At 40.5% G+C, this 131,142-nt stretch overlaps 5 protein-coding genes and 1 long non-coding RNA gene across 10 annotated transcripts in view; 3 read left to right on the forward strand and 3 right to left on the reverse strand.

Moving 5' to 3' along the window:
- Nucleotides 1-1,736, reverse strand: part of efemp1 (EGF containing fibulin extracellular matrix protein 1) — a 19,123-nt gene extending 17,387 nt beyond the window's left edge. Inside the window, exons 1-4 of the mRNA XM_004551712.6 lie at nt 1,539-1,736; nt 832-935; nt 637-682; nt 206-454 (exon numbers count right to left, since the gene is read on the reverse strand). Of these exons, the coding sequence (XP_004551769.1) occupies nt 206-454; nt 637-682; nt 832-912 (376 nt within the window). The 5' untranslated portion in view covers nt 913-935; nt 1,539-1,736. The remainder of the gene's footprint in view (nt 1-205; nt 455-636; nt 683-831; nt 936-1,538) is intronic.
- A 15,870-nt stretch (nt 1,737-17,606) lies between these two features.
- LOC101474577 (cystatin) lies at nt 17,607-18,167 on the reverse strand. Its single transcript, XM_004551713.4, has 3 exons — nt 18,024-18,167; nt 17,841-17,951; nt 17,607-17,696 (listed from the first exon to the last, which is right to left on the reverse strand). Exons 1-3 carry the CDS (start codon nt 18,165-18,167, stop codon nt 17,607-17,609), a joined length of 345 nt encoding a protein of 114 aa, XP_004551770.2.
- An 8,887-nt stretch (nt 18,168-27,054) lies between these two features.
- Nucleotides 27,055-43,380, reverse strand: xpo5 (exportin 5). The gene is made up of 32 exons (XM_004551714.4): nt 43,137-43,380; nt 42,493-42,614; nt 42,332-42,404; nt 42,114-42,251; nt 38,522-38,704; nt 38,399-38,425; nt 38,115-38,300; nt 37,174-37,250; nt 36,912-37,089; nt 36,746-36,829; nt 36,519-36,644; nt 36,343-36,433; nt 36,117-36,245; nt 35,581-35,696; nt 35,327-35,482; nt 35,093-35,134; nt 34,919-35,008; nt 34,599-34,798; nt 34,417-34,519; nt 33,533-33,714; nt 33,321-33,421; nt 33,135-33,231; nt 32,886-33,022; nt 32,625-32,722; nt 32,485-32,531; nt 32,133-32,242; nt 31,016-31,075; nt 30,814-30,908; nt 30,620-30,727; nt 29,649-29,786; nt 29,172-29,336; nt 27,055-28,907 (listed from the first exon to the last, which is right to left on the reverse strand). The coding sequence occupies exons 1-32, from the start codon at nt 43,236-43,238 to the stop codon at nt 28,761-28,763; spliced, it is 3,708 nt and encodes a 1,235-aa protein (XP_004551771.1). The 5' UTR covers nt 43,239-43,380; the 3' UTR covers nt 27,055-28,760.
- Nucleotides 43,381-44,716: 1,336 nt separating this feature from the next.
- On the forward strand, nt 44,717-72,877 carry LOC101475253 (apoptosis-stimulating of p53 protein 2). 2 transcript variants are annotated; one of them, XM_004551715.2, is made up of 20 exons: nt 44,717-44,853; nt 45,174-45,339; nt 56,377-56,524; nt 57,473-57,586; nt 59,513-59,583; nt 60,205-60,306; nt 61,652-61,826; nt 62,023-62,204; nt 62,296-62,460; nt 64,109-64,156; nt 65,413-65,596; nt 67,669-67,791; nt 67,946-68,067; nt 68,195-68,603; nt 69,063-69,904; nt 70,618-70,755; nt 70,864-70,997; nt 71,132-71,298; nt 71,413-71,612; nt 71,701-72,877. In XM_004551715.2, exons 2-20 carry the CDS (start codon nt 45,313-45,315, stop codon nt 71,740-71,742), a joined length of 3,393 nt encoding a protein of 1,130 aa, XP_004551772.1. In that variant the 5' UTR covers nt 44,717-44,853; nt 45,174-45,312; the 3' UTR covers nt 71,743-72,877. The 2 variants fall into 2 exon arrangements, with proteins under 2 accessions (XP_004551772.1, XP_004551773.1); XM_004551716.2 differs by lacking the exon at nt 64,109-64,156.
- LOC143421790 (uncharacterized) lies at nt 47,552-50,752 on the forward strand. Its single transcript, XR_013101368.1, has 2 exons — nt 47,552-48,120; nt 50,025-50,752. It is a non-coding gene; the product is annotated as an uncharacterized LOC143421790 (long non-coding RNA).
- Nucleotides 72,878-79,230: 6,353 nt separating the features above from the next.
- On the forward strand, nt 79,231-105,719 carry LOC101475744 (semaphorin-4G). 4 transcript variants are annotated; one of them, XR_002721288.2, is made up of 17 exons: nt 79,231-79,520; nt 84,790-85,109; nt 90,626-90,774; nt 93,678-93,740; nt 93,874-93,972; nt 94,179-94,272; nt 94,357-94,470; nt 95,667-95,821; nt 96,724-96,899; nt 97,504-97,648; nt 98,437-98,659; nt 99,887-100,002; nt 100,115-100,269; nt 100,594-100,652; nt 101,177-103,452; nt 105,289-105,303; nt 105,426-105,719. XR_002721288.2 is itself a non-coding variant. In XM_023153442.2 (15 exons), exons 2-15 carry the CDS (start codon nt 84,977-84,979, stop codon nt 102,172-102,174), a joined length of 2,679 nt encoding a protein of 892 aa, XP_023009210.2. In that variant the 5' UTR covers nt 79,231-79,520; nt 84,790-84,976; the 3' UTR covers nt 102,175-104,700. The 4 variants fall into 4 exon arrangements, 1 of the variants encoding a protein (XP_023009210.2); XR_002721287.2 differs by having other exon boundaries at nt 101,177-103,509; nt 105,289-105,719; XR_002721286.2 differs by having other exon boundaries at nt 105,289-105,719.
- The last annotated feature ends 25,423 nt before the right edge of the window (nt 105,720-131,142 follow it).

A 131,142-nucleotide genomic window follows, 5' to 3' on the forward strand; every position in this document is an offset into this window, starting at 1 on the left:
TACACCTCTAGTGCTGCTGACAGAAGCCAATTTCTCTCTTGAGGAGTATGTCAGCACCACTTCCTGAGATAACCGTGTGTTTACACCATGTGTTGCTGTAAAGCACTTTAAAACAAAAAAGGAAGCCAATTTTTCATGGTACCTCCCACAATCATATATCTGTACAGGGAGAGAGGGGGAAAAGTTTCTGGGCTGCTGATATTACCTTTGCAGAAGTTCTGCTCATCTGCAGCATGTCCTGGTGGGCACCGAATGCTTTGAGAAGGACCCCTCGGGGGCTGAGGCTGGTCTGGTGGGACAGCAGGGACAGGATTGTCTGGCAACGGCACCTGCTCACCGTCCTTACTAATATAGATGACGGCGCTCTTTGGAAGGCAGAGGTATCCACCAAAGTGGTTGATACACTGCATCCCTCCTTTGCATGCGTCGTCATACAAGGCACATTCATCAATGTCTGAAAGAAAGAAAGAAAGAAAGAAAGAAAGAAAGAAAGAAAGAAAGAAAGAAAGATTGCAGATATGCTATTTATGCTATTATTGTATTTGGATAAAGTACAACTTGCATTAAGCTTACATGGAAAAACGTTTTTTTTTTAAACAGGAGTATAAAAAGCTACATAAATGTGTAATTTCTCACCTTTACATTGCTCTCTGACTCTGTCGTACTCATAACCCTCTGTGCACTGTGAAGGACATACAACAACGCATTGTTTAGTATCCTTTCAGGAACTCTCGAGCTGTACATCAGTAAATGAAAAAAACTGAGCAGCATGCATATGTCAGGCTGTATTAAACACAGACTGACAGGTAGAAAAAAGGTACGCTTACTCACTGTAATAGAGACCGGCTCTTCAGCCTCCTGAGAGAGAACATGTGCAAAAACCGCACAAAGACACACACAGATCCCCAGCATGTCGACCAAACGTCGGAGAAGTACTGTAACGGGATGCGGAGACGTCAAGTGGATTGAGTGTGCAGGACCATTTTTGCCTGACATGCCTACGATTTTTAGTATCAATTATAACATTACTGATGGCATTACTCAACGAGTCCCAACATTTCCCCCTGCTGACGTGTTGTTTATGTTGGCACCGCTCCAGGTAAATCTCCGACTTCAACCGAGTGTTTTTTCTGTCGTTTCTTTCCTAAAGGATTAGTGCGTAACACGCGTAAAGATCGTGCGTAAACATGCCCCCTCTGTGCCAATCGGGGTTATGAAAATGAAGGCACGCAGACCTCGGGTTGATTAATATTTTGTACCTGCCAAATACACGTCTTTCCTCACACAAGCTGCCTAATCACACGGTAACGTGCGTGTCTATTCTTGATTTTGCTTTGTTCATCACAGTTCAAGATCCTGACACTTGTTACTGGACAACTCCCTGAAACAAGCGAACTGCAAGAGAAACAAGTGCCACCGGAGTTTTACTCACTTGTTTCAACAGCTTAACATTTTTCACATTCGATGAATTGATTTCATTGTTGGTAAGAACGATGTGTGCAAGTGCTTCGTCATCCCGTGATGTCTTAGCTACATACCTGCAGTTACCTGCGGATATCCAAACTCTCCCGGCAAGCCGAACTAAACGTCCCCGGCGTCTTTGTTGTTGCAAGTCCGACTGTGCGCGAAGCAGGGTGGCCTTTATCGTGCAAACGGTGCAGTGGATGTCAGATGCTTGGCGGAGTGCAAGCAGCGCTTAAATGATGAACATGCGGTTAGTACAGTATGACACACTGGGGGGCGGTGTACCGGGCAGGTTGACTCCGGGCTTTTCTCTCACCGGGGTGCAGTAAACCATCAGCAAGTTTCAGTGGCTCCCTCTATAGACTGATGTACAGTGAGGGAAGTGGATATTCTCAGAAAAACAGATAATACGGTATTATTATCATCAGCCAGTAATCTATTAAAACTCTTTTGATTGTAAATTCATTAAGAAATGCCTTTCACATTTTAGGTTATATGCAAAAGTTTGTGTTCATGTAATAACATATTATACACATAAGGACATAGCGGTATCACCTTCATTTCTTAGTTTGTTTGTTTTTCTGAGCCAATGTGGAGCTATAAGTCATTACATTTGTAGAGGCCTGAATTATTTCTATATTTTACTCTACAATTGAGCCTCAGTTACTTTGTTGGCTGTCACATGCAAACCCCTCTCATCCTGTGAGACCTCAGTGCCAGTGTTATGTACAGAATGTGTGAGCAGCAGGTGGTAAATCAAATCTTGTGTTGAAGAACTCTGTCAGCAAGTACTACATTAGCCTCTAATACATTTCATGGTGTTTACAAGATGCCTGCACTTTAGGAACATCTGCTGGATTGGCATGGCTGCTGGGATTTCCCATGGGGGAAGAGACAGCAAGCGATTGTGTTTGTGTGCATGTATGCATGCATGTGTGCCAGGAGCTTGCTGATATAAGCAGGGCTAAAATGGACTTGGCACCAGCCCCTTTAATGCTGACCCCCAGACCCTTTCCTTAGAGGGTGTTCATAAAAGAATAGAAGATATATTCTGCATGGCACAACATCCTCATCCTTCCTTTCTTTGGAAAAAAAAAAAAGTAGATTCTCCTCAACCTCAAGAAACTAATTATAGGAGTCGTGTAATCACATTAAGATGTTCATATAAGAGCTGTATTATTTCCAGTAGGTCTTTTAACAAAACTACTGATTTGTTCACAGATAATAATGCATTTGGGTAAACATTAGGATATGCATGCACACACCTTTACAAACAAGGACAATCACAAAAAAGAAACAACTGTACAAAATGTTTTACTCTTCACTAGAATTTTATTGTACTTGGTAGGCTATTCAACACATGCACAAAAACAGTGAGATAAGACATTTCATTAGTAAGAAGCATTTTGAAACCGTTTATAGAGATTAATAGAAGATTTTATCCAAGACTGATGAAAGAGAGGATGAGAGAACATTCCCTTTGGTCCTGTTCCCCACTGGAACAAAATTAGACAGTCATGCTTGTAAATCACAGAGGCGAGGCTGAGCTGGTTAGATCTCTAGGTGTGACCAAGTCTCCCTGTGAATGTTACTGAAGTCAATAAGCCCGCCCCTACACCCCCACAACCCCCCCCCCCCCCACACACACACACACACAACAAAAGTATTATTCTAAGTAGTACAGTGCACAGATGCATTAAAAGAGAACATGCTAAAAACAAGTATGACCTACATTGATGCAGGTATCCCGTTTGGACTCCAGCGAACAAGAGGGGAACATTATATGAACATAAACATACATTTAAATGCCAGAGTGATAGATTGGCCCTCAGCTTAACATAAGTACTGCTCTGAGTTTCACAACTTCTCTGTGATCATTATTACCTAATCCCCAGCCCTCAGTGGTGACTAATATACATGAACCCACACACAAACATACACACATTCATTCTTGGGAACTGTGTGAAAACTACTAAGAATCTGTTTATTTTCCACATTTAAGAAGTGCAAAAAAAAGTAAGAAAAAAAAAAATCAAATTTAAAACCATATTTTGAGTTCATAAACCAGAAGAATATTATTCCAGGGGAAAATAGAGAAGCCAGCACTTTGTGACGTTTCTTTCAATGCTGAAGGCAATGCATCAGGTACTGTTGGCAATTGAGCATTAGCCAATCAGTTCCTGATGCAGTATCATCCACATCAGAAAGCTCTTCCTTCACTCCAACATCAGTGTAGGGGTAGCTGAAGCTGAATAATTTACAACACATTTTGATCGCACGCCAATACGTCCTAGTGGTGAGAGGAGCAATGCAAAATAACCCAAACTCATAACAACAAGCCAATTATTATTCTTTTCATCCTATGATAATACAATAGCCAATACTGTACAGTACACATCATCGTAAGTCAAGATGGCAGCAGAAGCATCTGGAAAGTGAATTCATGCAAATTCCAAATGGGCATGCATTATGAAAGAGCTGCAAGAGATGAGGCTGCACTTCAAAAGACTGTCGAAAAGAAATTTTTAAAAAGTGGGGAAGGGGGATGTGAGAGAAGGAAGAGCAGACAGAGAGGGTGTCTGTGAAATGCGCTTGTGTAATTGCAGTGACATCTTCATTGAGAGTCCTCCATCTCTTTCCTGTGTGCTCCAAAGGGCGTCGTTGACGCCGGTCGATGTGCAGAGCAGCCGAGGCGCTGTGTTTAGCATAATCCCAGAGGCCATTGTGAGAGCAGCTAGTGAACGACTCACAGTTGCCAGCTGAGATTTCACCAAAACACAGCAGAACACAAGGAGAAGGGGATGAGACAAGAAAATCAGAGGTGGAGGAGGGGTACAGAGAGGGGACAGGAGGGAAGGTAGGAGTAATGAAGAAAAGAATGCATGTGCCAAATATTACATTACCCTAAATCCAAAGGGTGTTATTGTGTGCATTAGTGTTGAGGCTAAGGGTGGTGGTTTTCTGTACTGAGCATTCAGCTTTCGCAGCATCAAAGAGGAAAAGTGTGAAACTTGCTTTCCTCCAGGTGGACTGCACCTGTTGGCCCTTATTCAGCACTGCAATTCAGTTTTTGCCCCCTTTTTTTCTTCTTTTAAGCAAAACCTGCTTTGATCACAGGTTCAGGTAGGTGGACATTTTTGGGGCCAACCTTTGTGTAAACAATGTGGTGATTTGTGAAATGTTCAAACAATATAGAATTTTTCTTAGTTTGCATTGTTATTCATATAAGGAGAAAGATGGAACAATGACTGTTTTAGGGCTGCTTTTTAAAGGGATATTAGACAAACTGCAGAATCTCTCCAGGTGATTGTGAGAAAATAAAGCACCATCACAGTTGCCTGCAGAGATTACTCAGTCAGCCTCAGATTTTTCTCTCTTGAACACGCATGCACACTCTTCTGTGGCGGGTATGTGTTATAGCTATAAGAGTCAATTGGCAGCAGATGGTTAACACTGATCAGGATAAAGGATGAGGTTTGACCCCCCTACCGTTTCCTCAAAGGTCTTGCGTTACCATAGTGACTAGTCCAGGGCACGTGCCTCCCATTGTTGAGCCGTATTCTCCGGGGTCAGCCACACACCCAGTTAGAGGTCAGATGTCACACAGGCCTCTCGCTCTGGTCACCACTCTGCAGCTTTCAGCCTCTGACCCCAACAAACACTGAAACAAATTAAGAGATGGGGAGAGGGGAGAAGACGATGACAAAATTAACCACATTTACTCAACAAATCTGCACAATCACATTCGGGTTCAGGTTATCCTGACAAAATCTGTTCTGAGTGCAGTGCAGTTTTCCGGGGAAGATGTACAGTGTAGTGGAGACTTCCTCTGCATCTTACAGTTTGTCTCCCTCTTGTGGTGAAGTATGATAGTTTTATGTGGACTTGGTCTACATGATGAAACAAAAATGCACAGTATGGGGACATTCTCATGGCTGAGGGGTTAATGCCTCACATGTCTCTCTTTCAGTGTTTTCCCTCTATACCAACACTGCACACACAAACAATAATAGTGATGGTGAGCTCTGAAGAAGTGTTGCATGAAAAGATGCATACGATACTTTTTGACAGTTACTTGACACTTGGTTCTCGCCATTTTACATGTAACATGACCACATCTCATTCATGCAGCCACAAGGCTGACAAGACTTTCTACCAAACCTTATGTTTAATTATCAAATAGCTATCAAGCTAATGCACATTTACTGACCAGACTGGACACATTTTTGTAAGTTTTTTGCCAGAGGTACCATTTTTTTCTGTGTTGGGATATTCAGGTCATCGAGTTGCAAAGTGTTGCTCGGGCATTGACAAAAGAAAAATCTTAAGTTTATTAAACGGAACAGGCTGACAGTCCACACTTTGTTAGGCAGTGAATGAACAGAGTGGTTTTGACAGGCCTAACCTCTTAAGCTTCGGGTCCCACTGAGCTCGGCGCAGCTAGAGCTAAATGCCATCTGTCCCAACATCATGAGGCCCCCCAACCTGTCCCCCAACAGTTTAGCATAAAATCATGCATTGCTGCTATTAAGAAAGGACGCAAGATCATTTTAATCATCTGACATCAAAGTCCACAAATTAAAGAATTTGCCCCATTGCCAGCAAAAGTTTAGAAAAAAGTTATAAGGCTCGTCAGGTTAAAAGCTTTGCATACAGCAGTGCTTGTAATCCACTTGATTTGGTTTTCAAAAGAAAACACATAAGGAATATGCACTGGATTACAAGCAAAACAACTGTCTTTGAAGAATTAAAAAAAAAAAAATCTTTCAAGAGGTCTACACTCTTTTGTAAGTTAAATAATGTTGCTGTTGCATTTCCCTCCCTGCCTTCATCTGCAGCCTGGCTTTTGGGTGCCTGCTACCTCTGCTGTGGGTTTACACCTAAAAATAAAGAGCAGAGAAGTCAGAGATGTGGAATTAGAAGGAAAACCCAATGAAATAGTAGCTCTGAACAGATACCAGTGACCCCTGAATACAGTCTGTCCTGTTTTACGACTGCTGCACAAAAGTCTTCACAAATAAATATTGTATTAAAAACTTCTTTTTTTTTAATGGACATTTTAAAAAGTAAGGAAATAAAATGCAGTTCAATTGTGTCAACTGCAAATGACTCTTTGCTTCAGTTAATCTCTGACTGTTTAACAGTTTTTCAAAAATAATTTTATGCTTTGCTGACTTTCACATACAGCACTGAACAATAAAATAATATCACGAGATGAACTTTGGTCCTCGTCCTTTCACAGTGTTGTCTGCTCCATTAGCTGTCATCTGATGTTAAGAGCAGAAACCAACCTTTGTGCCCTGCAGCTAGTGTGTGTGCGCTTTAGTACTTCATTAAGGTCTTGGACCTTAACTGTACAAGCAATTGTCCTCCTCCAACAAAAAGACTGACGCATTGCATCAGTTGGAGGTAAATTTATCAAAGGAGGCACATACAATAGACACAGCAGCACAAATTATGAAACAGGTCTGTAAGGGGCCTCCTGGTGAGCCATATTGTACTGATTGTTGATGGTCCAGTTTGGACTGAATGACATGTAGTGACATTCAGATGGAAAATGACAGAAATAGTGCTATACATGTACAGCATGAGTCAGTAAATGTGCAGTACGGTGAGCGGTGTGAAACGATGTGCATTCGTGTACACGAAGCCATGCTGAGTGACACAGACAACCCATAGACCTCTCATAGTTACACATTGGCTAAAAACAATTGGGATCTCCATGAACTGAAGTGACATGAGTATTTGTTCCAGCCTTTCCATTAGGAGCCCTTCTGTAGAGGTGAAAGAAAAAAGAACAAAAAAAAACCAGCACTGAGTGAGGGAGGGTAAGAGGGATAGTAGGATAATGCGTGCGTACAACAATGTCTGGCAGAGTAAAAGGGATCAAACTGCAATAGCACGAGCTGCACTGAATTTGAGGGTGGGTTTATCTACTTACACAGCCATTTTACTCTAGCCACATAGCAATGTTAAATATCACAAAACAGGCAGAACATGAATCATGGCACAAAAATGTAAATGCACAATTGATCAGTCCTGAGATATGTTTTTCCAGTGCTAGCTGTGAAATAATTATGTGCTTTTATAAAACAGGATTACCAATTTTAGAGCCGCAACAATCGGTCAATCCCTTCGCAAGTCCATTAGCTGAAAATTCAGCAATTATTCTGATGAATCTTTTTAGTAAAAATCACCAACAGTTCTCTCCATTAGGAAGATTTGCTGCTTTTCCCTATTCCATGACATTATTTTTATACACTGTTTTAGACCAGACAAAAATAAATAAATAAAAGCAGTTAAAAAATAAAACACAGATAACAAAACAATCTACTGTGAGGCATGTTTACTAGACTAGTTACTTAATTTCAGATAAAAAATAAAAATAAAAAAAGCTCCTGTACAGTACTGTGGAGACCAGTTTTAATTTGCCTGTCGTTCACTTGAATATGAGCCTGGCTGCCATTTAGCCCCTGCACTGCAGTCTCACATGAAATGGACCGATGGCACATCAGACTGTCCTCACCATATTTACATCCCATCTCCGTTATTGGATGCATAATTCCTCCACACATCTCTTCAATCTTGTATCACAGACACACACACACACACACACAACTGACGACAATTATAATTTCATATGCCCCAGTGTATCGCCCACCCAAGCAATTTTCTGCCATTTAAATGTGAATTTATGTCTCATGTAAATGCGCAGGGATTCGATTTAGGCCCATTGGAGGACTGGCCTTTTCCCCAAAGAGCTTACTGTTATAGACTTCTGGTCATTTCAAGGTCTCTGTTCATCACCTCGATTTCACAGATTGCATCGGCACTGAATGACATCACACCACCTTATCAACTTCTCTCCTTACCCATAATACGGTTTCACCAAAAATCTGAATATTAAGTCAAACCATCTCTTACCTTGATCAATGCATCACCCTTCTGTTTTCAACCACCTGCTCTGTGGGTTTCCTATTAATGAAATGTAATTAGCTCTTATTTGTGACTGATTTTGAATAATTAAATACATTTTCATTGTCTAATATCAATCTCAGACATGTTTATGATAAAACTTTCCTGTCAACTTGAGCACTGCACTCCCTGACTGTGTGTAAATAAAAATGTTGAGTCATGTTTTAGAACGAGCCAGAAAAAAGGAGGATTCTCTAATGAAGAATAACATCTTCTCCCTCAGTGGGGATATATACTTTCAAGTCTGCACAATAAAACTAAAGCAAAAAGAAGAACAGTCGTTCCAAATCATCAGTTTATTTAATAAACTTCAAAATTATGGGCTTCTGGTCAGGTAATTTCCCAAACCTATAGTTTCACCATTTTCAAATGAGGCTAGAAGAATGTTGCTATTTCTTTAAATGCCTGTTTTCCATGCTGACGATAAAATCGGTGGAAAAACATTTCAATTAAGTTCACGTTTCACAGGCGGTAATTGGCTGTTTTATTGGCCACATCACAACATAGCAAGCAGTAATACATGACCTTTGTAAAGAGCATTTCTTGACAACGTGTTACTGTTTTACTTCAAATAAGTTTCTTCTTCATTCATTTAGAAAAACAAAGACTCAAACTTCTAACTATACACTGGGCACTTTCAATTCCTTAATAAAATGTCTTCTCTACTAACACAATACAATGAGCACATTTAAGGAGGCAGGTAATTTTTTACTTCATTTACGTATGTGTGTGTGGTTATTTTTTTCTGTGAGAGTAAGTCAGCTACTGTTCTAGTTCAGGAGATAAATATGACGTGAACCTTTCAGCTGCTCAAACTATGAATCCAAGATAAGACCTTGACCACATGATCAATTTCCTGCTCTTATCACAATAATAACTAGTCCACCTGCTGCTGATCACATGCACCCTCCAAAATCCTCACAAATACTGCAAAATGCATAGCACCATCAGTCTACATTCCCTCATCTTATCCGAAACCCAAGGTCTTTACACTCAGTTATCAAATACAGCTGGCTGTTGCGCAAACCATCAAGTGACACTTCTTTTGATGGCACCTTTAGTTTCACTGTGAAGAAGAACGTTAATATTGATAATACTGGTCAAACCTAAGAGCAAAAATAATTGGTAGCTCATATTTGAGCCACTTTTTAGGCTGATGCCATGTTCAAGCAGACAAAAAAGCAGCACTGCATGGAGGCCAATAAAGGCCTACAGCAATAGTTAACGCCCCAGAAGCTGTACTCAGAAAGCTTACAGTACCTACAAGGAGGTGATGTTACAAAGCAGACACAAGAGGTCTCCTCCATCTTTTACTTTCTTTTCAGAGCTACTGAAAGACCCTTTGGACGCCACTCTAAACTGTTGTCTTCACTTTCATATTCAATACATATTCACATGTTGCTTGTCATGTGTTTCTTTGGTGTATTAAGAGTTGTTTTTTTTCATGTGCTATGTGCAGAGGTGTTTTTTTCTGTTCTCAAACTGATCTCCCTGTTGGAGCTCAGTCTGAGGGGAGTTATTTTTTTCTCCTTATCTTTCCTCGTGTGGTGCATTTTCCATTGTTATACCTCTCTGACCTGTCTTCCCCATGTGATGTTTTGTGTAATGTATGTATGATCGGAGGGTAAGATGGCGCCGCCATTGCGTGCAATAGGTCGGCAGCCTTATGAAATTTCCCCTTGTGGGACTAATAAAGGTATATCAAATCAAATAAAATCAAATTATAAACAAGAAACTGGCTACCAACTTGGGCTGCTTTAAAACTTACACCATATAATTGTTTAGTATAACACAGTGGACTTCAAACGTTTTCTGGCGAGTACCATTTCAGAAGGAAAAAAAGAAAAAGAAAACTGAGCTCTACACCAATTTTTTATCAATACAATACAAAAAGAATTCAAGATGAATTTTCCCTAAATAAAGGTCACACAGCAGCATCAAAAAACTCTTGTTTGTTTCCCCATGAATTATTCAACTTAGTTTCACTTCATATTTTCACCTGGTTGTCTGCATCCCACCTGAAGTAGCTTTGTGCCCCACAGTTTTTAGAGCCACTGGTTTAATAAGACATGGCACTGCACAAATGTGTTGCATGAGTTATGGTGCAGGGTTCAGACAATGTCCAGAAAAATGCAGTGTTGCAGGTAAAGTGCTGTGTAATTCCAACCCAGAGAGAGAGGACTTGAGGGACCAGCAAAAAAAAGCAATGCAGCTCACTGTGCATTTGTGATTGATGGTCTCTGTCTGTGCAATAGCTGACTGAGCAACATGTACATCTCTCTTATTCAAACACTTAATGCCATGCACACTTACAATAGTGTGCTCAGACGGGCATCTCAGTGTATCTGAGTGTATGTCAGCCCAGTCATATGCGTCAGGCTTGCTATAGTGGCTAATTTAGAAGAGGGACCTACTACATAACTACCATGTCTTAGGTTGGCGTCCGACTTGGGGTCTTTGTCGCACGTTCTCTGTCATCCACTGCACCCTGATTCATCGTGGTACACCACTGAAAGAAAAAGAAAAAAAAACATGGAGAAGAATATCTTTAATCTTATGAAACTCTTAAGAAATGTGTCCAGCATATATACTGTCATATTTGTTGATCTATGGGTCAACAACACTGCATACTGTAAGAGCATATTTCTGCAAATTCTTGATCCTGTCACGTCTCTGTTGTCTGGTGCCAAGACATGTTCGGTCTGGCTTTTGGCCAGGCTGGGCTGGTCGCCACCACGGCCCCAGCAGCCTAGCAGGCAGGCCTAGCTTAATGCTGACACATCGCTAACATCAGCCAGGGAGAAGAGACCTCTGGGAGATGCTGAAACATCAGCACAGCACCATTTCAGATATACAAGGAGGGATATGCGTGCTCATCTACAGCAAAATTTAAGAAGCTGCCACAGTAACACGTAGGGACATTATTTTGACACACAACATCCTCTTGTGGGGAGTGAGGCTGTTCACACTGCGTATTACGCACACTGACAGAGAAACTGTGGAAACGCACAGAAAAAGCCACACCCCTACAAATAAACCTATGATCATTCACATGAAAGCGTCCGATCATACTTTCGTTCCCCAACAAGAAAAACAGATGAAAATATTCAAAGGGACATAACCAGTCACATTTTGCTTAAACTGGTGTATTAGTGGTTTAAATTTGTGAATATTAAGAAAAGCATAATCTATTGCAATATTGTGACTTTAGGGACAAATAAACCTTAAAGATATTAACAACAACAACAACAACATATCACAGCACCTGATCCCAGAAAAGAAAATATATTTTCTTCTTTATGGGCATGTTTGGGGTAAACTAATCAAGCAGTGCTATTATTTCTAAAGGTAAAGGGCAATTCTAAACAATCACTATATTCTGTTTAAAAAAAACAAAACAAACAAACCTCGGAGCTTAATGAGGACAATATTGTGTAAACTAGAACAGAACTAAAAAAAACGGACAAGACCCAAACTCTTCACAATAGTGGTGTTTTTTTCATTCACACTAATCCTATCATAACGGCTGCCCTTTGTGCTTAGCAAGCCATGCAGATGAGATTGGCAGCAACGAGCATGTCATCGATATGCACAGATATAACCAGGAGTGCCGCTGATTGATGATGCAAACCTTCTCCCTATAGCCTTGTTTGTGACCTCTGACTTCTTACCCCTTGAGGGGTTAAACTTATTACCCTTTGACTCATGTGACCTCTTCTTTGAAAAGGGCTAGATTGAACGATGACCACAGCTTGGGTCCTATTGGCCACTCTGTCTCCAAACTGCGGCCAGAGGGCTGACCATCCAAACCCTACAGGGATGTGACCCTGGACCTGCCACACGCTCTGTGGATAATACTATTAACAGGTCAATACAAACCTTAAAAGAAGGGGGAAGCAAATGCTGCTTTAACCTAAAGATGAGAAGAAGAAAGGGATGAGGGGGAGATATGTGGAAGGAACACATTTGCAAGACGTATATGGAGGTTATTTGTCAAGTCTGTTTGAACAAATGGTCGCCAATTTGATATGCAAACCGAGATAATGACCTCACCTGGACAAATTTTGGAAACCACTGAAAGTACATATCAGTATGGCTGCTCTGTTAAAAAAAACTGTATGGTCATTCACTGAAGGTGCGGCCAAAACTGTGTGCAGAAAAGCAACAGAAGTGAGCAAAATGTGTTCAGTTCATTAATTCTCAACTTAAATAAACCTCAGTGAAAGAACATGAGTACTTTTATCGTATCTAATTTAATCGAAAACTCGATTTTGATTATGTGTAAATTTAGGATTCAAGATTCTGTTAAAAACAAAGAAATTGTCCATGTGAACATTTAATTAGTGTATAATATGAATGCAATAATTAAATGTAGCTTGATCTCCAGCCTGAACCGAGGAGGGGCGTATTGGATGTTTGCCAGTAAACCACGCTACATGCAAGACATGTGCTCTCCCTCTCATACACACCCTCTACACAAGGATTGTTAGCTGTTTAATACCCATTACTGTTATTTCTCTCTAAGAAAAAGCATCTAAATGAGCTTTTGTAGAGTGAAGCAGTTAACTTATTGGTAAAAGATTTATTGGGATTTTAACCAATATGTCTTTATACTACACTTAAACTTTTTATGATGAATCAAACCAATATGCAGCATCGCCTATCTGAAACTGTTGTCCTTAATTAGGATACTTCAAAATGAATGCTGTGCAATCTCAAAACCATTAGCTAACTAAAGAAAATCCTCCAAATTCACCGTGTTTATCTCCAACTCTTTGGCAGTCTCTGCGATCAATATCACAACCCCCCCAAAAAATGGGAAAAAATGAAAAAAAATTAAGAAATTTTTAAAAAAAAAAAAATCCCATCGCTTTAAAGACAAGTATATCTACTAGACTTGATTTGACTGAAAGCCTGTACTTAAACATAATGAATACGCATATAGAGGGTGTACACAGGGCATACATAATGCGCTTTGTCTACCTCCACCCTTAAGAGTTGAGTGCCAATAAAAATAATAAAATGCAAAAATAAATAATGCAACAAGCAGCCAAAGCCATGACCCCTATAAAATTTGTTTTGAAGAACGCATTACAGGATAATAAAATAAAATTGAGCTCAAACACATGGAGAGAATTCACTCTGCTAAACTTGTCAGACCTGCGGCTACAGTGGCGCTTGTAAACAACCCTACCTACAAGCACACATTCAGCCTCATGCAAACGCACATGCAATCTCACACAAACAGCAGAGGCTCACGGATTACTCTGAAACATGAAGAGGGGGAAATCTTCAAATGGAGAGGGAGAAAGAGGAAACCCAAAGAAAATTTAAAAAGAATTTGCTCACAAGGCAGAAAGGGAAAAGAAAAATAATCAAACAGTACCTCCTATAGCATCCATGTCAGGAGAGAAGGGTGGGACACCTGCAGAACCTCGCATGTCTATCCAGAGCTCTTCAGCGACTGCTCCCTCACGGAGCAGAGTGTGTGTATGAGCCAGAGAGAGAGTATGTGTGTGTTGGTGACTGAGGGAGGGGATCCTACCATCCTACCCCTCCTCCTTCGGACTGTGCCTCCTTAACAGGATGGAGGGGTAGGTGGGGCCACCGCAATAAAGCAAACACATACACACACATTTCTCTATGGTTGTTATGTCCTCGCATCTCTCACTCTTTCCCGCCTCCACACTTCCATCTTTCCATCTCTTTCCAAGACTTGCTCTCTCCCTCCTTCCCTCGCACACTTGTTCTCGCGCTTCTCACCTCGTGTTTCCCTCTGAGTCTTGGTCTGTCTGCCAGGCTCCTACACTCTCCCACTACCTTTCATCTCCCACCCCTCTCTACTCCTTGCCCCTATCCCCTCCTTTCTCACTGTATCGTAATACTAACATGCATGCTCTTGTTAATCTGGAGGGGAGAGGGACATATGCTGTTTCTGGCTGGTGGTCTACAACCTGCTAAACTCCTGGTGTGTATGGCATGTGTGTGTGCGTATCCTGTTGGTTTTTAGTCTCATAATACTACGCTGCTAGGATTAGGCGGGACAGTCAGAGAGCACTGCATGGTGGAGAGGTGAAAAGAGAGAAGAGGGACAGCAAAAAAAGAGGAGCGGCGCCACGATCAAGAGCAGCAAAACACACTTCTTTTTTTTTTTTAACCTTTTATAGTTCTTTTTCTGGGTCGCTGTGCCAGCACCCCTCCTTTCCTTCATTCATCCGGCCACACAAGTCCCATCTGATTCAGGGAGTACCCATCCCTACATAAATCATTCTCTTATTCCATTGGCCACACATTACATTCAAAATATTGATTCCCCCCCCCCCCCCCTGCTGCAGCACTGATTGCAAGGAAACCCTGCACACTGGTCACAAACAGGAAGTGGAAAAACAAACCACGGGTGTGTTTCGATTGACCACAATGGCGGACTCAGAGCTTTGGTCACAACACTGACAAGGGGAATCTATGCCTTTCTGCACAAATAATGGAAATCCAACAACCAAGTAAAACAGAGAAAAAGGCAGTTAAAAGGAGTTCAGAATGATTTACAGCCACATTATCCTCAAAACAACCCAGAAAGCACCACTAGGAACAATGACGTACATCTGCTTTTCAACATTTTCAGTCTACAGAGTTAATGTCTTAAGATTATTTCTTGTTACATAAACCATGCACTTTTGAAAACAAAACTCAGTTTTAAACAAACCATTGTCCTTGAATTCAAACTGACCATCAGAAGGGCAAATGCTGCTGTTTCCATGACAGCACAGCTGACGATACTTTGAACTCTGACCTTATACTCCTGCCTTTTGCTCGGAAGCAGTGACCAACCCAAAGGGTCAATCAAAACGAGGTCAGGAGAGGTCGAATGGTAACGACTTCTCTCTGGTTACGCAATCACACCATATCAACCTCCACCAAATGCATCTAAGCATCATTCATCCTAATCAGAGCAGTGCACCTTCCAGGAGCAAAGAAGGGGGGATGCTGCATTCAGTATTACAAGACAGGTGAAAACCCCTGGGATCACACAGGGAAGAGCAAATATGAAAATCTGAAATAAGAAAAGAGGATAAAACCACGACAGAAAGTAATCACTTATACTTGTGGACTCCCATTCATTCATGCAGCGGGCCTGTATTGATGTATTAATCTGTCTGTCACAGACCACTTTATGTAGTCATTTAGAAGTAATTTTGATGTAATTATCTTATATTATTTTGCAATTATGCGCAAGAAATTGGATTAAAATAAGGGAATGAGGTCAGTGAGCATGATTCAGCTGCATTTTTAAGAGAAATATGTACAATGTAATAATGGCAGGAAGGCTCTTAACTCATGGCATGCAATGAAAAGCATGATTATTCACATTACTCCAGATGAGAAATATAAGAAGTTATAATAAGAACTATATAATAAATTATCCTGTAAGGTTCATACACAGGTATACCAGAGGCCTAAGATGAGTCAGCAGTTTTGTGTGATTTTTTTGTTTTTGTTTTTTTAAAGTGTAGCGACAGATCCCAACAACAAAAAGGTCTCATTCATCAGAGAGGATGGCGGGCAAGTGCACCAACTGTATTTTATAGAGAATGTGGTCTCATCTTGAAAGACAGAGGGGTAAATCTTTAAGAAAGGATGATACCGTCTTCTGGTAGAGAAACTGGGTTGGAAGATATGGGGGAAAGACAGATGAAGGGGTGGAGGGACTGATCAGAGGGGTGCCAGACACAAAGAGGCCAGGCCATGGCCAGTGGCACGCGATGGGCAGATTAACCAGCGTTTCCTCCCCTAACTGAAGCATTAGGACACCTGACTGAGTCCCGCCAATGGCAGCCAGCCAAGGATTTGTTGGGGGGGGAGACAAGCTGAGGCTCGCCTTTCAGCACTCAGGCTCTGCAACTGCACAAAGACGGGCGGGGTGGTTTTCGCTTGGGGGGGGGGGGGGGGGGGGGGGGGCGGAATAAGGGGTGATGGGCTGGTGGCTTGGAGTTGGGAGGGGGGCCTACAAGCCTAACCCCTCACCATCTGCTGAACAGGCTAAGTGAGGACAGGGGTAGGGCCAGAGTGCGGGTGGAGTATGTGAGCGCGTGCATGGAAACTACGCGTGTATCTGCATGCACGCACCTGTTAGTGTGTCAGTGGGCGGGTGAGTGGGATGGCAGATGGACAGGGCATACTCCTGGCACTACAGCTTCAGTGTTAGTCATCCCAAATTAAGGAGTATCCCCCCTTCCCCCACATTCCTAACCCCTGCTACCTAATACACAGTGCCAGCCAATTCTTTATGTTTTGCTCAGTTTGATTAAGACATCCATGATTAGAGACATTATGAGCTGGGTGAGACGGTGTGTGAACAGCTTAGCCATGCGGCTCTTTACTGTAATCAAAGCCAAACAGATGCAGTCTCATTGGTCCCCACGCCACTCAGCAATATCTCATATTCTGACATTGCAGACACATTTTATTCAAATTTCATCTTGAGCAAAATGCAGCAGAAATATGGATATATTTATACACACACACACACCACTGCTGCCCCAGACAACACATCTTCATACCATAATTTGATAATCCCCCTACCAACCCCCTTGTTGTTTGCCTGAATTTACTCTCACACATTGTGATCTGTTTATCCCCCCCCCAATTTAGGGGAAAAAAAAAAAAAAAAAAAAGGGGGTCAGAGTGGCAGACAGTTCAGTCTTGCTGAGCAGTAATCTGAAAAAAAAAAAAATGCCTGTAATCCTCCATACAGAGCCCTTCTGGAGACCGTGGTTATATGTGGAGGTGTAGCCTCGTCTCAGTTTAGCAGCCATGTGTCTGACCAAGCCTGACACGCAACTAGGTCCTTACAGCTGCCAGGACACACACTGAGAGATGAGGCACAGTAAAGCTGCCCCCGGTCACTCACTGGAATAATTATGCTTTTTTTTTTTTCCCCCATACAATGCCGAGGTGGCGCAGGTCACTGAACTTAATCATCTCTGTGTTGGTACAAGTGACATAAATGAGAGCCAATGAAATCATGGTTTATGATCATGCTATTATAAATTTAGAGTGGGCACAGTACACCAACTGGCACTCTTTCTGAAAGTTGAGATGATCAGACTAAAACAACGCTCACTGATAACTCTTTACTTGGAAACACCAAAAGTGACAGTATGAGTGTATTAGCTTTTATTTTGGTGGCACTCATTTTTAGAGAGAACACGTGATTTCTCCCAGGAGACTTCTACAACGACGAAGTGGCACTGGTACTCCTGAAAGAAATGGCAAATTAGTACATTTAACTACTATGCAATTTGAAAATATTTTTTTTTTAAAAAGGGGGGGGGAGGGGTTAGTGGGGTTATGATGCATTTACCCCCTCGGTGTGTTATGCACCACCCAGTTCTTGAACTTGCCTTGCGTCTAGACTGGAAAGCACATGGCTCGCTGTCCGCAGCAGCGTGGTTTCTGCTGCACACAGTCTGCCCCAGCAGCATGTCCAGAATGTACTTTATTCCCGCAACTACCTGCAGAAAACATCACCACCTATTCGTATATTTTAACTGAAAATTGGGTTGTGACTTCTGATGAAGTTTTACCTGAATTTTAGCCGATGTTATCGCCACAGTTTTATAAGCGAACATCTCTCCTGCGTTGACTTTGTTGAATTCAGCCACAGCAAAGTGAGCTGCCGTCAAAACCCTGGTGTCGTTAACCGGAACACGTCGGGGCTCCCCGGTCATGGTTTGTTCGGCGGCCGAAGCACAAACAAAAACAAAAACAAAAAACCAGGCAAACATCCTGAATCAAAACATGTGGGTTCAAAGTTTATAAAAGAACGTCTAGGCTCTGAGTGCCTAACTTCGCATTATATGCCGGGTTAAAACTTGCTCGGTAAACGCACACCTGCGTCCAATCTGCTGATTAACTGAACGTAAAAGAGACACGCGCCACTCAGAACAGTAGATTCGGTGTTGCGCGGCAACCACGTTGCTGAGCTACCGAGAAACACAAGCTACTACAGACTAAAAAAATATATATACAATGAATTTAAGAACTAATGGCATGTTTATTATTTAAAACAACAATGTCACTGCTATAAAGACAAAGTATCAGTGATTATTTGAATATATGAAGGGTGACAAGGGGGGAAAAATAACAGAAACGCCAATAAAAGGGATAAAACCCCATTCTTCTTAAAGTTATTCACTCATTTTGTGTTTTGATCATGTGGGTAAGCCTAAAATCTTTCACAGGTGTTTCTCCTCAGATCTCTCCCCTTGAATCTGCAGGTCTGGATCAACTTGATCCTTATTTTCACAAGCTGACAAGAGATTTTATATTAGAACTACTGACTTCTATTTTTAACATTCTCCTTTCAAACAATGAGATCTCTGTCATATGGAAATCTGCCTATGTTTTCCTTTTATTAGAAGGAAATTACCAATCAGTTACAGGCCAATTTTAGCAACGGTGTTTTAGCAAAGGTTTTCCAAAGACTTATCAATGAACAACTAACTGTTTTCCAACATTAGTCAAGTTTTAGAAAGCAGCACAGCAAAATAACAGCTGTTGTTAATGTGGTGAATGTATAATGGTGCAATGGACTGCACAAAACATTGTGCTGTTCTTTTTCATGATCTGTTTTGACACAATTGATCATGACACCTAAATGGACAACCCAACATTGGCTTGTCTGCAAATGCTTAAGTTGGCTTTTACATTACTTGTCAGCTAGAACATAGTACGGCCCCTTTACTGCGTTTTCTTCTTCTTTTCTCCCAGTATCCAGTGAAGTTCCCGAGGGCTCTATATTAGCACCACTCCTCTCTTTCTCTATGCAACTAACATTAGTGAAAAATGTTGCATTTTCTTTTATGCTTATATGACTCCTTGAGTCATATAAGCCCTCAAATTTCTGATGCTTGTTAAATGAAGGCAAATCCAATGTGGTGATGTTCTCAAATAGCAAAGAGTTAACAAATTTGCCTAAAATCAAAACCACTCAAGGGGGTAAAATTGAAACGGTCACAATTTAGGCAAGTATTTAGGCATCATTACAGATCAAAAAATGTCTTTTAAACCCAAGCTGAAAAGCTTGTGACCAAGCTGAAATATAATCAAGTTTCTTTTAGGAATAAATCTTATTTCTTGCTCCTCGTGTGGAAACACCTGATTTCTGCAACTTTTTTTGTGATGGTGAGGTGTTCTTTATGATCAGTACCATTGTTCTTTATGTTTTATTATTAGCTTGGAAATCATGGACATCACTGCTTGGGCTAGTTATACACCCAGTGCACCTATGTCACTTTATCCTGGAATAATCTACAAAAGGAGCTGAAACAATCAGAACTGAGGGAGTTAAAATCAATTTTAAAGGACCAAGTTGCTCTTGTAATGATCTGTTATTGTGTATGTTTAAAGATATTAGTGTTTGCCATTTTTATCTTTGTTATATTGTTATATATTTCTCTTGCCCTCTTTGCCAGGTCTCTCTAATAACATTTACCTAGGTAGATCAAGGATATATACATAACCAAGCTGAATGATAGTCTCTTGTGCAACATTTTACTGGTGTGGTAAGCAATTTTAGTTTAAAGACTGCAGGGTCAGTTACTGGTTTCAAAAACTACTAAACACAAATTGTCAAACTCCTCTTAGGCCACATACAGCCCAGTGTGATTGCAAGTGAGACCAACCAGTAAAATATTGCATTAAAAAAACAGTATTCCAATGTTTTTTCCTATTTGTTTGAACAAGTAAATACTAAAAATGTAAAAATAAATTAATAAATTAATACATTTAAAAAAATAAAGTTTTAAAAAGAAAAGAAAAATCAATAAAACCAACCCCCAAATGTAAGACACCCTTTATCCCACTCCTCTCAGTTTATGTTATTGCATAAGCCACAAAATATTGACATTTGGAGCTTTTATACCTAAACAAGAACATTATTTTATGTCTTTACTAATACTTTCCATATAGGTAAACTTCTATGTAGTAAAACTGGCAATACAAAATGAATAAAAGTGTTTTTTATTGAAAAATTGAAGTAGGTAATGACTGCACGAAGTTTTTACAATTTACAAAGCTATGCAGTGGGCCAAACTTAACCAGTTTCTAGCCTCTGGGTCGCATATCTGACGTGACTGTACTAAATCATTTACACAACAAGGTTATTAAAACGCAGCCTCACCCAGGCACAGAAAATTCCTTGAAATGGGGATATCAAAGAGCATTGCTGTAAATCCATCCTCAAAACTTTGAAGTCTGTGTGAGAAAGGGTACAAGCAACTTTAAAGGGGTTGCAGGGTTACCATGTTAAATACAATATCGGATGGAAACACTGCAAAATAACGCAAAGCACACCTTGCCCAACCCGAAGCCTGGCAGCAGCATGTTCATGCTATGGAAACGCTTCTATGCCGCAGACCCTGTAAGGGTTTGTGAAGGTAGATGGATCCAAAGGATCAAAATATGGGTAGTAAAATATGCTTTTTTTGGTAACAGGACAATTTTAAACATAATTTTGTATCCTTTTGCAAAGGTGTGTTTTAAAACCGAATCTATTTCTACACAATTCAGCCTGAATCTACTGCCAACTGTGACAAAAACACACAATAAATTATTTTCCTTAGTTTCCCAGCCTTATCACACACACACACATACAGACACACACACGCAATGTAAACATGAACTCTCACATAATTAGGCTTGCAGTAAGTCACCAAATTAAGATGAGAACAATATCAGCTAAATTGTAAGATGTGTTTATTTGTAATATGAATGGACATTCTAGGGGTTTTATAAATCTTATCATGTAATGTGACATAGTTTTTGAGTTAACTGCAGACAAATATTGAGAAATGTCGACTCATAGTTGCAGAGTCACATTCATGAGAGGATCTTTGCCCAGAGAGTAGTGTGGTGCTGTAGAAGACATTGGGAGGGGGGCATAAATGGACATAAACTACAGCGTTTGTGAGTTGCATTTAAAGATATTACCAAATTAATACCAAAATGTAAAAAAAATATTCCTTTGTTTCACTGTGAACTTCCCACAAGGCTGCGGTAATCCAAAATGTTGAGACAGTGTGTAGTGTGGGTGGGAAAACAGCATACTGAAGGTGGGTGCTGAGTTTATTTCACAGAAGCAAATGATCTTTTCAAGGCCAATATGAAAAGGATAAATAACTGAATTAGTACTGCAACTAACCAGTGTTCCTATTTCCAGTTTATCTGCCGATTATCTCCCTGTTAATCAATAAAGGTTTTTTCTTGATAAAATATCCGAAGATGGTAAAATAGTAAAGGGAACAGAACGTGGAAAATCCCGACAACCAAAAACATGAAACCAGATAAAGAAAACCAGAAAAGTGGCATCTTTTCTTGTTAAATAAATGATTTAAATGACGAATTGCTTAACAAAATGACTGCAGAGTGATTTTCCTCTTGAACAACCAACCTCTTATTCCTGTCAGCTCTACATATATTGTATTAAGGTTCACTCAAAACCCAATCTATCATTTAATGAATCTCTTCTCCTCCTTTTGAAGGAGAAAATGTTTTGCAGCTGAACTTTAAAAAGCTTTTAAAACTTGAAAATACTTCAGCAATTAGTCTCCAGAAAGAAATCATCCTGAATCAAAAGCAAACATATAAAGTTAGGATGTTGTGTAAAATGTAAATGAAGCAGTTATTTTCAGAGCATTTAAATACTCTAATTGTAAATAGCATAAAAGATAACATTTGAAGGTGAGAGCAAAAAAAAGGGAATAAAAAAAATGTATTTGATGCCGGCAATATATTTGTTTAGATAGAACAAGGTTGTGTAATGTTTAAAAATAACCACTGGCTGGAACATATCACAGCTAATCAGGTTAAACAGTAACACGACTGGGTGAAAAATTAACATGCCAGAGAGGCTGACGATTTTCAGAAGTAAACATGTGGAGGGGTTTACCGTCCCATGAAAGAGTACTCAGAAATTTTTAAAAATTAAATTTATAACTCAATTTAAACTTGCAAAGAATTCCCACATCTATGGTTCTCAGATAGCATCTCACAGGCAAGTAAATAGTGCACTTACTCACATTTTATTTATTCGTACACGCACTGTTCACTTTGTTAGGTTCAATTGCTTGTTAAGGCAAATATCTATCTAACAACTCAGTGCATTTAGACATGTAAACGCCATGATCAAGATGACCTGTTGAAATTAAACGGACTATCAGAAAAGTGATTTGAGTGATTCTTTACTTAAGATGGTTGTTGGTGCCAGATGGGTCTGAGTGTTTCAGAAACTGCTGATCTGCTGGGATTTTCCCACACAATCACTCCTAGGGTTTATAGCAAATAGTCTAAAAAAGAAAAAAAAGAAAATATTCAGGGAGCAGCAGCTCTCTGTGTGAAAATACCTTGTTGATGCCAGAGGTCAGGAGAATGGCCCGACTGCTTCAAGCTTATAATTAGGACACAGTAACTCAAATAACCACTCGTTATAACCAAGGTACGCATACCATGGTTATAACGAGCATCTCTGAACACACAACAGTCTGAAATCTGAAAGAGATGCGAACCATGTCCGTCCCATGACCACAGCGTTACCCATCTTCTGATAGCTACTTGCAGCATTTCACAATGCTTAAATAATCTAAAACTATTTTCTTTTTTGAACATGGGAATGAGTTCACTGTACTCAAATCATGTCCACAGTCACCAGAGCTCAATCCACATCATGGATTTACAGACAGCACATCTGCAGCGACTGAGTGATGCTATCGTGCCAATATGGATGAAAACCTCAGAGCAAATTTTCCAGCACCTCGTTGAATCTATGCAAAGAATTAAGACAGCTCTTAAGGCAATGCAGTACTAGTGTGCTGTACTTAATAAAATCACCAATCAATGCATACTATGACATAGCAGCATGACATGAGTGACAGTTATAAACATAAATGGCAATCATCTGAAGAGGCACATTAGCATTTTAAAAGTGTGGCTTTTTTTCATGTTTCCTTGCTTCGTTATTTGGCATGTGATTAAGGAAACACATGAAAAAGACAAGATAAATAAATGTGTACATTCCCCTGATACACGCCATGTTAAACCATTAAAAAAATTAAATAACTCACAGACTGTAGAGAGAACTCTATGTATAAGGACAAGGCCTAAAACCAGTATCACATAGCTGTGATCTCGGGGTACTCAGAAGGTCCTGCATCAGAAAACAGATATAATTCTGTAGTGGAAATCGCTGCATGGGTGCAAGAACACTTTTGAAAAACTGCATTTACCTTCTCATTGATTGCACTTTGTCCCTACAACAAATGCAAGTTAAAAGCTTCATCATCATCTGATGACAGAAAACATAATACAAACATAATATAAACATGAAATAGAGCTCATTTAAGATGGACAGACACAAAGAGGAACTCTTTCATGTGGTTTATCCAAAGTTTTTTGTTTTTAAAAATCATGGACAAAACATCCTTGAGACTAAAGGAGAGGGACCATCTGGCTTGTCAACAGCCTTGGGTATGGAGAGGCTTTAGTGAACATGGGACATTTAACTTGCACATCTGTGAAGGCACCATTATTGCTAACGATGTACAGAGCTTTTACAGCAACATATGCCGCCATCTACATTATGTGTTTTTCAAGGATGGAGGCTGATTCCCAGTGACCCATTGAATTAGCCAAAAAGAATCAAACTTTAAGCAGTTAAAAGAGCAGAAGGGGTGATACAGCACTGGTGGTTATCACAGTGTTGACATTTAAATGTGTTGCTGGTATTAAATAAAAAAATGTGCATATGTTATATGCACAAATAAAATACATGCCTTCAATGTTAAACAATTCAAAACTCTCTCAATAAATGCATTCTGTTTAAGCTGCCAATAACAGTCGAGCATGATTGGATTTAACCTGGCCAGCACCACCACAGTGAATGCATAATCCTGACAACAAAGCACAGAGGTGGCAGTGTGATGATCCTGGGTTGCATGAATGCAAAAGGTGTTGGGGAAATGCCGTTTAGATGGTGCCATGAATCGATAAACCTCACACGCTTCTGTTGGTCTACAGAAAACAAGCAGATGACGCATATTCAAGCACCCTAACGGTCCAAAGCGGACAGTTAAATTCATGAGAAGAAAAGTGAGAACTTTGACCTGGCAAGTGTGCGCTCTGCATGAATCCAGCAGAATGCTTATGGAGAGGAAAACAGAGCAACACAACCTCTTAAGCAAAGAGCAACTGAACAAGAAGAAATCTGTCATCAAGAATAAAGATGGACATAAAAAGTACTAAAGAAAAACGGAACTGTTGCCAAATGTGTGCTGACCTTAAAATAAGTTTCTGCTGTGGAGTTTTACAAGGAAACTTTTTTTTAATAGAGCAGATATCCTACCTCTCATTGTCAAATTTTGCCATAAGACTTTAAAAGTAGTTAAAAATAGTCACGCAGCAGCGGAAGCAGCTCTTTTAAGAGTACATGATCATATTTTAGCACCACCAGCTTACATGTCAGCGCGTCACTAATGGTGACGGGTTAGCTAGCTGGTTTAGTTAGAGGTAACTCTGACTAAACCGTTTTATGTAGACATTTTATTGTATGCAAAATGCTATTCTGTAAAGCTGTGAAAGAAAAGGAAGTGTGTTAAAAATTCGCTATGAAATTTAAAGGAGTGGAAGTATGTGAATTAATGAAATAAATGTAAACAAACTTTTTCAAAACTGTTTAACGACGGTCTCGTTTGAGAAGTTGTTTTTTAATATATATGTTTGTGCGACATTAAACTCTTGGTGGCACAAAGCAGGCCTTTGTGCTTCTCCTGACATATTAAGCCCAAGTACGCTTATTTGTTCATTCCCAACAAACCTCATCAAAATGGTAGAAACCACAAAACGCAATGGGGCGGCTGCCATCGATTCTTTACTGCTCTTCTTCTTTCCTCCTTTTTTTTAATTTTTATTTTTTACGGCAGCTGAGGTTGTTCAGTGATGACGCGACGAATCCTACTTCCGGGTCTAAAGTAGTCTGCGTTTAATATGGCTTTTGTGTTGTTAACATGTTTAATGTTATGTATTTTCTTCTATTTGATCTCAAAAAGCTCCTAAAACAGTCAGTGATCACTGTTGACCTCCCTCGGCTTTTATTACCACTAATCATTTATTTAAGCTCAGTTTTTAAAACCTTAGGATGTAACTACAGCCCAGCCCATGCAACAGTATATGAATGACTAACCTCGTATTGTGGATGGATTATCTCAGTTGTTCTCCTGGCTGAAGTTTGGTCCTTTTACAGCATCCTGCCATGCGATTACATTTGTTTCTGACCACCGAGAACACTCACGTTAACTTTTATCAGTGGAAAAAAAGTTACCTTGTTCATATTATGCTAACATAGCTGTGTCGCTAGCGGTCACGTAGCACATCATTATATACCAGCTAGCCCAACTTCAGTAACCCTACAAGCGTCACTGCTGTTTAGTTTTCTGTCTTCATTTATGCTGGAAGTGATAACAGAGCTGTACGTTTTAATTTGTTTCCAAAACCCCGCAGTCAGGACATGCTATATTGTATTTAGATAGAAGCTAGCGAGCTAACTCCCTGCTAACTTCTAACTCCGTTAAATGTCATAAATTCCGTTTTCATGGATGCCTGGATGTTAAACTCAATTGTTACACCTGGTAGAGCAGAATGCTGATCATTTTATTAAAGATGAAAGACTTTAGACAGTTTTTCAACTCTCAGTAATGCCACAGTGATCGTTTGATATATGGACCTGCAGCGGAGTTTAGACCCAGACACGGCTAGTGACGTCAGACTGAACAACCGGATAGCAATTGCTGCTTTACCACCCCCTACCGGTCTGAGCGTGAACTGCCTTTCCTTAAGCTGCTGAGGCCAGGTGGATTTGTCTAAATGTGATCGCGAAATCTCTCCCGAATTGAATATTTCTCCATAATACACGCACCAATAAGATTAATATAGCGACTGATAAATGAAGATGTTTAGGCAGTTTTGAAGGACTATAAAAGCAATTAACCTGACCAAAACAGTTTGATGCAGAATTAAAAAGTACAGATTTGGCAATATAATGCGATTTGGGTGATTACAGTGTCTCTCTCTCTCTCCTCCTTGTGTTTTGGAGGATTAGACTACACCTGAGCTTATCAGCCTGCTTGTAAAAATGTGTAAAAATCTTACACATGTTAAGAGCAACTGCTAATAGTATATTGTAGTTTAATATGCATAACAGACATAAATGAAGGTCTAATGGGTCAAGTTATGGTCAATATCCACATGATTAAAATATTTGCAGTATTTGTTCACCTCAGTTTACTGCTTTTGATACTAGATTTGAACGGGAGATTTAATTAAAAAAAAAAAAAAAAAGAACTTTAAACTTAAAGCACAAAGAATATGGGAGTCTGAAAACATTCCCCATCTTTCAAGTATTTTTCACCCTTTTGAGATTTAGATTCAGTTTTCAAAACTACATCCCCATTAAGGTCATTCTAATGTTTTAGATGCTGCATCTGGAAATTAATTCAAAGAAAAATATGTGAACGTGCTGTAATTGATATATTATAAATAGAGGGGGGGGGGGGGGGGGGGAAGATACTGTTTTGTTTTTGTTTTTTATTCAAAACAAAAATATAAACCACACTACACTTTTAAAAAGCCTATTTTCTCATTTGTACATTACATTTTAGTGTTGAACACATTTTAAAAATAACCACATGTGAACAATCAGCACAAAGACAGGGGAACAGTTTGATGATAAAAGGAAAACAGTTTTGATAACTAACGAAGTACTTCAGCTTGCTTTAGGTTCAACAGCATTCAAGATGTAGAAAAAGGATGTGAAGAGTTTAATTAAAAAAAACAAAAAACACACACACAAAAAAAACAAACAAAAAAACAAAACAAACTGCTTTGATGGCTCCATAAGAGCAAAACTCATCCAACAAATTATCCTGAAAAACAATCCCTTGGACAATAAAGGAATGTAGTGATGGTTCACCTTTCTTCCTGGTTGGCAAAACCAGTATTGAAAAAAATAAAATAAAAACAAAACAAAAACCAGACAGCAAGAACACAACAGGAACACTTGGATTAAGCTACACATTAGTTGAGTTCACTGTTAAATACTCCTTAAGTTACGTGTAATTAGATTTGTCAGACAACTGTCTGCTTACAAATTTACAATGAGTGTTTTGGCACAGACTGCGGTTGTATCATTTGTAGTATGATATGTGCTCTGCATTAAATTAACAATTCGAAACAGTACATGGGCTGTTTTCACATGTGGCGATACGAAGAACTGGCAAAAAATAACTGCAAAACAGACCGCTGTTCTGTTTACGTCTACAATAAATCATTCATATAATCCATTACTTTTTCCTCTCTTAGTTTATACATAGACAGAGGAACTTTACCCCATTATAAAGAACATCACACTCGAGGTACCATCAGCACATCCTTCAGAATCAGAAAATTAATTCAAGCTGGTCCAGTCAATAGAAAAAAACAACAACCCCAAAACAAAACAAAAAGTGAACAGAGAAATGTGCACCAGCAGTTTTTCCCCCTCGGGTCTTTCTTTTCGACGCGGGATGCAACAGCAGCATGGGTACCAACGTATCTGCCAACACTAAGCTCCAAAATGTATTCTTTATTTTTTTTTGTAAAGAAGAAAAAAAAAAAAAAAAGTCCACCTGTCCACATGCCATAACACAAATGCACTCTATCCCTCATCGTACCCCAACAGGCTAACTGCACGCCGACCTGCTTTACTTGCTTTGCTTACTTGGATACGATTAACTGCAAGTTGATACACTTAATAGTTCCTCTTGTGTCCTGATGTTGGGAAATGGAAAAATACAGCGACTAAAAATGAAGAAGCACAAAGTAAAATAAGAATGCAGAAAAGTCTTAAATAAAACTAGTCTTGTGGCTCTTTACAGCTTCTTCAGCTGTGCAAATATTAATGGTTAAATATTAATTAAGAACTTCATTCTGAAATAATCCCTACAGATTCTGTAGAGTCTACAAATCTCATTTATGCGCAAAAGGAACTTAAAAAAAAAAAAAGTCCCCTACTTTGTGATACTTGACTGTACAAATGACTAGCAGTTATAAAGCATGAACGGCGGCATTGCACGATGTAGGTTAAAAGAAAAGACAACCTACTGAAGCAACACCAGTGTTGACAGATATGTTAGGTAGCGCCACACTGCCCCAGCTGGAGGATGTTTAGGAGAGACGGTGGTCCTACACACAACTCCGTCTTCAATCAGCGTGAAGTCTTGACTTGCTTTGTGTTCCTACAGGGCATCATTCTTGGGAGAGAAGAGAGCTGCCAGGCCCAGAGGTTCATTGTTCACTATATCCTTATCTGGCTTCGGCTTTTTAAAGAGCGATGGAAGATTCCGGATATGAACCTCCTTCCTGAACTGCTGGCACAGAGCTTTCTGTTGGCAGGGGACAGGTAGAGGAAAGGTTAAACACAGCTATCCCAGACCTGCAGGAAAGAATTTCATTAGACTGTCCGGCCCTGTTGAGCTGCTGAACATTTTTCTGCTGCGGCGAACAGAAGATTTACAACACAGCCAGAATCACTCTGCTGAGTAATGACTTGCACTAAAACGCCAGCGTCTATGGTTACTCCTAATGAGCCATCTACAGTCGGATATACTAGAGAAGCACTGCTCTCTAGTGGGGAAATGTAGCATTACCCCAACAGTTCCTGCAATAAGCTTCCTGAACTGGTCTTTTCTCTTCTTTTCTCCAAACTTCTGGGCACTGGGGTCCATGAGCCTGTGGTCATACTGGTCCAGAGCCTCCAAATTGATGTTTGGGATCTGGGTCATCACTCCTCTCAGCTCCATATAGCGAGGCCGCTAACAGGAACACAGACATTTAAAAAGGATACAATATAAGGAAGCAAAGACAGACATTATTTGTCATGCAAAACTCTCAAATCTTCGCCGATTCCAGCTTTGCAAATTCTTGTTTGTTTTTTTGTAAGTTTACATCTTGAAAAATCTTTCATTCTGATCAAGACTTTTTCACTATAATCTGTCGTTTTATAGGTCAAAGCAGAATATAGACAACAGATTGATTAGTAGTGAAAGTAAAATAAGTCCTCTAAAGGGCAGGGAAAAAAAGAGCAAATATGTAAATATGTCAGATATGTTCAAAATTTGCCTCACCAGGTTTTCATAGATGAGCATTGCCAACTGAGAGAGGGTAGAGCTGCAGACCTCATGCTGCCCATGAACTTGAAGGCCCCTGAGAACGCTGGTAAAGAACCACGTAACAGCTTCAGTAAGAAGATTACCTGCAACAACCTGGAGACAAGAGAAATATAAAGCTATGCAAGACACTTATTCAGCCACCTCCCAGATCAAAGATCGTTAGATTTTAGGGTTGTGTTTGTTAAATTCTGCTTTCATACGGATGCTACCTGACGCCAGTACCAATGTCTTGTGTATTTTGTTTTGTTGACATTTGTTTTTGTTGGTACTCTCCTCTTTTGTTACAGAGAATCAAAGAAGTCTTCATTATACATGAATAACTTGAAGGTACTTTAGCCTTTTGTCACACCATCTTCAAGCACCCAAATGCAAAACTGACAGAAAAACACCAGATTAAAACATGAACGTGAACATTTGGCCTATACTGATGTTAAGCTGATAATTCATCACATCTTTACAAATCCCTTAAATGACATCCATAAATATTGCTATTTAAAATCTTGCAAGGCATTTTTTCGTAACCTCAAAAGGTAAAAATGTAAAAAAAATGTACTGTTGATTCCAACCACCGTTTCCTGTGTAAGCCTATAGCACTTCAGTCCTCTGTGCTATAAACCGCCAATGTTACCCAAAAAATCTTACTTAATAAAATCTCCTTAAATACACTAAGCACAGGCTTATGTTTTGGGTCATATATACACACTGTGATGCTGAAATCAATCCTAAACAAATGCACAACTTATTCTTGCTTACGTAGCATTTCATTATAAAGTACAGTCCTCAGGAACCTGTTGTGCATACTCGAGTCCCACATTTAAAGACATCTGGGTTAAATATAGCCAGACAGCTTGTGCATAAAAGCAACGTGTGTGATGAGAGCATCAAAAAGCTGCTGCCTTGTATTTAGGTTAGATTAAATGTGCTACCTGCCGCAGCAGAGTCCAGCAGACCAGTGAAGCAGTGCGATGACAGTTGGTGGCATCCTTCCAGGAAAGTGAGGTAAAGGACAGGGTCAGCAGGGACATGTAGAGGTTCTGAGAAATGAAAAAGAAGCATTACGTTTTTAATAATGTACAACTGTGCTTTCCTCTGAATGATACGTGATGCGTTTTAGGTCGACCTCGTGCTTCAGGAGACATTTCCCCAGCTCTGTCAGCTCCTCTGTGGGCTGAGCAGGAGACGCTGACTGCACTGAATCCATCATCATATCTTCCTCTGCAAGAGCATGTTTCAACAACAACAACAAATTTTAATTAAAAATAAAGAGATACGCCAGAATAAAAATCATCCAGTTAATTCAAATTCTCCAGTTTAACTCTTACCATCCATTTCCTCCTTATTGGCTGCAGGTTCAGATACCTTTCTGGAAATACAGGTCACAGCTAAAACAAAAAGAGACAATTGTGATGTTTTGACAACTGAACTTCCATCTTTAAAAGCTAATCAGACAGCTAAAAAAAACCCAAAACAAACAAACAAACAAACCCACTACATCGACACAAAACCTTGGATATTCATTGCACAATGCACAGTAACCGCAAAAATCCTTAAACTATTTACCTAAGCTGCTATCAATTCACAAAAACCTTCATGTTCAAAAAAGAAGCTCTCTTTGAATTACACTTCAAAATTACCAGCATTTCTGCACTGATGAGTGATCAAACTAAACCAAACTAAAATACATGTTAAGCAGTCACTCACAATGCAAGCTGAAAAAGAGTGTGCACTCTTAAGTTTAGTGTCTTGATTAGATGCTCAATCATCCAGGTAAGGAAATCCCCAAAACCTGATTCTGTTCATGTGGATGTAGCGTTTTCAGTGGGAGAAACTTTCCTTGATTCAGAGATGGTCTTTCCCTTTTTACTGAAACCTCTACATCCAGATGAACAGATTCAACTCTTGGAGGGGATCTTAAATTTCGTACTTTAAATACCACTTTGGCAGCAACGTCCTCAATCAAATATTATCTGCCAATCAGACTTTGTATGACTTTTGTTTATAAGAAGGTACAATTCTCTGCAAACACTTCCACTTTTAGCTTCTTAATTGGAGCACTTGACTCCAGAGAGCTCAGGGAGAAGTCATTAACGCAGAGTTTCACATCTTTTCTGCAGCCCTTCTGTGACTGGCTCCTTGTTTAATAATGCCATAAAAAGTACAACTGTTTGTTATGTATGTATGTATTGTGCTTTTATACTTCTCATAATCTGGATAAACTCAGACATAATCTTATCACTCACCAAAGACAAATCCTACTGGATAGAAAAATCTACCACAAAATGTAGAATTACAGCTTTGCCTTTGTGGCTGAGATTTGCACTTTTCTGATGTGCTCTGAAACCAACATTAGCTCCAAAAGCTCAACTTTCACAACTTGGCAATAGTGCATTAGAATGAACATGTATGCGAGTGGGAAGTGGTACTAAAGACACTACTTACTGAGAAGTTCCAGCACCTCCCTCGTCAGCAGGCGTACTACTTGCTCTTCCAACATCTCCTGGGTCACTTGGGTTTCCTGACAAACCAACTCCTCCTCCTCATGCTCACCACTGAAAAAAAGAAAGAAAGAAAGAAAAAAAAAAAAAAAACAACACACTTTTCTTATCTGGTGAATTATGAGGAAAAACTAAGCAGTGATTTTTTTTATTTTTTTTTTTCAAACTGCAATTGAGAAATTTCCATTCCAGATAAGAAAAGTCTTCATTATGGTCTATATTTGGGGTATGTGTGTGTTACTTTTGTCTTATGGACTGAAAATTCATTTGATCACAAACACTGTGCCAAAACTTACTTGATAGATGTCCGCTGGTTGATGACCTGCCACCTCATGTTGAGTCTCTGAAGCAGTAATAAGAAACACAGCCATGATATTTAGCACATTTTAGGCTAAAAAGTTTAAAAGAAGAGAACAGTGGGTGTGGAGATCCTGACCTGCAGCATGTAGCCAAACAATGGTCCCAGCAGAGGGCAGAGTAGACTTTCATAGTACTCCTGGGGACAAGACAGCACCAGCTGCCTCAGAAACAGACGTACACTTGTCAAGGAAATGTAAAGTTTACGTAAAGCTTTAGCTCAGTTTTAATTATGTCAGGTCTTGCAGGCCGGTGTGCATCACTGAATTGGAGCATGGAGGAGAAGGGGAAAAGAAGCTGACCAAATCAAATGGAAAAAAAAAAACGCAAATAAGGATATGAATCATTGGGCGAAGTCTGTGATCGGGCACATGGTCGAGGGAGACGAAAGCAGAGCCAGCCATTCCTTCAGCCAACTTGTCGATGTTGTAGAACTCCTGCTGCAGGGACACACCTGCACTTCCCAGGATTTGGTAGCTACATGGATTAAAAACAGCAAAATTGGAGGTAAACTTAATTTAACAACATGTAAGGTATATAAAAAGGCAAGAAAAATTTGGGTTAAAGCTGTCAAAGCCACAGTTCTCACCAGTTATCATATAATGTGCAGAAAAATCCCTGCATGCGCTCTATCGTGGTTTTACACACGGGAGAGTCGTAAATATCCAAAAGATGATGAGAGAGACCTGTAGACGGGATGCACTTAAGTTTGACCAGTCTTTTTTTAAGGTGATTGCCGACTTCTGGTAAAAAGTGTGGACAAAACTCATCTTACCAAGAACCACTTTCTTCTCACTATCCATGATCTCATGAGCTCTGCTGAAGGTCTCACTGAGACGGGCCATGTTCTCAGGCAGGAAAAGACTGTTGTGAGTCCTGCAGTGAGGAATAACAAGAGGGGAAAGTCAATAATCAACATATCAGTACGGTAAAAAGGATAATTAATCATTTTTTACAAATTTCTGTAACATCATGGTACAAGCGCACCTGATTAGTGCTAGTAAATTGGGCATCAAAATCAGAAACTGGGCAGTGCAGGGGTTTCTGTACATGGGAGCTCCAGCAGGAGTGTAGCCCACAACAAAGCCACCAGCCTTGGCCTCCTCCAGGTCTGCAGGCCAGTGTGCCCGCTTCACCACCGCCAATATAGCATACAAACAGAAGCTCAACTAGAGGAGGATTCAATTAAAAAGAAAATACAAAAAAAGGATTAAACAGTTACAAGTTACCTTGTTACAACTAACTACAAGCAATTTTTATCCGTTCTTATAACGCGACTGCCTTTGAAATTTTGTGTCATATCTATCACCAGCATTTTTAGTTTGTCAAATAGTTTTGTTTATCATCAAATAGCTAAAAAAAAAAAAAAAAGTTTTTCCATTTGCCACAGCTGCACTCTGTGTTTATTTCTAATCAGCAAATTTAGCCATGCTGCGTTAGATTAGGTTAAAAGCCTTGCTACACCTAGTTACAGTCACATAGCTGCTACAAAACCTCAGGGCCTACACCCAGATGGTTTTCAGCTTTGTTTATTAATAAAATATAAACTCCAACGACAAGCCAAAAACTGCGTCAGAATTTGAAATATGAGCTTTTGTGGCTGGTGCAAAAAAAATAAATAAAAAAAATTGGTGACATGGCACATTCTGTCTGGAAAGTTTTTCTTTGCTTACGTAATAAACAACTTACACAACGCAAAAAACAAGTTTCGTCAGTGAGCACACGTCCATGTGCAATGCCTTTAAAAGGTCAAATAACGTCTGTTTCCCTTACGACATTTTGTCATTACACAAAAGTGAGACAAGCAAACCTACAGTGATCTCCAATGGCAGTATCCCTCCACATAAATGAGTTCACGCATATACACTTACTCTGCCTCTATTAATGGCTGCTGTATCTGCATCTTCTTTTTGCTCCGTGACCACCTTATCTGCTCCAATAAAGGACAAGAATGTGTCTGGGTTCCACAACACACTGAAAAACAAAGAAGAGAAAACTATCATTTATCGCTATCGTGTTAAATTTGAGGCACACTGAGAGAATTCAAACTCACTGCCTAATCTCATTTGAAGTCCACTCTGCAACCACTGAGGCCATCAGTTCATCTACAAACGCCTTCTGCTTCTCATAGTCTTTGAACTGGTTACTGATGAGAACCAGAGCTTCCATCAGGGCGCATTTCTCCATGTGAGTGAGCGCGACTCCGCTCGAAAACAGTTCCTTCACATGATTGTAAAACATCTCAAAACAAGGCTGTAGAAAGAAAAAAGGGCATCGTTAAAGACACTGACTTACTTCTATACGGGAAAGTGTACGTCAGAAAGACAAATTATCATTAGCTATTAAGCTAACTGGAATAGAATAGTCCATTACCAGCATATACTGTGGGTAATCCCGGCAGATTTTTATGATGGAAGAACAGGCGTGCCTCCTCACATTCTTCACAGCTCGAGTCCAAGGTGCCTGAAGACATCAGGAGGAGAATACATTTGTTTTCCACAGTTGTCATGAAGATGAAGTAAAAATGACTCCGTGAAGGAAACTTACTTTGGGTTCGTGATCAATTTCAAATGTGACGGCCTTAAAGAGCTGCAGGACAAAACAAAACCATTCAAAATCCACATTATTAAAACAAACTCCTCCAAATGAGCTGAAGGTGTGAATACAAGAAACATCCCCACCGAGCAAAAATATGTGACAGGAGGAACTTTCTGATTGATTTGTGACAAACTACATTCACATAGTAAATGTTATTCAGGAACCAGTAACAGCTCAACTTACCTTGATGAGGACCTGTGGCAGGAAGTGTGGTCTGTGTATGGCCAATGGGAAAAGGGCAGAGACGTTGGTGAGCACACAGGACAAAATGAGCGGGTCTTTGGTTTCGTAGTTCAGCACGGCTTGCAGGAGCTCCATGCTCTGATCAATGGGTAACTTCTATAAGGCAGAAGGAGCAAAAGCCTTCATTATTAGTTTGACTACGATTACTTTTACACTGCTATTTCCATTCTGTTACAGAAAACTTGTTCCTTTACCTCCTCATCCACACTTTTAATGATCTGCGAGACCATGCATTCCATGAAGACCGTCATTGCATCCCACTGGACCACTGAAGGGGACAAGAGGGAACACAGGCCCTCTGCAGTCTTAGCTAGAGAGATGCAAAGGGAGAGGCGCCCATTCACGGCAGATTCAGCCATCAATATGGAAATGAAACTTGTGTTTAAGGTTTTGCTAAGGATGCGCTGCACAAAAAAAAAGTTGGCATCAGGGTCAATATCAGCCAATAATATATCAGCCCTTCCCCAATTTTCCCTTAGTGTCCTTAAAAGACTCGAAAGGAAACTGTAAAGCTTATATGTTAGTAGCAATATGAGTTTGCTATTCCCCAAACTGACTGCTCTAGTTTCCCAATTAACTCCAGGCTTAAATTATTGTAATATTATTACGTATTTTACATGATGAATTAACTATCGGCATATGGCCATAAAAATCCCTTCAAGCAGTAAACCAAAACACGTGTGAAAACAGCGATCATTTCCTCTTTGGTATTGTGTCAAAGACTACTTACATGCGTTATCTCCAGTATCTATTGGGCTAGTAATCTGATACTGTAACCATTCTGCTCCTATCCGGAAAGCCTCTAGAGGAACAATGCGGCATGTGCTCCTCAAAACTTCCCCCTGCTGCGCTCGGAAAGCTGCAAAGCACCAAAAGAAACAATGAAAACCATAAAGGTATGCACAAAATAAAAGAGTCAGAACTACTGAAGCAAAACTTGAATCCCCGGTACTTACAATTAAAAAAAGAGTTGAAGTCCTCATCACTGTCAAAGTCCACACGGGAGTACTCGCAGTTTGGGTTATTGTCTCTAGACGGGAACCCAGTCTAAGGAGGGGAAGATGAAAGTTATTAACACTTTGTTTGGCTTTAGGTCACACTGTGAATGATATTGCTGTCACCACGACCTCACCTTAACTAAGTTGGTCATAGAGGCTCTAAGAAATTTGACAGCCATCTTGACAACAGCTGCATCCTTTGAAAGAGCCTCATGTCTGAACAAAGCTCCCCATGTCGCCATGGTTGAGGACTTTAAAAACTGCAGTGAAATAAAGAGAAAAGTCGTTTTCTTTACACGCTGTTCACTCAAATGAAATTTTACTTCAAAAAGGGTCAAATCTTTTTCCTGAGGTATCTCACCTGACTGGAATGCGTAGTGAAGGCTAAAAGGGCTTCCATGTACTTGCTGAGGTTTGCAGGTACTTCAACCTCTACGTCTGAACCCTGGGGAGAAAAGATGAGAAACTGTTACCTATCTTCAATCTTAAAACGAATATCTAAAGTGCTTAAAAATGGCCAAACTTACCACTAATGAGCAAAGCTGACCTCCCAAAGCACACAGGACCTGACAGAGCCTCTTCAGGAAGATGTAACGCCGCTCCACCACCTCCACTGCTCTAGAGGTACACATAGAGGGCTCTGAGTCACGGCTACTTAATGATGATTCTGCGGATTTCTGATATATCGAAAGTCCATCTGCTGTCCTGTAAGACACACAAACCATTAAATTGCAGTAGAAGTGCTAGCATGAAGCCTGCAGAGACGTGGAGAGAAGCAGCTGTACTCACTGGGCTGCAGAAAGAATATACTGGATGGCCACATCATCAAACAGAAGCATGAATGGTTTCCTCTCTTCCAGCTTGCCCTGTGGCAGAATGACAGATTATTAACTGGTAGTAAAAAAACTATAGCTTACCATAATGTAGTATTACTGGTCTGATCTGCAAGACTACTCTAAATCCCCAAAAGAAAGCCTCTAAATTATCAAAAATAGAGTTATTTTAATAGTAAAATTTCTCAAAGTGTATAAGGATTTTTAAAAAGACAGATTAAACAAATATTTCCCATCTTCAACACTTATTTACTCATTGTATTCCCATTTATCCATGGGGAGGATTGTGTCAAACAAACATCCCGCGTGAAATTTCTGCCAAATCCAACATGCGGTTCTATCTGCTGCGAGGACAAAAGCACCTTCGTCATTTTCTGTGCGTTTCCTAATTTTGACTGAGTTATTGCTGAAATTATAACACTATTAATATGATCATTAGAAATTCTACTCAAAGTTCTATTATGGCAGAAATTTTATGACTCTGTCCAATAAAAGAAAAAAAAACAAGTCAGTTATGATGACTGGGATATGAGCTCTATTAACCCTACCTGGAACCTAGAGGAAATGGACTCATGGACTTGTTCAGACTCATACCTTGTTGTCATTGCATGATTCACGTGTCCTGATTAGACTTGTGCATTGCTCATGTAATTATGGTTATAATAGCACAATACATATAAACGTTAAAGCAATTTAACTGCAAAAAACACAATTCTGCAGGACTTATTAGTATATTCAGAGGATCACACTGATGAAAGCTGCTGGGAAAAGAAACTGGAAAAGCTTGTCTGGCAATTCTATCATCTCATAAAAGAAGGTTGCATACAGCAGTGCCTACTTGACAAACCGAGACAAAATCTCTTGAAAGCCATCATGAATACTGTCCCAGCGACTCACCTTGCGGCTCATAGCAATGAGCAGACACTCCGCTGCCTCGAGCTGCAGCTCCGGCTCACTCAGCAGCAGACACAGAATCTCCAGCAGATGACAGTTTCCGGAGGTTATGTACACCAGAGCGACCCAGTCTATGTAGCCTGCGAGTGTATTCAGCGTAGCCACGGCAACTCGACAGTGAGCTCTCATCTGTGTGGATGAAAAATTATAAGGGGGCCAAGTGAAGTAATCAAGTCGATTAACAAAGTTTAGAATATTAAAGCAGGCACACGCTGACGCTTTCTTACCTGCAGTTCATTTCCAGGAGAACCTTTCTAGATGAAAACAAAAAGAAGACCAATATTGTAAAGTCAGTTTACTCTTCAATTTCTACTTTCTTGCAACACAAATGAGGTCAGGACTCCACTAACCAGTTTACGATAGTCCTCCACATTAATTTGAAGAATGCCCATCATGAAAGTGAAGATGCTTTCCATGTTTTGGGTGAGTGTCTGCTGTATGTCTCTGCGTCGCTGGGTAGGCAACGTCTGGAAGGTGATCACATCCTCAGCCAGCCTCAAAAGGATCAGCATGACCAACTCTGTCTGGGCCTCCTGTGAAAGCAAAGAGGATGTTTTTTTTCCTTGATTTGCTTTTATCTAGCTTTAAATGGCTGTAACAGCAGTTTTAAAGAAGTGATTCGTGACAAATCAGCTTGGATTAATCAGAATCAGAATCCTTTATTGATCCCTGGGGGAAATTATTATTATTATTTTTTTTTTTTTTTTTGTTACAGTGCTCCATTTTAAACCAACATTAAGACAAGACAGACAATACGCCAACTAAGAATAGTACAATATATACATACATACATACATACATACATAAGTCACTTATAAATAAATATTTGGAAAAGAAACATGTGTAGCTGTAGCAGCAAACAGTGTGTTAAGTGGATGCGTTGTACAGGGAGATGGCCACAGGCAGGAATGATTTCCTGTGTCGTTCAGTGGTGCTTTTCGGTAATCTCAGTCTCTCACTGAACGAGCTCCTGTGACTGACCAACATGTCATGGAGTGGGTGGGAGGTGTTATCCAACATTGTCTTTATCTTGGACAGCATCCGCCTCTCCGACACCACCTTGAGGGAGTCCAGCTCCATCCCCACAACATTGCTGGCCTTACGGATCAGTTTATTAAGTCTGTTGGCATCTGCGACCCTCAGCCTGCTCCCCCAGCATGCAACAGCATAGAAGATCGCACTGGCCACAACAGACTCATAGAAAATCCTCAGCATTTTCTGGCAGATGTTGAAGGACCTCAGTCGCCTCAAAAAATAGAGACGACTCTGGCCCTTCCTGTAAAGTGCTGTGGTGTTTTTAGCCCAGTCCAGTTTATTGTCAATGTGTACTCCAAGGTATTTATAGTCCTCCACAATGTCAACACTGACCCCCTGGATTGAAACAGGGGTCAAGTGTTTCCTGGTCTTCCTGAAGTCCACGATTATCAAGAATGTGTCTGAATGCTCACTTTTCCATAAAAGATGCAATGATAGTTTTATCAAGTCAGACCTAATAACATTTAAGCATCCATGAAAAACATGGTACAAGTTTGACTGCTTGTCATTACATTAAAGGATAAGCACGCACAAGGTAACAAATGCTTACATCTCTCTAGCATTTTAAGTTGTTCACCCCACTGAAAGAAATTATGTTTTAAAGAACGCCCCCATAAATGTGGGGACTGACAGATCTCAGGAAGCCTCAAAGCCATTTGCCGTTTCAGCATGAAAGAGTTGTATACATTTATCAAGCAGCGTATGGTGTTTATATGTGCTCAAGCTTTTTGGAGCACTTTTAATACTTTTTAAAAAAAATATCTGGAAAATATACAGTCTTCAATGTGCTACAGACAAAGTCTGAGTGACATATAGTATTTTATTCATCTGTTACTTAGCACTAATAATGAGGAATCTGTTTCCTTCTACTGCAGCTGTAAGGTTTATAAATGCATTTTGCTAACCAAGTTTCTTAACCTCAGCGTATAAATAAGCACTCTGCCCCCTTGTTCAAATATGAGTTTTTGGAGCTGGCTCCAAAAAGGCAGTATCCAAATAAATGAATGTTGATGTTTTTAAAATGGTATTTTATCTTACTTTATTTTATCTAAGGTGTTAGAAAGAATCTTGTTTGATAGAGTTAGTGTGTTCATCTCTTCTCTGGATAATCAGTTTGGCTTCAAACCAAAGCACGGCACTGACATGTGCATATATGCACTCAAGGAAATAGTCAGTTTGTATAGGGCTAAAAATTCATCTGTCCTCATGTGTTTCATTGATGCCTCTAAGGCTTTTGATCGAGTGAACCACAGAAAACTTTTTGATAAAATGAAGAGACGGGGAGTTCCTCAGTACATCGTGAGGATTCTCTCTTACTGGTACGCTCATCAGAACATGCAGGTTAAATGGGGAAGCAGTATTTCTGCCCCCTTTGGTGTCAGCAATGGTGTTAGACAGGGTGGGATTTTGTCTCCAATTTTATTTAATTTGTATGTTGATGATTTGTCCATACAACTGAGAGCCTGTAACACTGGGTGTATATTAGGTAAAACATTGATAAATCATCTTATGTATGCAGATGACCTGGTTGTTTTTAGTCCAAGCAGTGATGGGTTACAGGATCTTCTTAATGTCTGTACTGAATATGGTGTGCAATATGACATTGAGTACAATGCTGCTAAAAGTGCTGTTTTGATATGTAGAACCAAGCAGGATAAACAGCTAAATTTCCCTTTGTTTAAACTGGCACAAAAAACTCTTGAAGTTCATAAAAAGGTGAAATACCTCGGTCACTTTATTACTGGGCAAATGAATGATGATGATGACATATACAGACAGCGATGTAAGCTCTATGTGCAGGCAAATACTATTGCACACAAATTCAGCTTTTGTTCACTTCCAGTTAAAGTGGCTTTGTTTAAAGCGTATTGCACACCGCTATATACTGCCCCCTTGTGGTCATCCTACAAACAATGTAGCATGCAGAAGCTGCATGTTGCATATAATGATGCGATGAGAATCCTTTGCAGGATACCTAGAAGTGGTAGTGCCAGCCAGATGTTTGTAGCTGTGGGTGTTTGGACTTTTAAAGCACTTTTAAGAAAGCTAATGTTCAATTTTAGAGAACGACTGGATGGTTCGAATAACAGTATAATTGTAGCACTTACAGATCCAACAGTGAGTGGTTCCCGTTACTCATCCAGTCTGAGAAAGCACTGGTTAAAGTGTTTGTGTATTTATTGATTTATTTTAAGTAATTGTGTTTTATGTATATTATGGTTTTATATTTTTACAAATGCTTTAGATACTTATTTATATACATATATATATTTAATGGTTTATACCTTGTGTTGGGGGGGGGTGTTATGTGTGTGTTTTTTGTCTTGTTTTTATAGACATGAAGTCTGCCAATAAAGATTGAATTGAATTGAATTGAAATGACAGTGTGTACTCCACTTCATTTAGGTGCGCTGACACACAACACTGCATTAAAGCAACTGCTTAATCAGTCTACCACATTCCCATAGCTACACATAGGATGTAACTGATTTTCTAAATATACAGCAACCAACTAAAAAAAACTTTTCTTAAGAATTGTATATCCTTTAATATACTATCACACTTAGATATTATTGTAATATTGCACAAGTACTTTGTTCATCCCTTCAGAGTGGGTATGTATTAATGATAAAAGTAAAACCAAGCTTGATCTGAATGTCTGAAAAGGTCTACAGTTTAGTGATAAAACAAGGAAGCGGAAAGAGGGTTGTTAGGTTCGTATTTGGAAGGTGACGTTATCCCAGTGCCCAAGTTTACATGATGAGGCAATGGGGAAATGAATGAGTAATCCACAACTGGCCCTTATTTGCATGCAAGTTATTCCATTCTCATATTGAATCCATGTTGGCTGAGGAAACAAGTGAGATGAGGAAAAATTGAGCTTCCTGCACCACACAGGTTACTTACTCCTTGGCTAGTGAGAGTCTCCATCTCTTTCAGCATATCTGGCCAATGCTGAGGCCATTCTCTTTTTATCATTTCCACAACTATTCGTGACAGGGCATCTTTGATGTGGCTCTCCTCGTCCAAGATCGAATGAGTACCCTGAAAAGAGACAATAGAAGGCATCAGAGCAGTACAACTGTGAACTGTGAAGTGAAGCGTCTTTCACAAATCACACTTACATTTGATAACAGCTGCATGGCGCACTCCTTCAGGTGGACTTTCTCCTGTTGCTGCATGTCGTTCCATCTGAATCTGCAGGGAGACATTAGCTTTCTGTCAAACATGGATCCCTTATCATGCTTTTTCCCTATTACATTTACCTTAGTCACCTTCAACTTACTTGATGATATGCTCCAGGATTTGCAAACCAAAGTGTCTCACTACTGCTGGCTGGGCTTTGTCAGCTAATTGTAAGCCACATGGGACACACAAGGAGCTCGTCTCTTTAAACTCTTCACAAAACTGAAGAGAAGAAAAAAGAAACCGCGTAATTTTAAAGATTAGGAAATGTTATAAGACTTTAAATGAACAGTTTTGTGAACCCACCACTACCATACACGTGTAATATGTCAGATAGCAACAGCTAATTCACAAACATTCATATAAATACTTGGATAGCAGAATGCTAATCTAGCAGCTAGGGTTAGAGTTATTCTTGGGGGCAGAATTACTCGGAATTGGTTAACTAGCCTCATTAAATCGAGCTCTGTCTTTTCACCATGTGGTTAATGGCATGAATATGAGTCCACAGTGGCTCTGGTGTTGAGGTGATAATTGTGGCATGCCGGCTAGCTCGTAAAGCATATGGCTATCATCATTGCAGGTTAAACCAACATACATGAACCGTATAAACAGCGCTGTTACTAGGAAACTACGTATAATAGCCCAATTTATCTAGCTAAGCCAGTACATTATTCTCCTTTCACAAATGAATGACAAGCTCAGCAAACTTAGCGGCTAGCTAGCAAGCGTTAACGAAGCTACCTTTAGGGCCTCCAGTCGGTAAATTTGACTTGTTTCTGCGTCCATAATCACATTCACAGCTTTCACAAGCTGATCACACATGGCGGCCACCTGGTCAGCCATGACTTCAAGTAGCGTCTAACACACTGTTGAGGCGAAAGCAACTCCCTTATGCAAAGCACCTGCAGTACAGTGAGACGAGCGATACACTCAGTGAGGTACCAACGTGTACAGAATGTGCTGCCGTTGCTTCTCCTGCCGCTACTCGCGCGTTTGAACACTTTGCTCGCCGTTGAGTGGGAATTCTGGGAGTTGTAGTCTAAGATTTTTTTTTTAAAGATCGTCTATATAAATCTAAGCCATCACCTCTGAAACTATTATATTCATTAGCTACTTGAATTAAAAAAATGTAAAAATGAAGCAAACAGTATGGTTTACTTACAAAACTAAAAAATAAATAAATAAATAAATCAAAGTACAGGAAATGTCTTCATCTCGCATTAGAAGTCATTACATATATGTTTAATGAGACCAGGATGTCTAAGATAACATAAAAGACCTTCTATTAGTCCCACAGTTGGGAAATTCGCATGATGACAGCAGCAAAATCAAAAGAGCAGGAATACAACAAATAGATTCCGTAATAAACAGTAATTAATTAATTACAAAAAATAATCTTTAACTATAATTCTACATAAAAGTACAGGAACATTTTACACGTGTTTGGAAGTATGGCGATATATAGGAAAGAAGGGAGTGGGCTTTTTAACCAGAAAACACAATCCTGGAAAGTGTGAGGATTCCCGAGGAGTGGGGAAAAAGTTTACTAATACTGAGTTTCAAGTTAAAGGGTGATGTGCAGAGCTGTAGCCGTAGACGGATAAGGTTGATGAGCTATAACACGAAGTTATAGGAAAGAGTTGTTGAAGCTAGGGGATGGGGATGGGATTACATCAGAAATGTAGGAAGTCCCAGTGGTAATGAACAGGATGACAGATGAGGTCAGGCAGGAGTCTCTGTAGCCTATAATGTTTGCAGACGACACTGTAATCTGAAGTGAGAGTATAAGAAGAGAAGAAAGAACTCTTCTGATTCATGATATACAGTGAGGCCATATGGGGTTTAGATGAAGCCAGGTAGAAATTTTTATTTCAGTATAAATCCTGATTACAGCTCTTATCTGAAGCAAGTTACATTTTCCCAAGTTACATTAGGTGTTGCTTGTTTATATGCTCTAATTCAGCTAACTGGTCATATTAACTTTAATAATTATTCTTTTTTCATTCGTTAAGTTGCCATCTTTAATAATTAATGCTTTTACTGAACCAAACAGTTTCGCAGCTCTTTCACCTTCACCTTTCAGTTTGTGATTACTGGCGGAGTGATACATCTTAAGTATGTCCTGGCGAGGAATCATTCCTACCTCTGCTCTTTTAAGTTTAATCTGCTGCTGAGAAACTGCTGAACACACTGAATGTTTGGTTTTGTTTTTTTTTGGTTTTTTTGCACATGGTTTCAATATTAAGCGTGCGATTCTGATATTAAGACAGAAGTCAAGGCACAAAGTATACAAGTCTAGCCGGTGGGGGTGTTTTATGCTCCGGCAGGGGCGGAGCTTGAATTCCAAAGTGGAATGAGTTTCCTCTCGCTACGTCACTCTGGGATAGGCTGCCTGCGGGCGACCGAGCTACGCTGTCATTCTACTGGGTTTCGAGACGATTACCTACGTATTTTCTTGGTGAGTAAAACCTTAAAAAAAATTATTATTAAGTATTTCCATTTAAACGCGTGTGTGTATTCCCACTCACAAACCTTGTTTTTTTTTTTGTTATTTACGTCGATCCTCGCGCTCGCTTTTGCGAGCATTACAAAGTTTTAAAGCGATGCTCGCGCAACCACAACGGAAACTTTTGCCGTGAAGGCCTCGTTATCTGGTGCAACAGGTCTACGACACGAGATGCAGTTAACTTTAGTGCTATTTGTTTTTGTATTCTTTTTATTTTTTGTCGAATTTTAGAGCGTAACCATGTTTTGTTGTGTTGTCCTTTTTTAACGCAGGACTGGATCCCCCCCTCCCTAAGAAGGAGAAAGTAGCCTTGCCTGTCGCGGCTTTAGGCTCTGGGATTACAGCGATCGCCAGTCCCAACAGCCTTCGTCGAAACTGCCAGCGGGGATTCATGCTGTGTGCGTTAGCTAAATGCGGTACGAAGCTAAAATGATGCCGGTGAGTTTTATTTTATTTTCATGGCTACAAGTTTTAACCTTGTCCCATTGCGCAATCCCCCAGTTTTCGATATTGTATCACGCTGCGGCGCTATCATTGTGAATTACCTGGGCATTTAAATTGAGGTGGTAAATTGATGCGGTTGCTACTTTGTGTCATTACTATGTCGACACAGCCGTCTGTTGTGAAGTTTATTGGCTACCATAGATGCTTGTGTTTGCGTTAGTGTGTTTCCCCCATGTGATTTTACACTCATACAAGACTTAGTCACCTATAAACCAGTCGTAATCTCAAGTATTGTCGGTATATAGGCAGGATTCACCTGTCAGTTCTTGGCTGGCACTGGACCTATCCTCAGCTCTGGACTCCTGCCATGTCAGCCCCATCATCTTCAACATCATCAGAGGTTCATTGCTTTTGCTGCAGTGCAAGGCTCTCTCTCTTTCTCAGAACTATCTTAGATGTGTGGATAGGGCAGCACACAGCAGTCTGCCTGCGTGTGTGCAGTGTAGAGAAACAACCTTCCTAACAAATAGAAATGGTGATTAATGAGTAACCCCCCCCAAACTAGTAAACATTTAACCCTGGCATATTTTCTAATTACCCAAATGTTTCATGGAAAATGGAGCTGCAACTAAGAAACAGTTTCCCAATCAGTCTGTGGATATTTGTTTTGATTCTTGCAAGCTGAAATGATTATAGACTTTTTCAATATTTTTTTCATAGCAAAATACAATACAGACTTTATAAACCAAAATAAGAAAACAATTAACCGTACTTCTCAAACCTTGCCCACTCTACCCCTGTAATACCAAATCAAGGATATGAACAGAGTTAGAGGTCACTGACATATTTTCTCAGTAAGGTATAAAAATAAATGGTAATTTTGTGACATACATGAAGTAAACTAATAACATTACAGTTAGGTGTTAGTAACAACAGTTGCCATGCTTTCAGCAAAGGATTTAAATGATTTCCAGGTAGCATAGGAAGTTATTTAATCTTTTATCAAAATAGTTTAGTTTTCTTTGTGTTATTTTATGAACAGACTGTTTTAGCACTGTCTACCACAATTTTCTTTAAAATTTACCATGTTTCATTAAAAATAAATTCTACTTTATTCATTCCCAATTTTGGGAGAAGAAAACTTGAGGTGGTAAGTTGATGCAAAATTGTTTAAGTAAAGTAGGATAACTGTAAAGTAACTACCATATGGCAAAACAAAACACCTCAGGGAAAAGGGATGATATAAAATAATATTAATAATAACTTTCAAAAAGTAGCTAAACCTGTTATTTCTATATTTTTTCCTTTAGTTTATGTCTTTAATTCTGATTTGAATAATTCAGATAACTATGATACATGGTCATATTTTCATTTTGTCTTATTGTGAACAGCTGATGACAGCTGTTCACAATATGTGTAGGATCTACTACTGTGGCCCTTCTCTCCTCAAACCTGTGCTACCTGTGTTCTTTCATTGAATTAATCATCTTAGCAGTGGAGAGAGTCGTGTTCGGACGACTCTTGTCTGGCGCATGACCTCGGTCTGCTACTGGCACATACTTGTTTGTTATTGCCAAGCTCGTTCCTAGTGGATACTGATATAAACTGTCACCCTTACATAACAGAGCTGTTTCTTTATTGGCCCTTAATAATTACCCCGTTTGCTCCATCTCTGTCACCTGAGGATATCTTTCTATGTCCTTTTGCTGTAAATAGGATACGGCTCCTGCTGCTCGCTGATAAACACAAACTGGTCTTTATGTAGATGTGTCTGATGTGAGGTATTGTTTTATAAATTACACCAATAGCCCATGACCCTGCTCGTGCAGGCTAGGGGCTTGTGGGGTAGTGAGAATGGAGTGTCGTAATTGCTTGCTGGGATGGTAAATAGGGGGTCACTGTTTCCTGAGCACAATGGGCTGCAGGGACTCTTTAGCAGTGTGCTGTGGTGGGTACATTGTGTGTGTTTGCCTGTGCTGTGCCAATACCCTGATAAGTGATGTTCACCATTAATTAAACCGTGGCATGGAATAACTCATTTACTCCTGATTTACTTTATCTCTCCTGAAACCAGCCTTTGTTCTGCACACATGAATTAATGTCACATTTAGGCTTGAATTCTCTGCTGGTTTATTAGCCCATATTTTCTCTTTGTCCACTTTTTGACAAGATTAATTATACTCTATTGACAACATAAAATAACAGAAACCAAGCTGGAAGAATACATTTTGTTTGTTTTGTTGTGGGTTTTTTGTGGGTTTTTTGTGTTTTGTGTTTTCGCTTCACATACCAAACACTTCCTCATTCCTCTCCCATGATGCATGTTGCTTCGGTGTGTAGATTTTCAAACAGATACAATTTTGTGCACCTGGCTTACATTATTTAGTTTTTCATTCTTTCACTGCTCACATTTGTACCGTGTCTTGGTTCCACATCATCAAATCTCAGTGTGCCTAGACTTTATGGTGGTGCTTTGATGGTGGAAAAGTGAGCTAATGCTGTGGGAAGCCTGATTTTGCTGTATGTGTCAACAGAAACCTGAGCAGGCTTTCTCTTTGAGTGCCACAGGCTTTGTGTTTACTCTGTGGGAGAGTTGTGTTGGTTACATAAGCAGATAGTCACATGTGATAGACAAGGATGTTCATGTTTTGACTTTATCCTTAAGAAGAAGATTGATAGGAAGACCTTTGTTAGCTGAGAACAGTTGTGTAAAAACACAGTAGGCCTGTAATATTTTGTTTTTTCATCAAAGGAGTGCACAAAATAATTTCTAAGGTGAAGAGGAAGTTCTTGTGAATGGTTGAATGCTCTGGTGACCATGTTGTTTACAACCACAGGTCTTATAGAGAAGCTGAATAATCTTCTTGAATGCATACTGTTAGATTGTGCTGTGCACCAGTGCCTCAACAACAACTCTACATTCACCTGGTTTCTGAGAGGAATCACCTGAGCTGGTGTCAGATTACAGTAATTGAATACAAAGTCGCTCACTGGGAATGATCCATTTGAAAAGGATAAATGTACATTAAAGTGGTGCAAAATTTCAGTAGAACTCACTTTCACATTAGACAGTTCTCTAACTAATGTTGAGCTGCTGAATGAACAGGGAGGTCCTGTGGGGTATAGGTAACGTCAGGAAGCAAAATGTCCTTTTGTATAAATCGTTAATATAGCTGACCCCTATCTCAATGATAAGGGAAATGAATAAACAGGATGCAGTTCTTTTTTTGACACAGGATGTTTTTTGTTTGATGGCAAACATTCATTTTGCTTTATCACCAGTACGGTACATAGATTTATTGATAATGGTAGTTATGACATGTGTGAAGGAACAAAAGATTTAAACTAGAAGTTTTGGTCAGTTTTCACATTGCATTTACTTAACACGGGAAGAGACTAGCAGCGAAGCTAAGACTGTAGATAATCAGTGACATTCAGTAACTTCAAGGAGCAATGGGTGGAGAAAAAAAAATGGTGACAACCCAGATTGGGTGGATCCAGCTTTAAGGGCAGTCTACACAGGAAGCTATTTGTCATGCAATTGTCCCTGACGGTTGGTTGCTATGTAGATACCCCCTATATAATGTATTTACCACCCCATCATATATCAATCACTGGTATTCTTTGCTCTCAAAATTGAACAAAAGTTTAGCTCGGGAATCATCCACTGGCTTTTTGGTCTATCACTGCTTGAAGTTGATGAATACAAGAGATGCTCTTTGGTCTCTAGTTGCCAAATTCCTGCTAGTCATCTACTTTGTTAAAGTAGTCAAGTGTTGACCAGAGAACGTACAACAACTTCAAGTGTTGATGGGCAAAATAGCTGATGACACAAAGCTCTCCGTTATTTCCGTTGCTGCAGGGACTTTTTGGTGGAAACAAATTGTATAATTTAGTCCTGAAAAGTTCCTCTAGTAGCAAAGGTCTTCTGTACTGGTAAGACTACAGTCATTCACTCTGCTGCTTCACCAAGGTTTCATTTTTACATATGACTGATTAAAGGTCACAAAGGCATCATTCACTGCTACATTTTGAATCGCATTTGTTTTTTGCATAAAATAAGAGTTAATAAAGGGTAAGTTTTCTTGCAGTTAAATCCCACACAGTGGGCATTTTTATTCAGTTTTTGTTGCACTCTTCATATTTTAAGTATCTGTATTTTCTATAATAACTTTCAGGCTGTGACTAGTTCTCGGAACATCTTCATCCAAGAGTCATGAGGCATTGGAAAAGGGGGAAAAAAAGGATGCATCCTTTCCTTTCTGCTTAATTTTGACTCCCATTTCCCTTATCTCCCAGATAAGCCGAAAGTAGGAACTCTCTCATCACGTAGACCAAAAATAGAAGAGCATTGCAAGACCGCAGATTATGAAGTGATAGGCTAAGTACTGCAGTGCAGACATAGAGAAGAGGCTTTTGTGATGGAAGCTTTCTGCAGCTTCATGTACTGTAAAAGCTGCTCCCCCCCGAATGTTGCAGCTGAATAAGACTACTGTGCTTTTTGCTGTTTGTTACCCCTGACCTTTTCTCCCGTGCCACCTCATCCCTCTAATGCAACACAGAAAATGAGGGAGAGGGAACACGAGATGAAGAGATATAATGCATAGAGCTGTTTCAGTTTCATAGAGTTTTATGCTGCCTCGCCTTTTTGAAGAACTGCTAATCTGGAACTGTGTCAGGCAGAGAGAACTAAGGCACGCACACACAGGAAGATGCTGCTGCAGTGTCTTACAAACCTTTGCTAATTAGATTCAGAGGTGACTCCGTCAACAAGACTTAGTTGACTCATTCGCTTACTACAGCAATATCTGTAATTGAAAGTGTGTGTGGACAGAAGGTCCAGCACCCCTTAGGTGAAGTGCCCTCGGGCATACTTGAAGATATGGCTTCTGTTATCCTCTGCTGCTATCATACTATCCACTTTCCCAGCCACTCCATTTCCCCTAAGGCATTGTGTTACATGTTCCATATGTTTATAAGGAACTGGTATTGCGTCTTAATATATTTTTTTAACCTGTCGGGCAGTGTATCTTATTTATTTACTGATTTCATCCATATGAAATCAAGTCTTATACATGATTTTTTTTCATAACAAATCTTGATAACAAATCTGATGTACTAAAGTATGACGCAGCTGTTCAGCTCTGTGTACAACTGGAAAGGGATGTGCTAACAGTTCTCTGAGAGAAATGTTAGATTAGATTAGATTAGATTAGATAGAACTTTATTAATCCCTCGGGTGGGTTCCTCTGGGAAATTCGATTTCCAAAAAAGCACAGCACCGACAGAAGTTACAGAGTTATACACACACACACATATATATAAATACAGAGACAATATAAATAAAATATACGAAGGGGATAAATAGAATAAATAGGAATAAAAATAAAAATACAAGTGAATTGCACATTTCAAGTATTGAGTCTATTGCACCGTTGACTATTTACAAAAGTATTGCACAAAAGGTATTGTACAGTGAGGTGAAGAGGCACTACAGCTTAGTTGTTCCCCCCTCCTTTGTCCTCCTGTTTCCCCTCCCTCTCCCCTCCAGAGAGGAGTTAAACAGTCTGATGGCGTGTGGGACAAAGGAGTTTTTAAGTCTGTTAGTTCTTGTCTTTGGGAGAAGCAACCTATCACTGAACAGACTCTTCTGGTTGTTAATGGCCGTGTGCAGAGGATGCCTGGCATTGTCCATAATGTCCATCAGTTTCTTTAATGTCCTTTTCTCTGCCACTGTCACCAGAGTGTCCAGCTTCATGCCGACCACAGAGCTAGCCCTCCTGATCAGTTTCTCCAGCCTGGATGAGTCCTTAGCACATATACTACTGTCAACTGTTCCTCCAACACTGAGGGCCAACCAATCCTGATGTTTTTCTAACTCTGTTCCAGCCGTCAGATTGGTTCAGCACAGCACTATTGTCATTGCCATTGGCCTTTCGTGCCAAAACGTGGATGGAATGAATTCTATTGACTTTATATTGACCGCGTCTCGTTTTTCTATCAAGGAAAATTTACTTTGTGAAAACTGTCTTTATCTTTTTTCACCTAGCCCTATCCGAAGGCTAACTATGTCCAGTGTTTCTGTTGGTTTTTAGTTGTGCTGATGTAAACAAAATATTGATTTTTGAAAAGTAAACAATCTGGAAGTGGAGACGCTATGCACGTTTTCATCCATCCATTTTCTTCCTCCATTGCACGAGAGATGGGGGTTACACCCCAGACAGGTCGCTTGTCTGCAGGGCTAACAGAGAGAAGAAACATTCTTGACTCTACTAGAGTATCTTTATATGAGGAGCAATTCAGAATAATGGCTTCATTTTTTATACTGGGCCCTTCTGCAGCTTCTGTCTGAAACTTTTTTTTTTCTCTGATTGGCTCCTCCTCTCAAACAGAACGCTTGACCAGCAGGTGGGTAGGGCTGCTGTTTAAGGAAATGCTGTGTGTCCAAGATGACCATATTAGGGATATCCAATTTCAGTGACACCCTGTAGAACCAAGCAGTAACAAAACTGACCTAGTTGAAACAGAAACAGCTTTTGACTCTGGGATTACTTATTTAAACAATGACCTTCTTGTATACTTGCTATGTTTAATTTGGATTTCTATAAGTGTGACAGTTAAAATACACGAGCAAGGAAAGTATTAATAGGTCCTTTTAATACTTCACCCATTAATAGTCATCAGGGGATGGGTGTGGGAATTTAACTTTGGTTATATGCTACTCTTTGCATTGACAGTACATGAGATACTGCGTTTTCTGTACTTGTCTATTGGAAGCTAATTATATAATGAATTCTCTGTGACAGGACTGACTTTTATTTGGTAGTAATTGTTATATTGCAGAGTCATTGAATTATAGTACAATCTCGTGTGTTATTCCCGGAAATTGGAAACTGCAGCGGCATGCAGTTTTGATCACTCTTAACTCAATATGTGAACAACTGCATCTGGACAATTACCTTAAGAGACTCTTGCAGGAGGATTGACCCTCAGATGGAGAGAGTGGATTTTCAAGGTGGGACATGAAGAATGATATGCTTTTAGGAGTCAAATTATCTAAGGAGTATTTTTCTAACTTCATTTTCCTTTGACCCGTCCTAACCTAACACATTGAACATCAAGAGACAAAATGCCTGTAAACTGTTCTCTCTGTTGCATGAACCTTATCTTAACAATCAGTGGGAGTGCCACAATCTCTCTCTCTCTCTCTCTCACACACACACACACACACACACACACACACACACACACACACACACACACACACACACACACACACACACAGAACATTCCTTTGTGCAATTGGCTACAGGTAGAGTGCTGATATTTAAACTCAAGTCATCTCACAGTGCCCTGTCTGAACTGGAGAGGCTTGAAAAGCTTGTTCAGGTCTGCAGCCGGTGGCATCTGCTTTAAGGATCCAAATCACGCTGCAAAAGGCAAAGAAAATCAGCATTTATTTTTTAAACTTCATAGTTTGTCTGTTCAGTACACAGAATTTGACAGAATTGTCCTCCACCGCCCTAAAGGGACTGGAGCTCATTTAACTTGGATATAGGAGAATCGCAGACAAAGAAGCCACTTTCAGTGAAATAACCCAGGATAGCATATCTTTGATAGTTTTTTCCCCTCTGTCTTTCTGAACCTTTTAGCTCAAGTATTGCCAGCTGCAGTCACTCTCCTACTCTTAGATGTCTTCCTCTTGCAGTGTCTTTTGTCTGAGGTTTTGATGTTACAGCCTTTCATGTCAGAGAGAGACACAGTCTTGTCAGTGTTATTGCATCTTGAACAAAGGATCCTACGCCGACTCTTAAAATTGTGGCAGTTTATTATTATTTTTTAATTTTTTTTTTTTTTTTTTTTGGAGAATACATGGTCAGACTGTTTTGCACCTATTCACTGCAGGCCACTGTTCAACCTCCAAGAAAAAAACATGATCCTATAATATAGTAAGACATAATGGCCATAGCCTAGCTGCAAGCTAGCATGTTTCAGCTTATTATTGTCCCCTGAGCCAGCAGGCTGTTAAAAGGCTATATTTTTATACAGCGGATTAGCGTAATCCCTGCGATAAAATGACCTAACCATATAGCTGCCCCGCTTTGAGGGTATCTACAGTGTAGACAGCAGTATTATGGCCATATTTCTTTGCATTGGCTATAATTGTCCGTTTGCTATTCTGAGCTGCCACATCACCCTCAAAACCCTGGGAGACAGGTTTGACTTAGCTGATGCTATGATGGAAATGGAAATCTTTTGCTATAATAGTGAGCCACAGCAGCCGAGGCAGCTTGTCCCTTCTCCTTCCCCAGGGCTCTCTAAAATAAAATAGGAAGGGAAGTGCAATTCAGCAATTGCTTCTGTCATCCTCTCCATACCTAATAGAAAGCAAGTGGAGCATATTTCTGTCAAACATTGTCACATAAAATCATGATATTGCCAGCTCCCTTCGAACTATATAAAGCTACACAAAGCAGTATTTTCTGGTAGGCTGTTGAGCTACTGTTTGTCTATTTTGCATTGTACCTATCGGGCTGTTACTGAGCTACCTAATTTTACTTGCTGCTGTATCAATGAATATTTAATGAACACTCAATTTGTTTGGCTGAGTCAAACACCTACTTATGGTAATCTTGCCTGTCTGAGTAGGTACGTTTCTTAAAACTTGAAGAGGGTCTGCGGTGTAGTTGCTTATTGTTGAGTAGACCATAAATTATAAAGATGAAAACACTTTTCTGATATTTACTGCAGCACATAAAATAAATTCCTGTAATTTACCTTGCATGCACTGCTTTGTTTGTAATGAAAAGTCTACAAGACCTATCATTTTGAGACCTTAAAAGGTTTGCAAGGATCAAAGACAAAAAACGAATTAAAGGGAATGTGTTTCCACACGTCATTTTGAATGTTTCAAAGTTTCCAAAACAATATGAAAATTGGTCTCATAGATTTTTGTATTTGTATTTGTAGTTTATACAGCTTTTGTACCATGTGTGCTATATCATAGCGAATAAGCAGTGACCACATGCTTTAGGTGGATGAAGGTCACCTGCAAAGTGCTAAGTCATCTAGATGGATAGTTGAAGTGAATACTGGTGGTCTTGGATCATCAACTTTAGTGCTGCAGCAAACTGGATTTTAGTGGGGGCGTTGCCAGCGCCCGAGATTATATTCTCTTCCCATCTGTGGTTCTTTCTTTTCCTACTATCTGTCAGTGCTCTCTTTCACTCTCCAAATATTAATAGGTTCACTTTAGCACTTTGGATTTCTGGGAAGTTTTCATGATGTCACCGTCTCATTCTGAAAGATCTACGAATTGTTTTTTGAAATAATTTGATGAAGGCAGACTATATGAGTGATTTTAATTGTTTTAGCATGAATGTTTAAACTATTCTAATTAACAGACACAAAAAGCCCCCATTTTAGTTTTACTTTCCAGGGTAGTGTTCTGCCACAGAGGGTGGTCTTTGGTTAGAAACACAACTTTCTGTTTACAGCTTTCTCTTCTCTACATTACTGACAGGCATGACTCACAGCTGATTTGCTCTATTCATGAGAATCTTTCATTTGCATCCCCATTGATTCTGGCAGTTGAGTCAGGTCCTCTGACTCAGGCCAGTGCCCGTTAATTCCACCTTCTGTGTGATAAAACAAACCTCTGGTTGTAGATGTTGCTTAGGAGATCTTCAGAGGGAGCGTTTCACCTGCCCACTCACTTAGTAAGCTTCATTTGAGGAAGAAAAGGGGAATAAAGCCCCTTATCCTAAGGCTGTTGCTCTTTGGCGCAGTACACACCACAGCTAAAAAGCAACCCAAATACTTTTGTTTCTGCACCAGCTGCTCTGCATGATTACCCCCTTCAAGTTTTTTGTGCCTGTGACCTAGCTGACCTCATGTTCCCACCGTAGCCCCCGTAGGCATGGCTATTCACAGCAACTCGGAGTACAAAAACCTGGCAGTGTAACCTGGAGGTTCTGGGCATTTAAAATAATACCGCTTTTACAGTTACACGCTTTTCAGGATACTCTGTCTGAAGTCACTGTGAAGGCATGACACTGTGCAAAAACCTGGGTTTGAAACAAAACAGTTCAGTATATTCAAGGCATGCAATATCCTAAGACACCTTAGAAAATTGGTTTTATTGCTGCCTTATCAACTCCTCTTATGTGCTCATATTACAGATTGGGGGCATATTCCATTACGAGCCTTAAGCTTCTTAGCGCTTATCTTTTTATGAATGTATGATACTCGTACACTGACTTTTGATGTTTGTGTTTCCTGTCAGCGATTATATAGATTTTGGAATATCACAGACATTTCAGATGCATATTTTTTAAATCATCTGTGAAGGCTTTTGTTTGACTCAGCCCTTCTTACTTTAATTGTTTTGACAATTGTTGCCTATTATAGCTATAAAGATGAGTAATATCCCATATAAGTATTGATTTTTAGAGTTTATTTTAAAAGGTTGTAGGTGACTGTCTGCATTTGGATCCTTGCTGATAGACAGCTCAATTTTCTGCTCAGTGTCAGTGTGTTTATTTTCTGCAGTAGCTGGAGGCATACAAATTCCAATTTATTACAAACTGCTTCATTGAGATTGCCCATTTCTGTGTAGATTGATATAAACCAGCCTTGAGCAGCTGTCAGTCACACACTTGCATAAGAACCTAGCGGTTTGCTCATTCAGAGTGCTTGACGGGGTTTTTTAGTGTGTTTACATTGGGATGGAGGGATCTCTCACAGTGGTGACAGCACTAGTTGGTGAGTGAAATGGAATTTCAAGATCTGGCCTCTGGTTTTTCTGTTGACACAGAGGTATGAGACCTGGGAAGCAGATCTGCTATCAGTGAAGCGCACATATTATACAGTCTATACAAACAATGAACCAAGAGGAAATTGGACACCAATTCCAGAGAACTTTTATGTTTACCTTACTTCTACTAACTCTAACAGGATCCTCTCGCTTGTGATCTTAATTAGCTCTATCTAATCTACTGGGTTATCTGCTTCTCTCGCCTGCTGTTCCAGATGTTCCTGACTGTATACCTCAGTAACAATGACCAGCATTTTACTGAGGTTCCTGTTACTCCGGAGACGCTGTGCCGGGATGTGGTGGACTTGTGCAAAGAGCCGGGGGAAACGGACTGCCACCTATCTGAGATGTGGCGTGGATCTGGTGAGTGACAGTGCTCTTTTGTTTGTGGAGTATCTGAAGGAACAGGAGTCGGTGTGTGGACACATTAGTTCTTATTTTATTTAGACAAAAAGTGCTTTTTCTCATGTTGACCACTTTGTGGTTTGTGATTAGCTTTGTAGTCATCTGCTTGGCAGTTTTTAAAGTGTTTGTCTCTTTTGAATCTACCATGCAAATAGCGTAGAGCCCTAATCTCTGCATCAAACACAAGCGCCTAAACATTTCTTACATCTCTCAGGTGGGAGGTGAGGAGTGACGTTGAGATTTCATGCCTGCCTCATTTTCACCGTTTCTAAGAGTCAAAGAGTATACAACATCAGAACTCAAGGAGCCAGGCTTCATAGCCGTTTCCATGGTGATACTGCCATAGTAGTGAAAAAGTGCCAATTATTGTGTTTGAGTACTTCCAGGAGTGGTCTGAAAGGAGATTGATGAATACTGAAGAGATTGTCTCATTTTGCACCCATTCACCACAGGCCACTTTTGAATCTCCTTGAAAACACAGCAGTGACATTTTGCATCCAAATTAGATGTAAAGTTATAAATTATATTTATAATATTTTACTTAACTGCTTCATTTTGCATTTCTACCATTATTAAAAGATCAGTTTCACTCACCTCTACTTAAGCATAATGTGTCAGCTCATCTGTGTAATGAAATGCTCAAAGACAATGTCTGAAGAACAGCTGATGAGCTCAGTGCCAAGAGGCATAATTGACAGCACGTTATAGTTGTTTCCCCTGAAGTCATTGCTTAGATAGATCAATGGCATGCAAACTGTGTTGACAAAATGAATCATCCTTCAATTTGGGTTAGACTGGATTCACTGAGTAAATGGCATGTGCAAACTTGACATGCATTCGTGTTTTAGCCAATCCAAGTGAAATATTATGAAAACTTGGGCTAAAATGTTTTATTTCGACTTGCAGAGAGACCTGTAGGTGATGGGGAGAGGATGCTGGATGTGCTCCAACGATTGGGACAGCACAGATCAGAGGTGCGCTTCTTTCTGCGTCACAACAGAGCTCCTAGCAGGGAATCAGGTAAGCAACTGTTTGCAATACACAACAGATAGTGAAAAGAGGCTTTAATGTCTGATACTGCTCACACACAAGAGTTATGATTGGGTGAGCACTGTCTCCAGAGGTGCCTGCTGTCTTTATAATGCCCTATTCACTCAATAAACACTATGGTATTTTTCAAACGTTTATCCAGAAGAGGGCTTTATATTTGGAGCCCTCAGATCCTTCATCCTTGCTGGAATCAGAGTGTCCGAGTCACACTATCAGAAGTCTGTTACTTTTCAATTTTCTTATTAACACAGAAAAGTCTAGTATTTTTTTCATAGACTATCCTCTCAACCCCGACTTGCATAACTAAGCCCTTTTTACCTCTCACAGCTTGAGTCTGGCCCAGGGATTAGGTGACTGTTTTCCCTTTGTGTTATCTTAGCCCGCTGTTGTTTTCCCACACTGAGAGCTTAGCTCTGATCATTATTTGCAACACAGCTCTGTATTAAATTTTTCAGTTACTGCATTTTTATGCGGGTTTATTTAGTCCTGTTGCCGTGTTTACATTAGTTACGGCAGTACGGATGTACTCTGTCCTGCCCTCAGGTTGCAGTTAGTTAAATGTTTATACTTCCCCGATACTGTTCGAGCATGCTCTTTTTATCCTCCGAGCATGTCGGAGGATAAAATGGAATGTCACCAATCTATTGGACTGCCAGTACATTTGAACTTCTTTTCATTAATCTAATGTTATGCCTGTGTCATGTCTGAGTAAGCAGCCACACTAATTATACTTTTTATAGACCTTTACTTTCAGCATAGCATAAATATGAAATGCAATCATTAACAAACAGGCACAGACAAAATTCTCAAGTTACTGGGCAAAAAAACATGATTAGTTTGAAGACTGCCCTAAACATGAATAATCTTACTTTTCTTCTATACTATTTTACTATAACACACAGACTCGGTAGTTAGTGACAAAGAACTAAACCTTAGAAAAGAAGGCCGAAAGAACTAAACCTTCAAAAGAGTTGTCACGCTTCACCAAATTCAGTGCCATGTGACAATAGTCAATGACACATAGGCAACAAAATGCCCCAGAAAATCATGGGTGTACTTCTGCTCTGTCATTGACTTGATCTATCTAAATGAAGTGAGGAAAATTAACGGAAAATTAATCACTGTGTGAATGTCTGAATGCTGTGACTATAACAGTTTGCGTCACTCTTGAGCTTAGCAGTGTCTTACATTCCCATCAGCGATTAACCAGCATCTATTAAACCAGTTATTTAGCTTCTGGAGCTGCAACCCATGAGGCTTTGATCTATGGGCTTGCATGAAGCTCTAATCGTGGTTGGTCAATCCTCTTTAAACCACATAAAGCTTCCTGTACTAACAATACTGAATGTTAAATTTGTTGATTTTCAGACATCTGTTTATAGCGATTAGTTTGTATCTAGCATGCATACTGTATGCTAGCAGTTAGACTATATAGTAAAGCTATTATGGGCTTTCATCATGGGATAATACTTTAGGGATAGGACCCAGATTATCAGACATGCATGCCAAATGCCAGTAAAACGGTTGGCTATATGGTTATATCTTCCTAGACAAGCATATATACATGCAGTAGTGTACCCACCCCACTAATAAGTCATTATTGATGAGGTTGAATCCCAAGAGATTTTTTACAAGTTACAAAAAGCACTGGGGTAAAGAAGTTAAAATAATTCAGCACTAGCCTCTCATTTTTTCAGCTGGTATACACCCTCCTCTATAGCATGTCAAGACAAACCTATAAATCTAAATGTGTATGACTGTTTGTCAGAGACACTGAAGGGCAAAAGGACAACAGGACGTTCCAGCCATTTTTTTTTTCTTGTTGATCCTTCATTTCTTTTAAGGTGGTCTAAATTTAAATGTCTGACGAAATCTCCACTTATTTTCATTACTTAGGAGGATCAAGAGGCTCAGATTCAAAGAGAAATGGAGTGAAGGGTCCCCCAGAGAGAAGGATGGAGAATGGGGTGAGTTATTAACTTTTTTTCTGACAAGTGGTTGAAATGGTTTACACTATTTTACATTCATTCACATTGAATGGTAGCTGATGTGAATAATTAGAAACATGTCAATTTGGAACAAAGTCTATTTTTTTTTTTTATTTTAAATTTTACTAATAAGGGTCATGCATTTAGTATCGGCATAAAGTCTTCTCCCAAAATGTAATTTCTTTATACTTGACGAGTTGAAGTTAATTGTGTGCTCTGGGATACTGATTAGTTCCTTTCAGTTCTCACACCCTGCAGTGTTTTTCTGCAAAATTAATCAGTGCATCATAACATGGATATGACTGCAAAATGATTATTCCGCTGAGGATGTCTCCTTGGGGAATAAATATTGTACAATGAATTCTGAAATCTCCCCCCCCCCCCCCCCCCCCCAAATGCTTAAACTGCTCCCCCTTTTAAGGAGTATAACTGATACTACATCTGATGTTTCAGTAATCTCCCCGCATATGTTTTGCATTTTTTACTTTAGGCCTCCTGTTGTAATTTTATTTTAGACTTTTATAATGGGAAAAATGCCTTCAGCTTGAATATATATTTAAAACATGAATGTGTTTCTTTTTGTTCTTTCTTTCTACACAGGTGGCAACGCCCCAGATGGACATGACGCTGGCTGAGCTACAAGAGATGGCTGCCAGACAGCAGCAGCAGATAGAAGCCCAACAGCAACTTCTTGCCTCCAAGGTGCATAAAAAAGTGCAGTAGAAAGAGATGGGTGTCTATAAGAGATTAAGGAGTTAAGTGGAGACAGTATTGAAGTCAGTACTGGACTAAAAATGAGTTCATTTAGTATATTAAATGAGTACATTCTATTGTACTTATATAATGCATGTTTATGTAGAGTTTGTGATAGACAGGTAAGGCATGGGTGGATGTGGGCATAGTTTCATTTGAGAAGCCTGAGACAGTTTACTGTCTCAGGCTTCTCACTCTGCGGGACACATCTGATATCTAAACTTGTTTTTTACTTTGCTCAGGATTGATTGACAAGAAGAAAGATATGATAGAAAATAGGTGTGATATAGTGAAATACTTAACTGAGTGCTTATTCCTTCCATGTTTTTTTTTGTTGTTTTGTTGTTTTGCGGAAGCACTTTAAAATGTTTTTGTTCTTCTGAATCACCCACGCAGTATATGCAGTTTTATAGTAACTTTAAAAACTTTGTGTCTTCTTTTACTTCCTTAAATATGCTCCTAGGGCTGTGGTTTAGGTCCTTTAGGCATTTAAGCATTCACTTCCAAGCACTGTGTATACATCAGCACAGTATAACAAGTCCAGGAATGTGACTTCCAAGCAGTCAAGTACAAGCATTACATGTATACTTGATTGCTTGGAGTAAATAAAGGGGCATTGTCGTCATCATCACCTGACCCGTGGCTGGGATGTGCTTATCTTGGAACCTGCTGGGAGAGCTCTGTCATGTTTACAATATACCATGTGACACCTGAAGAGCGATGATTGATTCTGAAACCAACCAATTTTTAAATACCATTGCTAACATTTAAGCTTTCTGTAGTCAGAATTTGTTTGATTTTTTTTTTTTTTTTTTTTGCTGGATCCAGTGGAAGTAATGCAAACTATCTCCCTCTCAAGCTCCCTCCCCCCCTTGATTTGTTTTCAGTACTTTCCACAGTTGCATCTGTTTCTGCTATTTAACTACCTGGGAATAGCTTCCCAAGGCTACCAGGGAAAGCAAGTTACTTCCTGATTTTCATTACAGCCAAGGACTTGTGGCAGGAAGTATTTTGCACTGAAAGCAAGGGTTATAGGCAAGCCAGTTATCAGTGACTTCATTTTATTTTCAGTAGCATTGCATTGTGCGAACATCATAGAAGGAAAAATGTACCTATTGTCTGTTCAGAGGAAGATGAACCAGGAAAAACTTCTATCAGTGGCCCTTATATGTGTAGCCCACAAACATTTAAGCACTGTACATAGTGCAGTCATGCATGAGGAGGGATGTGTTTGTTTAATTATATATTTTTTTAACAAGTGCTCTGCTTCCCCTTTGCTCTTTCTTGTCTCTAGGAACAGCGGCTGCGCTACTTGAAGCAGCAAGAGCAGCGTCAGCAGCAACAGGCATCTGAGCAGGAGAAGCTCCAGCGCCTCAGAGAGAACATTGAGAATCAGGAAGCTCGGCTCAAGAAGGTCCGGGCCCTCAAGGGTCAGGTGGAACAGAAACGTCTCAGCAATGGCAAACTGGGTGAGTTCGTTAACTTTGAATTCACGACTGGATGCCTGCTAAGAGTATGGTGTGAACCATTAAAGTTTGAAATTTATTTTGGATTAAGATGCGCTGTATTTCTGTGACGGACTGTCAACATTATATTGTTTGTCTCTCTTTGCTTTCTTTCTTCTTACCTCTGTCATCATCACGCTCAATCCCTCTCCCTTTCCAGTGGAGGAGATAGAGCAAATGAATAACCTGTTCCAGCAGAAGCAGAGAGAACTAGTGATGGCTGCGTCCAAGGTGGAGGAGCTCAACCGGCAGCTGGAGTTGCTCAAAAATGGCAAAATGGATAACTTCCATGACAACCAGAGCTCAGTTGCAGAGCTGGACCGCCTCTACAAAGAGCTACAGGTGTGAAGTAATAAAGGAAAATTCAAGTCCAAACATATTACTTGTTTAAAATTAGCACAGTTTTTGATTTGTGTTTGTGCTGGTTGGTCAGCTGAGGAACAAGCTCAACCAGGATCAAAACTCAAAGCTCCAGCACCAGAGAGAAAGTCTGAACAAGCGCAACCTGGAAGTGGCTGCTATGGACAAACGGATCAGTGAGCTCCGAGACCGGCTGTGGAAAAAGAAGGCAGCCCTGCAGCAGAAAGAGAACTTGCCCGTAAGTATTATTGCACCAAAACTACATAAAACAACAACAAACAAATAAACAAAACAAAAAAAACATCGCTTTAATTGTTATATGGCACCCTGACAATCTTTCAGGGTACTAATTTTAATTTCTGGTACTAACTAGTAGAAATGCTTTTGATCAGAACTCCCCCTAGTGGCCTTGTGATAAAAAGCTGTTTGTATCTCTACGTCTGACATTCTGAGCTCAAGCTTCTCACACTTTCTTTCCTCTGTTTGGAGATGGTCAAGTGACGCTCCCCCCCACCCCTCCTCACTCACTTAGAGCAATCAGTTCCTATCTGTCTTTTTCCAATATTGGATCTTGGTGGGAAAGGAAGGTTGTTCTGATCATATAAAGGAATTGAGTTTGATTTTTCACTCCCACTCCTTCACTCGGTTGTGTTTTCAGTCCCATTTGACAGAAACAAAGCCAGAAGATGAGAGAGGAATAGTATGTGCAGACTTCCTATCACAGACACGCAGGAATGTCAGTGAAGAATACTATCTGTTTCTGGTGGGGCTTATAAACATGAAAAGTGGAAGAATTCAGTTGCCTTTTTAAACCGTCTTTTATGCAAACATTTATGGCAAGATTCAACACACATTAAAAATCAGAAGGCTGAGTTAAGGCAGTCTGTGGTGGTAATCCTGTTTAGTGTTGAGGTATCAGTTCTGATCTCAGTCTCTGGTGTCTTTCTACTCCCCCCCCCCCACCCCGTTCTAAAAGATGTTTGAAGGTTGCCATGGGATTTTTATGAAACAGAATGTGAGAAGAAAAGTTACCATATTTACTGCTTGAGGTTAACTCTCAGGGTGGACAGAATAAATAAAGTAAATAAATAAAAAAATCCTGATTGGTTGATATTGTGCTTTCACCTTCTCAATTACATGAGTCACTGTAATCTGTCCTCTATGCACTTATTTAATTATGTTCTCCTAATCGGGGCTTTATTGGCTTCCAGCACGAACTTTCTATTACAACTCAAACTTTTAACGACAAATATTATTTTTCATTAAAAGCTGATACAGTTGTTATGTTTTATCTGTGTTTTTAGATTCAAAATACAGCCTCGTGAGTATTTGGTTTGCAGTATTTACTCAGCCAAAACAGTGTTGAAGATCAAAAGTTAAAACATAAATAATACATTTTAGAAGGAAATTTAAATCTGTTTTAATTGTTTAGATAATGAGCAACTCGTGCCTTACTTTATAGCCTTCTGGCCTCTTTATTTAATGTCATATGTAATAAAAGAGAAGCAGTACATAGAAAGGTGTTTATGTGTGCATGTGTGTTTGAGAGGAAAGCTTGAATAGGGGCTCGTGAGGTGATTTACCCACACCCTGCCTAGAATCATAATGAGTGAGCCTTTTTCTCACCAGCACAAAGACACACTCCATCCAAGCTGCTCTCTCCTCCTACTAAACAGCAAGCGTCCGGCTAACATCACCCAGCAAACACGTCTGAACATACTGACCAAGAGGTAGTCTGAGAGCTGCCAGCTGAGAGTCATCTCACACCATCTTAGTCACATACTTCAGAAAACAGTGAAAAGGGCCAATACTGGATAGGGGGGGAAAGGGGGGATTATTTGGTATTTTGAACTTCTGTTGCATGTTTGTGCTTTTGTTTTCTCAAGAATGGCTATCCTGGTAAAGAGAGGGCTTCAAAAGAAACACACCTTCAGGTAACTAAACTAGTATTGCAGCTATACATACGTACCTGTTTGATTTCTAAACTGAATGTGATTTGGCTTCAGACTTTGTTAGTTTTTGCATTTGTTTAACTTTTGTTGCTCCATTCATTTGATGGATAAAACCTACAATGATCTTTTTTTTTAAAGGGAAACGATATAGGACCAGCTTTTGTTGAGCTGTAAGAACTCGTGCCAACTTATAGGTGAACATTGATCAGTCAGTTTTCTAAATGTGGATAATTTTTTAAAAAAAGGCATGAATTGCTGTGTTTATATTGAAGGTGCTGTCCTAACTTAATAAAGCAACAACATTTAGGAGACTGCTGCGCTGCTCTGGAGTCATTAGATCTTAAAATGTTTGGTTTTTTGTGTGTGTGTGTGTGTGTGTGTGTGTGTGTGTGTGTGTGTGTGTGTGTGTGTGTGTGTGTGTGTGTGTGTGTGTGTGTGTGTGTGTGTGTGTGTGTGTGTGTGTGTGTGTGTGTGAGATAGTAGTTCAGCAGTAACTTAACAGCCATTGCTGAGAAAGTAACTGGATATCTATGAAAGTGTTTTAAGACACTAAGGTTGGAGATGTCAGTCGGTTATTCCAGCATTTTTGTTCTAGATTATAACACCTGCTCTGCTGCACCTATTCTTGGGTTTTTGCCTTCTTGTGGCATTTATCAACATTTGTTTCTATATGACAAATCCTACACACTTGGACTCCTTGTCTGGCCATCTTTCGGTTTATACACCACCAACTGGCATAAATACAAAGGTCCCACACTAAGGTTCTTGAGAGTAAACTTCACAAAACAAATGATCATTCTGAAAAAGGCTGAACACTTCCTTGCTCACAAGAGTTAATCCATGTTTGTTTTGTTTTTTTCTATCTTTGAGTGGGGAGGAATAAAAACATGGCCTGCTCTGGCACCACGCACAGGCTAAAGTGAACTTTTCACCCACCAAGTAGAAAAAACTTGTATAGGAGAATTTTCAAGTTTCCCATTTTTTTCATCCACTGTGTATTTGTTTAAGTAATCGACTTAGGTGCCTTTCATTTTTGAAAACTACATTTTCCAAAATTGTTGTCAGCGTGTTTTCTGTGGACTCAGTTCAGCAGTTTACAGTTTTGATTACCATTCTGTCATTTATGTTCATTTGTCTAAATATTGTATCCCTTTCTGTGGTTTACTGTAATACAGGCTCTTTAAATTGCTCTCACTAACCAGTCTTCTTTTTACTTTCTCTACCCTTTCACTGTACAGTTGCCCTCCGATGCCCAAGCCGGACAGCAGTCGGGTCCGTCTCGTGTGGCAGCGGTCGGTCCGTACATCCAGTCGTCCACTATGCCGAGGGGCCCAGCGAGACACGATTTGCTTGTAAAACCTGCCTACCCAGACGGCACTGCCACCCTCCCAGCCCACGAGCCACAGAGCAAAGTGGGGACAGGTGAGCACCCAGACTGTGCAGTCTGAAGTGTTGCTGCTCTTAAAAGTTTTTCCTTTTCTGATTTTGACTCAAATATCAGGCTGTCATCTTTACATCACCAGCTAAATTATGTTTCTTGTTTTTTTTTTGTTTTTTTTTTTTTTTTTCAGTTAAATACGTTTTGTTAATTTCAGCATGATGATAGGTAAAAGTCTTTTCACTCTTCAGTAAAGGAGTAGAAAAGTGCTGTATAAAGAGCAGTTCGTTAACCATTTACCATTTACAGCAGGAGCAAAGGAGTCTGGGACCCCTGCTGGTTGTGATGTCTTTTTGAGCTCAGAAGGTAGCTAGTTACTGCCTGGGTGCTGTGCTGTGATCTAGCATGGCTTAGCCTGAGCTTCATAGTCTTTTGTTTTTTTGGGATGTTTTTTTTTTTTTTATAAAACACTTTTTTAGGTTTTGAGTAAAGTAGTTTGAGTTTTTGTTTTGCCAAAGTGTGTCTCGCATGCCTTTCTTAATATAGATTCAGAAACAGCTATACAGAAAATTATTTATACCATAAGAAATTAAAACTCCAAACAATGCTACTTACCTTTATTTTATTAAGGCTGCAAATTTGTCCCTAATGTAGTTGCTCCTGTGCTGCTTTAAAATCAATCTGTTTCACATCTTGTTACATGGTAAACTGGGGACAGCACTAAGGTATGTTCTATGTAATGGAAGTGAAAGTGTGATCCAACCAATGAGACCAGAGCAACATATTGTTCTTTCTACCATCCTCCACACTGTAATTCCTTCTTATGCGCTTCATCTCTATCTTGTGGGATGAGAGAGTTACTCTCTCATCCTAAAACTGGTCCGTCAGTAAGACTTTGTGCCAGCAGTATGCTTCAGGTTATTAAAAATGAATGATCCAACACCAAAATTAGTCATTACAAAACAACAACAGAAGAAATCGTCATCTCATGTTTTGCTATTTAAAGCAATTTCACATACCAAAAGTGAACGGAACAGGCATCTCTCCAGTCTGTTGTGTTGTTGCATGCAATTATTTCTGCATGCTGAGTTGATTTGCAGTATGGAAAGAAGAGAGATAGGGATGGGCGGGGATGAGAAGGGATCTGCTCTTTCTATACACCCATTCCCATTTCCTCTCTATCAGGGACGTTGTGCACAGTAACAGGCAGGCTCCTGGGGGTTGTGCTGTGGTCTGCATGGCCCCTTGGGGGGCCCAGACTGGGCCCATCCAAAACCATGTTTAGAACCAGAGGAGATCTGGAGCTTTAAGGCTACTTTGTTTTTTGTTTTTTTTGTCTTTCGAATGCATCTTCCTCAGAAGCCATGTTCTTGCTTAAGCCTCTGAAAGAGCTGCGGGCTAAAAGAAAAGGTACACACTTGTGTTGTGTGTGTGTGTGTGTCTGCACATATGCGCTTCCCGATATCTTTGCTTAGATGTTTTCATTTTTCATGACTGTTATCTTCACCAAAAACGAGTTTTTTATCATTTTCTTGCTGGATCGTTGATCCCGTTTGCTTGTTTTGCTGCTGTTTGTTAAAGCGTGCTTGTTGAGTTTCCTCCTCAGTTCTTTCTCTGCAGCTCTAAATGGGTCAGTTGGAACAAACACATAACCTTCACTTGAACTGACATCCTGGGTGGACTGTGACCAACCCAATCTGGTCTGGACTGGTCTAGAAAAATATATGGGGCTGTTGGTGTATTGGTACAGCCCTTCTTCTAATGGACCATTTAACTAAAGTGTGTAGAAACTGTGACGGAAGTCATGGTTTTGCTATGTGTTGCTACTTTTGCTAGTTGTAAGATACCCCTCCATGCTTTTGTGGAAATCTGACCAGAGATTTTCGCAGACATGGAAGCAAATGAGCAAATGAAGAGCAATGCAAAATGCCACAAAATCTGTTGTTTTTCAAAAAAGGTTTGTTATGTATGACACTGCACAACACAAAGCTCTATGAACTTTGTGTTTATAATGAATGAATTTCTGTGTTGATGCTTTAGTTCATTATTTCTTTAAAAACCGATTGCATCTCATTTTATACTTTATCTTCTCTGTCCTCTTCTGCTGGCTCACCAGGCCTTCAGCCAGGGAAACTGGCAGAGTGGAGTTCTTCAGGTCCAGAGCCCAACACCAATGGTCACGGTTCTGCTTCAACACTGCCACGAATGAACTCTCACTCCAGCTCTAACACAGACCAAGGTAAAGACACAGGCACATACTGCACACGTGCAGAAATAAAGTGTAATCCCTTCCTGTTCCTATAAAACAAGATTTTTTTTTTCTTTTCTTTTTTTTCCTCAAACTGTGTTGAAACTAATTTCTTCATCATCTTCTCCGTTTGTTTTGTGGCTAGATGATTCAGAATTGAAGAGGGACAGGAAAGTGCGTCCATATTCCATGTTTGAGCCAACAGAGGCTCCGGCTACCTCCCTCCGCAAAAACCAGAGCAGTGATGACCTTGTCAGGGATGCTCAGGTGAGGGGGAATGAAAACACACTTTTTATATCATCATGAGAAAAAAAAATACTAGAAAGATTTGTTAATACCTGTAGAAAAAACCCTAGCTTATTTACTATCTTTCTCTTTCCTCAACTTCCATCAGTCGGCTCCCAAAGCTCCAGTCAAGGTACCTCCCCCTGTCCCCAGCAAACCGAAAGGCCCCGTTATTGTTCCCTATGGCAAACCAGGCCTCAACACAGGCACCTTCCCTAAAGCCAAGCCCCACAGCCAGCAGCCCCACACCGCCCAGAGCCGCAGCCCTCACCCACCGTCACAGAGCCAGACACTCCCTCTACCCTCCAAGCAGGACACTCCACCTGCAGCCACGGTACGGCCCTTCACCTCAGACCTCCCCTCCTCCAAAGAAGCCAACCTGAGTAAACCGCAAATCGTAGCTGCCAGCTCCATTTACTCCATGTACACACAGCAGTCGGGTTCAGGAAAGCCTTTCCTGCCTGTTGTGCAGGGTTCTCTCAACAGGGCTCAAAACCGCACCAACGGATTTGTCAGTGGTAAGAATATACATTAAGCATCTTTGCATACACAGTTGATGTAGATGGATTCATATATAAAAATTGAAAAGGAAGTTTATCAAAGTCCTGAATCTGTCCTCAGAATCTTTTTGTATTCCACACTAACTCTGTAAAATAATATAGCCCATTCATTTAATGAGGAAGACGAAACGGGAAAAAAAACCCTACTTGTTGTAATTAATGAATTAAAATAAATACAAAAAATAATCAAATACATTGTTATTATGAATTGCAACTTAATAATAGAAAGCATAATGATTATGCTGTGACATGGTGAAGGCTGCTGTAAAGAAGCTCCATCCTCTGAATATCAAGTTAGTAGAAGTAGAAGGGAGAGAAGTGGTGAAATGTGTCCAAAAAAGAGCTATGCACCAAAAAATTTCTTCTTTTTTTCTCTCTCGCTGTCTTAAACACTTGTTTCCCGTTTTTTGTTTGTAGTGTATCGTAAACCACTGATCTCCAGTGGAGGCTCCCCACATCCAGAGAATCCATACTTAGAGCGTCGCTCCCCAGCCCCAGAAACTGAACTTGACAACAATGGAACCAACAACACAGGCTCCAGCTCATCTGAGGGGCAGCAGCCAGAGACAGAGCGCATCCCCCGGCCACTCAGCCCTACCAAGCTGCTTCCCTTCATTTCCAACCCCTACAGGCAGAGCGATGGTGACCTGGAAGCCCTGAGAAAGAAACTCTACAATGCCCCTCGGCCTTTGAAGAAACGCAGCTCCATCACTGAACCAGAGGGTCCGGCAGGGCCCAACATTCAGAAACTCCTTTATCAGAAAACTACCCTGGCAGCTATGGAGACCACTGTGAACACACCAACCACTCCCACGTTTACTGGAGAAGCAGCGAAAGCGGTGGAAGGATCAGCCGGACCACATGGTCCAAGCCTTCCGACTGGCACCGAAAACTACCCATCAGAGAGAGGACAAACTCAGGAACCCTCACAGACCACAGGTATCAACACTCCACTCCCAGCCTTTACTGAACAGCCCTACACACCACCGGCCATCCTGGAGACTGAGGAAATTATTCCCCCTCCTCCACCATCCCACCCAGCCCCAAGGCCAGATGATGCTCTTTTCCCACCGCCACCACCTCCTGGTCTGGAGGACACAGAACCTAGTTTGCCCCCTCCACCTCCAGAAGGCTTCCTGGAAGAATTCCCCCCATACCCACCACCTCCATACCCCAGCGGAGCAGAGCAGGACAGCTTTGGAGAGGACACCTTCAACATGAAAGCACCTGAGGTCACTGGACAGGTCACTCTGCCACCGGTATGAATCTTAATCTGTAGAATCTCAATTATAACATGGCTGTTAGCTGTTTGTTTTTGAAAGAAGAACTAGTCATTGCAGTCCACAGGAGACACTACCTGTGTTTGTATTTGTGCTGCGTGCATTTTGTAAATCCTCTCACATGTTTGTTAGGGTCACATCATGAGTTACACTTGGCCCTGCTGAACACCAGTGACCTGCTCTGGTGTTATATAATTGAATAATCACCATCAAGTACTGCTATTGTTTCAGGAGAAAATGGGCTTCATTCTGCTCTCTTTAAGCCGATATCCACCCCGCTTTGCGCAGTTTACACATTCTCTTAAAAATAAACACCAGTTTACTTTTTCTTGTTGCTTAACTCCTTAAGCGGTTTTGATCTTAAGGTAGCAGGTTGTAACACTGAGAAATCAGTGTTATGACCCATTTTCCAGCCCAGTCCCCTCCTTTTGTCACCTCAATTTGAAAGCTAAAGAACCTTTTTTCCATATCGGGTTGCATAATCGTGGTATTGGAGGAATTAATTAGTTTTTTTCAGCTTGCGTTCATAAACTGGATTAGCTCGCTGGAAGCACAAGTCCCTCATTTGCTTTAAGCCCACACTGAGGGCAAGAGCAAGTGGACGTCTCCTCTCTCTGAGATTTATATTTTTTTTCTGTGCTGTTCAAGATCGTTTATGTGTATGTGATACACTATTATGGTTGTGTCTTTAGGGAAAGAGGACCAATCTGCGCAAGCCTGGTTCTGAACGTATCGAGCACAACATGAGAGTCAAGTTCAACCCACTGGCTCTGCTGCTGGACTCTTCTCTGGAGGGAGAGTTTGATCTGGTTCAGAGAATCATCTACGAAGTAAGAAATCTCTCCCACAAGCTTGTTATATATTATATTGTCACTCCTGCTGGTAATCTGCTCTGGTATTATACTAGTATTTCACTTCTTGTGGTTTTTGAATCACAGGTGGAAGATCCAAGTCAGCCCAATGATGAAGGCATCACTGCTCTACACAACGCTGTCTGTGCCGGCCATACGGAGATCGTAAAGTTCCTGGTTCAGTTTGGTGTCAATGTTAATGCCGCTGATAGTGACGGCTGGTAAGTTCATGCTCGCTGCTGAGCACATTCATTTTATTTTTGCTTTACTGTTTTTCTTTTTTCCTAATACGTGTCACATTTTCTCCTCTTTGTTTTTCCATTTTTTTCTTTAATTTTTCAATTAAAATAAATAGGACACCTCTTCACTGTGCTGCATCCTGCAACAATGTGCAAGTGTGCAAGTTCTTGGTGGAGTCTGGAGCAGCAGTGTTTGCTATGACTTACAGCGACATGCAAACGGCAGCTGATAAATGTGAAGAAATGGAAGAAGGCTACACCCAGTGCTCTCAGTTCCTCTATGGTCAGTAAAAGCTGTTTTGTCTCTCCATTATTGTTTCCTGTCTTGTGAATGTTGTTTTTTCCCCCCTCCCTCTTTCAACAAAAACTCAGTGTTTAAAACTTCATTTTTCCTCAGGCGTGCAAGAAAAAATGGGTATCATGAACAGGGGTGTGGTCTACGCCCTTTGGGACTACTCTGCTGAAAACCCTGATGAGCTCTCGTTCCACGAGGGAGACTGCATGACCATCGTCCGCAGGGAGGACGAAGATGAGATCGAGTGGTGGTGGGCGCGCATGGGCGACACTGAGGGTTACATTCCCCGCAACCTCTTAGGGGTGAGTTATGAATCAGCGTATTATCAGTGTAGTATTCTAGGTGTTAAAATGTGGATTATTAATATGTTTTTTGTGTTGTCCTCTACAGCTCTACCCCAGAATAAAACCAAGACAGAGGACGCTGGCTTAAAATACAGGAATCCCTGCACATTTCCACTCTGGCAGAACTTTGAACACACACATATGCACAGGCTTTAATAGACTGGTGAAGAAAAGGACACCTTGTGAGATGATAAGATGAGGACAGACCAAACAATATGAAGGATCAAATGTTTCCGGCACTTTTCTGTATCGACAAAAGAGAGGGAGTCACCCTTTCTTATTTTTTTCTTTTCCTTTCTTCTTTTTAATTACAGGTCACACTGTGTACTGTGTGCTTATGACACTAAAGGCTTTCTTTTCATTTATTTCCACTGCTTTTGTATTTAGTGTCTGGAATGTTGTTTGATGTCACAATGGGATGTAAAAGGAACAAACAGTATTTTTTATTCATTGAAAGTGATTTTTACACATTGGAGTAGTCTTTTAAATCTTATGTCTGGAATACTGGTTATTTTTTAACAAACCCTACGACTCTGTGTTGCATGAGGTTAATGAGTGGAGGGTGATGATGATGCTTTTGAAACACTCTGTTACTGTGACAATCTTTCAGGGCGTATTTGTCATCGCCTGTGTTAAGTCACTGTGCCTCTGTACAACTGCCCTGGAGCTGTAAAGTTTCGGCCGTGACCACTGCTGTTCTGGCTAAACAATTAGAAGAAGAAATAACAGCTGGGGGGGGAATACAGCGCCGAAGCTGTTTGCTTTATCTCTTGCTGTACGTTCTGTGGTCAATGACACCTCAAAAGCTGGCTTGCTTTCCTGCAGTTGCACGTGGTTGAGATGCCACAGATGATGTGTATACATGTGTTTCTGTCATAAAAGTTAGCTAAATGTCACTGTAGTAGTTATTTTATTACAAAACTTCATAAGAGGCTGTCTGAGGACACAGGAGAATAACATGCAGTATGAGTTTGATACAGCCATTCTGTGAAGACAAAGCTGTCACAAACCTTTTCCAAGTAAAATCGATTCCTAAAAGCAAAAATAATTAAAATAAGATGTAGCTTGAAATATCTCAAGACTCAGCTCACCACATATCAATCAGTGCTGATGTATTTATTTTTTTTGTTACGTTTTTTTTCCCTTAGCCATTTTGTCAGAATTGTAACCACATATGTATTGTAGTATTTCAAACATTTACAATAAAAACTTTGTACTAAGTCGCTCTAATGTAATTTCTTTTCAGGTGTCTTACAATCAAAAGGAATCAAACATGAATTAACATTAAGCCACACATTTATATGCACAACAAAAAAAATTATATAATCAGTGTGGGGGGGAAAAAAATTCTTATGGCCTTGTTACAAGTTATTCGCTGCCATCTGCTGGACAGTAGTTGACACTACATAGTGATTTTCTCGTCTTCACGGGCTCTGTTAGTCATTATAAAGCGTGGACACAAGATTTGAAACTGACGTTAACACAAGTATGTGCAGTGGTAAATAGATGAAGGATGAGTAACTTTCGCTGACTTGAGACAGAGACCTTTTTAGTGATTCTTTGTGAAGATGCCAACGAGGAGCTGTTTGTGTACATGCCCATCTTGCATCCATATCAACACACAAAAACCGGTGTACCAAAGTGCTTACCTATCTAATCAGCCAATCACATGGCAGCAAGTCGATGCATTTAGTCATGCAGAAACAGCGTCACAATGGGGAGAAAAAGGTGACAGAAGGGAAGAATGTGGCATGATTGTTGGTGTCAGAAGGTGTCAGCCTATTAATATGATTTTTTTTTCTGGGTATTTTCTTACTAAAAGGCAGATGTGTGTCATCGGTATTGACTCATCTTAGGACTGACAAGAGAACAGTGTTCTATATCACATTAATTATTCTACTGTGGAAGCAGCACAAACAAACATTATTAACAGTAACAAGACATTAGGGACATTGAAAATCCTTCTTATATTACACTTCAGTGTGTTTAAAAAAATTACTGAATGTTGCAGTATAATGACTTCATTTCCTTTTAATCACCTTTCTCCAAATGAGAGCAGAGCGTATGGTCCCAACAGAGTGGAGCCAAGGAAAGAGCATTATAGTTGGTGTATCAAGTGCTGTGTGTGCTATTTCGTCTTCTTCTGCAGGGTGAACAAATAACAGGGCTGATGTACTGCTTATGAGGTAATGTTAAGCCTACAGTGCACTTATATAACGTGCTATTGAGATGCTTATTACATGTTTGTTACCTGATTATTACAGTCCAAAAGGGAGGAGCCATCAGTTCAAATTTAAACGGATGATGCTATTCAGTTTCGCTTTCTAAATTTCTTTATTGCTAAAAGTTGGGAAATCTGTCACAGTACATGTAAAACTGTCACATTACATTAGAAAAGTGCAACTAGTTAATTCCACAAAGAGAAGAAAACTTCAAAGCCACTGCAGCAGCACAGTTCAGCTGATCAAACAGCCTGTCCACAAAGAGAACAGGTCCAGCAGAGCTCAAAGTGCAAATCAACTTTGGTCATTAATTTGAGTCATTTTTTTACCCACAGTATTGGATTTTAGGTGCCTGGTAAATCCCATTTTAACAGTTATAACTCAATAATGTCTTTGGAAAATATTATTATAAAATATACGTCAGTGATGGGCTTATATGGTATAATATACAGCCAGATCACCAGCTTCTTCAAGTAGCATGTGCTAATGACAGATAAAGATACCTGTTGAACAAAAACAAAACAAAAAAAAAAATCTGCCCTGTTTGTCTGCAGCTCTCTGAAAGGTAATTCCACACATAGTGAGGCAATTTCCATTCAAAGTCATATTTCTAAACCTTAAATAAATTGCTATTGTAATTACTTAGTTAAACATGTTGAATCTTTGGAGTTAATGGAGCAGAGTGTGCAAAATCCTTGCTGAATTAAAACAAGGAGTTGAGATAAATGGCTGAATTCAGCAGCAACAGTGCCCTCTGAACATGACAAACTGCATCCATTATCAATGCATGCATTCATAATACATTAAAACTTCGGTATAAACAAGTGTATTATGACAGATAGCGTCTGCAGTTTTCTTTCATAATTCAGCTCCAATTGATCTCTGCAGTCCAGCAGAATGAGCCCTTTGTGTTTTTATATAAAGACCTACAGGGCTCGTGCATTAGATTAAATACAGTCCTATGTATATCAATTCTTGGGATAGCAACAGGGGAGAGTGAAGGAACCGGTTTTCCTCAAAGACGCCTTCATTAAGTGTATAAAAAACATTTGTATTTCAGTTCTCACAAGAAGTGAAATCCTGCTCACCATGAATATTACCACATCTAAAAATGCTATTTTTAACCAGGGGTCTGGATGGGACCAAAAGCTATAGGCATGAGAGAAGAGATGGGGAGTCACAGGAGCAATTGCCTCTGCATGCCTGGATGTGGGTAATGTGACTCTTCTAGTAGCACACAAAAAGGAATTTATTAAACGGGACAATTGTAGCAAAGACCACAGGAACATCTTTAGTTTCAAACACATGCTGTTCTCTGCAGTATGCAAATATACATCTTGCACAGCCACACAACTTTTAAAGGTGGTGAACCCACAACATATACTCAATGCACACTTTATTAGGTACACTTGTTCAACTGCTCATTAATGCAAATAATCATCGAATGCATCTAAACAGCAGTAATCAAATATATTTTTGCATGTATATTTTGCGGGTATAGGAAGAATGAGGAAGAAAAGGTGTTTTTTTTTTCTTTTCTTTTTTTTTTCTTTTTTTTCTTTCTTCTTTGCATAGTGTCGATCAGGTGATCTTTTTTTTTTTTTTTTTTTTTTTTCTTTTTTGGCCTGTCCCGTTTGGCTCTTTTGCCATCAGAATTGTTGTCTAAAGGCAAAGAAAGATGCCCAACGGATTTACTTTACCAAACTGACCATCCCAGCCTTGCCGTAATGGTCCATTTGATTCACCTTTTATTGTTTCTTTTATTTTCACTTACTGAATACGGGACAGACTTGACTGGGGGAAAGAAGGGGAGAAAGAAAGAGGGAAAGAGAAACAGCTGAGAAGAGGGACGGGGGAGAAGGGCAAAAGACAAAAACCAACAGAACGGGCAGAGAAAAAAAAATGCATATATCAATCACCTGGATCACCTGCTGAGAAAGAAAAAAGAAAGCAAGCAGAAGAGAACAAGAGTAATAGAATAAACAACATCACAATGATATATGGGAATATGACAGTAAATACTAAATATTAAACATTATTGTGCAGCACATAAGATCAACAGAACACAGTGTGCTTTGAGGTAGGAGCCAAAAAGGGTGTAGTTTGTGGGTGTGATCACCCGTGTGTACACCTGTGAGCATGGACGCGCTTGTTTTTTGAGGGAAGGAAGGGAGGGGCAAGTGACCCCTCCCTGGGGCCAGCTCCCCCGCTGACCCCAGTAGGCACCCCCATACTCCGCGACCCGCCAGGGAAAGGGGGCCCAGGCCCATCCAGACCGGGGCCCAGTGCAGCAGCGCCGCCCGGCCCCACAGAGCCCGGGACAGTCCACCCAACCCCACCACAGAGAAAACTGCACCCACCCCACCATCCACTCATCTTCCAGACTACATAAGACAATAAACACCCAGGCTGAGATCTTCCGCCACCTCTCCTGTATCTCCCCCTCCTGCAGAGGGAGCTCCTGAGGAGAGGAAAGCTCCTGCAAGATGTGACAATCTCCCCCACCAGTTGAAGAGCCCCCCAGGTGGCTCGACGCACCGGCGGCACCCTGCTCCAGGGCTGGGCCCCCATGCACCCACCCGCCCACAACCCCGGCAACACACCAACCAGGACCCAAGCCCCCGAGGCCCGGTCCGGGTCCCAGCCCAGAGACGGAGCGCCCCCAGAACCTCACGCCCATCCCGGACCCACCCAGGGGCAGCCAGGCTACCAGGTCAGTAACCCACGTCCGTCAGCACAGACCCTCCCCTAGCCCCGCTGCACGCAGCCGCTAGGAAACAGTCACCTGAGAGCCAACAGAGCCCCTAACCGGACATGACCGCTACCCCGGGTTGAGCCCCCCAAGGAAGATGCCTCCGGGGAACCCCCCGACGCCCTAAGCCTGTCCCTACCCCAAGGTAGGGGTTTTTTATATATCACTTTATATGTGGCGCACTTGATGGGGGACAGATGGGCTGATCTGCTGGGATTTTCCCACTCAACCATCTTTAGGGTTTTACAGAGTGGTTAGAAAAAGAGAAAATATCCACAGTAGCAGTTATCTGGGTGAAAAGGCCTTGTTGATGTCAGATGTCAGAGAAAGGCCAAACTGCTTCAAGCTGATGGGAAGGCAAGTGACTGAAACAACCACTCCTTACAACCAAGATATGTAAAAGAGGGCTTGGGCTAGAGCAGCAGAAGACCACACAGGGTGCCACTCCTTTGAACATTTTTCCAATGTCCTGATTGGAAAAACGTTGCCTGGTCTGATTATTCTCAATTTCTGCTGAAACATTCAGATGGTCAGACTTTGGCACTTATACAGCATGGATCCACCCTGCCCTTTTCTGTTTTTTTAATTTATTTCATTTGATTCTTGAATGAGGTAATCAGTCACGTTAACCTAATCACTTTTCAGTTGAACTAATCAGTGGTTTTGCATCTTTCTTCTTAGATTATATGTTAATGTATGCAGCACTGCGTTTCTTCTACCTAACCAGGTCCATCCTCCTCACTAAAAGTTGATGGGATTCAATTAGGGTCAGTGTTCCTCCTAGTTCTGCAGTCATTATTAGAGCACAGGTCGGACTACCTGCTGATGTTTCGCTTCTTTAACCCTGAAACATCTCAGGGTGGTGGAGCAGCAGTTGAGATGTCTCCTTTCTACGCCCTGTAGCTGGCCCTGGGATCCCAGAGGTGCTGCTCTTGTATAACCTCTGCAACCAACTTTTTCTAGGAATGTTAAAAGCTCGATTTAAAGGAAGGATAAGTGATGACCGTCTTGGTCAGAGAAGGTTCCCAGAGGCGATTTTCTCTGGGAACCTGAGAGCACGGTTGAGATCCACTCCCAAGATCAGCTTTCGCCTCCCGGGAACACTAGGGACTGTGTCTACTGTGAGCTGACGTGGGCCTGATCCTCCTTCCTGATGAAATGGATCTGCCTCTGGGATGTTACTGCACTGTTGCTATTTCCCTCCAGCCTTTTACCTCCAGTATTTCCGCCAGCTTATGCAGAACCTGGATGTGTTGCTGTCTATACCGGCAGCCTCAACAGAAAGGCCCACATGGTCGTTCTGTTGAGTATCACTTCCCAGGCTGTCCATCTCCCTTGATGCTGGCCAACAGCCTTGATTTTGTATGAGTCCTCTTCCACCTGCATCACCTCAGAGGTCACCAGATCTTTTCTCTTCTTCTTGGGAGCTTTGGACCAAACCTTGGGTGTGGGTCACCATCCAAGACCCATCCTGCCTGGTTGAGGCACACCTGCAATCTCCTGGTGCTTCAATAAGCCGATGGCTTAATCAACTATCTGCGTCTCAACATATGAATGAAAGTCTCGTCAGAACATTTACATTTTTTTTTGTAGTTTTATTAAACTCTTAAAGCTTTTATTTTTTATCAGTAAAATATTATTTTTAATGAACTTTTATAGGGTTTTTTGTAGTTTTTTTTCTTTTATTTGTTTATTTATTAATTTTTTTTATTATTTTTGTTTTGCATTAGTATTGAAACTAAGGACAACCTTAGTAATTTGTGACCTTACCTTATTACAACCAGGATTATCATTATAAGACTAATGTAACAGACAGTGGTAGAGTCTGTGTAAAGCTGAACGGCATCATTTTGTATTACAGAGAGTGGTTTGTTTTTCACCAGACAGTCGGGAAAACAGGAGAAAATGTGCTGCAGGGAGCGGGACTGCTGCAGTCTCTCATGAACAAACTGAAGATCGACAGGCTGTGTGTGTGTGTGTGTGTGTGTGTGTGTGTGTGTGTGTGTGTGTGTGTGTGTGTGTGAGAGAGAGAGAGAGAGAGAGAGAGAGAGAGAGTGCGTGTCTACATCTTAGAGATGAGCTACTGAAGAAACTTTATCTTTCGTACTTGTAAGCATGACAAAATCTACTCATAAAGTGAGATATAATCTCTATTTTCTCATACGATGTATTCAAAATAGAGATTAATAGATATTGTTGAATTGGTTTTCCCTCGGACTATTTTAAAAGCATTTAAGGGAGTTAACTGTATACTGATTAAATTTACAAATAGCATTAAATGCTAAATAAATAGCTTAACATAATCTTTTTCTCTTTGTCAGAAAATACCAAAAATACAAATATCTAACAAAATAACTTAAATTTTATATTAATTTTATTTACTGTGCACATCAATTAACACCAACACTTGTAAAAGTCCCAGATTCTTTTTTAAAAATCTGCTTATAAAAGTAAACTTGTAAAACTTGTCAGCTCAGCTCTGTGTAATTTTATCCATGTCCGCTAGGTGTCAGTGTGGAGCCACGGCACAACTTTAAATGAACTCTGTTGCTTTTTGTTGCCCACCTTTTTAACCTCCACTTTACCTCTGCACCGCAACTCCAAGTGGAGGTGTTTGATGGGATAGTGAAGAAGTATAACAGCAGTATAACCGGTGATAAAAAGCCAAAGATATCTCTTGATTCAACGTAAATAAAAAAATAAGTAAGCGTTGCGGGAGGGCGTGCCACCTGTGACGGCAGCTGAGTGGACGAGCTGCGAGTCTGCGCCTCTGTCAGTGCTGCGTGTCTTTCAGCGGGTGTTTGCGAGAGTGCACAGGCAGGAGTGTAAAGTCCACTTGGATTATCTGAAGCTCGAAGAAACATACATATCTTTTTCTGCGCACGAATACAGGTAAGACAGCCGACACACTACCCGATCTCTGCAGGGATACGAGATACCTACCAAATATATGATTTAGGCTCCCGTGATAATACCTTTATATCTCTTTAGTGTCAACGGCGGTGCTATAGTAAGAATGTCTACAGCGTGATTCTCTTTAAACAAATTACTCCTTTCAGTTATTGTTATACAGATTTCCTACATTATATTTCCTGCATGTTTAAGAATACTTACCTGTCTATTTTTCTTCTTTCTTTTTCTCATTTACATTAAAAATAAATCATTTCGGTTCATTTCTGTGTTAAAATTGAGCCTTAATTGAGAGCATACTGTGTTATAACTTAAGGAGCTGGAAGAGGTTGATTGATCTGATAAAGGTGGCCATCTCCTGTCCAGCCATGGTGATCTAATCATCATTAGGCCTGCATTTAAATCTGTGTGGATCCGGTGGACCCGCTTATCTACCTGTCTATTTAAATAAAAAAAAAAAAAGAAAAAAAAATCATGACTTGAGAGGTAAGAGGAAGAAAACTGTTGGAAGACCTGTGCAAAGAAAGGTGTTGTTAGGTATTGTTATGCAGATAGTGTCCTCGATGGTCATTTCTTGTTTAACTCAAAGGATTGGTTAGCCGTTTTTTGTTTGTTTGTTTGTTTGTTCCTGCATTATTAAAATGTTGATTTTTAGTAATTTCTTACCATGTTTTCTGTAATGCCTTCAGAAGCGGCCTAACTCAATATTTTGCTGTTATTGAGGTTTAGCTCAGTCCAAAGGGACAAACTTGATAAAGCTGTGTGAAAACAGGAAGCCCAGAATGAAGTCACCACCCTTTATTAATGAAAATTAACAGATTAGCCTCCTGGTTCTTTCTGCATCAAGGATTTTGCGTGTTTTGTACAGAATTATGGTGTTTTTAAGTCTTGTTTTGCCTTTTTACTTGCATGCCTATATGCATCCTATTTTTTTAGGGTGTCTCCTCATCAAATTTAAGTGCTCAGCGATAGAAAAGGTTGCTGGCAGAAAGATTGTTGAAGCTTTCTGATGCAAATCTGGATATTTCCCCCCCTAAATACTAGATTAAAATTAATTGCAAGGCTGCTGCTGAGTTGAAAGATTCTGACAAATAGCACAAACAAGCTGCAGGATTATCAATGATGGCAAACAAAATCTTAATAATACAAAGCATTGCTTCTGTCAGAATGACTCCAGTGTGTTAAAGGTGGGTTTAAAGGGCTCATTGTACCCCGATTGTACAAAGTGTAAATACTACAGTCCTCTGAACAAATGGAGTTCAGTTCAGCTGGCGTCCTTTTGTCACTCTGTGAAACAAGACTGTTTTAAAGCAGTCTGACTGCCAGTTGAAGCAGAGCTCAGTGGCTTTGACTATAATCTTTTCACCACTCGCACACACATCCAACTCAACAACAGAGAGTTTGGAGTCCTTTGGGACCAGTGTTGTCTGTTGATGGAGCTGTCGCCACAGAGCTCCACTATTTTCTTTTCAAGCAGGTTTATGGACGCCTCAGTTGGCTGATAAAATCCATTTCCGTGAATGGATGTCATGGGACAGAAAGCCGGCAGCGAGATCAGGAGGAAGGCAGATTAGGAAGGTCGTGAGCGGTAGAGCCTCTGTGATTTCCCCTGGATTCGGCTCATTTCGTTTTCAGCATTTCATTCTCATTTCATTCTTTCAGCGTTTCCTCAAAGTTTTGATGGTGTGCTCTGTGGCCAATTAACAGCTGAAAGCTCCTGCATTCATGGGGTCTGAGGTACTCGGAGGAAATCAGGAATAATTGATTTTAGATGACAGAGAATTGGGAATGTGACAATTATGGGATTTTTCTCTGCACTGCTGAACTTTCTGACAGTATTTTACCTCCTTCCTGACTGCTTCCTCTCCTCTCTTTCATATTTTCTTTATCTTACTGTCACCTTACGGTTTCATTTCTGCATGAACAAACCCCTGCTCCTCTGAAGATTATTAGACCACATCAGGACCGCTGTGGCTGACTGATTGAAAGGATTTGCACCATGACAGCCCATTTGAGGGATTTTGTGTGCATGAGTCAGATGAATGACTTATTACGATCCCCTCGGCGCACCTCCTTCACCACCTTTTAGAAGGAGCTCAGACAAAAGTGGAAGCCAAGTTGACGCACCTTCAGTGTTTGACAGTTCCCACGAGGGCTAGCACATGCTCAGAGGGGACGCAACAGAAATAATCAGCTCTTGCCAAAGTAAAATTGGCATTAAGGGAGCAAGATAGAGCTGTGAAACCCTATAAGAACTTTAAGGTTGGTGGAAGTGTCGTATATCTCAAATGGATTAACTCCAGGAAATAATAAAACATGGTTTATATTATTTATATAGATTTTCCCATTTATAGTTCTTTTCCACTGGCCATTCACTCAAGTTCAGCAGAAATACTTTGAAATCTGTTGCTTTTGAAGATTTAATCGATTTTTTTTTGTCAAAAGAATGAAGCATAAAGGACTTTGTTTCTTCTTTTCTATCACGTTGAGGGAGTTTAGGAGTTTTCACATTTAGGAATCGAATCTTTTTTTAATGCAGCCAACTTAAAAAAAAAAAGCAGTTTTCATCAATCAAATATAATCTAGCAATATTTGTAACAGTTTGTTTTATGTTTGAATGTTATGCACCATTGAATGCTCGTCATTATGAGTTTTAGTTGTGTAAGTCACATGGTTTTTAGTCATGAGTCTTGAGTTCATCATTGTGCAAGTCTGAGAGGCACTAAAACATCTTGGTTAGGTTAGGGAAAAATATGTTTGGTTTACTATATACTACATGCGCCTACGTGCACTTTTTCATATGATTGCCAGAAATCTCCTATAGCAACAGGGTTCCTTTATATTTATCACCAATTACAGTGAATGATAACACATCTGCTGGACTATCATAGAGCTTCCAGAAGGGCTCCCACTGGATGTTCATATCTCTGGAAGTGATTACAGTGCCATTCAATGGAATGACAACAAAGTACTGCATTTAGAATGATTAAAGAAACAAGCGTGAGCAATATATCCCCCACATATGAGAACATATTCCAGAACATTTTTCATGTTTATTTATTGCTGCACCTTCTACATGCTGGTCAAACTTGTGGCTACAAAACCTTTTGGCAGCTTTCCCAACACAGATTGTGTTTCAGAAACAATCCTGACTCAGAAGTGCATTAAACAAGTGCCGAGTTGTGTATTATCTGTTTCCCCATTATTTAAAGTGTCTGTGCTTTTGTTAACTTTCTACTGTGTTATTATAGACAATTACTTTTCTTTATTTGTATGTGTGTTATATGACTGTAATGTATGGTGTGTATATATAAGTTCACTCAGGCCCTATTTAGTAAAAAAAAAAAAAAGAGAGAGTATTTTCAGTTATACTCATTTATTTTTGGTGGTATTGCTTTTTTCTGGGAATGCCTTGGCAAGATTATTCTATAGAATCACAGGACTCTGTGCAGGACAAGTTCAATTCTGACACTGACCAAAGGCTGCAAAACAAGCCCAAATCATCATCACACCACCACCGTGCTTGACAGCTGAGGTGTTTATGCTGCTATGCCATGTTTGGACATTGTTCCAGACGTCTTGTGGTTTGCTCAGATGCAACTTTGCAAACCTAAGTCATGCTGCTATGTTCATTTTAGAAAGAAGAGGCCTTCTTCTGGTAGCCCTTCCCAACAAGTCATACTTGTTCAGTCTGTTTATAATTGGACTGTCTTAACCTTAAAATGCTAAATGAGGCGGGCAGAGTCTCACACGTTGCTCTTGGGGTTTAGGTTTTTTCCCCTGAGTTCTGATCTAGGGGGGAATTTGCTGAGAAGTCTGCATCCACCTGAATGCTTTAGACCAGCAAACTGCCAAAATTTCTGTTTTTGTGATCACACTTGCTAATGTTAAAAAGGTCAAGTGCATTTGATTTGCAGCACCTGGCTGCTACTTGCCCCCTTAATAACTATGAAAGCAGTCATTTTTCACAGGATGGCATAAGGACCTGTGCAAACTTTGTTTTTCACATGACTACATGAAAATGGGGGAGCTGGGGTGGAGGTGGGTTGCAAAGCAGCTTGTAGAGACAGAGTTTAAGCCTAATTACACAAAGTCTAATTACCTGTCTGTGTGCGTGTAGGTGTACCTACTGTTAGCCTTGCATTTCGTGTAGTTTCTCTTTTGTCCGCACCTGCATGCTGCTGTGTTCATCTCTAATGTTATGCAACACCGAAGCCAGCTGTTGTCATGGTGTCAGCCTTGAGGGACTGCTGGTACTTTCTGTGAGAGCACACACACGGTTTCTCGTGCTAATGGCTTCACCTTTCTGCCCGTTTCTTGCCGCAGCCTTGTATGTGTGTGTAAATAGATTTGTGTTGTGCATGCCTATGCTCATAATGTAAGGAACAAGCAGGCTCCCTGGAGAGTCACCTGTTTGCAGCACTGGAGGCAGGTTTTGATTGTTTACATTTGGAATCAGGAAAGCAGTTCAAAAGGTTTTATTCGTGTGATTCTTTTTTAATGAGAAGCGGAGAAAGGGTATAAGTGAAAGAATGGCATTACCATGAAATTGGATAATGCTAGTAATGAGTGTCTGTCAGTGTTTTCTCAGTGCCTGTGTGTGCACTGGCGCTTGGTATAGACACACACATATACACCACCTCCTTCTCCTCTGCTCACCGTCACTCCTTTCCCCCTCTGTAAGAGGGTCTGGCGGAACAACATTGGCATTCATATCACAACACACACATACATATCTTTGAAATGATCATATTTCACAATCTTTCCACTCATGCATTTGACTCCTGTCAGGTATGTCTGCTGTTTTGAACTGGCTTCACATCTCATCGATCTGGATTGCTTCACGTCGCAAGTGTTTGCTCGTTATATCGGCACGTAGCTCTTGTTTGACAGTCGTTGTTTGGTTAATGATATTTTCAGCCCTATGTTTGTATCCAACAGCTGCTGCTCTCACACATCGCACTCTTTGCAACATGTAAAGCCAGACCGGTCTCGCAGGGCAGCATTGATCTGCGAAAGCCTCCAATATTTTACTGAGCAAATCCACTTTGTATCTCTTTCATATCTCTGTCGTCATCCTTGTGAAATCCTTCCACATCAGCTCATCTAATGTGTTTGAACTCTGCTGTTTAACTTTACCGGCTTTTCTTCTTTCTCAACTTCTCTGACTTTTTAAAGGTGTCACATTTTTAATCACAGACCACTGACGCTGTTCGTTTTGTGTGTTTCCTTTCTTTCTCTTTTTTTTCAGGTTCCTTCAGCGTGGCGAACAAGAGGCTGCCTGTTTTCGTCCGAGTGCGTCGGTGTGCTGTTTTGTGCGTGTGTATTTGTGTGCAGGGGTGTATGTGAGTCACAGGGTGAATATGCCAGTGTGAATGCCTGTATATACATATACATCCTGAACGGAGAGTGTTTGTCCCGTGAGGTGCTCGGTGGAGATGCAGCGAGGTGTGTCCTCTGTGGTGCAGCTGCTGCTGTTGCTGGGCTGCTTGTGTGCCGTGGCAACCGGCTACCTGTTCAGGACACCCCTGGACCTGGATGTGACTCCACGTGTCACTGTGCTAAACAGCGGTAAGGACAGACACGAACACGTGTTGCACCTTGCTTTAAAATCATCAGTACCGAAGTTTATTCCAACATTCATTAGTGAACTGTTAGAAGCTGTTTTTTTTAACAAATTCAATAATCATGCAGAGTACAGGTTGGAAAATTGAACTTTTGAACTTTGTAACGTGTGGCGCCTGTTTCAACCAGCTGCTGAGACTTGGACAGCCTTCAGGAGAATTCTGGGATGTCGTAATTGACCAGCCCTGTTCAGGTCTAAATGGGGTTGAGGGCAGGGCTCTGACTTTGCCATTATAACACATGACTTTTCTGTGTTTTAAAGCATTCTGTTGTTGTTGTACTTACAGATTTTGGGTCATCTCCTTGTAGCATCACCTCAGGCCTAAGAAATCGCTTGATTTAGTTTTGAATTCGTTGTCCCATAAATTATAGCAAAGCGTCCAGCTTCTGAAATGGCAAGGGAACCCCAAACTGTGACATAGTGATGAGGTATTGGTTCTGGTGTGCAGTGCATTTCTTTTTTCCTGGTTTATGTGCAACTTTTTTTTTTCTCATCATTATCTCAGAAATATTGCGAAGCAACATTTATCCCGGTTGTCTTTTGAAATCTTTAAGCGTTTTTTTTTTTTTTTTTTTTTAAGCGTTCCTGCACAGCGTTATTGACACATAAACAAAGAAAGTAGCAAGTAAAGATTTCTGCCCTTTTTTTTTGTTTTGTTTTTACCTCTTTCAGAAATGTACATTGTGTTCTTGGTGTAATCTTTGCAAGACGCCCACTCCCAGGGAGTGTAGCAACACTCCTGGAGTTTCTTCATTTATAGACAGTTTGTGTTATTGTGGACCAGTTTTTAGAAATGAAGAAGTAAGCTTTTAAGAAACTGCTAATCTCTCTAATGCTCCTTTAACTGTCCTGTAAAAAATGTTGTTTAAAGCTACCAGTTTTTCTTAATAAGTGCAGATTTAGTCAGAAATCAAACTTTGTGTGCCCTTATTAATAGGAAAAGTGTTTTCAACAACCCAGCATAGGCTGGATATATAAAATATCCAGTCTTAATAGTAAAGGTGTTTAAGGGCTTTAACTATCTGGTTGAAAAAAAGTTTGATCAGAATCAAAATGCTTTATTAATCCCTAAGGAAGATGTGTTTACAGTTGCTCTAAGACAATAAGAACAGTAACAGACTGAACTAAATTAAATAATACAATCTATTACAAAGTTTAAGAAAAAGGGTGTAACTACTGCTCTGTGTATGATAGAGGAGTCATGCAGGCAGGAATGATATAATAATGGAATTATAATATAAATATATATTTTTGTCTCACTGTGAACACACGTGTTTCCATTTAAAGTAACAAGTTGCTACCATATTGTCAGATTCACCCCCAGCTTATCACTTATCTAATCTCCAAAAATGGCTCGAATGCTCATCTCAAGGCTTTGACTAGGAATTCCTAAACCAATGGGTGATATTTATGGAAGCCTGTTTCCGCCACTACAAAAAAAAAAAAGGATCCATAACTCAAAATTTCAAGTTATTTTCTCGAAATTTCGAGTTACTTTCTCTAAATTTCGGCATATTAACTCGAAATTTCGATTTCTTAACTCAAAATTTTGAGAAAAGTAACTCAAAATTTCGAGTAAGCACTGCCAATCAGTAATCTACGTGAATGATGTCATTTCCTTGTTACCCGGAAGCTGAAGTCCTCAGCTACAAATGCTACAGCTAAGCTACTGGTATTACATCCAGTCGTGAATGCACAGATTGCTGAGTGTTTTCAGCGTGGCTTCACAAATGATGAAATCCCTGTGTTTTTAGCTGAATCACATGGCGTTACTATCAGCAAACGTACTCGCGAAAGCGCCAATTTGTTGGGATCCGTTTTTGAGTGCGCGTTCCTCTGCGCCAAATGCTTCCGGGTAACAAGAAAACGACTTCATTCACGTAGATTTTTGATTGGCAGAGCTAACTCGAAATTTAGAGAACATAACTCGAAATTTCGATTTATGGATACTAGGTTTTTTGTTTTTATTTAGTGGCAGAAACGAGCTTCCATAGATATTGCCTTGGCACAGGGGTTCACTTTTGTTATTCATCCTGAACTGATCACCCGTTGTAAAGATGTGAAAATGTACCACTGACTGAGATGTAAATCAGACCACATTTTAATGACTAATTGCTGCAGAAATCCTTCGATTTCCAAGCATTGCACAAACGTTTGAACTGTAGATAAATAGCTGAAGATGACTCATAACTCCGTATTTATTTCGCTCTTCACGTGCAGTCATCAGTCATCTTTTTTTATTAGAAAGCTGCTGATTGTTTTCTAAAAGTAGACTTTTACAAAAAAACTCCTCACTTGTCCCTTTTTCTTTCTCTGCCCCTTTCTCCATCTAGTTTTCTTTCTTCTCTTTCATAGCATTTTATCCCTCATTATCTCCCGAAGCAATGCTTTTCTGTTTCTCTCCACTCGCTCCTCTATACCTCAATGTGTGCACACAGAGTTTAATATACCCTCACTTTCCTCTAACACCTGCTTCTTCTGTTAACCATGAGGATTTATTTTATCCGGCTGTGATTATTATTTACTTACCTCATGAGTGATGGCATGTAGCCTGAGGTGCTGCAGAGACAGAAGCAGATGAGTGTACGGTGTACGTTGGGCTCCCTGCGGAGCATCCAGGGCGCCCGACACCGCCATAGGTAGTTGAGAAGCACCGTAACCATGACAACTGTTGTGGTATTGCACAAGTCGACGGTATAGAGCATTTTTTCCTTTAGTTCACGTATGGCAAAGCGTGCAGTGCCGTCTGATCCCGGACTTTATTTGTCGACGCACAGATGTGTGCAAGAAATTTTCTCACGTTTCCACTTTGAATGGCGCCCACATTTCCTTCTGCTAGAAATACTCATAAAGCAGTATCGCTCTTCTTCTTTTTCTAAACAGTTGTACTTCACAAAGCACGTCACCTGCTTACACTCATCCCATGCCCATCTTTTTACAATTCTTGATACGTTTATATCTCACTTTCATCATCAGTTTAATCATCGGTTTGAGCTCACTCAAGCCCACAGGTCCTCCCACACAGCTCACCCCCTCACACTTCTATCCTCTTCCCCCACCTCTCCTCATCGCTCTGCCTTTACACTTAAGCTCTTTTGCCTGATTTTTCTTCATTAGTTTGTACTTTTTCTGGTTCACTGCCCTCTTTTTCCATTTCTTTATATTGCCTCCACCTCTTTTTTTTTTTTTTTTTTTTCTTCGGCGTCCCTCCTACTGATGGGAAGCCTTCGATATGCAAACTTACCTCTAATCCTTTTAATCGCTGTGTTCCCTGGCAACCTAAAGTCAAAGCTACAGAAACCAAAAGAGGCAAGAGAAGTTACACATACATCTACAGTGACTCCCAGTCTCTCATGCTTGGGCTTAAACGTTCCCTTTTTTCTCTTAAGCAAGGTTAAATCATTCAGGTGTGTTTAAAGATAATTAATTTGATGTCTTTCGGCACTCAGACAGTTTGGAGCAGCTGAAAGATTAAAAGCTGGCACCACAGTGAAGGGCCATGGTGCAGAAAACACTAATAAATTGGCAGTACATGTAAATGCACTTTTATTACACCCACTGAGTTAACCTGTTGGGTATTTCGGGAATTTGCCTCCTCTTAGACGCTCGTATTTAGGAATGTTGCACACATTTTATTTGCCTTCTCTCAGCCATAAACACGCCTGAGACTCGGTGTAAGTTTGTATGCAATTCCGTTGCCACGTCACAGTCCAGCGCCTTGATGTTCATAGAGTATGCTGGCGTCCCTGAACACAACGTGCTGTACAATCAGCTGAGATCCCTCCAAGTGTTTGCTGAGTGAATAACAGTATCTGAGTTCGCACCTTTTCTTTCCCTGTAGACTAACTCAAATGTGCCTGTTCTCACCCGATCTTGTAAGCCGAGGCTAACCTGTGACTCGGGATGTTATTTCATTGTAATAAATCCCAGATAAACCCTCCCTCTGCTGCTCTGTTTCCAGTTACCTGGCACGCCTGTCGCACAAGCTTACACACACAGTTCATTGTGTGCCCTAATGCCTGGATTACACGCTTGAAACGTAGGCACTGTCTCTGCAATAACTCATTGTATTTAGTCACAATGAGGTACTAGTATCACATAGGAAAGGTTGTTACTCTGAAAAGACCGTACGGATGATAACCTTTCTCCTCCTGCTGAGAATAGGAGAGAAAAGCAGGCGCCTGATCACCAGCTTGGGATGGCATCTGACTTTTGCTGCTGCTGAAGTGAGCAGAGTGGATTGTGTTTCGCAGCAGCTGATAGGAATCTTAATGACGGCTTACTTTGAGCTAACCATGCAATCTTCAGGGGAAAGTGAATTGGCTGAGGATCCAGGAAGTCTGGCAATTTAAAATTTGTCTCTCGTAGTCAATAGCAGTCATAAAAAGCGGCTCACTTCTACATTTATATGGCTTAATTATTGTGCTGATTGTAAAACCTGCACAGGCACGTCAGATATCTTAATTAGATGTTAAATAAAAAAGGTGCATCACAATGGTAGTCATGTACTTGGGCTCTTTGTTTCCAAGAAGTGTAGGCATGTGCAAGGGTACTCACAGTGGTGTTAGACTACTGATCAACTGCACCATGCAGCAGCGTGAGCAAAACGTCTCCTCGTCAAGATCTAACTAACTGGTGAACTGTTCCTTTAAATACTTCAGAAAGTGAGGTCCCATTTATAAACAAACAAACAAATAAATTAAAAGAATACCTCAAGTATTTCATGAACAAGTCTGTGTGGTAGTTTATGAAAACTGTGACCATGTGTAATCATAATTTGTCTAACATTCATGCTTTAAAATTGATCAGAAAACATCAACGACTGAAAAACAGACAAGAAAAATCTGTTTTGCTTTAGGAAAGACTAATTTTCAACTTCATGCTAATTTTCAACCCCCGTGGCTCAGGGGGTTGGGAAGCGTATCTGTAACCGGAAGGTCGCCGGTTCGATCCCCGGGCTCTCTGTCCTGGTCGTTGTGTCCTTGGGCAAGACACTTTACCCTACCGCCTACTGGTGTTGGCCAGAGGGGCCGATGGCGCGATATGGCAGCCTCGCTTCTGTCAGTCTGCCCCAGGGCAGCTGTGGCTACAACCGTAGCTTGCCTCCACCAGTGAGTGAATGAATAGTGGCATTGTAAAGCGCTTTGGGTGCCTTGAAAAGTGCTATATAAATCCAATCCATTATTAATATGTAGGCATACATACACGGTTATGGTTGATATCACCCAGAAAAAAAGGTGGTTAAACCTACCAGTCCTCCAATGGATGGCAAATCCATTCCAAATCCATATTCTTTGTGCCAAACTGCTGTTCATATAATAAAGAGTATGTTTGACCAATTAATGTCTCTAAAGAGTTTTTAAGGTTTTTAAGGCCGTTATACATTTAGAAAAAAAAAAGTAGTGTTAAGGAGTTACAGAAGGCCACAATCATTAACGTCCTCTCTCCTCTACTCTCCTAGGTCTCCGAGGCTGCAGGCATTTCCAGTCGTCTGCAGTCAACTACAGCACCATGTTGCTGGAGGCTGACAGTGAGCGTCTGTACGTCGGGGCCCGTGGGGCCGTATTCGCTCTCAATGCCTCTGACATCTCAGCCAGCTCTGCTCTCACTGTGAGTTTGTTTGTTTGTTTTCCATCTTGCTGCATGTTGTGTGCCTCAGCTGCCACATCCTTACCTCTGCCACAGCCTCATTTGCATTCAACATCGCAGGAACCTTTTGAGGCAACAATATTTCAGTCTGAGGCAAAAACATTCCTCTGTCACTAGTTTTGGTTCTGTATGTGTGTGTCTGTGTGTGTGTGTACTTGTATTATTTTTAACACAATAACTCACAGGACTATCTTGCTGCATAAATTAATACATTAAATAGAAAACGGTGAAGAATCAGCTGCTGGATCATCTCACTTTAAATAGATCCAGAATTTATGGCGATACCACTAGTGTATGTTGACACAGAAATAGTTTCCTAATTCATGCAGTAATTAGCATAACTTATAGATCATTTCTGCGCTGCTTTTTACACTCACAGACTTTAAAACTGTTCCAAATGCAAAATTGTGAATATCAATCTCAACTCTGGGATCTTTCGTTAGACATAAATTGCTATTACAGCCCGAACAAATGGTCTTTTTTGGACAAAGAAGCAAATTCAGATGCTAATTAATATCATGGGCTAATATAACTGTAGGGTTGGTGACTGTAAGACATTTTCCTTTTATTATCAACATCAAATTTGTAATTTTCATTCTGCTAACCCCATTTTTTGCACCATTAACGACTGAAGTTAATTCATCTGTGAAAAAATATATCTACAGCTTTGTTAAATGGCTATTCAGAATTTTACATGCTCAGCTATGGAGCACCCCGTTGCTTTGCTGCTTTCACAAAATAATGCAATTTTGTTCATATGTTAAGCAGTCTTGAAATATTTAAAAGCAGTAGGAAGCACATACGCTTTCACACAGGTACGGCGGCTGTTGTTCATAAAGAAGGCATCAAATTTTCATCATAGTCTGTTTTGTATTTCTGACAGGGAAGCTGCAGCGAGCGTATCTCCTGCCCTCTGTGAAATTTCGAACATAACTCCGAGACCTGTATTCAATCAAATATTCTTAGCATTACCCCACCAGGACCACTAGAGTTAAAATCAGCACTCTTAAATATTGCCTTCAGTTTGTGTCGACTTTCAGCACTGTGTGCTCTAGAATAAGGTAATTAGTGTTGACTGTCTTCAGTAAGAACTGAAAACCCTGCTCCATATGTCTTTTGCGCATCTAAAAAGGAGTTTACTGTTAATCATTTCATTAAATGTAAAACCTCATTCATCACTGTTGGACATTTGCAGGGTTGGTTAGCGGAGCACGAATATGCGAATATGCACAGGCAGTAATTGCCCGTGGCTAGACACTACTTGGACTTCCTTCATAGGAACTCATCTACATTACAACTTTGGAATTGCTCTTTCCACACAAAGAGGTGACTGACTGGTACGCTATGGAAAAAAATTGAAAAAAGTCAAAATATCAAGGCAACATGATTTAATAGATTTTTCTGCACTGGTGTTGACTTTACTTTGAAAGTGTTCAGGAAACTTGACTCGTCCTCTTCAGCTACTTGTTACTAATACTCCTGTGAGGTCAACAGTAAAATTCAAGCTTCAGCGCCGTGTGTTATACCTTCACAAAACACATAAATTCTTGTTGAGTAAACAGACTCAACATGAAACCTTTTCCGTGTAATTTTCGACTCCTATTTGGACCATATTTATCTAGCAGGGGTTGTGACACCCTGCATAAACCTGTCTTTATGTTTAGTCCCAGTTGTGAAAGGTGGGAATTTTGCTTCTGAGGCGAATTTGGGAAGTTTTATGCCAACCTCTACACCAGTGCAAAACATAATGTTTCAGCTGACTTTCAGCAGTGTCCTCTTCAGTTTATTTATTCATTTCTTACATATTTATAGAAAATTATAGCAACATAAATGTCTTTGGAAGGTTCATTTATTTTGACAGTGTAAGAGTTAGCATGCTTGTTAACATGTGAAAGGTTCCCTCTTTGCAGCTAAGAAGAAACACAAACTAAGCCTTGTGTGTGGGAGTCATAAAATAGTGTGCTCTCACTGCAGGTATCAAACCTGGATAAATGGGAAGGTTGCGTTGGGAAGGGTGTCTGCTGTAAAAAATGAGCCAATCCCTAAAATTTATTGTTAACTTCAGAGCTATAGTGTAATTAGCTGAACAAGAAAATCCATATTTTACAGTGTACAGGGTACTAAATACCCTGGCTTAAATGACTCACCTTTACTGCTGTTTTATAAACCTTGTTTGAGGTGTTATATTGTCTGTGATCTATGCTATTGTGTGTTGTTTTTGATGTATAAAATTGATGAATGTTGTGGCCTTTACGCGGCCCTGGTGGAATATTCCACTATCACCTCAGATGGAATTTTGCCATTGGTGTGAAACCACAAGTGGAAAGTTCCTACTGGTGGAACACCAGTGAAAAAGACTCCTCGATGAGGGCTTGTATGTTGTTTCAAAAGTTTTTTTTCTTCAAGTTAAACACAACCATGTTATGAGAAAAAAGGCACTTGAAATTTCATTCAAGCAAAAGTGTGCTTTGGAGTTCTTTGATGTTTTAGCTGCCATGCTACTTTGTTTTCTAGCTTGTGACAACCTGGCATTAAACTGGTTTGCTAATTATCCTAATACAGCAAAAGTTTGTGCTGTAAGGAGTGGCTGCAGTCATGTGCGTGCCACTCCTCTGTCTTGCTGTAAGAATTTACTTTCATTGTTAAAAAACAAACAAACTCGCAGCTGTCTAAGTACACAACAAATTCAGATGATGATGATAACATTCTTAACGCATGCACTGACGAAGCAAAAGTAACGTTATCAGAGTTTATCTGCTGTCATGTCTGTGGCACAGTCCAAAGGGGTTTATGTAGGTTTGTGATATAAAGCCATCCGTTTTTGGGGATCTCTGTCTTACTGTATGTTATCTGGTGTGTTATAGATTGACTGGGAGGCCTCCCCGGAGCAAAAACATCAGTGCCGGCTCAAGGGAAAAGACAATAAGGTAGGCATTTACAGCACTCGTTCTTCCACCCTCAGCCCTTTATTGTTTTGTTTTTTTTTGGATATGGGTCTATTTTATGTGTTGATATTAGCTCGCTCTTTGCAATATGTTTTTTTCCATCTTCTTCTTTCAGACCGAGTGTTTTAATCACATCCGCCTTCTCCAGAGGTTCAACTCAACTCATCTCTACACGTGTGGTACTAATGCCTACAGACCCCTCTGTGCATACATAGTATGTACATATATGCATTTTTTTTTACAGCAGTGAAAATACAGCATATTTAGAAATTGCATTTTTTGCTTTATAGCCGTGACCTTTACTAAAAAAGAAAGCGTGTGCTTTCTGTTATTTTCCAGTGTTTTGTTTGTAAGTTTTCTGTGATTAAAAGATACCTTTGTGCATGGAGTTTCCATATTCAAATCTTTGTTCCTATACAGGACGTGGAGAGATTTGTGATTTCGTCTCAGCCTGAAGAAGGCAGAGACAAATGCCCCTATGGCCCCACAACAGGTTACACTGCCCTCATTATAGGTAAGGCAGTTAAAATAAACCAGTCTCTTCTTGAGTTCCAATAAACAGCTGTATAAGCTGGTAAACTGTTTTTTTTTCTTCCAGACCAGCAGATATACACAGCTTCCCAGTATGAGTTTAGGAGCTTTCCAGATATCCGCCGAAACTCTCCGTCTCCCACGCTGAAGACAGAAGATGCTCCCACACGCTGGCTGAATGGTGAGTTCATTGCAGGATAAAAGCTCCTTTAGTGCGTTTGGGTGGCAGGATGGTGCAAGTGGACAGGGGTCTGAGCAAACAGCCAGCTAACGTCATGTTAAACCTCCACGTGACCTTCTCTGCTGGAATATCCTTGGTGACTCACATACTCCTTCGGCTTCAGTGGATTGGTTATGTAATGGTTAACGTTACGACTGCTACTGATTGAGGTTTGTAGTCCAAGTTTGTAAATCGAACACTTTGGTTCGGGCTCAAATATCTCAGCAATCATCATGAAGTTAGCCTTCATGTCCCTGTCAGGATTAATCATTATGATAATTTATTAAAATTCTTATTAAAATACTTTGTGACAGATGCTCAACATTGCAGTGGTCTTGGACAAGATACCGTACTCCAGTTTATCCCTGATTTGTCTATCAGATTATGCATGTATGATAGTTAAAGTAGAAAAGCACTATATAAGTACTAGTTGGCATTGTGTGCCTGTTAGCATTTAACTTGACACTACATTAGCCGCACAGAGTAATTAGCAAGACTTTAAGGTTTTAAGCTGATCTCACACATGCACTGCAGCCCGGAACTTTTCTAGATATTTCCTTGCACAGAGCTGCCTGCTTCAATACAAATGCCACACTCAGGTATGTTGTGTGGGTGTTGTTGGTCCCGGCCCCTGCATGCCCTACCTAACTAGTTTTCAGTAGTGATAGCAGAGTTCATACAGTCTCCTTGTTGTGTGCTGCATATCTATGAGAACAATGTTGGTTCAATATCCTGACTTGATTATTCTGACATTGTTTGGAGTTCATAGGTGAAAACTGCCAGGACCAAGATAATCCCAGATGCAGGTCAGAGACCAGGACAGGATTACAGCTGTTACATAGTGTCTTATCGATCAGGGCAGATGTAAGGCAGTGTCTTATGGTGCTTATTCCTTTCAATAATCAATGGGAATCAATGGGTAGTTATAACCTGGTTGGACACACAGGGGAAGTGGGGAGCCGAAGCCAAGGGATCCATAGCAACAGGTTGTTTAGGGTGGCCTCCAGAAGAAGTAATCACCAAGAGACTAGAGTAGCAGAGCCTACAACATGGCGTCGTGGTGATATTGAGAACAGAGTTGTGTTCAGTGTTGTGTAATGTTCAAAAGACTTTTGTCACATTTACAATAAGTGCATCTCCTTTTTCCCCCATTGCAGAGGCAGACTTTGTGGGTTCGGTTCTCGTGAGGGAGAGTGTGGGCAGCAGTATTGGCGATGACGACAAGATCTATTTCTTCTTCACTGAAATAAGCCAGCAACAGACACCAACCTACAGCCACAGCCGGGTGGCACGAGTTGCTCGGGTTTGTAAGGTGAGTGCAGATTGAAAGAGATGCGTGAGATATTTTTCATGTGGGAGTGAAAGATTGCGTCAGGCCAACTTGAGTGAAGGTTTAGCTTATGATAGAAGAGAGGGCTGTAATAGATGAGGGGCTGGATAAAGAATACATTTGGAACAAGGCCTCAGTGTAATTAGAAGAGCAGACTGTGTAGCTGATGAATTGGTTAGAGAGGCAGTGTAAGTCATAGTGAGACGGGTGGATGGCTACAGGTAAGACTATTTAGCATCGTCTGCTGCCTGTATCGATAAAGTTTTAGATTTCCTGCTGCCTGGTAAAGTATCAAGAATGACATGAGCCAGCTGTACTGTTCTAACCTTGTTTTCTCCTTTGGCGCCTTAAAATTGAGTCAGCTCGCAAATTCTCTCCTTGAAAGCAGGGCAAAGTATTCATCCTAATAGCAGTGCCTTGTGGCTACATGTGTGACGCTAGCAATTTGCCCCAGGCTGAATACATTTTAAGGTTAAAATCAAAAAGCCAAATGGTGCCATTTTTTGGATTTTCCAAAAGACCCGCAGCCTCGAGTGAAGCTTTTTATATAATGAATGGGTGTTGAGATGTCTCTGTGTACGCGTGGCTGTCACATCCAATGTGAGTGCTTTCAACCTGCTGAGGATAAACACACACGCATACACACAAATCTGTAAATTAGTCTTACCTATGGGAAGCTACAACCTTATTGAATATATCGTTATTGCTTTCCCTTACCATCTGTTGTGCTCATCAGGAGCTTCATATCCTTTCGTGTGCCACCTTGAGTGGTGTTCAGTCTATTTTTCTTTTATCTCACATCAACCCCCCCCCCCCCCCCCTCCCCCGTTCTCCCTCCTCCACCCTCTTGTTTTTCTCCTTCCTCCTCACCTGTCATCCTACAGGAAGACCGCGGAGGCCATTTAACTCTCCAGAAACGGTGGACGTCCTTCCTCAAGACTCGGTTGACTTGTTCTCTTCCCGAGTATGATTTCCACTTCAACATGCTGCGCAGCGTGTTCGCTCTGCCTGGCCAAACGCCGCAGGACATGCTTTTCTACGGCATCTTTGGCCCTGAGTGGTGAGTGCGAATTTGTATGTTGCCAAGATGGCTGATCGACAGGGTCTTTGAGGATGCAAGTGCAAATGAGTGAGATGGAGATGAAAGGCAGCAATCGATGCGCTGAGACAATCAAAGACGACGTGAAGGGACAGGATGAAAGACAGAAGGAATTTCTTTATCCAGGCGGTGTGAAAAGAAGCTGATTGCAGAAGTTTAACAGCAGTTTAAGGGAAGAGTTGTACTCAAGATTTAACAAGTGACACTAAATCTATTTGTAATACTGCACATGGTTGGGATACTGCTCCTCACCGGCTCTCCTTTCTCTTACCTCAGGTCCGACTACACTTCTCTAAAACCACTTACTTCTCTCCTCCTTCTCTTTTATTCGTCCCAGACAGATATAACTTTTAATCAGCTTCATACCATCTCTTTCAGCGTTCGTCTCCCCCTCCCTCCCTGCCCCACGCTTTCATCCCATTTATCTTTTTCTATCATTTCATCGAGGTGACTCACTGATCTACTGTACTTCTACTGCTGTCACTATGGAAACCCTGGGTTTACTGCTGTTATTGTTCGCGGCTCGCGCTCTGGTCTTTCTCATTGTGTGAGTTGATGTCTTTAGGAAAAACGTGAAGGCGTCTGCAGTGTGTCGGTTCACTCTGTCTGAAGTCCAAGAAGCCTTTCAAGGACCTTACATGGAGAACCAGGACTCTGGTTCTAAGTGGAAGGAATACACTGGAAAGATCCCTGACCCGCGACCTGGAACGGTAAATGCACACACTGGCCAATGAATCCCTTAAACATACTATGCAGCACACAAATAACGTCTCCCTAAGAGAGAGCAGATGAAACCGATGCAAAGCGAAGATTCATAAAGAGAGGACAGGAATAGATGAAGGGAAAATAATTGAGAAAATGAGTGGCGGCCTCAAGGATGAAGCTCAAAACACAACCAGCTTATGTCACTGAAAACCATTTCCATGGCGATTAACTGAAGCTCGCAGCTTGGGTGACAATGGCTTAGTGCAGCAGCCAGGGCCGTGTCATCGTTAACAGGAGCAGACATCATCCACTGCAGTGTCACTTCAACACTTTGTGGGACTTAATTTTAACTTTGCTATTAAATGGAAAGGAGAAACGGTCAAGCGTTTTAACTTGGGAGCGTGAAAGCCTCTTAGAAGAGTTGGCTGAAATGATTTGAAAGGAACAAAGAGAGGAGGAAAGTCGTTCCCTTAGTCAGGTACAGAGGAAGCTGATTCACCCGCATGTCAGCACAAGCCAGCTGCTGAACCCATGCAGGCTCATTGTAGTCAAAGTAAAAAAGTCAAATTTTCCCCAGACACAGTGTTTCACATTCTCACATTTTCGTCTTGATCCCGATTTTCCCACTAAACCATCGCTAAGCTCTCTGACACCCTCTCTGCCTTCCAGTGTTGGCCTCTATTACAAATAAGTCAAAAATACCGCTGTTCCCTACAGCCCACATCATGCCTTCCTACTTGCTCATCATCTCTTCTCTTGTTGTGCTCTTTGTCTGTCTCTTATTTTCCTGCAGTGTATAACTGATGCTCTGAGGGCCAGGAACATGAACTTCTCCACTTCCCTGCCTGATGATGTTCTGAATTTTGTCAGGAGGCATCCTCTGATGTCCAAGCAGGTCGAGCCTAAGGACCGACGCCCCCTTTTGTTTAGGAGGACCACAGACTACACACACATGGGTGTGCACACGGCCCAGGGATTAGATGGAAAAACTTACCATGTATTGTACATGGGCACAGGTGTGTATAAATTCAGATCAGGTATTAACTTTGCAGCCAGTTAATAATTGTTTTTTCTGAATTGTTGTTGTTTCTAAATGTGTGATAACTTAAGCTTAGCTTGGTGTAAAAACTGAAAACACAAAGCTTGCCTTGTTCCAGAGGTGATGAGGTCCTTGTGGCTTACAGGGAGGTTCAAGACCCTTGCTGTCACTGGAACCAGTCCACCTACATATAATTTTAGACTTCCTGTAGTTCTTGTTCAACCAGCTTTTCATTTGTTTCACAAGAAACAAGCAAAAATAACAAGTCATCCTGTCAGTGGCTTTTCAAGCACTGAGCAAGCAGCTCATATGGGAAATATAAGCAACATTTGAGTGGAAGGAAAAAAAAAGCACTTAGATCTGTACTCAGCGGCTTTAAGGTTGAGCAGTGATTCTTGAACACAGTCTTGTGTCATCCTGGTCCACTGCCAACTTGATGTTGCAATTCTACTTGCATGTAACTACATTGTTTCAGTTTGCGAAACATTCTGACGTGGTCAAAAGTCCTTCTCCTGCCTCTCCCTAGCACAATGCTAGCACACTACAGCAAATTAATTTTATCTGTTCATTTTTATTTTTTTTTAGCCTTTTAGACATTAAAAACCGTATTACAGCACATAATTTTTATGCTGATGTTAATGCCAGAAGATGTTTTGAATGCTGATGCTCTTGATTCAGCAGAGCACTGACAACTGTCACCAGCTGTGCATGGCCACACTGAGCGAACCAGCTCTGTAGCTTTACATGGTCTTCCATTTCTTCGCTGAGTTGCTTTGGTTTCTAAATTACTCCACTTTGTAATAACTACTTATAGCTGATCATGGAATATCTAGGGGTAAATACATTTCACACACTGATTGTAAAGACAGACTGCATGGCTAGCTGCTTAATTTTTAATACCTGCAGCAATGGGACTCAAAACACTTGAATTCAAAGATTAAGAGCCTGTGTGACCAAATATTTTTGTCCAAAATGATTTTATTTACCTGTATTCTAGCACTTATTAATGTATGTAAAAGGAAAGAACAATCTTCAGTGTTTGCAATACCAAATGGTGAAATACATATTAATCAATGGATAAATAATAATTCAACCTATAACCCAGTGTCTGATAGGCATGCACGTTTCATTCAGCTTGTATTACAGTGTGTTTTGTGTTATGTATAGTGCTTTATTTCTAATGATTCCCCTTTGTGTCACCCAGATGAAGGCTGGTTACACAAAGCTGTAGACATCAAAGGTCAGCTGCACATTATTGAGGAGCTTCAGCTGTTTGAAGAGCCACAGCCTGTTAACAATCTACTGATATCTGACAAACAGGTAGTGACCGATGCACAGACAGCCACATTTATTAGATCCAATTTCTGCTTTAAACAAAGTCATCTGTGTCCTATGTGTCCTATACAATATATGACTCTTGTTTCTCCCTCAGTGGAGTGTGTACGTGGGCTCTCCATCAGGCGTGGTTCAGCTGCCACTCTCTAGCTGTGGTAGATACACTTCCTGCTATGATTGCATCTTTGCCAGGGACCCGCACTGTGCCTGGAACGGAGCAGAGTGTGTGGACGTCATGATGCAAGCAGACAGGTCAGTTTGAAAGGTTGTGTGTGTGGTTAGATCAGGTGATTAAAGTGCCCTTTTGTACGTTTGATTTGAGTAAAGTTAAAGTATCAGCGTGCCCTGTCACACTGTCACGCTGTTGTGTAATTCAGTGCTGGCAGACAGCAGATGGTTGTGATTGTAAACATAGCATAGCCTGTGTACTTTAGGTGTCCTGATTATTCAGGAAAGATACGCTTCCTCTCTAGAAAGCAGATATCGAAGCAATAAATAGCTGACATTCTTATGTTAAGGTGCCTGTTTATTCCTTGTACTGATGTACCTATTGTTATGATTTATCTCTCTTCACAGATCCACATTAATCCAGGATATCCAGCATGGCACCAAGGGATGTGAGAACACGCAAGGCGGTACGCAGAAATCTCATCTGCTCCTCAGTGCTGCTGTTCCAAAAAAAAAAGAAAAAGAAAAACGTAACGCTTAAAAGGGAGATTAAAAATAGAGAACGCATGGAAGGACTCGAAAGATGCATAGTTGTCATCAGATGGCATGAAGGCCTCTTTGAAAGTTGATTATGCGCACTGTGTTGGCAAAATCCTCTCCTCCCTTCTTTAATCACATTTTTGCCATCTCTGGAGAGAAATCTGTTTGATATTCAAGGCAGGCGAAGTCCTTCTCTCACTCCTCAATTTCAATCTGATAAAGTGTAGCTTCTTCTACCCCCCTCACTCCCTCGCTCTGTGCAAGGTAATGTGAGGGCAGGAATTAAAAGATTTGTAATTGGAGTTCATGCCTCAATAACTTTGGATGGCCTTTGATAAATGCAGTAGATGTAAAACAATGAACATATATATAAAACGTGTCTGTGGCTGATTTGTGGGTTTTCTTATGAAATCTGTGTTTCAGCACATGTGGGCTTGCTTGTGTTTTTCAGATGTTGTTCACCGGAACCGCTCTGTGCGGGTCGGTGATGACGTGCTGCTGCAGTGCGAGCTCAGCTCCAATCTGGCGACGCCCCTCTGGATGCTGGACGGCAGACAGGTGCAGGGGTACGACCTCAACTCTGGTTTTAGAACCGGCACAGATGGCCTGCTGATCATCAATGCCCGGCAGGACCAAAGTGGCTTGTACACCTGCTACGGCGTTGAAAACAGTGTAAAGGTTGCAATAGTTACCTACAATGTCACCATCCAGTTGGACCTGCACCCTCTACCGCCTGTTGATCCAACTCATAGCTCTACCACCGTCAGAGGCCCCAGTGAGCATCCCCAGACAGAGAGGGGCAAGCCACCACTGCTGAGCCCTCTTCTCCCACACTCAGATCTGCTTTCCCCCAGGAACATGAAGGCCATCTACCTCTCCCTCATCACTATCCTCGGAGGCCTGTGCGTGGTTCTCACAGTGGTTCTTATCTATGTGGGCTTCTGTTTGCGAGTAGGCCAAAGAGGAAAGTACTCAATACGGGCTGCGGCTGCGGCCCACCAGAGTGGTAAGAAGCACCACAGGAACAGGAAACAGCACAGAAACTCCACCACCATGGAGCTGAAGACCATCTCGAGTCACTGTAATGGCAACGGCATTTGTAACGGAGGTTCAAATATGCATAACGGCAACATCCAGGACGGAGGCTTACTACAGATTGTCCCTGGCGAGGGTCACACTTCACCCAGTAATGAACCTCCTCCCCCAGCACCGCCTCTCCCCCCCACACCTCAACTTACCTCGCCGGGGTGTGACTTTTCCAACGGGCTGTCGGCAACACTGCCTAGTGTCCTGAGGAGGATACATGGGAACAGCTATGTGCTCCTGAGACAGAGCGACTCTGAAAATATGTCACCACCTGGTTATTCCTTTGCTGAGGAGCTCAACAAGATCTTAGAGAAGAGGAAACACACTCAGCTGCTGCCCAGGCCGGATGAGAGCTCTGTGTAGACAGATGTAGCTTCCCCTATAATGGGCGTACTGCTAAGTGTTCTTAGCTGGTGCCTGTCACGTGACTCATTATTGTTGTGGTCTAAAGCAGTGAAAGGGTCAGAAATGAGACATTCCTATTTTTGAACTGCTTGTCAAACTGAATTCCCCAATTTCCCAATGCGCGACAAATGAGAAGATAAATTCCAGTGAAGGGGCCGAGCATGAAACAACAAAAAAGAGCAATCTACCTCACCTCAAAACTGCCCATAAGAACAAGTGCAGTCAGTCCCCAGTCTGATCTGAGTGTCATGTCTGAGCCCTCTGATCCACAGAGCACAAAGCGGGATGCACAGGCTCCACCAACAAGTCAAATTGAGCCACACTGGAATATGAATACATGTGAAGAGTCGATTCAGACCGGAGGGCAGCTAGCCAGAGTTCGTTTGAGCACAGATGGCCTATGCATTTTTAAAAACATGAAGGGAGAGAGGGGAGGGAACGTGGTGCGCAATGTTTTTGCTTTTAACTAATTGCAATAACCAACACAATATTTTACAGTAATATAGGACTGGATGGCACATAACATTTACACCAGCCATCAATTGGTGAACTAATCATTATTTAATATTAACCCTGCTTAACTAAGTATTTCTTTATTTACTGATTTATATAATTACTAAACACGTAATGCACCACTTTTAGTAGATAATTATCATATTAATCATTTATATGTATTGTTTAAATTGCAGAAAAATTTATTTGTGTTAATTTGTTGATAATCCAGGTGATGCTGTTAATGCATCATAAATGGTTAAAACATGAAGCAGTGTGTTAGCCTTTAATACTCCAGTTTAATTAATATCTACTAATTCCTTCAAGTAGCCATTAGAGTCCACATTACATGCAAAATTCATGAGGGATTAAACTTATTAAACCCTTAGATGAAAATGTATTAAATAGTGATTATTTCACCAAGTACTGATGGACATCCCAAGATAATATGTGACAGTATTATAATTATTTTAGTGCACTTTAAATGCTAGTAATTTTAAAGTCATTGTTATTAACTCTGCAACCAGCCAGCCAGAGGAAGTTTTTTTTTCTTTCCCCCCCTTGTCAGTGTGATGAGTTGCAACTGTGCAGACCTCAGCTGTGTCTGCTGGACCTTCTCTGACACAGTGGGTCAGGAGAAAAACACTGACTGAGCCTGAATCCACCGCTGAGTGACACCCTGCATGAGACCGTCACACAGAATGACAGACTGCGGGAAACAGAGTTCGCCAAGAGCGTTCCAAGGTTAATCGTCTTTATATTGCACTGATACATCTTCTACACAGGCTGTTAGCCAAACAGGTACTTAAGGCTATGGACCAGAGAGATAAACACCCCTCATTCTTTATATTTTGTTTTCAAGGAGCCAGACTTTGTTGTAATTGTTTATAAGTGGTTTTTGAGGAATAGTTATGAAGGTCTTCAAAGTTTTTCTTTGGGCATTGGCTGCTTTTTTTCACTCTTTCAGTCCAGTCCTTATACATTTTCAAAGGAATGCTTTTATGTTTGGTTCGTCCCTTGAATTTGGTGTCTCTTTATCATTTATAGGTCACTGTTGTCTACACATAACAGATAACTTAGTAAAAACACATTTGTCTCCATTTCTTTACTTGAATCTATGAAAAATGCCAAAACACACAGCTGACAGGTGTAAATAGTAATTTTACACCAGCAAGGTAATTCCCAAAGAGCTATTAGCCAAAAGCTTGGTGTGCAATGTGTGCCAGGAAGGGGCACAGTGAGGCTGAGGTATACCAAAGTACGCAAGATCTGGACTGGAAATCAGTACCAACAGATTTAAAATCTTTGGTTCAGATCATTGTCAATATGTATAGAGGAGGTCAGAACAGAGGCAGTGTCTACAGCCATCTGTAAAACACCGTGGAGTGGAGGCTATGTCATGGCTTGGGGTTGCATTTCAACCCTGGTGTTGGCAAGTTATGAAGGCAGAAAAGTGCCATCAGATTTTGACCCAAAATCCAACAAAAAGGTTTGAATTTTTTTCCAAAGACCTGGAAAACTATTCTTGAAGACAACTTAAGAAAATTACAGGAAAGTTTGGCTAAGATAGTTCAGGCTTGTCTGAGAATCATGGTGGTAACACCAAATATTGACCTTCAAGCTCACTCATTGTGCAAACTCTGTTTTTGCCCTATATACTTCATTTTCATGGATTTTTGAATGTTTCAATAAACCGCTGCACCCATTTCCCTAGCAAAGTTTAAAGAAATGAGGTCTGGCTCAGGACTTTTGCACAGTAGTGGACACACAGTTTCTACCCACCTGTATGCTCTAACAGCGTATCAATTAGATCAGCTTGGTTATTAATAATTTGTGCAGGAATGTAAACTCACAGATTTCCGATTGAAAACATATGCTGTAAACTCATTCACAGCTGCATTGTCTTATCTCGAACAAATTACACTCTGACAGAATAATTCATTTATGGGAATAACCCAGCCATGCAGGAAATTAAAACAAATTTCTCTTGCATCAATGATTAATGTTTAGGCTGATTTGGCCATTATGTTGCTCAGTCTCACTCTTAGTCCTTTTTATTTTCCTAATCCATCTTCTTTTGCTGCATCTTCAGCTCCCATGCCTGAGCGCAGTATTAATTAAACAGTCTACTTATGACGAGGATGGAGAAACTGAGTGAGAAGTCTCCCTGGACATTTACATTATGTAACACTCTCAGGTTTCTAATTATTTTTCTCATACCCGCGGGCATGGGGTGTGGTTTTCCATTTAATTGCTGTACGTCAAGAGTAGAAAAGCAAAAATAACTCGAGTGTAAACAACATCATGATAAACACGAGTGACGAACATGTAAAGTCGTACGTGGGATTGAACCTAACACGGCTGTGATGTCAGGACGCCAGCGTAGCTGTGGCTTGAGCTCGGCTTTCCAGTCAGCTTAGCTTGAACACTTCACACATTAAAAGCCTTCATTAAAACCATTTGACCTCGATTCAAAGCACAACACCAGGTGAACACAACTACAGGGGTTTGATGTGATTTGCAGTTTTATTCGCTGCAGTGGAAACGCTGAATGTTTTTTGCCTTCTCTCTCGTTTGTAGGTGTGATGAGCGCAGGTCAGTTTGAAGCCCACTTAATTTCATTCCCGAGGATACCATCTCTCAACCAGTGTCAGATGGCAAAACTGGCTGCAAAGATATTCTTTAATGAGCACTGAAATCAAATTTTCTGTCGTTAGTGGACAGTGGCGCCTGAAGCGAGGCTGGATAAGGGCTACAGCATAAGAGTCTCTGCCCCAGCAGCAACAACTGGAAAGGAAATTGTTGGCTCCCGTGTCTTACCGAGCAGCATTTCTTCTTCAGAAAGCAGCTGCGTGTGTGTTTATGTGTGCGCAGAGTGCCCTTCCCTCCGTTTCATGTAATAACCTTTTTTCCCCTCACTTGCTGCATGAATTGTTTCAACACTGTTTCTCTTTAAGTAAAGGACAAAGAAAACTCATTTTACTATTAATCGAAAGTGCCAAGTTTGTTGTTTTGTGCGCCTATTTTATCCCTCAAAGAAGCTGCATATTTATTTTGTAATTTTGTACATTGTATGTTTTGGAATTTACTGTCGATGTTTTGTGTCAAAGTGCCACTTGTTAAACAAAAGCCTAACAAAAAGGAGGATCACACTTTGCCTGTGTTGCACAAAATGTAATAAATAGAAGCACGGTAGACAAACAAAAAGCATGCAGAAGCCGTACCAGCACCACAGAAGTGAGTATTTATAACCTACTAAGGGAAATGAAAATACACCAAATTATATATAAACCTCACAATATTCCTAATGTCTTAATGAGGGATCGTTAAGCTTTTTTTGTCACTGTAATTGTTTTGTTCTCTGTTTGCATGCTTGTGCACACAGCAAATCCAATTCTTTTATTAAGCTAACACAAAGAATTAAAAGGGAAGTGGGTTCCTTCACATTTCAGTCATGATGAATTTGAATAAAACTTTCTACTTCAAAGACTTCTTCATTTTTGATTTTGCAGATACAAAGGTAGATGAAAGAAATCCTATCCTTGTCAAAGCTTTTTTTTATATGTAAGAGGAGAGAGAGAGCGAACTATGTAAGCCTGCAAATATTGCCAGTGAAGCATCTGCTTTGTAACTGGAAGCAGGCCTGAGTTCCTGCAGCAAGCGCAGACTGGTACGGAAAATTTTGCTGTGAGGTTGATGCCCGAGGACTGGTTCGGAGCCAGCAGGAGAGTGCCGTTGATCAAAACCAACTGCATAATGTCCGTCCTGTGTCCTGCAAAGGCATTAAAAGACAACGTCCAATGTTGGAGCTTGTATTGACGAGCTGCAGGCCTTACATTCATGATGCACCTTTTGAATTTACTCAATCGGAAATGCCACAGTGCAGAACTACCCTCCTCCCCTCCCAAACAGATTTCTCCATCATCCATAAGACCTTTTCCTTCATTTCTGGGATTGAGAGGACAACACCCAGTTTTCACACAATGCATTTATTGTAACACATAACTAACAGCAAAACAAGACGCCCATAAATAGGACAGCCGTGTCGTACGCTCACACAAACACACCCATGGAGGATTTGTAAGAGTGCCAGGTACCTGCAGTGTGTACAGCTTGATGTGTGATTAACAAACTGTCATGGTTAGTGTGTTACTTGCGTAATGCTATCGTGGATAATCAGTGTCAACAGGAGGAGCCTGTTCTCTCAAGTGGCACATTGGAATGAGTAGTGTAAAATTTACAGGTTAATTTCAAAGGGCCCGCTCTGAAATGTGGATATCACAAAGCGGTTTTATGTTAAACGACAGAAGTGCAGGCTTAGTGCAGCTTTTTGTGTTTGACGGAATTTACACATTATCAAGACTCCCACATGGAGACATTTAGCATAAAGGGCTGCACCAAAAGGAGCAGGAAAAAATGTGGTAATTTCATCATACCTTTCTCGGTTTTATCTTCTCTACTAACATCTAGAGAAGACTGCTTTGATAGACAGTGTGATGGGCGCAAGCCATTACTTTTCTAGACTACACACTTTGAAGCCTAAACATTAGTGTTTTGGCTGATGTCATGCCGTGTAAACTAAAAGTTACCTTTACTGGAAAAGAGTAGTACAAATTATAATGGTTATAATGACAGAAAATTCTCAGTTAGTCCAGTTAGCAGCATGTTACAATGTTTGGCACTTTAGAAGCCACCATTCTTGTCTTTTGAAATAAACAAATGTGTGTATATCTATCTATCTATCGGTAAAATGGTAAATGGCCTGTATTTATATAGCGCTTTACTAGTCCCTAAGGACCCCAAAGCGCTTTACATATCCAGTCATCCACCCATTCACACACACATTCACACACTGGTGATGGCAAGCTACATTGTAGCCACAGCCACCCTGGGGCGCACTGACAGAGGCAAGGCTGCCGGACACTGGCGCCACCGGGCCCTCTGACCACCACCAGTAGGCAACGGGTGAAGTTGCCTATATTTGAAGGAGAGGCTTATCTACGGTGGCCCTGAGAGGCCAAACGGACTGCAACTTAAGAAAACACCAGCAATAAGAAAAACGCTGCAAAAGCACACAAAACACAACGGAAACAGGAAAAACGAAAACAGAAGTAGGAAAAAAACACAAGGGAAGTGTTTCTGGGGAGACAATAACCCGACGGACCAGTTGCAGGAACCTACAAGATGGTAGGCGTGTTTTATCATGATTCATATGCTACTGGTGACGGATTTTTAGGCTAATAGTTAGGCTAGCACATTTACCGCTCATCTTTTCTTTCCTCACAAAACCGACAGATCCTCCCCTTCTTTTAAGTGTCTCCCAGCGCAATTCTAAGCATATTTTGGTTCCTGCAACTGGTCCGCCTAGTTATTGTCTCCCCAGAAACACTTTTTTCCTTTTTCTGTTTTAGTTTTTCCTATTTCCGTTGTCGTTTTTCCTACTCTGTTTTGTTTCCCCCCCCCCCTATTTCCGTTGTGTTTTGTGTGCTTTTGCAGCGTTTTTCTTATTGCTAGTGTTTTCTAAAGTTGCAGTCAGATTGGCCTCTCAGGGCGAACGTTAATATGTTGGTACTAGCTAGAAAAGTTGGTTATCAAGCCAACACAGAAGTGCCTTAAACCTGCATTTTAAAAAAAATGTCCTTAATGTCATTATCATCTGTGCATTTTCAGAGAAACATGAAAATATACAAAAAACAAGTTTTTCTGTAGCAAACGGGGGTTTATCACATCCAATATGACGAACAAATTGCAAGGAACATATGTATGATGTCACGAGAAACCTTGAAAGATGACTTGAACTCTGTTTATAGTTTACTCTCAATTGCTTGTTTTGGATCACACCCTATGAAAGCTGGGATAAACTCCAGCGCCCCCCTCCCCGGAGAATCTGATAAGGATAATTGGAAGACGATGGATGGATCTTCTTCCATGTTTGAATGATGAAAATTATTTAAGCCTGTGAAGTCCGACTGCCTGGTAAGGTTACATTTTGGGGAGATCCTTTGGTCAGACTTAATCCACTCAGTCCTATATGCATGTGTATAGTCCTCTCTATTGCCCTCTGTCTGTGCTACTTTTGCTAGTTTGCTGCAGCATACTTTTGCATTCCCTCTCTTTATACACCTGACAGAAACACTGAAATCGCTTTATAAGCAACATAATTAAAACAAACAGCATGGTAGACATACAGACTATGACTGACATGGCCCTTGTTGGTTAGATTTGAACTGTGTTGTTGTTCATACTCACTCATCTGTTTGTGCTCTGTGTAAAGCACTTACTCCCCTAGAAATAACCTGACAGGTGACTTAATCTGAGATTAAAACAACGATTCTATTCATAGACTCGATTTGCTTCTCAGGGGAAAATGATTTCCACAGATCTTTCTCCTTTCTGGTGAATCAAAGCTGTACATATTTGATAAATATCATCCAAGCAGAGACAGATGAAAGGGATTTCAGTGACATATGAGGATAAAAAATAGATTTTAGCTTGCAGACATCAATCTTTCAGTATATCAAGGTAACCTTCAGAGCAGAATGTGTAGAGAGGTGCATGAATTGTCTAGGTGTGGTTGATGATTCCCTCTCCTCTTGTTCTTCTCTTTTGTTTCCGGTGGCTCTGCTATCTCTGCTCCCCTTTCTCCTGTTTATTCGTCGCTTTAGACACGAGCAGCCCTGCTTTGTCTTTCTCGAAGAAGTGTGTCACTGAGCCAAGTGAGGAAAGGACAAATAGCTTTACATGACTGTCTGCTGATTATTACTCACTGTTTTGTAATGACAGTACAATATAATGAGTATAGTGGCTGACACTTTCCCCTAACAATCAGAAAATCCCTGGTTTGATCCCAGGAGGAGACACAAATGCGTTTGAAGCTGTGCCAGAAAGGGCATCCAGTGTGAAATCTGCAAAATATGCAGAGCTACCCACTATGGTGACCTCTTGTGACTATAGGAGAAGCTAAAAGTAGCTTTGGTTGAGGTGACTTTAAAGTTTTTCGTCTAAAGGTTCCCCATCAATCCTCCTCATACCTGCTCGACTGTCCATTTGAAGCCTCAGACTGTGATATTGAAAATGTCAGTCACACAGACAGAGATATGAGAGTTTTGACGGTCAGGATAAATTTAGAGAATCTAGTTTCACACACACGCACACTAAAACAGTACAGACTATGCTGCTGAGATTGTCGCAGAGTCATCTTTGACTCCTTCACAGTAGTCAAGATTAAATGGCTAAAGAAAAGCGAACCAAACGTTAAGTCTCTTCATTGTGATGCCGCTCAGAGCATGCTGTTGTTTCTTTGTCCAGCCACTGTATAGCAAATAATGCTCTAAATATCCAGCCTCATAAAAATGTTTCCACTCTGAAGAGGCTGTTTGGATGTCACCATTATAGGAAGCCTGTGTATTAGACTGACAAAAGGAAAAGCGTGACACACTGCACTTTTCTTCCCCAAAACAAACAGATACTGTGCTTGTTCAGGCCAACAAGCAGATCCCTTGCCTCCTCCCGGACCGGTTTGACGCCAGAAAAGCCACGCGTCTCTGCTGTCACACACGTAACACTGGCATATCAATCAGCTCTTTATCTGCTTCCTCCACATGACAGAAACAGAAAGGCATGTGCCTGTCAAAAGTCAGAGAGGTTATTTTGCTCTGAATACCCCTTGAGATCTTGATAGGAGATTAAATGATTGGTTGAAATATCCAACTGGCCTTTAAAGCCTATTGGTTATGTTGTAATGGGAGGTATGCTGAATAAACCACTGCCGGTGCAATTTTCTGATTTTTCTTGACAGCAGCCAACAAAATCAATGCAAAGGCAGCTTTTTTTTCCTTTTTTCTAACAACAAATTTATCAAAAGATCCCCCAGGGTTCTCTGTTCATGCAGTGGGAATGAAGGAAGTAACATGAGACTGAAATTTGAGTTGCAGCTGCTACCAGAGAGAGTGCTAAGACACGCCCAGGTGTCCTAGTGACACATCACAATGACGTCTGACACACACACACACACACACACACACACACACACACACACACACACACACACACACACACACACATATGTTGAAATGTCTTCTTAAGCTACATTTCCACTGCAGAGAGATGTTTTGATTGCAGCTCGCTCAAGTTTCACCTGAAACTCAGTGAGTAATATGAGCAACACGTGATGCTGTTTATCTTGTTTTCATTATAACAGTTTCAGATTCAAACAAACACAGAGACTTCCTCTCAGGTGTTTATGTGTGATTGTGCTCATGTAAGAGGGGATTCATACACACAGGCAGCTGATATGTCCTGGACAAACGGAAACTAAATGTCTAATCTTTGACCTTTGGACTTTTTGGACTCTGTTGACACTTGGAATTGTTGACAGAGTGTAAACCAGCTCGGCACATGTAGTTAAGGCTATCTGTCTTTGATTTGATATGTAAAGTGCAACCAGCAGGAGTGAACACGTGTTTTAAACTGGAGATACATTTTATGGATCTGTAGTCATGATGCTTGGGTCAGTAATCAGTGAGATTTCAGCGTGTGTGTGTGTGTGTGTGTGTGTGTGTGTGTGTGTGTGTGTGTGTGTGTGTGGCTTAGAGCTATGAACCATGTCAGCCTTTGGACTGTGGGCTGGGCTCACGCCATGTGGTGTTTCATTCTCACTCATGTGGCGCCATCTAGTGTTTTTCTCCTCTGTCTTATGTCAAATGCACCGAGCGCTGTTTACCACTAGAGGTCGTTGACAGCCTGCTTATAGAGCATACACCTCTGCTAGCACAAACTCTGATATTGTCTACCTTTACAAGTTTAATTGTAGTTTCTGTTTGCAGAAGACACACCTCGTACTTGTAAATCTCTAAAGAAAATGTAACAATCGGTGACGCCTTTCATTTTACTGGTTTGTAAAGACTTATGCTACTGTAGGTATCACCTCTTTCTATTTGTTTAGTTCAGCATGTAGTGAAAGTTGTAAAAGTCTTTGTTTTAACCCGACTTTATTGCTGAAGTGTGGCAGTTATGTCTGAGGCGATTTCCTCCGATTGTGCCAGGCTGTCATCGTACCAACGCAACTCCGCTGGACAGAATGAAACAGGGCTGGCATAATGAATAACAGACTGACCTCGACCTGCCATCAATCCTTCATGTGTGCAAGCGTCCAAACTCATGAATGTGTCACTGAACCAAGGTGAAGCAGAACTCCTGTCAGCTTTGAAGGTGACCATGCCCTCCAACCTTCCTGTGCAAAAACACAATTAACCTTCCCCAGAAGCGGTAAAGAATCAACACAACGTGTTACTGTCCTAGTTTTGTCTCCTGAAACGTTTACTGTTCGTTTCACATTAGGAATTAGATGTTTTTACTGCAGACAAGCAATTTTCTTTACTTATGCAAGGCAGCAGCTAAAGTTTAAACGATATGTATGTGGGCTTTTGTGTGGCCACAAGTGACGACTAGGGTATGACATTGAACATTTTATGACATTAAAACGTAATGGTTCAAACAGGTACTCAGACTCTTTGTTTATTATATAACCATCTCAATGAGGTAATACAAAAAAGTTAGGACGCTGTGTAAGATATAAATAAAAACAGAATGCAATGATTTGATCAATTAAAATCATACTTTTGTTGACAACAGAACACAGAGAACACAAGATGCTCTTTTTATACTCAATCATGTTACTGACCTGTGGAAAATTAACCGAACTAGTTGCAAAATGTTCTTCCAGCTGTTTCTTTTTAGCACCACTTACTTTTCCAGCCTTTTGTTGCCTCTGTGTTGACTTTTTTTGTTCTATTGTAAATTAAAATATGAGATTTGCAAATCATTGTATTCTGTTTTTTTTAAAGCTTAAATAAAAGCGTCCCAACTTTTTCTGTGCATGACTATACAATATATTGTAAAAAAAAAACCAAAGAACAAACAAACAATGAATTTGAATTTGTAATGAACTACAGCTAAAACTACAGTTTTCCTTTGAAACATAGTGAATCAGAAAAAATACTCAAGGAGCTAAAAATGACACCACGTAAGTAAATGTACTTTCTGTGTTTTCTCCACTAAGTAAAATTAGTGAACTAAACTAAGAAAAAAGAGGCGAGGCTGTTTAGAAGGAAGCAGTGTTGTAGACAAATGAATGTGCAGTGTTGCACAGCCACACCATGCTAAGAGGGGGCAAGTTGGACTGGTGGCTGGTTAACTAACCAGATCGCTCTCTTGTTGAACAGTGGGCGCCCTCCATTCATAAAAACAGTCTTACTGCCTGAATATAAAATCTCTTTCACGCTAGTGTGAGTGCAGCCCTAATGAGTAAGACTAGATACAGACACACATTGACACTGAAGTTGTGTCGGGGTCCTGGCTCTTGTTTCACTGAGTGTGAAACACAATCAACAGCAGGAGGGAAAAGGCAATTTCAGGCTTCAGCGACAAGAACACTTGTCTGTATTTCAGTATCATTCTCATTTAGGGTGGATGGAGAAATCAGACGCAGTGTGTGTCTGCGTGCTCACGCGCGTGCGTGTGGGTCTCATTTCTGCTGACTTACACCATTTCTTCCCTCTTTCCATCATATTGTGCGGCCATTTATTGGAAGACACATGTTGCCAGCGCTGTCTAAACACTGTCAAATTATTTCCCTGGAGCAATCTTTGCCCCTGACAGTCACTGTCTCTCTGTATAACGCTGATGGTGGGTAGCAAGCACACTGACCTAATAGTCAGTGGGTAGTCTGATAGTCACATTAAATCACAAATATTCATTCGTTTACTTTTATTCTTTGCAGCAGCCTAAATTTTTTTTATGCTAACTTGAGAATGAACATGTATTGCACCATTTAACCGATAAACAGAAAAGCTATACAAATATTTTTCACAATGCATTTCTACAATAATAATTTTGTTTCATTATTTAAGTTTCTAACAGGACATTTTGTCCACTCAGCAAATTTCTGTTTCAGTCTTATTTACCCTGAATCAAAACTGAAGCCACTCTCTCACCTTACCCCATTTACATTCCCTTGTATTCACAAAGATCACATTTTGCCACTAGGAGGAGTGCTAAAAAGTCAAAACTATTAATTTCTTCCTAAGAGCTTTATATGAAGCTGCTAAGAGAAAATCTTGGTAAAAAATCCAAAAACTTAGAGATGGCCAGGTTTGACTCCATCAGCTGTGAATGACATGTCTTCGGATGGTGGGAGGAAGCCGCAAACTCCACACCGAAAGACCCCAGCCTGATGGTGGAATTGAACTCAGGACCTTCTTGCTGTGCGGCAACAGTGCTAACCACCGTGCCGCCTCACTTGTTCAGGCTTGTTTTTTAATTGTACTGTCATAAACTTTAACGTTTAACATGCTGACTGAGACCTCTAAAGACTCTGAGTGTTGCACGGTCTGATCTCAGGGTGCAACGTTCACTCCCGGAAGAATAGTAGCGTTGTGTCAACTCACACCTGAATGCTCCAGATGGGCAAACTGCCAAAGCTTCAGCTTTTTAAGAGGTGCTCACATTTTCTTGATGTTTAATTAATCAAATGATTTCTATTATGAGCACCTGGCTGCTACTTACCCTTTTAATTCCTATTGCACAGTCTTGATAAACCCTTGTCACAGTGTTTGAATACACCTACCACACTTAAACCTGCATGTTGGTTAAACAGTCTGTGTGGGAGTGAAATATTTTCAAAAATACAGAAAAACATATATTAACTCCAAATGCATAATGACATGAGATTCATATCCTCGCGGTGCTTTAAGAAAGGAAGGACAGAGTGCACGAGGAGCAGAGTACAACTAACTGCTGGTGTAACTCAACAGGAAAGGTGGCAGACCAGTCTTGTCGGCAGGCTGGCAGGGTCAAAAACACAGAAACCATTGCTTCCTGTGAAGTAAGACCCACTGCAGACTGAACCAAGTATGCAGAAAAGACTTTAAAAGGGTCTGTTGTAAAAGGCATCCAAAAATGCACATAGGATCCAAATACTATCTAACAAAGGAGTGAGGTCTGAAAACATAACTGTGTACATGGGAGTTAGTGGGAAATTGGAACCAGGTGAGTGTGGCAGGGAGGCGCCTAATGGAAGTCTGAGGACATCTGGTGGCAGGAAGGGGTGTTACTACTGTTACTACTGTTTGTTAATAGAGCAGAAATATACTTTGAATTCTGCTGTTTGAAGTTGACTTTAACTGATAGATTTTTAAAATGAAAATGTATTTGTGATACAGTCAGTGCAGGTCTGTGAATTGTGTATTTAAAATATAACATTGAACATTTGCTGGTAAAATTCAGGTGCTGTTAAAACTGAGAAACCGAAAAAATAATGAAATGTGATACAGTCAAGTACCACATTACGAACAAATAAGTTGAAATGGATTTGAGATGATTTTAACAAGTCAAAAATAAACATTTAAACATTTTAATTACATAGAAAAATCGACAAAAACACATGTCTTGCATCCCTTACCATCACACACAGACGCCAGAATAGAAACAGTAGAGGAAGGATGATGCAGAGATATCAGTTTTAAAACCCTCACTGACTCTGTGTACTCACCTGCACACACACAATTACCTATAGAACTTATGTTATAAGGACATAGTCAAGTGTTTGGACTTGCCTCTAATTTGGGAAATGCATAAATTCATGCATAAATCACCGTACATAAAATTTTTTTACCATGAAAACATGAAAATTTATTTCAAGTCATCTGCATGTAACAGGATAAGTTGGAGCGATGGTAGCGTTAGTTTAGGCGCACGTGTGTGTGTTTGTGTGTCCTATAAGACAGAGATGTTTAATTGAGTTAGAGGATCGTGCTTCAATCCTGCATTAATGTCCCAGTGGACTGTCTGAAAGGCAATGGAAGGGTTTGACCCAGTTAGACACACGCACGCACACGCATGCACGCACACACACGCACACACACACACACACACACATACAAAGAAATACACACATGCAGCACAGCAGCGCACAGACAAAAGCCACACAAAACTGCAGCTTAAAATGATGAATAAATCTGGGTGGGAGTTACTGCTCTGGTGATTGATTATCAGAAACAACAGTACCAGGTGCCCAGTCAGCGGGGAACAATTAATGACTTTGTGTGTGTGTGTGTGTGTGGTTGAGAGCCAGTATTGGTGAATCCACTTGTTACCTTCGCTTTAAGCTACAGTGACTGCATGTTCCTGTGAGATCTGCATTGCAGCAGTTGCAGCCGTCTCGTCACCATCTCAATACCTGGCTCAATAACCGACGATGCAGTTAGTCAACTGGCTAATGGGAACAAGCCCTGTGCTTCACTAGAGATCCATCGATTTTTATGAGGGAGCGAAAAGCCATCAACTTTAATCACCGAGATCTGTGGGGAGGTCTCACATTAAGCTGCTCTCATAAAAAAAAGAAGAAGAATTTGGAGAAATGTGCACAACAGCAGAGAAACTGAAGGTGCCAGCAGTTCAAGTAGTTCTGAATCTTGTGCTTACTATGTTTTACTGTTTGCTGTTTTTCTGAAAGTGAAGGTCAGAGCATCCACAAGGTTAATATTAGTGCATTTCTGGGTTTTACAGCACCATAGAAACCTTTTTTTGTTTTTCCTTTATGAATTCTCTTCTTTCCTTGCTCTCTGATTAAGGTCTGTTATGAGCCCATGGCTGACCCTGAGGCTTCAGTAAAAACACGAGTATGTTCTTTTGTACTTTCCCAGTCCTTCTCTTGTGCTCCTTGGGTGAAATACGAAGCAGGATATGAAGATGAAATGATGTAGTCATCCAGAGGAGCCATTTGGAGGCTTCACCAGAGGAAAATAGTTGCAGGGTTCAGCGGAGGACATGGGAGGAGCATGACAAGCATGCTTTCAACAAATTCTTCTTTTCTGATGGAATTAGAGGAAACATGCAACTCCACATGAAGGGAGATTTCTTTCTTTCTTTTTTTTTTGAGAAAAGCAAAGAGCAAGTGGCTGCATTCCAAGAGCTATTAAATAATCCTCGGATTTATTGAATGAGATTCAGTGATTGAGGCTGATCGGCCTTTAATTATTTCCAGATTTCCTTTCTATTGGACGAAAATGAGAAATGAATGAGGACAGATGACTATAAAACCTCCCCTCAATTCTTTCCAGTCTTTGTTTCGGCATCCAAACCCACCCCACTCTTTCCTTTGCAAACACTTATGTAATAACGGCTCACACACATAAATGTGTACATGCTTTGAATTATTTCTCAGGCCTTGACTCTAATAACAATTCAATATTTTTATAGCCTTCTGTTATTGAATAGAATTGCCCGGACTGACCCTAAAATATCAAAATACAAAGGCAGACTCGCTGTCTCCACTCGCCGTTATCCAACTCCCACGAGAGAAGCTCCTGGTCTTTGCTTTCTGATGGTGAAAAGAGGGCTGTTTAGAGCTCAGTGTGGTGTGGACACAAACAGAGAGGAAAAAAAGAAAGTACAGGCTCTGGGAAAGAGATGTTGCTTAAAAAAAAGCAGAGGGGGTTTAGAAAAGGGGAGGGTGGATGGAGGGTTTATAGACTCTAAAAACAGATGCTCCCTTGACTGGCCCTGTCTCCCCACATTAGTGCAGTGTACCCTTTTTCCTCTCCTCCTGTGCCATCCCTCCATTCTCTTGTTTTTCTTCCCTACTTCACCCATGTACCTCTTACCTCCTTCCATAAAAGCTATCTCTATGTCTCTCCTCACCTCGCTTAAACCTTAAAACTCGTCGCAGCAATGTGTTACTGTTTTCTAGCTTGTAATTCACTCACACGGAGAGAATAATGGATGTGAGTAATGAAAGTCAACTTCCTGATTCAGGAGCCCAAGTCCATCGAGAAGGGGGGTTCCAGGGGAACGCCCTGGTTTTAAAAAAATACAATTAAAAACTAGATGACATGATGAGCTCTCACATTAACTACAAAAGTGGCATAAGTGCAGCACAACAAGCACCCACGAGACTGCTGGGGTGGACTGAAAATTGTGTAAGAGTCCATTGAGCAATTACCCACAGGTCGCTGTTATGGTAGTCAGTCAATCAGCTGCCTCTCTTAGTCATTCATCCGGTCAGAGAAAGTGGGCAAAACTCACCAGTAGAGCACACCACATTGCCTTGACGTTTTTGTCAAAATAACAACATTATTTCAGAGGAGACAGAGGTAAATTGTTCCCTGGAGGAATATGAGCCACGCCTGCTAATTGCCTTCTTTCAAGAAAACGATAGCTGTTGGTGCCAAAAAAAAATATTGGACCTGCAAGATAAGTGCACTGCAGGTGGAGTACTTTACACGATTGCTCAAGTTTCTCGTTATTCGGATGGGTCATCCTCTATTTGCTTATTGCCTTTTGAACACACTTAATGACAAGTGTATCAGTCGCAATTGCAACAAATGTTTAGAGAGGTTGTTTTATTGTATTATCGGAGAGAGTTGTGACTTTCTCCATCAAACTTTTTTCAAAGCAGAAGCACAAAGACGAGCAGCTCAGCAGACTGAATGGAATGTGCTTCACAAGACATGGAGACATGCCAAAGAGGTCAGTATTGACTGCAATATCTACAGGATACAGAGCAGTCACTCGAATCAAAGCTGTTTCCCCCAGAGATATGACTCTGCCTATGCCAGCCTCTGCTGTCAGTCAAGAACCCAGTGGGGATATAATTTGCCATCATTCATTTTTACATTAAATTCACAGATAATCATGAATTAGCAATCTCAGCTCTTGTATAGAACTCTATTGATCAAAAGCTGTGCAAAATCGCAAACCAAAAGATTAATTCAGATTTGAAAGCAGAACCAAGTCAATTCAGTCTAAAGATTTTACTAAATTTGTGCAGATTTAACAGGGAAAGAGTTCAAAAAGGAGATATCATTTGGAAGAACTGAATAGGATTTGAAATATATTGTTTAATTAAAAAGCCTTTTGGAAAATAGACTCTAGTAAATCTAGATTGGACTCTAGATACTGGTGATAGTGAAGATAAAGAGAAAGATAAAGATGGAGGCTTGGGGGTGTGGATGACTAAAGTGAGGCAGAGGTGGGAAGGATGTGGGTAGCATGAAGAAGAACCTGAAAGGCAGAATGACAGAGATTTTTGATTGGCTTGCAAAAGTAAATGGCTGGACTAGAATAATGGTGTCAATATTGCGTTTGAAAGGATAGGAAAGAGAGAGTGATGTAAAGAACAGACTAGCCGCCTGAACAGTCAGGAAAGCAAACAGATGAGTAATTACAGATCTTCCCTATTGAACTTACAGATAACCTTCATTTCGGTGCAGGTACCTGTAACCTGTAAATTCGGTGCAGGTAACCTGTAACCTGTAAATTCGGTGCAGGTAACCTGTAAATTGTAAATATTGTAAAACGTTTCTTCTGTCATTTAATGGTCGGGCATTGTACAGCTACAAGCATTTCACCCCCATGTCATACTGTGTATGGTTGTGTGTGTGTGACAAATAAAATTTGAATTTGAATTTGAATTTGAAGGTACGTGATAACAGCTGGCTTCTCTCTTCCAGAAACTGGATGGGACACCTACTGGAGAGGTTAGGGTTTGGCATGAGGAAGACTTGGAATTTGTGCAGGAATTAGTCTTTCATACATAGTTGTTTGTGTTGTATTTACAAGTGGTGGGGGGCATGAACAGGTCAGTCATTTCCAGGTAGCAGAGTGGTGGGAAGTGGGCAGGCAGGTAGATAAGTGCAGGTAATGCTGTGTGTGTGTGTGTGTGTGTGTGTGAATGAAAACCTAAACGCAGACTCTCAGGCAGATATCAAATAAGAACAAACTTTTATTATAAGCGATGAAAGAGTCCAAAACACAAAGCCCATGAAAATCCCACTGTGAAGTATCCACAAGAAAGCTGAGAACCAACAAGGAGCACATGAGGATAATTACAGGGGGAAAAAACAAAGTCTTAAAAAGGCTGGGAACCTAACACAAAACTACAATATGATGCAACAAAGAACTAAGGCAAAAAGAGGCTTTAATACACAGAAACACAAAGGGCTAAAGGGCAATGAGACACAGCTGTGGAGCTTAACACATCTAAACTAAATCAGGGAAATGAGATGAGGAGTGGAAACCAAAAATACACAAGAGGCAAATGGTGCCAAAATGAAACGGGAAATGATGCACAATAGCTAACAGGGAACCTGAGACAGAACTAAACATTGGGGGAATTGACAGAGAAGGAAACGGTGATAATGTAAAGAATAAGCAAATTAAGAATCTGTTACGATACGCTGAGTGGCAGGCAGGACCCAATATGCAGGACTCCTGACACAACATAAACTTAAAGGCAACTTCGCTGCTGGAGCATACAGGGACAAATTACAAAACAAAACTTCGCTGGGGCCAGAATTTAAAAAACATCAAACTCAAAAGGAAAACCAATGAGACAAAAGGATGCAAAGCCGAAGACAAAGAACACGACACGAAGAGCTGGCAAAATAAGAAAAAGTAGCAGACTACAAATAATCCAAAGCAGAGTGCTCACTGAGAATAGACATGAACAAAAGCTCCAAGATTCAATAATAACCAAAGACCTACAACTCCAGCACATAATCCAAACATAATTACAAGAGCCTTGGAAATTATAAATGAGAAAACTCTTGACTGAGGACAAAGAATAACAAACTCAAAACACTGAGTCAACGACCGAGGAACCATGATAGAATCAAACTGAAGATATTTAATAATAAACAGAACTCGATAGACTAAAAACACAAAACACTAAATCAAAGATTCAGGCATGACATTAAATCCTTTAGCAGGTTTGGCCAGGGAGTGAAGGAATGAGCTGATTCTTATATGCTGCAAGTAAATGAACTGATGAAGAATAGGTGTGCCAGCTGAAATGTAGGAATGACACACACAAACACACACAAACACACAGCTCTGTCTACAGTGACAAAGAAACCGTGTATGACTCACAAGATGCTCCTCAGAGTTCAAGGATCCTGCAACAACATTTATGGCTCCCATTCTGACATACTGTAGCATATGGGATGACACTAAAGATGGATATCTGTGTGTTCATCCACATCTCCAGAGTGTCTGGGAACTGTCACACTGTTTATATCACCACAGCCAACACAAACATTTCCACAGCTGCTGTTTGAATCTAAGGCGCCACATTCTGTTTTTCACCCAGACACACATCTGTTTGCACGGACAAATAGTCACGAGACAAAGTTTTGTTTTTTCTAGGCACATTTTGTGAAGGTGTGTAGATAATTTAAGAGTAAAGTGTTTCTACTGCAAAGTCCTTGACCCTCTTTGAAACATGCTGGAAGCTGTTCTCGGGTTAGTGGCAGGAAGCAATAAGTCACCCGCCATCAATGCATCATCAACCTTCAACACATCCACTTTTGTGAACAGGCACTCTTCCTGTAAAAGTCTGAAGATAAATGCTTTTGGTTCTTGCTCAGACATTTTAAAGGTCAGTAAACTTTGAATCCACTAAGGTCACTGAGGCAAGAAATGTAATTATTCATGAAGTGCTGATGGCAATGAGCAGAAACCTATTGCAAGGCTCGCAGGATCTAAAATCGCAACTGCTCGGCTGACCGTTACATAATTTTAGTTTTCTTCACCACTCTTCTCATTCATCATTTCCCCAAATGTGCAGCTATCTCATCATTAACCTGGAGGGATAGACCATTTTCCTGCCACCGGATTTACACAACATGACAGTGCGCGGCCTGCAGCCTTCGCCTGACTAAAATAACCATCTGCACTCTGTTTTCTGGGACACGTGCATCCTAATTCACTCGCAGCCTTACTACTAACTACTAATACAGACACACGTATGCATGCTCTAATCTGGGTCAGAACGCTTACTGTGTGAGCACAACATTTCACTACTATACACTAACTACAGTTATTGTGCATGAGCTGATTTCTGCAGCAAGCACTCATGGATGTCATTGTGGGTGCATGCATCTACGCTTATGTTGGGGTACTCGTGACACCGGTGACATTTATGAAGACTCCATAAGGAAGGTTAGGGCTATGTGTCTGCCATGTATGTGATGTGTGAACAAAGAAGGCTGGATCTCCCTCAGCGATGGACTGCAGTTTAGATAATGCAGTTTTATGTATCTATGAAGATGAAATGCATGTATGCAAGTGTGGAAGGAGAATAAATTTTGCATTTCAGATTAGGAAGATGTTGTGTGAGACTCAAATATCTATTTGATTAACTCTTATCGAAGAATTTAAACCTCAAACCTAAAAGCACTTCTCCTTTGCTCACACTCTGCATGTTCTCACGTGTCTGTGGCACTTCTTTTTCTAGTTACTATGACATTTACTCACTGGTTTTCCCATATCAATAATGCAGGATTATAATTGCTCCCCTTTGAAGTGGCTGTTTAAATAATCCAGGGAGGATTGCTCTTGGCATCCCATGTTTGGCTCAGTGGGGGAAAATAAAATCCTGAATTTAGAGGTTGAGGCTGAGAAGAAGTGTTAGCTACTGGAGGTAGTTAGCTTTAATCTTTCTGAGTGGAAATCTGCTCCGCTGTGATTAGTGTCTACAGTGTGTTCACATCACAAGGAGATGCAGAAAAGGGGAGAATTCTGATGGAGCATTACATTAAAAATGAAAAAGTTAGCTCATTGATCTGTGAGGCTGTGCACTCTCTGGGAGAACACTACTTTATTGCAGTCCGAGTCATGCACCATCTCTCAGTCTTAGATTGTGGCATTTAAACCACTGCTTAAATCAAACCTGCATCGCACTTCAGTCTAAAGATGTTACTGCTTACAAAGCAAATATTGTCGTGTTGATTCTTATGCACAACAATGACAGCCAGCCCTAAGATTCTCCTCTACTTCCAGACCCCTCTGTACCATAGCTGCCCTTGAACGTCAGCATTATTTCACATCATTTATGGTTAGTCGACCACAAAAATGCACCACTGAACTGAAAAACAGATCTTTAGAAATTCAAGCTACTCCAGAAATAGCCATTTATAAAACAGATGGAATTTGAGACTGGACTTTATTAATGTATATTTGTGATAATTATATCTTATTTGTATACACTGGGGGTTTGTTGAGGTCAGAGTTCAGTGCCAGTGCAGAGGGAGATGGATGAGCTTATGGGGCAGCAATTGAAATGCATGAAAGTGCATCAGGATGGTGAATAAAGGGACCATCTAAGTGGTTGCTGCTGAGTGAATAAATTATCAATGTGGGATTTTTTTGTTGCGCAGACATGCTTCTAATGAGCGTACTGAATAGCAGAATAGTGGTATTAAATAATCATCTTCAGAGCCTGGTCTGAGCGAGCTGGTCCTGCCAAAACCCTGACTGCAGCATTTCATAGAATTAGACAGAATCTGAGCTGTCATACTGGTTTACAACACCAACCTTGACAGCAAAGAGATGAGAGGCTCCGAACAGACAGCGGTATCAAAACAGAGATGAAGCTGTTTTCTGCCCCAGTTCTTTGCTTCCCAGCCACACTGATTCGTCTTGTAGACAAAGAGTTCAATATTGGATGAGCTTTCAGACTCAGACCAGAGCAGGAATTCGAGGGAGTGTTTCATGCTATACTGCACTCTCCTGATTTGACCATTATAGAAATATGTAAATAAACCTCAGCAGAGTGCCAGCCATGCAGGAGAGTCTAATTGGGAACGTGACAGAGATGTCATAGGTCTTGATGAATTCTTCAGTGGCCAAAAACAAAGATAATGGCATCATTCAAATTCCCACGCTGTCTCTCTTTTTGTTTGGCAGATTCATCTTGGATGCACTTTGAGCCTCATTGTTTATTGAACAGCTAAAATTCATCCACTTGGCAAATGAGGCATAAACTATTCATGAGTCATTAAACTCAAAGGTTGGACAAGTAAACGGCACTTTATGTTGAAACGGAAGCAAACAGAAATGCACGTGAGGAACGTTCCCAGGTTCATGGGAATAATTTTAGCTGGGAGCTCTTTCGTATCTCTGAGTCATCTTGCAGCTGAGGGTCGAGCTTTGGTCAGGTGTCTGGTGGTGGATGAAGACCCTGAAGGGACAGAGCATGTGAGTCATATGATCCAGGCTTCACACAGACAACTACAGACAGACTAAAGCACAGTAGAAACAAAGACCCGCAGTGTAGTATTTCTGCTTTGGCATGGCAGCGAGGAGTTCTCCATTAATCTGTTTTATGAAGCTGTTTTGCTAAATTGTGCCAGTAGAGTCGTTTGTCAGAGCCCCCCCTCTGGGAGCCCTGTGCCTGTTCTCACAGTATAAGGATGCTGTGGAGGCACATGTATACTTGAGTCACACAGCATGTACACAGCATATATTACAGAACACCTACAGCTGCAGAACAATTAGACGCAAACACATTTTTGGCAGTTTGTGTAGAAACTTGAGTTTGTGTGGATTACTTGCCTGTGACACCCAAAAAACCTCAAAAAATCCATAATATCATTTTCAGCATATTGTCATCAATCACTAGAAAGAAGGGATTTCAAGTGTACTGCCTCCTCTGTCTTTAGGCTTAAGAAAATCTAGCTTGTGCTGTGTGATGTTGGCCATTCTCTCATTTAAGTGCAGCCATTTCACCCGGGAGAGTGAGGTTCAAATCCTGCATCAAGTCAAAACTGATCACTGAATCTGTAGCCATATTAATCACACATATATAGCTATTAATATCTGATGTTCTTGTGACATTTCTACACACTGCAACATTAGCAGCTAAACATACAGTTAATCATTGTTTAAAAGTGCTTAATGTCCACTTAAGCATACAGTTAGTCTTAACAAGACATGATTTTGGAGTCTACAGTCATGCTTTTGGCTTAAGTCAAACGGCATGCCAGCAGCATGTTTCAGTCTAACTCCACTCCAGCTTTCTCTGCTCACAAAAACCCCACCAGGCTGCTACTTTTCTGGGTTTATGCTATGTGTTGATATTCGATGGGGCTTTCAGATTTTTCCTGTATGATTATCATGGCTGTTTTTACATTAATGCTGTTATTGAAACTGTGACAGTTCATCCTGTTTACCATCTTACTTTAGTGCATTAGGATGTAACATTTTCTAATTAGTACTGAGACTGACTCTTGACTTTTTCCTACACAGAAAGTTCAATGTTTTTTATGGGTTTTTTTATTTCTTTTTTTTCTTCTCCTTTTAGCTGTTCCGATCATTTGTCGTGACAGCAGATCATTCACCTCCACCCAGGCCTCAACCAGTCCAGTATGGAATTATTTGGATCCACATATTGACTGGGCAGAAATTTTACTTGGAGCTTCCAATGCAAATCTCCCCTTAAATCTCGACTTTGGGCCAGCATAAGGAACACACTAGCTTGGTTGTTTGATCCATTTCAGTCCACAAGCTGAAGTATTCTTGGGAAAGTTACTGAACCTTGAGTTTCCCACAATGTATCCATTGGAGAGTGAGTGTGTGTATGGATGAAAACACACTTAGGCATTGATAAAAGCGGTGTATGCATGTGTGTAGGATTAGGTGAATAAGACTTCTAGTAGAAAGACTTTATGTGTTCATCTGAGTAGAAAGGGGCAATGTAATTACCAGTCAATTTACACTGGCTTGTGCCCCCTCCTTTCCTTTTTCAGAGGGCCAGATATAACAGGCCTGTGCTCTGTGGAAAGTGATTGACCTTACACTATGTGTAGCCACCGCCCAAAAGGCCCATTCTTAAAAAAAAGAAAAAAAAAAGAATCAAGAACATCTGTTCTCCTTTGGTGGAGCTTCATTTAAACCTATTAGGATTTATCCTCTGGAGACCAAGCACAGCAACATTAATTTCAATTTGAAAAACAAAATGTGATGCTCTTCACAGTAAGGGTGTGGATCACTTCAGTCTTGACCAGAGATGGGCAGTAACGCGTTACTTGTAACGCGTTACTGTAATCTGATTACTTTTTTCAAGTAACGAGTAAAGTAAGGGATTACTATTGCAAAATCGGTAATTAGATTACCGTTACTTTCCCGTAGGAACGCTGCGTTACTGCGTTACTAAAACCGTGATTTTTTTTGCGAGAATGTCTCATGACAGTGACGTAAGCAAGTGCGACGTTGGTGACAGCAGCTGTGTGCAGATCAACAATGGATAATATATCGAGTGCAGGAGAGAGTATGAGCGTGCAGCGTTTAAAGTGTGGAAGTACTGACCTTACTTTGAGTTTGATTCCATAAAAAGTGACAAAAACATTAGCGTCCATCGTGCGTGGGAAGAAAACTTCTTTTTACAGCGAAAAAAACCCCTAAACTTCCGAGCAAGCACCGAGTAGCTACGACGTGATGGGAAACTCACAGAGACACTCGCGCAGATTCTTCAACTGACCGCAGCACACCTACACCAGGGTAACCCTCCGCCTACCCTGCTCCTGCTTTACAGGTGAAAATAGAGCAAAAGGACCGCTGAGTCTTTGACTTTATTTATTTTCTGCTGTGTTTTACTTGCATCTGTTTGAAAGAGTGAGTGAAAACACAAAAAATATTTTATTTTATGTGCTGGAATGTGTAGAAAATAGGTTTAAATGTTAAACTAATTTATTCAAGTCAGAGAATGTTGCATATAATTAAATGTTTTGCTTGATGCATAAAGTTAAAAGATTAAAACTGATAAAACAAGTTAAAAAAAAGAGACTTTTCCATTTGATTACATTTTGTATGATGGATTATGTAGAAAAAGTAGAATTGGGCTGAAAGATCTATCACTTTATCACCTCTTCAGGTTGTAAATCGTGTTTTTAAAAAGTAACTAAGTAACTAAGTAACTAAGTAATTAATTACTTTTGAAAATAAGTAATCAGTAAAGTAACGGGATTACTTTTTGGGGGGAGTAATCAGTAATTAATTACTGATTACTTTTTTCAAGTAACTTGACCAACACTGGTCTTGACCAGTCAACAATCATCTGGAAAACATGAATATATGAGCCAAATCTGCCTGTATCTTTCAGTCTGGACACAAACATGGATGTGGTGGACCCACCAGATTCCCTACAAGCATGCTTAAAGCAGTTTTTGTCAAAAGCATGAGAACAATAGCACGAGCAGGACTTCTTTCTGTCTTTGCACAGGCAGCAACCTCCTCGCTGTTATTATGAAATAAACAGTCTTGTCATGTACAAACCTCGCTGCCTGCCGAGGGCAAGGACTTTTTTTTAGAAAACACTCTTGGGCACACAGAGATCTGCAGAAACACACTGCTGCAGCAGGACACACACACATACTCGCACTCACACTCACACATAGTCTTTGCATACTGCAAGAGACAATAAACTAACAGGGCTTTTTGGATGCTGGAAAAATAAGAGATACTCCACCCACAAACATCAAGCCTAGAAAAATGTCCACTGTAATCCTCCGCAGTTCAAAAAAAGAAAAAAGAATAAATAAAATTTTAAAAACCCCTCCACCCACTCCAGTCAAATGAAGTGGACTTAAATGGGAACCCACTGGGGAAAAGGAGAGGCTACAGCACATTTGCACGATTCATTTCAGCTAGAAATCATATTAGCATTGCAGACTGCCGAAGCCTGAAGCTGAACTGAACCATGGCGATGATTTAAAGGAAAAAAGGGGTTGAGAAAAGGAGTGTTGTGGTAAATAGGGTATGTGTATAGGTTTGACATGATGGTGGGCAGTTGTAAGAAGTTGTATTGAGCAGATGAAAAGAAACAGACGTACCTGACAGTCTGAAGACAGATGAGCAGGAGAGGTGGGGGTTATGTACTTGGCATTGGAACAGAAAATAAATTGGTATGTTGTGCGCAGAGGAGAGAGGTTAGCGGGAGTTCAGCAGTGACGGGAGTCCTCAATATCTTTGTCTTCTGGCAGGAGAGCTGGCTGGACGTCAAAGAAACAGGTTGATGCTGTTGAAGATGCAATCTAATAAAGAACTTTATTTTTAAAGATTTTCTTCATAAACTACAAATTGAAGGCTCTTGTCTTTACTTTTTCATTCAGTAAAGTTCATTTTAACCACGATAGCATAAATGACAAAATACAATCATGAGAAATCCCATAAAAAATGGAAAATGTGTCGATAACACCTACCCCGATGCAACAATCAACGTGTAAGGAAAATTAATCCTAAAGTAGATCTGTAACCTAAAATTTAAATACACAATCACAACAAAACAAATAAATAATAAAACCATTCATGCCAAGTCCAGATACAGATAAAATCTCAGATTTTAAACCATCCTCACACTAAACCATCATCACAATACTGAATAAATATGTTGTTTCTGTGCCGTTTTTTTTAAACACTTTTAGTGTGCTTCAGAGTCCAAAAGTTAAACCTCTGTTTAACAGAAATACAGTGACATTTCATATCTCTTCTAACCTTGAGTTTTTCAAAAATATAATTTCCCCGTGATTTGTATTCGTTATCCCTCGTTTAAAAGAAGTTATGATGACTGGAGTGCAGTTCCTCATTTTGGCATCTGAGTAGTATAAGGTATTTAGGACCATGGCATTAAGGTTCCAGGAATTTTTCCAGGTCACACTTTTAGAGTGGAGAAGTAAACATCGGGAAGAATTACAGCCTCAAGCAGCAGTGGTTGGGGGTCCAAGTAAACCATGAGAGCATGGTAATTTGGTAGCACTGAATGCTGAAAATGTGACACGGGCACAATTTACAATAGAAAAGGTGACGTAGTGATTTTAGAGATGTGTTTTTTTTCCTCACACCTTCTCATAAGTGACACCAAACGTGCAAAACCAGATGCAAATCTGATTTCACATATTTCCAATACTTTGCTTAAGTTTGATCAAGCAAATGTTTTGCATACAGCACTAATTACTGGATGTCACTGCACACTTACTGACCCATCTTAACAGCATCTAAAACGTGTGATTTCCAGTATGCAAAGGAAGCCTGTGCTGGTTTTGGTTCCAGTGAAACAAAGACTTAAGGGGTTATTGATGTTCATAGGTTGCAGTGAAGACAATGTTTAGCACACACCAGTGCATGTGCTGATATCTCGAAGTGATAGTGAGTTAGTCCATAATATGAATGCTCTGCTGCTTGTCCTGAATCGCTGGCAACATTTAAATAAACTGACGTAAAGAAAACTACTGAGCAAGTTAAGACAAGCAAAAGTCTGTAGATAGTGCTCAATCATTTTTGGGGTGGTGAATGGTCTAAGAACTGACATTTCTAAAGGTGAAAAGAGTGGAGCAATGATGCAGATGAATTAAATTGATTAAAATAATAAATATATTAATATTAACTCCCTGCTAAGGAGTTTTCCTGCTTTTTCCCCCCAAGTTATTGCAAAAATATTAAGTTGCTTATTACAGTGCAACATATGGTTTTAGGGTCTGAGTATTGGTGGAAGTTTCAGGTTTGCAGGTCCTTGGTTTTTGCTGTACAAACACTTTTAGCACTTTAATATAATCCTGCCCTGCAGATGGATGGATGCAGATGCACACACCTTAATGAGTTATTTAATCACACCGAGTAAAAAAAAAAAAAAACAACTCAGGGAAGGAGCAAAAAAAAAAAACAAAAAGAAAAATCACAGACAACCTCATATAACCAAATATTTTAATGCATTTTATAGGTTCGTAAGTGAATCAGCTGTAAATGAGGGTTTAAGAGAGCCAGGGTCACACTTCAGGGTTGTTACATTAATGATTATAAGAGGCTCCTTATTTTCTTGACAACTGTGTGTGGGGAAAATGGATTATGCTTGCTTTCTTTAACCTTTAATGCTGTGGACCAGATGTCCCTACTAAAGTAAACTGACCCTGCTACCTGCAGTATATCACATAACATTACACCTTGACAGCTGCTCCTTTTGACTGGCACTGATTTCTGCATCTTAAGATCTGGTGGAAACCGACCCATATGTCGACGTCTAAGAAATTAGGACAGGCTTTCCTGCAGCTCCGGTTTCATTGATGAATTAAGCAGGTGGAAGTCTATTGTGATGAGAAGAGGAGACCCTATATTGTGTTCCCAGGACATAAGAGGGGACAGAAGTAAGTAAGTGGGGGGCTCAGTGCAGACAAGCTGGCTCAGAGGTAGTATTTCAACTGTTGATGACTTTTTATGGCTAATATTCTTTTGTTTCATATATTGCCCATCACATGCTGTAAATATTAGTTGTTTAGACTGTGAAGCAATATCTGCATGGTCACATGCTAAGAAGATGGGAAGATTTTCCAAAATAAAGCACATTTTCATATTTATCTAAGTATATCTTAGAAAAAACTCACCAAACAGTTTTAAACACGCTTTAAATCACAGGAGAATAGTTACAATACTTGCAAATTACTGTAGAGTATAACCTCAGTTACTTGGACACGAGGTTACAAGTGGGTTTGTAATCTGTTTTAATGTTAAAGCCATTCTTTAAGTTTATTTTTTGACTTTTTTGTTACTGCCTTACAGTAAGGTTTCAGGTTTCAACCTCTTGGCCCTCTTGGCAGGGGCCTTTGTGCGTGGAGTTGTATGGTCTCCCTGTGCCTGAGTGGTTTTCTGACCACAGTCCAAAGACATGCATGTTAGGTTAACTGTTTTTCCCTAAATTGGACCTATGTGTGGAGGTGGAAATATGAAGTTGTCTGTTTCTCTCTGTGTTAGCCTTGTCCAGGGCCTTGCCTCCACACAGCTCCACATAAGCCCACTGTGAGCCTAAGTTAAGAAGATACTGATGTATGTTCTTTTCTCATCAGACCAAGCAATGTTTTTCCCAATCTTCCGTTGTCAAATCTTGATGTTCCCATGCTAACTGTAGCTTCAGTTTCCTGTTCTTAGCTGGCATAAGTGGCACCAGATGTGGTCTTCTGCTGCAGTAGCCTATCTGCTTCAGTGTACATGTTTTGGGTTGAAAGATGCTCTTCTACATACCTTGGTTATAATCACTTCGAAACAGTCTGGTCATTCTCTGACCTCTGATTTCAGCAAAGCATTTTCTTCCAGCTGTCACTCATTGAATATTTTCTCAATTCAATTATATATAAACTCTGGAGACAAATGTATGAGAAATATCCCAGAAAACCATCAGTTTCTGAAATACCCACACACTTCCCTTAAATCACCTTCTTCCCCATTCTAATGCTTGGTTTGAACTTGTCTTGATATCACCTGCATACCTACATGCACTGGTGGCTGATTAGACCACTGACATCTTAAGCAGTGCAACTAACAGAGAGCAGGGAATTTAAAATAACAATTAACTGTCCAATAAAGACAAAATGTACACAGTCTTTTGGTCTTTGCAGAATTTTACATGCACATTTGCATGTTGGAAAAACTGCTAATAAAACTTTCTGTCTCAAATCAATGGCATAATAAGACACAAACATAAAACTCTATTAAGGAATGTCTTTTAAAGTGATTTATATAATTTAGAACAATATTCAAGTTAGCAAAACAACAAGCTCAGTAGTTACTTTCAAACGCTAAAATAAAAATGTGCAGTTTTCTGAACTGTTGATT

Source organism: Maylandia zebra, linkage group LG13 (genome assembly GCF_041146795.1).
Source record: "Maylandia zebra isolate NMK-2024a linkage group LG13, Mzebra_GT3a, whole genome shotgun sequence".
Taxonomy (NCBI): Eukaryota; Metazoa; Chordata; class Actinopteri; order Cichliformes; family Cichlidae; genus Maylandia; species Maylandia zebra.

Bases quoted from the DNA above. Each gene is read 5' to 3' on its own strand.
- LOC101474577 (XM_004551713.4), bottom strand. From the start codon at position 18,167: ATGACCGGGGAGCCCCGACGTGTTCCGGTTAACGACACCAGGGTTTTG. The intron at 17,952-18,023 runs GTAAAACTTCAT...TGTTTTCTGCAG, and splicing joins TAACATCGGCTAAAATTCAG to GTAGTTGCGGGAATAAAGTA. The intron at 17,697-17,840 runs GCAAGTTCAAGA...CATTTCTTTCAG, and splicing joins CTTTCCAGTCTAGACGCAAG to GAGTACCAGTGCCACTTCGT.
- xpo5 (XM_004551714.4), bottom strand. From the start codon at position 43,238: ATGGCTGACCAGGTGGCCGCCATGTGTGATCAGCTTGTGAAAGCTGTG. The intron at 42,615-43,136 runs GTAGCTTCGTTA...TCTTCTCTTCAG, and splicing joins ACCGACTGGAGGCCCTAAAG to TTTTGTGAAGAGTTTAAAGA. The intron at 33,422-33,532 runs GTGCGCTTGTAC...TCCTCACTGCAG, and splicing joins AATTTACTAGCACTAATCAG to GACTCACAACAGTCTTTTCC.
- LOC101475253 (XM_004551715.2), top strand. From the start codon at position 45,313: ATGCGGTACGAAGCTAAAATGATGCCG. The intron at 56,525-57,472 runs GTGAGTGACAGT...TTCGACTTGCAG, and splicing joins TGAGATGTGGCGTGGATCTG to AGAGACCTGTAGGTGATGGG. The intron at 68,604-69,062 runs GTAAGAATATAC...TTTTGTTTGTAG, and splicing joins CACCAACGGATTTGTCAGTG to TGTATCGTAAACCACTGATC.
- LOC101475744 (XM_023153442.2), top strand. From the start codon at position 84,977: ATGCAGCGAGGTGTGTCCTCTGTGGTGCAGCTGCTGCTGTTGCTGGGC. The intron at 100,003-100,114 runs GTAGTGACCGAT...TTTCTCCCTCAG, and splicing joins TACTGATATCTGACAAACAG to TGGAGTGTGTACGTGGGCTC. The intron at 100,270-100,593 runs GTCAGTTTGAAA...CTCTCTTCACAG, and splicing joins GTCATGATGCAAGCAGACAG to ATCCACATTAATCCAGGATA.